General features: G+C 39.4%; 2 protein-coding genes across 2 annotated transcripts; one reads left to right on the forward strand and one right to left on the reverse strand.

Moving 5' to 3' along the window:
* Positions 1-2,495: 2,495 nt before the first annotated feature.
* Positions 2,496-88,644, reverse strand: prdm6 (PR domain containing 6). The gene is made up of 8 exons (XM_069169331.1): positions 87,951-88,644; positions 75,868-76,016; positions 74,117-74,275; positions 41,972-42,099; positions 34,653-34,777; positions 26,064-26,448; positions 10,989-11,165; positions 2,496-2,660 (listed from the first exon to the last, which is right to left on the reverse strand). Exons 1-8 carry the CDS (start codon positions 88,642-88,644, stop codon positions 2,546-2,548), a joined length of 1,932 nt encoding a protein of 643 aa, XP_069025432.1. The 3' UTR covers positions 2,496-2,545.
* Positions 88,645-105,386: 16,742 nt separating this feature from the next.
* ppic (peptidylprolyl isomerase C) lies at positions 105,387-117,515 on the forward strand. The gene is made up of 6 exons (XM_069169309.1): positions 105,387-105,787; positions 108,879-108,992; positions 109,592-109,685; positions 109,962-110,029; positions 110,239-110,355; positions 113,123-117,515. The coding sequence occupies exons 1-6, from the start codon at positions 105,683-105,685 to the stop codon at positions 113,249-113,251; spliced, it is 627 nt and encodes a 208-aa protein (XP_069025410.1). The 5' UTR covers positions 105,387-105,682; the 3' UTR covers positions 113,252-117,515.
* The last annotated feature ends 26,664 nt before the right edge of the window (positions 117,516-144,179 follow it).

Consider the following 144,179-nt stretch of genomic DNA (forward strand, 5'->3'; position numbering starts at 1 on the left):
CTTACAGACAGATCATCAGTCTGAATTTTTTGGTATTTCATTGTTTTTTTTCTCCAACAAAGAGTTTTCTTTGGAGGGAAACCTGTTGGGATTCTCAAAAGTCTCCAATAAATATCCATGTCCCAAAAAAAACAAAGTTCGTTTGTCCAACTCCTCCATCTGAGAGTTCTGCTTCCAATGCTAGAAAGAAAGGGATCTTTGGTTTGGTTGAATCAGGATTCTCTCCAGCAGGATGAATGTGGCTTTGTGGTCGCTCCTCTCCAGAAGTCAGTTGAGTAAGAACAGTCAGATTACATTCACACTAAGCCGCCTAAAAATCTGAAAACATCCAGTTTCAGGTTCTAAAGATCTCCACCCACACAAAACAGGAAAACGGTAAAATCTCGTATTATCTTCTATCGTGTGTTTTAATACAGATCATTGCATGTACACGTACTTTTTTGTTTCTCGAGATCAATATCAGAGCTGATCGTATTCAGCTAAATTGTGGCCAATAAAAGCTAAATCCTTTTTTCTACTGTGTTGTTCACCTCTCGCACTGCTGCATTTCATCACCTTCAATAATGACGTTAAAGTTGAGTGTGATATTGCGATTATACATCAAGTTACTAACTACATAAAATATGTCATCAAAATGTATTTATATTGTGGAGCAATTCGCTCTCAAACTATAAAAAGTTTTTGTTAGTGTGATCTCGGTTCCCATGGCAACACATGGGGTATGACTAAGAATTGGAAAACAATCAGTCCCGTCAGTAGACTCTCATGTAATGTATGTAATGTTTACTACTCCAGGAAGTAGTCCGGCCCTTAGCAACGACCCTAGCAACAGAGAGGATTTCTAGTAAATGGTAAGTACTTGTATAGTGCTTTATCACCTTTTGGTCTCAAAGCGCTTTAACATGGTTTTTCCATTCACACACTAATGAGACAGATCACCATGCAAGGTGTTGTCATCAGGAGAACATTCACACACTGATGGTACACCATTGGGAGAAACTTAGGGTTCAGTGTCTTGCTCAAGGACACTTAGGCATGTTGACAGGAGGAGCTGGGGATCGAACCACCAACCTTCTGATTAGTGTTTAAATGTAATTAGTGTGCAACCCACTCTACCGTCTGAGCCACAGCCTTCCACAGTCTGTTTTATTGCTTTCTAGGAAACTTTTCTGAATAAATACAGCACATAGAAACACTAAACTGCTAAACTCTTGTTGTAAGTAAGACATCTGCTGAAAAAAGACATTGATGGACTCATGTACTTTTACGATTTTACCACCATGTCATGTGTCAAACTAGCCAACGTGAGGATTTTAAGTGCGCGACTATCTGTAGTATTACGGTACTGGTGGTCGGCTTATTTTGTGATTACACACAAGCACCGTTTTTTGTCTTCCACGCTGAAGGACAACATAAAGCACTTTTTGAAGCATTCTCATGTTTGTAATTCCCCCCCTCTCACAGATGTGATACACTGAAACTTGCAAGTACTTTTTCTTTCCCTGGCAAGTTTTAGTGAAGCTTATTTCCACAGGCAACCGTTCCAATCTACAAACCATCTGCCTGTCTATATGTTGTGAACTTATTAACTATAGCGATTGATTGAGGCCCCCTGTTTCACTGTGAGCTTTCTGGTTTCACTATCGGCATATCATAGAGCGAAAGGAAACCAAATCAATGAATTAAAACATAGAAACCATCCAGTTTTCTTTCTGTATACTTGTCATGGAGCCCACTGGAGCCTGGAGATAGTGTATCCTCCTGCTGCCTTCTCCAACCGAGTATCACGGCAAAGCCTGAGATGGAAACACCGGCCCACTACAGCCAAATGTGAGATAGCCACGCTTTGGCCTCTCAGTTTCATGTTTTGTCAGCGTGAAACTTACACGCAAGTAAAAGTAACATAACAACAGATCATGTGAACAAGTACAAGGACATTTGTCTCCTCCTTCTGTCCTGTCATCTGTTGGCATGAATCAAAGACTGCCATGTGGGAGGTTCAAATCCAGGAGTGACAGCATGAGTTGAGTTGTTTCCTAACCTCAACCATGTTTTCTTTTGTTGTTGAAACCCTAAACATGTTCTTTTTCCTAACCCCAACAATGTTTTTGGTCACAAACCCCAACCACAACCACGCGGTGATTTCCTAACCTCAACAGTTTAATTTTCCTGTAAATCACATGGCTGCATGCATACAGTAGGTTTCATTTTTCATCTACTGCAGGATAACGTGAAACTTTCACACCCAGAGAGAGAGAAAGAGGGCAAAGTGTGTCTCTTTCACGCTTTGCTGTAGCGGACCAGCGTGTCTATTTCACATTTTGCCATGATACCAGGTTGCCTTCTCAACTTTTGCTTCTGGGAACAGTGTAGGAAAAATGGAGATTCAGTAGCAATGTTAATGCAACAATCTTCATTTTCAGGTCAGAGAAATGTTGGTTTTGTGTGGATGGTGGGCCAAAACAGAGAAAAAGACCTTTTCAAATACAGATGCCTTAATGTGGATGTAGTCTCAGTCAGTCATCAGTCGGTAAACAGTCGTGGGTTAATCCACCTCGATGGACTCGCTGCTCTCGTTTATGGGTTTACACTCATTGGGAAGTCGTTGATGGCGGCTCAGCTGAGTGGCCTGTGTGAAGCTGCGGTCGCAACGCTCGCACCTGAGACGCAATCACACACGCACACACACACACACACACACACACACACACACACACACACACACACACACACACACACACACACACACACACACACACACACACACACACACACACACACACACACACAAAAGAGAGATAAGAGACATTGATTAGTTTAAGAGTTTGAGAATCTCAGAAAAAAATAACACTGTTGAAGAGACAGAGAATGACACTTACACAGCTTCAACACACAGACACAAACCTTTAGATCTGCTAACACACACACAAACACACGAACACCTCCCCTGTTAACTCTAATATCCCGTGACAGTATAAAGTGTGTGTGAGGCCCAGCTGAGCAGCAAGCTGTAATTGTTGCCCTGATCTTGACAACCTGACCGACAAATTACACACACACTCCACCTGTCAATAATCTATCCAGCAGGCTGAGAGGGGGGGGGGCATTCCCATCTCACACACTTTAACACACACAGACAAGCCCACACACACTCCGATATATCCAGGCCTGATAAGGCAGTGTCACTGTCACTTTCAATAGAAAAAGAGAAGCGAGGGAGTGGTAGGGGGATGAGGGGGGGCAGTTAAATGTATATAAATGTATGTGTGTGTGTGGGGGGAAGGCTCTCCAAAGAGAAAGCTGTGTTGAAGTATTGGACGTAGCAGTCCTGAAACAAGACTAACATGCTGTTAGATAGAAAGGAGGAGGGCGAGGGAGACGACGGTAAATACAGGAGGAGAGATATGTTTTGTATTGAAGCTCTTCAACAATAGGCTTTTCATTCATCTTTATGAACACAAGTGTGTTTACAGTTTAGTGGACATGGTTACTGTTGACTTTCTGTAACAACAGATGTACTGAATTTTATGTCGAGGGTAAAAAAAAAAATTAAAAAAAAAATCCTTTTGACTGTGTGTTAGATTTTAGCTGGAGCCATGGAGGATTTATTTTCCATACATACAATTCATACAGAAAAAAATGACCTCCTGTTTTAGAATATTTGAGTTGCACTTCTGTGGTAGCTCTAATTTTTCTGACAGGGATAGGGCATCATTTTTAAGTAGAGAAATTCAGCAAGTACCAAAATGCCAGTACTTGTACTTGGTCTGAAAAAAGTGGTATTGGTGCATCTCTGTAAAAAAAACAGAACATACAATAAATAGTAATATGCAATAGGCACATCAAATTACACTCTAAAACAAGAAACTCCAAAATAGAAAAAAAAAAAAAAAGAAATGGTCCTTCTCTACAGTCACTTATGAATGTAAACATTTACAAAGTAGAAATGAATTCCAACAGTCAGTCACCCAGGTAACCATATTTTGGTAATGTCAAATCCTTTAAGCAACCAATTTATAACCAAAACAATTGTCATCAACACAAACTATAGTTGGGCTTGACTAGAATTAGGATGACAGAAATACTTGATTGTATACAACTAAACGGCAAGCGCACAAAGCGAGCACAATGTGCCAGGGCTGTTTACAGATTTGTAGAAAACAGGAATTATTTGTGGAATTTATTTTGCGGCAGCAGTTCGGACATACACTAAATTCAATTCAATTCAATTCAATTCAATTCAATTCAATTCAATTCAATTCAATTCATATAGCGCCAAATCACAACACAGGTTATTTCATGGCACTTAACACATTAAAGTCCTTACAGTGGAACTTTACAACATTATACAGAGAAACCCAACAATACAGCAATACACTCCAATCCAGATGGTGGCAGTAATGCACCTAAAAGCTGTTGTCATTTAGGGCGACCAGTCACAGTAGAAGACTGCTTTGGACTTTTAGTTGAATACACCAGCCAGCCATCCTTTGCCTCTCACTAGATATTGGTTGTTAAGTTTGTGTGTGAGGACTTATATTGCAGGAGAAGCAGTTAACCCTTTCATGTATAGAGGTCACTACAGTGGACAGCTATTCAAATGTTGTTTTCTTGTATATGCATGGGTTTTGATGGCATAGTTGCACATCAGCCACTACAGTGAACGCTATTGCATCATCCTGTACGAGGCTGAATCAACATTTGAATAGCTGTCCACCGTAGTGACCTCTATGCATGAAAGGGTTCTGCATGTGTGAAACATAGACTGTATATAAAAGTGTTCGTAGCTTCTGGCTCTGAAAAATTAGGCAGATGCAAAAGTGTCTTAAGCTGCGATACCATCGAGTGCCACTGGAGGTCGGCTCCAAAAAGCCTCCGGCTCCATAGACTCCCATTCAACTAGTCTCCTAAAATTCTCAGTCAACAAAATTTCTCCACGAGTTATTTCAGTGTTGTTAGCTTAAGTCGCTCCTTCTTATTAGTTTTCTGGCGGTCCATTTGAAAATAATCCCTCATTCATTAGAAAAGAAGATTCAAAAAGCCGTGTTTTGGGGGGGCGTGTCTGTTTGATTGACAGGCCTGTAGTGCAGTCAGGTTACGGCTATTGGTGGGCAGGACGTTTCCAATCAGATTATGTCAGAGCCACTTCTCGCTACCCGCCAGCTCTCCCAAATATGGTCACTACCGACTCCGGACTAGCGAGATGGCGCCGGCTAAATTCCGAACTCGAGTCTTCATAACGGCCGTTCACAAACCAACGGGTGACGTCACCGGTCGTTGCTGCTAGGTGTGAAATAACATCATTTTCTTGTGAGCATTTTTTTCTTGACGCCAAATCTTCCCATCATACAACTGATTTCAGTGAATGTTATAATCATGCACAAATGCATCCAAGTATTATACAGTAATTATATAAAATCAAAGTTTTTTTCGTGAGTATATATAAGTGTATGCATGAGGTATCTCACAGACTGACAAGATGGAGCTCCCATCTGAACTATTCTCACTTTGTAAATGTCCTTACAGCACAAGAAAAAGAAAACAGGCCCATGTCCGAATCCCTGACTGCTCTGACATTCCTGCCGTATTTGTCTGTAGATTTACAAAACCACAACGGTTACCGACATCAAAGCCCCTCTGAAGCGTCTCTGTCACAGCCACTTATCCGGCAGGACAGACGCGACGACGGTTCTCCTGCAGAACAAAGAGAGGAGCCGAAACGCGGCGGCTGCAGTCCGCTGACTATCGACCAGCGCGCATCTGTTCCTTTCTCATCAGGGAAAAATAATGTTGAGTGGTTTGTCCTGACAAAATGACAGAGGCCGCTTTAATCACATTCCCTCAAGGATCAGTGAAGTTTCAGCTCACCTCTTATCTTCATCTCCTCTGCACACACCGGCGTGGAACGAGAAGTTAACAAGTACAGATTGTGTTCAGTTACAGACGGATAGAAACTGAAGGCCTGATGGGAGCAGAGAGAGGCAGAGACGCATGTACGAGATGTCTCCATTAACAGCAATGTTAAAATTCACTTGTAGGGAGGGGGGGGGGGGTGTTACATCGGAATACATTCTTTACAAATTTTCAAATTTTGAGCTCTGTTTGGGTTCTCTTGTTTGAAATTTGCAGTGCCACTCATCTGCCAATCGAATCATTGTGCACTGCAACCACACCAACGTGGATGGGACACGATGTCAAATAAGGCCAGAACTTATACTTGCTGTCGAGCCATGCGTCATGAACATTATCGCTCACATACTTGATTCTGCACTCTGCGTGTTACTAGAGGACTCCAGCGGAGGGCGCACCAGAGAAAAATTTATAGCATTAGAACATCCTGATTTGCTTGACGTAAACAAAAGAAAACAATGGCGACAATCGAGGGGATTTCTATTTCAACATTTCCTGCTGTCCATGGACGTAACGGTATCCGACCTGTTTCCATTTAGTTTTGTTGGTCCGTGATCCTGCCACGTCTCCATACTGCCTCTTACTGGTCAGGTGTACATTGCAGCTTGTGTACGCGTTGCGTTAATTTCTGAGGATGTGCACAACCTACGCTCCAAATAGATGCAGGATACGTGAGGCAGCCATCACGCGCAGTTTAAAGCAAAGACAACTCTGGCCTCAGACTACCAGATATTTAAAACGAGTCATTCAGGAAGCAGTGGGGAAAAAATGTGAACAGTACCGAGCCCTGTTGATAGTTCTATCATCACTCGCACTTTCCCTTCACTGAACTCAGTTGTGATCTGGGGGCATGGAGAAGACTTAGCAAAACTATTATTAAAATATGGACATATATACTGATATTTACAGTTCCCTTTATTATTAAAATATTTTTTTTTAAATAATTTGTTATTGTGGTTGCAGAGATATACTCTTTTTATTATCGGTATGCAATTTTCGAGCAGAGGCCTAAAAAATAGGTGTGTTTTTAAAAGGTTAAATCAGAACTTTTCAGTCATAATTGAAGGTATTTAAATAACTTTTAATTCAGGTTAAACTGTTGAGTTCTGTTAGGATTTTGACATTTCCAAAATAACCTTCCAACTGTGGTCAGTAAGACACTGGACTTGTTTACTGATTAAAGTTTTTAATTAAAATAAATCAGTTGATTTCTAGATGGGAAAGTGTCAACGCTGCACCGAACCGAATGAAATCTGATGAATGAATTCATCAACCAACGCTGTAGCCACATTGAGCTTCGAGGCTCTTCCAACCTGTAGATTTGTTTTTTCATCTAAACTTCATTTAGAAGTTTAGTTTCATTAAAACTACATGGCTGAGCTCCTCTGACTGGTATCAAGCTCCCATACATAAAACCTTCACATTCACACCCTGTATGCTACCTCATCAGCAGCAAACAATAGACAGATGAGGTGGAGTTGATGCTGAAGACTTTCCATCACTAAAGTCTCTCGAGAAAAACACCATCAACTACTGTCAAATGCATTTCTCAGTTTGAAACAGCTATAATTAAATGAATAATCCAGATGCACGATTTTTTGAGTCCACAGTGTCTGTTCTCAATTTAGCAAAACTGCATTTTTAGATTTTAAGCAAGATAATCAACAAATGTTTGAAATAAACAAGTTTCCCTCCTTCACGTACTCTATGCTGCCATCTTGGCGGGCCTGTCTTGTAAAATAAATAATGTATCTCTGAATATTGAACTTTGCATGCATCAGGCAGACACAAACAACTTCAATGGAATCATAATGTTGTTCTGCTGAATGTGGAAACAGGCATTTCTTAGCCTTTCTTTTTTTTTTTTTATCCTTAACAGCTCAATTATATGTCAGAGCGGGGTGTCTGTCAGTTTATTTTTCAGTCTCTCTGCCTTCTCTCTCCAGTTTCATCACAACGGTCATTTGTATTGTGTTTTGCATTTTGTATTGTATTGTAATTTGGGTCAAATCGTTATCAAATATGTCCAGTTATATATGTATATATAGTTAACTGTAGTGTCAAACTTTGATCTCTCACTTTACACGTAGAGATGTTAAAGATACAAAAGTTTTTTAAAATGGTAGAAGATACTGCTTGATGCCTGCAAACTGTTACAAAACTAGACTTACAGACTTTAAATATAGCTTCTTAACCTGTAAAACCCAGAAGGCATTTTCTTACATGTTATAAATCTTATTAGAACACATACAAAAATCTCCTGCTCCTGCGTCCTTCAGTCCTCTGGAGGTTACTTAGAGGTGCGATGTCGTTGAAGGCTTCCTGGTGAAAAACTGAACAGACTGCAGGAGAACAATAGAACACCGGAGAAAAACAGCGGCATCTATTTGACAGTGCTCCACAGTCCAGCGAGCTACCAGTGCTGAAAAGCTGCCGACCACACAGAACCCCCACCTGGCTGCTTTCTCTTCGGCGGGGAAAATAAAGTTGAGCGTTTTCCTCTTGACAAAGTGACAGTGGCAGCTTTAATCTATCTGCTGCGCCGTCCAAAAGAAGATAACTCCCCCAAGGCCATCGATCCACTAAAGATTTCTGACGCCCATCCATGATTGTCTTTGTCCCGCTCTACCTCCACCGAGACTGTGAAGTGCTGATGAAAAGGTTCGGGGTTTCCTCTGATTGCTTATTAAGAATGCTGATTTGCTTTAACCGGATTTCTCGCCGGCCGCTTGTCGTTTCACTTTTTACACTGTGATCTCTTATTCCTCTTTGCTCTTTCACCCTGTTATTCTCTCGCTCATTCTTCTCACTTCTTCACTCTTTCACGTCGATGACAAGTTCGGATTTCTCCGATTGCCTATCACGGAGGTTAATTTGTTCCCCCCCCCCCCCCCCTCCCAACTTTCCTCCTGATACGAGTCTTTTACATTTCTCGCAACTCAAATCCCTTATTTTGCTTTCTTCACTTTCTTTTATATCTTTTAATCTTTCGCCCTCTCCCCTCGTTTGCCCTCCTGCCCTCTCCCTGAACGCTGACCTCTCCATCCACCAGGGAATCCTTGTTGTCCTCCACCGCTGATGGGATGACAGCATGACAACAGCAGCATCCACAAAGCCTTAATTGCAGTGCGGCTCGGCCTCTAATTATATCAGCCCTTCGCCGAGTAAAAAAATGGAAATGAGCAGTCTGAGTGTGCGAAGATTCATTACCAGGCTGCTAACAGCTGCGATCGAGCCGCTCCTGTATTTACACTGGCCGTTTTTTTGCTGATACTCTCTGATTTATAACGAGTAAAACGCGAGAATGAGCCGAGATTTTTCCTCAGTGGTCAACAACGCAGGCAGACGGTAGTAAAGTGCATAAAGGTCAGAGGTCACACCAGCCTTGACAGAAGAACAAAAAAATTCACAGACGAGTCATGAATAATGGAAAAAGTGCTCGAGAAACAAGTAAAGGGCCAAGATGCTGCCGTGTGTTTTTGCCACCAGCTGGATTAAGGCTTTCTGAGGCCTTTGGCAAAAGTCTGACCAACGTGGCGCTAAAACAAAACAAAGGAAAAAGGGAACTGCAATAATATGTAAAAAAGATTTCAAATTTTTACGAATTAGTTAAATTTCTTAAAGATTTCAACACTGCCATTTATGCCTTTATTCTTTTTTCTTTTTTTAATATCATTCATTTTAATTCAACATTTGGAGAAGGTGGAAGTCTTTTGAAACTTTTTATTGTTTTCGGGTTCGCCCAGAAAAACAATAAGTGAATAACAATGACATGAAATCATTGTATTGATTTGTATTTGGCTCACATGGGAACTCCTCATTTAAGAAATTGTTTCAAAACCGTCTTTTCAGCAAATTTAACCAGTCACATGTTAATATGTCCAAATATCTTCATAGTTTATTTTCCAAGTTGTAATTACAGCAAAAGCTTTATTTGTTCCAACATAACTTGTCTGTTTACTCTGACTTGTTTCTAGTCTAACTGCATCGGTCTCATTGAATCAACAATGATCACTGATCCTGATAATTATCAGTATTTCTCAGTCATTTGAGGTCAATAGGGTGAGCAAATGCCATTCGCATAAAAAAAAACAATCCATCCTGCATTTGATAAATGAGTTGATAAATGGATCACTGAGCTTTTTGTTGTTCTGGGTGATGTGGGAGTCATACTTCACCAGTAGAGCTGAACTCCCACGACTTCACCTCGAATACTCAGGGAGGACGTTTTGTTCACAAATAACTAGAACTACCATGTCACAGTTGTATTTCTCTGCCAACTAGTGATGTTGCAATGTATTGGCTTCCTGGTTTGTAACATATGAAACTCCAGCTGTTTAAATTCAAGTTTTTCAGACATTCCAGACATTCCAGTTCCAAAACATGTGCTGTGCACTAGTGCATAAGTGTGTTCACACTGTCAAGTACAGAAATATGCAGTGCACTACAAGTACCAGGATGATGCACTCAAAACAGTCCAGAAAATAAGTGTGAAGTGCTGGACACATTTTTAACCTAAAAATCACCCTAAACGCCATCTGACTTGAAGAATTTTCAAATTAAAGGCATCTGAGGAAGCTGCAGCTGTTCCTGAACGCCACACAAAAGTGTTTATTTTTCACTGCTGCTGCTGGACAAAAGAATCAGTGGGTTTATTGAGTGTGTTTAACAGAGGGCACAAAAATACGTTGATTTCTGGGTCAAATATTTAAAGCTTCACCCTATTTTGAAGGGTGATGTGTTCACATGCTGGTCATTTCCGGTCAGTGCAGAATGGCAGTGTGCGATTTGAAAGAACACTATCCTGTCAAAATACACAAGTCAGAGTCCTAACTTGGAAGAGTTAACAAGGTCATGATTTAAGAATATTAAGAATATCATGGTGGGGGCCGGTCGGAGGCAGGTGAGGGGGCGGGGCTTAAGGGAATGTGGGTGGAGAAAACAAGAAGGTAAACAAGTAGTGATGACGAAGAACATGCCAGTGGTTATTACATGGAAGTTGTGTGCAGCGGGTGGAAGGAGGAAGGAGATGGGGTTGGTGGGGTGGATTGGGTGGGGGGGTACTCACTGTTACTTACTTGAACGGCTTCTCTCCGGTGTGCGTGCGGATGTGGTTGTTGAGCGTGGTGGCGCCGGCGAACGCCCGGCCACAGTATCCGCATTTGAAGGGTCGGTCGCTGGAATGCGTCACCACGTGGTTCCTCAGCTCGGACGGCTGCGAGAAGGACTGGGAGCAGTGGCCACACTGGTACGGTCTGAGGCGGACGAAGGGTCGGGGGGGAGGGAGGGAAGAAAAAGGAGGGAGATGGGTGTGAGTGTGTACTTTATCTTCTCTTGAATGTATGCCATTTTTCCTGAATGTAGGTATATTTTCAAATTATGTTAATATAGTTTTTTTTTAATACATCTTTACATCTTTTTTAGTCATTTAACTTTCCCATGGCAGGGATTCCCTTTTAAATGATAATGTACAGTAGGTAGCTTAACATTCATCATTTATTTTTGTCTGAGTTTTGAAGGAAAATTCAGGAACTAATAAATTATTAAACTAACTTTTATCAGAAATAAATTAACTTTTATCAGAGCATTTTACAGCAGCAGACAACACAAAGGAATTGTTTTCAAATGTTTCAACGCAAAGAAGACGATGTCAAATGAAGGCCTACAAGGAACGCACCAACGAGATTCATACTTAACAACTGAATAAAAAAAACAGACAAAACAGAAATAAACATTTAGAGATAATTCCATCAACGGAGCTCCAGAGGTCGCATAGCTCGTCTTGTTTAACACCGCCATAATGGCAAGACCCACACGAGTGGAAATGAACAGCATTAATAGGGATTTTAAGCCAATAGGAGTCCACTGTACATTTTATTTTCATAAGCCATTGAATCCTAAATGACAAAACGTCACAGATAAAATCCACATAGTGCCCGCAGGGTGCTTTTCAAAACTATTATAGCTAGAACAGACAATGTTCCAGCTCTGCAGTATCAAAGTGATTTCATTAACTTTCTCTCTACATATTCTGAAGACTCTTTGAAAGCCTATCAAATTGTGGAGGGGTAACAAATGGACGAATTCTGGATTCATGACGAATATTCAGCTTTGGGGTCCATCAGCTAAAAATAGCTTTGAAGTGTCACTTCAGTGTCATGTAGTCAACGTGCTAACTTTTATGTAGTTAGTCTACACTTTTATAACATTATGTCTTAAATTCCGATTCACCCACCCTTTCTTCATGTAAGTGTTATGAAGTTTTTTTTAATACACCAGAATCCTTCCTGAAGACTGAATGACCCTGCGTTGAAGCCATGATGGAGTTGTGTTGTAGGAGCCCAGTGCAGTTGGACGTGGTGAAAGCTGCTCCCGTGTGTCAGCCGTGTGATTATACATGTTCACTTTTCTTATGATTGCAGCAGGTGTAAAGACTCCATGGTAGCATTTGTTAATAGCACTGGTAGCAATACTAACATGGTTTTTCATTTGACTGATAAATGGTGTGACATTATCGACCGGAGCTCTATATGCCATGTTTTATTTGTATTCCTTTATTCCCCCATCTTTTTTTTTTCTTTTATCAAGGGTTTATGAAAAATTGTTTGGAATATTATACACATTCTCAAACATTATGAGACACTTTTGGGGGCTGTAAGATGAACACATAATTGAGATAAACAGATATATTATATAGACACAGAAAAGCTTCAGACAAACAACCACAATGTGTAAGGTCTAAAAAAAACACAGATAGCCTCCACCCAGGATAGGGGAGGGTCGGACACTGCTGCGGTTACCATGGCAGCATTACCATCATCAACAATGCAGGCCTAGATCATGACAGATCGTGACATCATGGTGTGTGTGTGTGTGTGTGTGTGTGTGTGTGTGTGTGTGTGTGTGTGTGTGTGTGTGTGTGTGTGTGTGTGTGCATGAAGAATAGCAGTTGGCGAGGGTGAGATAGAGACAATACCAGAACAAGAAAAGAAGAGATATAAAGAGATAGTGTGTGTGTGTGTGTGTGTGTGTGTGTGTGTGTGTGTATGTGTGTGTGTGTGTGTGTGTGTGTGTGTGTGTGTTGGCCCCAAATGGGAGTTCACAGTGGGAGTGAATCAGACTGAAACAAACAACCAAACAATAGCTGTGTGTCTCCTAATAGAGTGTCCTGCTTCCATACCGCTGCAGATCTAACCTTACATTCTTTCCATTTGTTGAGCCGAACACCGTCCCCCGCTAACATTATTGATTTATTTTGTTTGAACTTATACGGGACACTTCCAGCGTGATCACAGGCTCCGCTCGTGTCTTGCGTCTTTCTCTCTGTTTCCTTTTATCATTTTCAAAGCTCTTATCTTGTTTGCCGATATTTGAAATACTCCTTTAATTTTAATAGAAAATATCCTTCCAGAAAAGCAGTGCTTTAAAAATATCTTCCTTAGAAGTTATAAGAAGCTGAACGTGCTGCTGTGACGCAAAAGAAGAGCAAACCCTTGAGACGAATGAAGGTTATCAATGAAAACTTATTGTAGTAAAATATTAAGAATTAGATGATCTCATTGGTCAATAACTGTGTTCAAATCAGGTGACAAAGGTAGACAGACTTAGAGAAGGTGATATGAGATGGAATAGTTTAACCTCACAGATACTGAAACTCAAAAATGTCCATGTTTGCCCTGAAGTTGTCCTAAAACGGCCGAGGAATTATCAACATGAGTCTTAAACTGAACTTCATGATACCCGAGTTCAAAGTACAAGTAGTGTATCATGATAAATCACTATCAAATAGTTACGATAAATCCTTTCATACAAATCTGATTTATCTGTAGTACTTTTAATAAAAAAATTACAAAACAGTAAACATCTGCTTTCTGTTGCTTTTGTGTTGGATTTTTATTGGTTCCCTTTATCTGACAGTGTTCACATCGTGACAAATAATAACATTCGGATGTGCAGAAATGCACATCCGAATCAGTGTTCAGGAAATTCAGATAAATTAATTTTCTTTCCAGTTGATTCAGTCTAGAAACGTGGACCTCAGAGGACTTGGCCCCTGAACGTTTTTCCTTATTGCTGGTTCAAATTCATGCCGACAGGTTAACACGGTGAGACCTCAGAGATAAAAACAACATGTAGCTTCTGTGTTGAAAAATCTAAAAACCTGGGATGCACCCTGCGGCAGTGGCACAGCGAAGTGTTACAGTAGAGAGGAAACAGTTTGCGTCAGCTGCGTGTGCTGATAAGCGGACGACAGAAACACTCAGAGCTCTGAGGTGATTAGCCACTGTCAGTCACATTAAGGACCTGATGAAAAGGCTGAGATCCCGTTATTAAACCTGCTGCTAATGACGGTGAGCAGAGACACTAGTGGCACTGGGACGATCGGCATCGGCACTGTCAGTGTTCAGGATTGTTGTCTTCATTATCATCACAGTAATTGTAAGCACCTATAAAAAAAATAAAATAAAATAAAAACAAGTAGCTTTGCTGTTAAACTAAGAGCTCATATCATCACTGCAATATCTATTTTAGGCATCTTTTTAGGGGTAATTGATTGTTACCGAGCATCATCGGTGACATCAATATCCTTCCTGATTGTTTTTAATATTATTGTATTCAGCGTCATTTTTATCACCAATATGTATTTGATATATTCAGTCAGAAGTAAGATGCAGTGTTGCAGCAAAAAATAAATAAAGTCACATTCATTTTGCAAAATTGATGGAATTCAAATTATAGTAAAAGTAACTCATAAATTATTATATTAATTGAAAAAAGAATGCATTAGTTCTGGCATTAAATGTTTATGGACTGCCATCATCATAATCATTATCATCATCTTAATTATAATATTATTTGTAAATCTGCTGTTTTCTGTACCCACATCTATTAAATGTTCATTCATCCAGAGGTTTTCTTCCATTTTTCATCCCGATTTTAATATTTTATTTGGGGGGTAGTTTTTCCTTATCTGAATAAAGAGTCTAATGACAGAGCGGGCTGCATTCTGTGCAGATTGTGAAGCCTCTTGTGATTTGTGATATCAACCTTACATTCCTGATGAGTTTAAACATTACGTTAATCTGCGCAGCTCCGGTTAACATAATCCACGTGGTGTTGGTAGGAGCATCTTTCTCCACATAAATCCAAATATAATAACATGATGCACAGTTCCCTGTTTATCGCCGCGCACCACTGGGTTCTCTGTTACTGCGTTACTTGTCTCCGCCGTGGTGCAACTGGAACAAATTCCCACATGCCGCCCTGAAAATAAAGTGATTCTTATTCTGAAACCAATAAGACAAAACTCTGACATCAGTACCTTACAAATAGGTTAACACCTCCAGAACTAGAATAAAACAAATAGACCAACATCTTCACCACTCTAATAAATCACAAACACCTCCAGTACCCTGAGAGGATGTGGAGGGAACACACACACACAGGAAAGTAATAAGAGTAAAATAGTGTAATATAAAATCGAAAAATTCTCACTTGCAGTTTTCCACATAAAAGGCGTCTAGCCATGGGGGTCGGTTCATTTATCAGCCGGCTGGTCTATAAGTTCACGCCTCAGTGGGCCGCACTACTATTTATGAGGTGGGTTTTCTATGAAGAGCTGCATTGATTTTGAATAGTTTAAGTTGATGAATGTGTGGATATAATTTATTAAGGCAGCAGGCTGGGAGATTAATGCTCGGTTATTGTTTATTACAGTGGAGAGAGGAGTAGAAGAGGTGGAGCATAAACACCTCCATCACACACACACACACACACACACACACACACACACACACACACACACACACACACACACACACACACACACACACACACACGCACAGACACAAACAAGTATGTGAATATGCAACTCAAATATTTGCACACACAAGCATTTGCAAATATGATCTTATATACATTAATTACCTATTGTTATTCTATCATGAACGTGAACTTCAGACAACCTGCAGCTCACAGTTTGAATGTTTAAAACCAGCTCTGAAGTAAATCTGAGACTAATTCTCACTGCAGCCAAAGTAGAAAAGCAGAACAGGAAAAACAGTCGCACAACACAAAAACTGTAATATGTATGGCACAAAAATATGCACACACACTTGGATCACATTTATATCAGTATTAGCAGTGTGAACAAAAAACGCAGTCCCCTCATTCGTGTCAATGAGACCTCTGCACCCGTACAGGGAGGATCGCGACGCAGAAGTCCTCCCAGACCGAATGTCTATTTAGACTGAAAGTGTGCAGTGACGTCCCGGCACATATAGCTCAAAGAACAAAGTCCAAAAAGCTCTGCAGGAGAACCTTATCTTTCCTGACATGGCCAAAGAGGTTCTGGGTCAATCTACATGCTGTTAATCATGGATCCCCCTGATCTCTCAGTTAAGTTCAAACTTAATGAGCATCACCATTATTAAGTCACATTTCCCCGTGAGTCTCCCTTTTTTATTCAGTTCAAGATAATACGTCGTTGGCTTTTCAGCCTGTAGTCGCACTCTGTCGCACTTTTGTTTATTTCCTGTTCTTCACAGTGCATAAAGGGCCTTGTGTATTATCATATTAGTTTTGGTGAAATTAATTTGAGTGGCTCAAAAATTTAAAAAAAATGTGGGTTTGTGACATGATGACTCGGAAAAATGTGAGTCCGAAACTGAGCGAGACTGGCGCTGAAGGGCGTTCAGTTTTCTGGACTGTAAAGACAATGTGAATTATCAGTTGGAAGTATTTAAATAGAATTAAACTCAACGGAACTAAACTGTGTTGAATTGAACTGCTCGAACATAAACAATTGTTAATGTTTTATTTAATTTAAGCAGCGTAATTCAACAGTTTACCTTGTTGCCATCGAAGTACCAAAAGAATGTTGGCATATTTTTCTGGTAAAATTACATCTCAAAGTAGTAAAAAAGAAAAAGTCAAACTCATGAATTATGAATCTCAAACAAAAAGTTACCCAAAACCATCACATGTAAACCAACTCAGTCATCCTCAAATACAGTTCTCTTTTTGGTCTGAATGCCCAGTTGGACTTGTGGTTTTGCACAGATTTGTCCTAAAGCACCCAAAATGCAGCAAAAAATAAGTTAGAAGTTTAAGATGTGAGCAATATTTGGTGAATATTTTCAGTGCCTTTTAATTAATGAGCATTGTCTAATTGCACAGAGCAATAAGTGCCATCTTCAAATGTCCATTTAAAAAAAAAAAAAAAAAAAAAAAAAATGTCAATGATATCAACAGAAGAACGGAACACTAAAGTTGCTGCAAAAGAAAATATTTTGCATTTTTGCTTGAAAATGACTTATTTCATAGTCGGTCAAATATACAAATTGAATAATCTGCTGAGTAATATAGATTTATCATCTGATTATTTCACCCTTTCACTTATGCTCTGTGCAGCCCCCTGAGCAACATCTATCTCTCTCGGTGGCTGTTATTCGGTCGGACTGTTACAGCGTGTTGACAGCACAGACGGTCAGATATGTTCAGAGTCAACACTAAGACAAGCTACAAAAACACAGAAGAGACTCGTCGTTTGGGTTCACAGTCAAGCTAATAATTTTGTGTTTGGACGGGCGATGAGAGTAGAACTGGCTGCCATGTTGTTCACACTGAGCTTCGCCTGTGTGTGTGTGTGTGTGTGTGTGTGTGTGTGTGTGTGTGTGTGTGTGTGTGTGTGTGTGTGTGTGTGTGTTAGTGTGTGTCAGATCTATAAAATTAGTCATTTTCAACATGTCTGTGAAATGCTGTTCAGGACAATAAACCTCGCGTCGCCTTTCAACACAACACCCGGTTAAAACAACAGAGTCAGCGTCAACATGTCGGGGTGTCCGCACCTTTAATGTACAAGCTGACGAAAGAGGACGAATATGTGCGAGACCCAAACTGCCGCTGCACGACACAGACTTACATGGGAATGAAATATCTTGGCCCATGTACATGTTTTTATGTCATCGCAGAGAGGTCAGAGGTCAACAAGGTAGCCAGGAGTAGGGGGAAAGCAAGGAGGGGTTGGGGGGTGGAGTTGTTGCAGGGTTTTAACATGCTGCCCGCAGACTGTTGGAAAAACCATTAACATCCCAGAAAAAATAAAAAGTGAAAATGTTAATGCGTCATTTAGTCGACCATGTGTGGCAAAGTGGAAACTCCAAATGACGACGAAAACAACTTACTGACTTCTGAACTCCAAAGCAAACAGAGAGCTAAATGGACTTAGTGTGCCCACCATCTCCTGCACACACTATTATAAAACAAAGGACTGTGTGCAGCAACTTTTCCTTCTTACTTCAAAGGAAAGGCCTCCATAAGTGAAGCTCAGTGCAACATTATAACTGAAGTTTGGAGCATCATCACATCCTTTAAACTATATCATGAGCTTAGATTACAAACTAAATCAAGTTTTGTTAATAGTATTGTGTAGTAATCTAAACTACAAATAAAACCTTGTAGCATTTGCTGACACTATTAAAAATATATATTTTAACAATTATTTTGTAATTTGATTTTGTCTTTTTTTTATTATACAAAAGTGACTGTATTCCTTTAATCAAAACAAAGGCTGACACAGAGACTGTTTTAAAATTCAATTCATTATTTACATTTAACAAAAAAAACTAGCTACAAAAAAAATTTGCTTGACAGATGAACTTTTTTAGAATCAGATTACCTTTTTAATACTGTGATCTAACTCACTTTGCCTTGTTTCAAGACATTGACCTGCATTTCTAGAAAAGGATAAAACTGTTTTTCTAATCAACAAAGCTAACATACCAAAGTCATTATTTATTGCTGAGAAGTACGATATGGGCCTCATATAATTTATAAGTTATCCAAAAACTTGCAAAACCACAACATTGCATGTTAAGTGAAATGAAAACCCTAAATGTCAATATAATGTGTAAAAGTAAGAAATAAATATCATTTCTTGATGTGTACAAATGTTTTCTATTAAGACTCCAAACTGCTGTTGTTACAAGCTGTTTGGCTCTGTAACGACTGGAAAATGGAGATTCTGGAAAATGTAGGTTATCATTAAGTGAAGAAGAACCAACACATTTTCACATTTCTAGATTTGTGTGTGTGTGTGTGTGTGTGTGTGTGTGTGTGTGTGTGTGTGTGTGTGTGTGAGTGCGTGCGTGCGTGCATGCGTGCGTGCGAGCGTGCGTGCGTGTGTGCGTGTGCGTGTGCGTGCGCAGAGTGAAGTGTGTCGATTGACCCGTATGGATGCGGTCTAATCCATATGAAGTTATATCTGCGCTGTGAGGATGTCTCCTCCGTTTGCCTCATATGAAGACATCATTCCTCCGAGACCAGCAGCTATAAATCACTGCTCCCGCTTCGTCAATACACAATCAATGGCTCTCTCTCTCTCTCACACACACACACACACACACACACACACACACACACACACACACACACACACACACACACACACACACACACACACACATACACAGTCACACAAATAAACTGTATGTATGTGAGCGGACATGCACACATCCAAGCAAAAAAAAATTTAAACGAGTTTTTCCTTCATCTACTGTTTTCCACCAACATCCGTCTCTCTTTGTGTTTCTTTCTACGTCTGTCTTTCTTTCTTTTGTATGGTATTGACTGACCTATTAAAGCAGAAAGCCCATAATAATGTCCGCTCATCAACGAGCTTTGCTCATCAAATGAGCCTGGAAAAAACAAAACAAAGCAAAAAGCCAATATCATGTCATTACAGGTTGAGCCTTGTTTTATTTTTTTTCGTGGGGCTGTGTATTATGGGTAATGTAGTTAAAAAGGAAAAACACAAGACAAATGATTTCATCTTTTGATATTTTCCAGTGCATGAAAGATACTTCTACCAATTATAATGATTTGTTCTTGTTTAATCCAGCATTCACACTGTGCTCTCAGTTTATACAATAAAACTGCTTCTTGCTTCAGTCCTGCTTTTGTTTTTCAGAAGATGTAGAAATGATGACGCGCCAAGATTGCTAAAAAAAAATCTTTCAGGGTGCAAAGTGTATTTGACCAAACTGCAGTAGAAAAATAATAATAAATACCGGCGATTATGGACATGCAAATGATGACATCTGATAGCCAGTAGTTGTTGCACATGCACTTTTGAAAATTTGCATTTTTAAAACTGGGAAAAACATTTAAACTCAATTCATTAAAATATTCATCCAAAATTATACTCCACTTTACATCCGCACATCATCACTGGCATTAAATATGTTAAAATCCACTCACGCACAGATGCCACACAAAGTAGGTTTTTTATTATAATGGCAACATGACAGATAAAAATAGGCTAGGAAGAAATTTCTACAAGCCCGTCCATCACGGCGATGGATCATTATCCTACGGCTACACACTGAAAAAAGAAAAAAAAAAAAAAGCCATGTTTTAACACATCTGTGTGTCCAGCAGGGACAGCACACATCTGTGTTACTATTAAATGCAAAAATGTCTTCACTGCTGGGTGATAAATCTCCTAAATGTCCACTGTTTAGCAACACAGACAAACAGTCTTGTTTTAGTCTGACACGTAAACATTTTGAATTCATTGTGCTTTTTGAATTTCTCTCAGCTCACACAGCAGGAAGTGAGTCTTCACCAAAAACACAAGAGAAGGCCGCATGTTGCATTTTAACCCCCATAAATCATAAATACTTTGATTTCTATAAAACATTTATGAGCATCATATTCTGCAGCAAGAGCAACGACTCATTTTTTAATGTCTGCTGTCAGATACAGTTACAGTTACTGTCCTGGAGAAGGTTTTCTATTTGATTCAACTCTAACAGGGCACACTACAGTCAAAAGGTATTGATGCTGTTGATTACCCATAATGCTCCTCTCACCTCAAAACTCCCACTGAGCTAAACATTTAGCCCGGCTCAGAAAACTGAACTAAAATCATTTAATTTGTCCTTGAGAAAGAGTAGTACATGAGATCCTTAAGTAATTCAGGCTCCATCACTCCGTTTTCAAAAATTTTGAGTTGATCCAATCTGTTAGTGTTTAAACTGAGGCCAAAAAGTGAGTTAATGCCCTTCTCTGAAAAAACACTTTTTAATTGATATACCACAAGTCTTTTGTGATAGCAATGTGACTACAAACCAAACAGTGTATGAATGAATAGCATTTATGAATAGAGTTTGACAATTTTTTTGACTAACTGGACTCAGCAGTCGTCATTACGAGCTCATTTTGGTGAAAAACTGATAATTGTTGACGAAGATCCAACGATAAATGTCAGACTGAGGTAAATCTGCTTCAGTTAACAATATTTTACCACACAAATGTAGCTAGTGATGCATTATGGTTCAGTGTTTAAAAGTAATTAGGGACTGCATCTGTGTGTGTGATTTAGATTGTCAGAAAAGTCTAGCTGAAAAATACAAAGAGAAAGACGAAGGCCTTGTCCACGCTCATGTAGGTATTTTACAAAACCAACATTTTCCCACTACATTATGCCCCCAAACACAAACACAAAGCACATCTCAGGTTACCAAAACTAAGATTCTTTCTTCAAAAGTTCAGATTTTTCGAAACTCTGGTTATGAGCATTTAGCTCAAACAACAACAACAACACTGGCAGATATATGCCAGTTTCTTCAAGTTTAGTTAGCTCAGCAATTGCAAATTTACAACTTAATGAAGAAATAATTCACTACTACTGTTATTGTTTCTACCACTATAGGAGGATGAAATCATTATGCATGCTCGATGTATGCATGTAGAGTTGTAGACTTTATCACCACCTCCTGACTCGGCATGCTTATTTAAGCGGTTGTAGTTGTTTTACCTGTTCTCATATGTTCAATTGTGACTTTTTTTATTTATTTAATACACTTACAAAAACATCCTTATCAGCAAAGAGAATGTCTAAATGTATTCATTACTGCTGATGTTGTGTAGGAACCCATACCCTCATGTTTTCATTTCTATGAGATTAAGGAGGTAAAGGATGCATTTGTGTTTTGTTTTTTATGATATATATAACGTTTAATCACCTCGTTTTACCCCAACAAGTTCAGTCATATTTGTGTCTTGCTTCTTTGTGCCCCCCCCCCCCGATGCTACATGTAAAATAGGTGCCTTTTTGAAGAATATTTACTTCTATTTAAGTAGTAATAATTAGTAGTAATTAATAACAGACACCATTATTATTTTGTAACTGTTGCATTGCACGCGTTCTTTGGATGCAATTCTACATTATCGTGGTATTCATTAAATCGACATAATGTGAACCAGAATTCATGCCCAAGTGCTGCTTTTTACTATTCAAACCTTAAACCATGAAGTGAGAGTATATAGTCTCTATGAAAGAAACGTATCAAAGTATAGGAAAACATGCATTGTTAGTAAGCTCAGGATTTTTCAGTTTTTCCATTGAGAGTAAAACATGTGAACATGCCCCATTACCCACGAGCATATTATTACAGTGCTAACATGACTAATAAAGAATGTTAAATACTTAACTGTATCGCTGGCAAAACTGAACAACCATCTGCTAGATGCCAAACAACAAATGACAGAAATGAGCATTTAATTCCTCAGTCGGGCTCTGTGATGATACACACTTTCAATCAGCTCTAAACGTTCTGTTCTCCGATATACAAGCGTGATTATATCCATATACAGATACATGCCTTATTCCTAAACAACATCAGCCATCAGAAATAAGACCTGAATTGTGAACACTGGAGATCAAAGTGCGAAGCAAAAATACCCCATTTACTCTAAAAGCACTAATGACTCTTTTAAACACTAGCGCAATAAACACATCAATCATAAAAGCAGTGGTTATTAATTCAATTCATTGCTGTGGTTTATACTGCATTGCTTTTGTAATATGTCAAACCTCTTAAGTGGAAACACAGGCCATTTATGTTCAGATTTTTTTCCTGATTCATCACTCATCGCTATCACGAAACTTAAACAGTATGCTGCATCCCGACACCAGTTTAAAACTGAATCAAAAGCGCTTCCAAGGCCTCATTGACATAAACAAACTGCCCCTCTGATGATGGATTCTGTTGAAATGACAGAGGGAAAAATGACACACCAGAAGAAAAAGTTCAGAAAAAGAAACAGTCAGCAGAAAAAACCTAAAAGAGATGGAGGTGAGAGGAGGTGTGTGGTGGGTTGTTTTTTTTAGGCTGATATAAAGCGCCATCAGTCTTCAGTTCCAAATGTTCCCATCAAGTAAACATCAATAAATATGTATGAAGGGAAAGAGGAGGAGCAAAGAGAGAAGGGGAGAGAGTTGTTAGGAAAATCCAGAAGAGAGAAGTGAATGGTGGACAAACCAGCTGCTTTTATTCACAGAGACATCTGAAAAGATGATAACCAGAAGGGTGACTGAAGTAAAACATAAAATACAAGTCAGGTTGTGTTCAATCACAAGAATCCAAAATAGTTTTAGTTTCGTTGCCATAGTCTGTGAAGTCTACTGAGGGATAAAAAAAACAACAACATTATTCTCCGACATTTTGGGAAACAGTGTTGTGACAGTTGTGTCTAACATACTGCTCCAAAATCTCTTGACCATCAACCATCTAAAAGAAGCCTAAAACCTTCTTAAGAACTGCGAGAACCCTTTAAAAAATAAAAACTCACTTTAAAGACCTAACTGAGCTATATGTTGCTGGAACCTGCTCAATGGCAGCTAGAACCATCTTCAGAACCTCCTCGATGACCACAAGAACCAACTAGAAGATTCGCAGACCCGCTTCTGTGACTGCTAGAACAACCTCAAACACTATTTACCAACCGTTCCACCGTGAACATTATCGATGACCACATGAGCAACTAACGGACCTCTGGAACGTCCTCAAGTACCGCAAAGAGCCCCTAGAGAACTTCTTAGACCTACTTAATTACCACTAAAACCACCCAGGACTTCAAGGACCCTCTCAGTGACCACAACAGCCAACTAAAGGTGACCCCAGAACCGCTCGAGATGAACCACTGAAACGGGAACTTCCTGTGCAATTATTGACTCATAGCACCTGATCAAAACATTTTCATTCCGATCAAACTTTTCCAAAAGTCATTTTTCCCTGTGTGCAACCCATATCGTTTGTAACATGTCTACTCTCACTCATTCATGTCTTGTTTTAATTTTTCACACATCTGTGCGTAACAACCCTTACAAAGTGTCCAAAAAAACATTTCTGGATTACTGAAGCCATATGAAAGTTAGAAACTCGTTAGAATGTCGTGTAGCTTGTATTTGTGGCTTCTTAACCCGAACAGCCTGAGACTAAGGAAGTCTTCCATTGTTGGACAACATGTCTGTGGATTCACTCGTGCTCACAATGTTGCTAAACTGCAACTGCATTTTAGAAGCACCACAGGCCTGTTAATCAAACAGACAGCCCCGCCAAAAACAAGGACATTTGAAGCTTATTTTCGAATTCATGATGGGTTATTTTCAGATGGACTGCCAGGGAATTATTAAGAAGGAGCAACTTTAGCTTATAACACTGAGATAACTGATAATTTTTTGAGAGAGGTTGAATGGGAGTCTATGGAGCTGGAGGCTTTCTGGAGCCGACTTCTAGTGGCACCCGGTGGTATCGCAGCTTAAGGCACTTTTGCATCGGCCTAATTTTTCAGATCTGGAACCTACGTCCACTTTTATTGATTATAAATGTTTATTTATCTGACCAGCCAATTCAGACAGTAATATTTGTGGTGCTCAGCTCTGCCCTCCTCCTACAGTTTTCCAACTTTTTGCCTATTCTGTTATAATTCATTTTTAATTTGCAGCATTTTGAAACAACACTCTGGTTGTAATACTGTACATTATATACTTTCTTTCTGTTGCCCTGAGGGGTTCTTCTTACTGCAGCAGAAAAAATAAGTCTGGTGCTCTGACAACATGACGATCACATTGGCGGCTCAACAACAAGCCATATGAATCATCTGTGGTTGGGGGCATAGGGAGTGACAAACAAAAGAAAGGAAGTTAAAACATGGGTGAGAACATTGACTTTTTCTAAAGGTGGCAATGGACATCCTGGTCTAACTGTAGTCCACAGGACTGTGAGGTACAGTGTGGCCTTGGAGCTCCTGGACTCTGTTCTGTTTGGCTTGTTCAGCTGAATTTTATCTGCTTCTCTGTCCCATAAAACCTTCCTATTGACAGGCAGCTCCACATCGACCCTCAATCCCTCCTCCATATCCACTCCACATTTTTCTTCCCTATGAGTATTAGTTTATTGAATAAGTGGCATCTGTTTTCCTGGCCCCGTCACCGTAAGGCGAGGTATTTCTCACTGACGCACAGCGCTGATTTATACGCTGGTCTGACAATCCCCACAAAAAATAAAGCTAAGCAAAAAATTTCCAATACATCCTCCGTCCCCTCAACACACACACAAACATGCACACCTCCTCTTCCTCCATCCATGCAGTATATAATTAACTTGGCAGATGTTGTACACACTCAAACACTTTTACACTCTCTTCACTCTCCACAAACTCCCACTTTCTGTCACATGCAGATGGTGAGATGATGGGACATTCATTCATTCATTAATTACTACCAAAGTGTCCCATTTGCCGGCTTCGTCTGGAAAAACAGCAACAACGGTTTGAGAAAAATCGATTCATGTCATGTTCTTAATGTTTCACCCGTACAAAGTATTCCAAGCAATATTGCAAAAGACAGTGATGCTGTAGAAATTGTATTGACGCTTCCCACCCATAAGGAAAAGGGAAGGGAAAACGGTTTTTTTTTTTATTCTCTTTTGAGCCGTCAGAAGTTACAGGAAACAACCTAGATACGTTTAATTTTTTTTTTCTTTATGCTTTCTTGTCAGTGAAAATCTTCATATCAAAAGTTCAATTTGTCCATCGAAGCTCTCAAACAGCTTGTGTAAATCTGAGTCTGAACGTTTTGTATTATTCAGTCATATTAAGCTATTATGGCTACAACACAATTGCTTGGTATACAACTTTTATGAGCTATAAAGAAAAGTGTCAATACTATTTTGAGATTGTAAGATTCTTCAATCAATGCCAACCTCACGCTTAAGAGAACACATGTTTGCAATAGTCTAGGTAGTAGGTTTATTCTGCATTAAAGAGGACTCGAGACCAATCATTAAACATAGATGCTGTCCTACCTGTCGGGATTCTGCGGACAGACGTGCATCTGCAGCAGGATTCTCTGGGTGAAGGTTTTGAAGCACTGCCCACACTTCCACAGGTGCCAGTCGCTGAAATCGCTGCTCAGCTGACTGGTCGAGGTCGGACTGGCGAGGACTCGTTGGTTCTTTGACCCTAACTGGCCATAACTGGTGTCCGACTGAACCCCAACGCCAACCTTATCCAGCAGGGAGAAACTCCGAGGGCAGGGAGTGTGGGGGAAAACCATGGAACGTATGTGGGTGGTGGAGGGGGTGGAGGAGGAAGATGATGAAGAGGAGGAGGAGGGTTTGCCGTTTTTGCTGAAGGATTGGAGGGACTCCTGTCTGGTCATGGCCTCCACCACTGTAGCTGGAACGTTTACTGGAGACAAAAACATACAGAAATCATTTGATTATGCAGGTTTTTGGGTGTTTTAGAATAATTTCATCAGACAGGGAAAAAATATTACTGCTTTCATACTTCACATAGATTGTGATAAACCCATGATGAAGGCTAGCCACTCGCATGCTAACCAAGACAGACTAGTTCAACCTTAAGCCAGTAAGTCAAACAATCAATCACATCATCTTACAGCTAGGAAATACCTGTTCTTAATTCCTGGTGAATCTTCATTTACACCTTTCTTGTAACTCAACTCATTTTATCATTGTGGTAATGGAGAATGGTTAACAACAAAAAGCAGGAGAGTGCTATTTGTCTATAGTGGTTAGTCGTAGCGCCAGGTACACTGGGTGAAATGAGAGTGGCAGTTGCAGTCTCTTGGTTTTTATCTATATAGGCTAGAGCAGCCTCTCTGCTGCCCAGCATCATAGTTTTGCTTATTTTTTCATGAGTGAAGCACCAGAAATAGACCACAAAAAGATGTGTTGATAGTAACACTGACATTTTGTGTCACCACATTAATACCTGTGCTATTTCTATTTGTACTGCAACTCAAACATCATGGAATAATATCATTAGTACAATGACAGTTACCATTGCTACCATGATTACTATTAGCCTACTGTTAGGATTACTAGTACTAGAAGTATTACAGCTACATTAATACCACAACTGATTACCACTGCTTGTGTAGCACTTGCCAAGACTGATGCGACCAGTGTTTGTAACATGGTGAAGCTGCACTTTATTGTTCTTAAGGTAAATCAATCAATCAGTACATTATTGTTACCGGATGTGTACGGAGCGAGTGGTGGATCTGACTGATCCGATTTGAAACCCGGCGATACCACGTCCCACCCACCGACAGGTGTAACCTGACTGCACGCCAGGCCTGTCACCCCCCATGAAAACACAGCTTTTTGAAGCTTATTTTGTTGTTAATGACAGATTATTTTCAGATGGACTGCCAGAAAACTAATAAGAAGAAGCGGCTTTAAGCTAAAAACACTGACATAACTGCTGGAGACATTCTATTGACTGAGAATTTAATGAGACTAATTGAATGGGAGTCTATGGAGCCGGAGGCTTTTTGGAGCTGACCTCTAGGTAGGTAGGTAGGTAGCTACTTTATTAATCCCCAAGGGGAAATTTTTTTTCGTGACAGCAGCATACAGGAAGCAATAAAATAATAATAGAATAAGTGGCACTCGGTGGTATTGCAGCTTAAGGCACTTCAGCATATCCCTCATTTTTCACACCCAGAAGCTACGAACATTTTATATACAGTCTGTGTAAATCATTTTGAATTCATCCATTGTGTATTGTATTTGTGAATTTTCTGTGCAGTGCTTAATTGTAATTTACAATTGTATTCATTTAATTTAGATTTGTAGCAAACAATCTGGACACAGAAGCTACCAGATAAATAGACCAGATACATAAGATGAACAGATTTAGGATAAAGTATTGCTGGCAAATAAAACAGTCAAGCACAATGACATTAACAGGAAAAAAAAATACATTATATAAAAGTGTGTAAATTCGATTTTGGATAAACCAGCTGCTGCCAGCTGTCCTCACTTGACCCAGAAGTCAGCTGTGTTCTGTTGCGTGGTATGTGTGGTATCCATAACCCTTCATTATATTTGAAATTACATTAAGAGGGCTTGTCTTACTTTAACTCGCTGTGGATGGTTCCTCTTTAATTCTGTAAAACGAATTTGCTTGGAAAAACTGGGCCTGTGGACGGGCAGGAAATCAATCTTCATGCACTTCGACATCGGAGAGAGAATTTGTTTTGTATCCTAGCAGGAAATGCTGGCTAAAACAAGGATTGTGAGCTTTCCCAACTTGAAACAAACCTTTTTGAATTTCCTGAAGTTAGCCATATGTTAACCACGGTAGCAAATTAGAAGATCCTCATAGAGGGTCATTTTAAAAATCGCAAAGTTTGACATTTAGTAAAGATGATGTGTGGAGAGTTACTGAACTGCACCACCTCTTTGGGACCATACTCCTTTTCTTGTATCATTAAGAATACATCATGCACTAATCTCACCATTTGTCTTCTGTATTTCTTTATGTCCTATTCTCTTCATTATTCTACTTTAAGTAAATAAACAGCCTCTGTCTAACTTTGTTGTGCTGCAGCCCTGCAGTCCGCTCTTCATAACCGTTATCCCTCCCTCATCTGCTCACCTCTGCCATCAGACCACCAGGCTCCATTGATCCTCTAATAACCTTATGAGGAGATAATTATACCATTTGTAAGTCGCCTGACTGCGCTATTGATGCCCGTATTATGCGCTGCTCGCCCATACTTAATTCATTTTGCTACAAACATCGCATATACAAAAAATGCAAGTCAATATGGTTTGGGATACGTATGAAATGCATCATCAAAATGGGAAAATTATGCAGATGCAATTTACAGCATTGCAGAGTCTGTTCTTTTCTTTCTCACTAAGCGGTGTTCTCTCAGTTTCCAGCCACATTTTAACACTCCTCCTCCTCTTCCTCTTCTTTGTTATGAGAACCATAAAACAACTGTATGATTCTCTTTTTCTTTTTTGCTAGTTTGACATTACATACATTACATTCATCAACATTCGAAAATATAACCTAACAGCTCCGCAGAACACACAGAATTGATCCACAAATTATTTGAGGAATGTGTAATGGACCTGAACAATGGAAAACATTAACTACAGTGTTCCCAAAACCATAAGATTCATTTGAAAATTGAAAGTTCCATGATGTTATGGGGCTCTATTTTCAGCAATGCAGGCCGGCACAAATGCGTGTCTAAGTTCTGTGCACTGGGAGCACATGTAGGTGTAGTCAACTTTTTTGGTACTTTGGTGAACACAAACAAAAGTTTATCCCTGGCACATAAAGTAGCAGGAAATACTAATTAGAAGGTGTGGCACAGCCAACTTTAACCACGACCAATCAAATCAGCTTCTCTCATTCCCTTTAAAACCGCTGTGGCGCATTTGGTCCTTTTTGCTGAAGAAGGAGCAGACTGGCACTATCGGCCAAAACTTCATGCAGGACATGACATACTTGTCCAGGAGGTTCAGGCTCATAATCACCGAATTTATGGTACTTCGAGTCGGCCTCCATGGGCTGATGATATTAATTTGGCTTGCAAAGAGATAACTAATATTGTAAATGCCTTTTCCCCTGGCATCATTAGAGCCCCTAGGAAGAGATTCAATGACATAAGAAGTGCCAAACAAAAACTTAAAACAAATGAAGAAACAAAAAGACTGGGTAAAAAGTCCTTTAAATTTTAATTGCAATTCCTCTGTAGTCAACCCAAGTTGCCTTTTATATTTTATGGCTGAGATTGGCTACTGTGTCATGATGTGTGCCAATTGCCTCATTTATACCCAATTCAATAGACAAAAGTTAGCTCTATTTTATATATTTTAAATGACAAACGGAATCAGGGTTAAAAAAAAAAATCTTTCTTTAATTATTCATGTAAGTGGGATGAAATACGTCCATCCACCAAACAAGAGATTTTGTTTAGGCCTGTTCATGTACGTTCCCTTGAACTATATTCTCCTGTTCTCTGCTCTCCTTCAACTGTCCCTCAGACTTCGTTGTGAGTCGACTCGTCTCCTTCCCTTTCCTCCTCTATTCTCCCTTTTCTCCTTTCTCCTCTCCTCATGCACTTTTTCCTAAGCTAAGATGCTGGTTCCATAAAATGTCTGTCCTTTATAGTCACCCATTCAAAAAGCATCGTCTTTTTTTCCCCCTAAAAGTAATTTTGACGTCACTCACTAAGTTCAAACCTGAACAGTGTGCCGGTGGTTATTTTAAAAATAGTTTAATAATCAAGTCGATTTGAAGCTTCAAAGAGAGGTATGTTGGGGCATGACTGGCGTGATTAGGAACCAGGTGATTGACAGTAAAACAACCAGTCACAGCAGTGCTGAGTACGTCCCTCCGGCTGATCCAATCTCGCACCAACTATTTGGAAGGTCGTAGCTCCAACTGACATAATATAAAAACCATAAAACAGTTCTTCACGAATCAATTCACCTCCAATGCAAACAAATGTGTGACATCATTACTTTTTCCCTTTTATCTTTTTGTGCAGTCTATAACTTTCTTCCATCTTTTCCTCGCCTTCATCTCTCCTGTGTTCTTTCCTACTTTCTTCTCCTCCCTTCTTCCTCTTTTAGCATATGTTCTTTAAAAAAACACAAGTAATCTGCACATTACTGCTGCTTCTTACTTAAGTATTAAAAGGAGAAGGGGTTGAAGAAAGAAAAAGAAATGCGAAGGATGAGGAGAAGAAGAAGAAGAAGGGACGGCGGATGAAGGGAAGAGAAGAGAAGAGGAGAGGAGAGAAGAGAAGAGAAGAGAAGAGAAGAGAAGAGAAGAGAAGAGAAGAGAAGAGAAGAGAAGAGAAGAGAAGAGAAGAGAAGAGAAGAGAAGAGAAGAGAAGAGAAGAGAAGAGAAAGGAACGTCTTTTGGAGATCTTTCCTTGTCTGTCGGTGCACATGTTGTTGTTGTTAGGCGGCGGCCGGGCTGCTGAGCGTCAAGCCGACAGGCCGTGATTGAATGGAACGTGCATGAGTAAACAACCACGGGCTGTATGTGCTTTGATAGTGTGCGTTTGGAGGGTGTGTGTTGTTTTTCTTTATTGTGTGTTGGGGCGGGCACTTCGACTTTCTGTTCATCTGCGGCCGAGTGTATAAGTGATGGTATGCGTGTACAAAAGGCACATGTATAGGGGGAAATGTGTGTTTGATGTAATGTGTGTGGTTGTTGTGCGTCTTTGTATATTTTCGGTTTACTTACATTAATGAACCCCTCTACTGTATCCTCACAGAAACCGCCCGGGTCACGTTTTTCTGTCGTCTGTGTCATGCACATGTCGACTGAACAGATATGCTCTCATTTCATCTGCCCATCTGTTATTACAACATCACGTTTTACTTATATTATACGCCTGAAATCATGAGACAAACCATATTGGTACACTTCCAGTCTGTTTTCCTGTGATCGCTTCCAAAACACAGGTGACTTTCTGCTCAATGCTGTGTCTGAATTTCCAATTCTTTAACCGTCCCTGTACTCCACTTTTGTTGACCTAAAATCTTGTTGAACAGGAGAAAAAGATTGTGGGCCAGTCAAAATCCATGTCATTGAATGGAAGGCAAAGTTTTAATGTAAGTGTTTATTTTATGTCATAACTTCTGATGATTCTGTGGACACTAAGCCGATATGGACGGTCTACCAGACGAGTTGCCAGTGTTATCTGGTGAGCTGATAACTAAGGCCAGCTCTGGACAGCGTGGAGGCATTGAGAGGAAAGCTGAGGGGCTTTCATAAAAAAACATCTCTCACCTTCATGCTGAGCCGAGGCAGCTCAGGACAACATTCAGCCCACACAGTCTCTTGTACCATAAGCTATCAGACTCCCAGTACTTCTTACCTTTACTAACCAAGACTCACAACCACCGACCAACTACAGTTAAACCATGACTTATTTTTAGTACAATAATTACTCAATTGTCATTTTTTATACAGCCGGTGTGGGATTTGCCAGCTTCACTGACAGATGCACTGTGGCATTTAAGAAGTTTCCATTTTTTTCTGCTAACACATTACACACAGAGTACCTAAATAATTCTGATAAATGCACACATCTACATGGCACGGCGGCTGTACAATTCTGAATGTGCTCAGTCAGCGTTGGAAGTCGCAGTCCTGCTGTCTCCAGTGCAGAGTTTTCATGTCACATTCGTTCTCTGTGGGCAATCAGCAGATAGGGATGCCACGGAAAACCTAAACACACTTGGTAGCAAAAATGTCTTTAATTTGGAGCAGAGCTGCCATCTTTCAGTTTGTACAAAAGAAGCGTAATCTAATTTAACTTCATTTGTATGTGAACAAACTTTTTTCACTGAAGGGTGGAACAAAAGCAAATCCACCAGTATTTGTTTGCTCACTGCCAGTGTGTGTGTGTGTGTGTGTGTGTGTGTGTGTGTGTGTGTGTGTGTGTGTGTGTGCATGTCCGTGTGTTTGTGTGTAGGAATGGATTTTGTACATCTGTACTCTTGAGGACCAAACACATTCATTTGAATCATCTAAAACTGAGGATATTTTGGTAATTTTTATTGTTTTGAGTTTTGGTGAGTTGAAGCATGGGACTTTGTTTGGTTTTGTTTGTTGACATGTTTCATTCTTTAAGTGCTCTCATGTCAAACTGTGAGATCACCACATTTCCTTAGCCTACATATTACCACACGATAGAGAGATTTGTCAGTTGTCAACTACATTTATATCAATGAGGGTAATCTAAATAACAGAAACATCCCTCTTTAAATTTACAATAATGCAACTTGCATCTAACAACTAACTAAGTAATACAAATGTGTGCAGGACGTGACTGTGTGTGCAGAGACTGCCACAGTGCTCTGCCATGTAAAAGAAGTCGTTCCATCTCTAATACAAACCAGTTTGTGGCCAAATGCCTCTAATTTGCAACCAGCACGATCTCATTTTCACCGCGACTGTGAAAGACAAGCTCCAAATTCAATTCATTTCAATTTAGATTCCACAGATTAAAACTCCTTCTTCATGTTTTGTTCCCCCTAACCCCCCTCCCAAAAAAATACGCTCCATAATTGTATAAAAATGTCAAAGTTTGTTTTTCCCTGCAGGAAGTTACTGTCCAAGAAAAAAAAAAAAACAGAAAAAAGGTTTGAATGGAAAACATATAAAGAGGCTGACTGAGCAGAAAACTAAAGTAGATGTAAGCAAAAACAAATTAGTGACAGAGAAAAAGAGGATGGACAGAGGAGGGAAAGGAAAAGGAGAAGAGTGACGTGGATGAAGAAAGAGGACCGGACAGAGAAAGAACAGAAACATAACGTGAACTGATTAACAGAGCGAGCCGTAAATACACAGCAAACTAGTTTTTAAATGGGAGTATTGTGTTGCGGAAAAGACTGCCACATCGCGGTTTGTCAGAAATCTTTCAACAAGTTGAAGTCACAAACTTTTGAAAGACAGCTTTGTGGGAGGGGCTTTATAACCACAGAGCTAACAAACCTTTTAAAACTGTTTTTTTAAACAGACAAAGAAATATAAGTCTGATTGGTGAGCAACTGAGTCACGATGATAAGGAATCATGAAGATTTATTTAAGTTATAAAACTTGACTGTTTTGTCAATCAACTACTATTTTTGACCAAAACGTATTAAAATTTGAATAATATTCTAAATTAATACTGAGAATACATTTACAAAAAAAACTAAAAACATGCTATGAAATCTTTTACAAGTCGAGGTAAAACTCAGATGACACCTTTCAGTCATTGTTTAAACCATTTTGACCGGAGACTTCTGTAACTGTAAAATAAATACGTTTGTTTAAAATCATCAAATTAGGTCGTGAGGTTTTCATAACTTAGCAGAAATATTTCAGTATGGGATGGATAATTCTGGAAGAAAGAGAGAGATTTAGCATCCTTAGTTTTATTCTGCTGAAGGACAGAAGGGTAGACACCCGGAGAGTGTGGCGGTGAGTCGACACTCGGCCACAACGTGCCCACATTTGAGCAAATAAAAGACTTCTCCCGGCCTTGTTTTGACTGGCTGGGGTTGGTCAGACAAATAAATCACACACAAAGTAAAAAAAAAATGTTTTAAAGTTCATTCACATCATTGTTTTTGTGGTGGGCCAAAGGATTTTTTTTTTCTAGACTAACAGCTTTAACGCTGTCTGTAATAACATTTGAGCAACGTCCAAAGAAAACGTCTGTTTGTAACTGCAGACAGACCGATTGGAGGGCAGAGAGGTTCAGCCGAGATATCAGAGTCACATTTACATCTGTGTCACTGTTCGCTGTCTTTAATTTACAAAACACGGCTGACAGAAGTGAACTCATCACCTTCTATGTACAGGATGACTTTTCGGTCACTTTAAACAGGTTTTCTGTTTAGCTTCTATGAATGTTTAATTTTCTCATCAAGGACACTTCAGCAGTCATCTGTTCTGGGAGTGAAAGCAGTGACCCAACACAGTTTTAGAAGAGAAAATCTTGTATAGCTTGTTGATTGGCACCCCCTAAAATCAAAGCTGATTATGAAAAAGGATGTTCATCCAACACAGGAGGCCAACAAGGCAGAAATAGAAGATCAGGATTGTTTTCTTACAGTTTTCGTCCTGAGCGATGCACTGCAGCGGGATGCCGAAGAAGGAGGTGTAGGAGTCGTTGTACCAAACCAGAAGCTCAGTTCCTCTGGGGATATCCATACATGCTCTGTAGAAGATACAGGACCTGCAAAAAAAAAAAACATAGACCCATTCAATTCGAAAAAAGTGCCAAACAAAATAGTTATTATTGTATGAAATCACATCAATGTGGAGCATTCTGAGAATATCTGAGGGGAACAAACTGAATATCCTGAAGATATTTCAGCAGTAATTTGGATCAATGTGGTCTTCAAGTCATGCTGAGAAAATCAATAAATAAAATTATGATTTCTTTGCTAGCAGCCATACGATTTTACTATCATATATATATTTAATCATATGGAGATGGTGACAGCAGCACCAAACACAGCATCTTGGATATTACGTTTTCTTTTCTATAAAATAATATTTTGACCTGTTAGTGGACGGAAGATCAGTGGTCAGTAAAATAATCAAGGATATCTGACAAGAGGGTGTTTGGATAACAATTTTGAACAAAGCAGCTGACCATCTGAAATCTCTACCTCAAAAAACAAAAAGCTGACTAACAGTCCTGAATGTGACAACCTGAGGTGGTTGGTGACTCTTTCTACAGGTCTGATTTTGGAAATGCCTTCCATCTGATAACAGCTTGATTTCACATCTAACCAAACCCAAATGATTAATGGGAAATATCTGGTGTCTCTCAAGTCTTTAGACCAACTAATGAGCATGCTGTTGTTCACACAGGGAGCCAGTGAACTGACGGTTCCAGGGTCACACCGCCACTAAAACAACACCTCATCCACCCAAAAACATCACTCTGACAACATGAGCGAAAACTTCACATTCAAAACCACATTTTTTCAAATCCAGCCAAGACTATTAGAAAACACTTTCCCACATGTTTTTCCCCACCGGGGCAGGAGGGTGTCAGACAGACCACATTTAAACTGAGAAGTCACAGGTTCAACACGACTCCCATGTTTATCTGCCAACATGCCTTTGAGCCAGAAAACTACTTTGTTTTTTACAGCTTGAGACAACCACTTAAAATGAAAAGTAATTATATTTAATCCAAACCGCTTTTTAATGCCCAGATAATTCAAAGCACACATTGGCTTTTCTTAGTTTGAGCAATGTTCTACAAATGAAGTTTGAGCTGACGTTGCTTAAACACCCCTTTATTCCACCAAAAGCCCGGTTTAGCCATATGACTGTTAAAGAAAATGCTTGAAACCTTTCAGATACTGAGTCCAACATTAAATACAAACCTCCTCAATCAAGAAAGAAACATAAATTAAGAAAAAACAATTCATTGATATTAAGTAATTAATTTGAGTTAATTAAGTTAAATTGGTTCTGCGGGTAGGTGTTTCATCAGTCACAATCTAGACAACTTGTATTTCATCTGCCACAGTGACTCACAAGGCAAGAGGGGAAAACCAACCGTGAAAACGAGAATTTGAGGAGGATAAATAGTAAATTAGAAAAAGACAAATAGACAGAATAATTAACGACAACAAGAAGTAAAGCCAAAGAAGAGGAAGAAAGAGGTGGAATGTCAACTGTGCAACATGATCTTTATTTAATTAAATCAAGAACCACCAAACTAAAATACTGAGAGGGAGAATTTGAAGGCAAGAAAGACTGAAAGAGAGAAAAAGTACATTTAAAGAGGTAGGCTGAAATCAAACTCAGCGTAAATTCAATTGGGAAGACTGTCTTTATGTCTCAACACACCACATTCTCAATTCACTCTTACTCTGTCTCTCTTCCCGCTTCTTCGAATTGGAGTTTTTGGTAAATTTCACCATGATTTCAATCATTCCGTCAAATTTTAGAGCCTCTGAGCCTGGTTTTTGCTGTTAAAAAGCTTCTTTTTTTTTCTTACAGCTGTCGCTTAAGTAGGAATTGTTAAATTGTTGGGTTCCTTGCTATAATGTGTAAGGTTCTATGGTTCTAGTGGTGACAGTATCAACACTTTATAATATTGTAATTCATTGCCACAAAACTTAAAATTACCCGAGCACAGGAAGACACCCAGACCTGTCTTTTTCTCTTTTTTGTTTGCATACTAGTACTGCAGTAGTGTACCACGGCCACTTACTATTATGCTTGCTAAGTCAACATGTACAGTTGGATTTGGCCTTTTAAAAAAAAGACTCAGACCGTTCATGCCCCAAGAAAACAAATACTTTTTACTGATATCTCACTCAACTGTCCTTTGACAACAAACATGCTCACATTTATGGTGTTTTATGTGTGTACTGTATTAATTCTTTTACGGCGTCTACCAAAGTTAAAGTACCTAAAATCCAAGGCAAAAACATTGTGAAATAATTTTATATTCCAGTGCAAAGAGGACTATTTCAGAAAAGTGTGAAAATGATAACACCATTTATTCAGTGATAGTATTAGCCACAATAATCCTGGTAAGAAAACGTGATACTGGCACAAAATCATACAATGGAAATTGTGCGTTTTACTGTTAATAAGAGTAAGTAAGAGTACAGAGAGCCGTTAGTTCCGCCAGACGAGCCGAACTGAGACTGCTGAGGAGTTTTAGAAGTGTTTTACAATACATGTGTATTATTAATTCTTTCCACACCGTGAGACGGATCAGGACTGGGCTATAAATCAAACGCACCCACTGACTTAGATAAAAAGGATAAAAAGAGAGAGGGTCGTGCAAACATGCAGTGGTTTGTATGTATTTAAAAAAATAAATGTATGTGTTTAATACACACATGCTGCTCTGTTCAGGCGGGGCTGTGTTATAAATCAAACAAATCCAACAGGCTCTCAGGTAAGAAAAATAAAGGCCCCCGCTGCCTTACAGCAGCAGCTGGGCGAAGTTCAAAACTGTTCGTCTGGCCGAGCAGCGGGACACTATCGTCAGTTGTTTGATCTCTCTTCTCCTGTCTGTTTTCATATAAAGCAAAAATAACTTTTTAACCAGCTTTTGAATAGAAACGTAGATGCTGCCTCATATGAACAGTGTGAGGTTGTACTGTAAATCAGACAACCCAAATATCTCACGAGGTGTAATAACAGGCCTACATTCATATAAACATGTTTATCTAAATCCGTCATGCTGACAAGAGTCATAAAGTCCATAGTCTTTAACAGGTGATTAGATCATCCTTAAGTAAATCAGAGCTGTAAAATCTAGCAAGTGACCTAAATTTTTATTTGAGCCAGTGAGGATTTGTGGCTGGAGAAGAGACCCAAAGACCTGTTTCTAACTGAACGGAGTGTCCTGACTTCTGCCACGAGGTCATGTTATTTTTTTTTTTGCATAGCCAATATTCAATTTCCTGTTTTATTTTGATGCTCACCTTTCTTTTCATTTTACAAGTCTTTACTTCCTGCCCTCGGGCGCCTTCTCGGCAGTGTGACTGCATACCCCATTCAGATTGATGTGTATGTAGTCTGTAGGCTCCAGTCCTTCTGTACCAGTTCTTTGTTGTACTTTTGTGTCATCGTTCTAGCTGTGGATTCCCTAGCGTTTCCGCACTGCTCTGTGTAACCCTTCCTGTTTTTTTGATCGTTGCCTGTTTCTTGGTTTTTGATCTTGCCTTGCCACTTTTCCACTTGCCACTTCTGCGTCCTTGCCTGCATTTTTGTTCTAGAACATTTTCAGTAAAGGACTTTTTGTTTTTACTTTTGTCATCTGTGAATCGTCGATTGGAGTTATGTCATTCTTGTGCCCGTGTTAATCAGCTGACTCAGACCCAGTCCAGGCTACTATGAAGAAGCGAGGAAGGAGGCTTTTTCGATGAAGTGATCAGGGAGCTTTTTGTGCAACACGACAGCTTTTAAGCATTCATCAACAATCAGGTCCGTCGTCTTCCTAAACAAATTCGGTTGCTTAACTCTCATGTACTTCCTCTTGCCTTTTCGGCACCTCAGCCTCCACCTGTTGCTCCACCTGTGCCTCCTTCCCCCTGCACAGTCACCAGCCATGCCTCACCTCACCAGACCTGAACGATACTCTGGTGACTGCAAAGCCTTCCTGGTCTAGTAAGACCTTCCAATCCGAGCTGCAGGCGGCCCCATACCCAACAGAACGATCCAAGATCGCCTACTTCATCTCCCACCGCTCTGTCGGAGTTACAGCCTGGGCTATAGCAAAGTGGGTAAGAAACTCGCCCATATGTGCATCATTCTGTCACTGATTCTCTCCAAACGATATTTGATGATGAGGAGGAAAGTGGTGTCTATGATAAAGAAGTAGATGATGAAGTGTACCCTGAAGATAATGCATCACAAATGGCAGTTGGTAACATCAAACCAGTAAAAAAAAAAAAAAAAAAAAAAAAGGTTTCAGATTCTGTAATTTCTTAAACTGAAAGAAGCACATGAAATAATCTGCCCACTAACATGCCTGTATCTGGAAGTAAAGTTCCAACCCGGTCACAGCAATAGACAAAGCCACAAATAGTGAGGCCAAGACACAAAGACAATACTGACAGGCAACAGTGGGACAGAAGCAATATCACATTCTTCAAGTACTGTAAAATGAAATGCTGGTTAATCAACCAGCTGAGCTAGCTACCAGTTAAAGATGTTGCAGAATTCAAAGGTGTCCCACTTGCCTTTAGATCACAGCTTTTGAACAAGCTATTGAAAAAAAGTGGAGCAAAAGGAAGTATCTTATTAACCAAATAGCAGGCAGTCTTTATCTGGAGAAAGAAGCCAATAATGATAATAATAACAATACATCTTTGTTGATAAATGATGACAGCACTCTAATTGAAGCCAGTATCGCAGGTGCTGGTAGAAACAGACTGTATGCTGTTAATTGTGCCAGTGAAAGTGAGATCTCATGGATGGAAGGTTTATAGAGATGTAAGCTTTAATGGACCCCCAAAGTACAGCCATGTTCTTATAATAATAATAATAATAATAATAATAATAATAATAATAATAATAATAATAATAATAGCAACTTTATTTATATAGCACCTTTAAAAGAGTTTACAAAGTGCTCTACGGAGAAGCAAAGCATAGTCATACATAACGTCAATACCGGTAAACATTTAAGAAAACAGGAGGCAAAAAAGACCATACCATTAAGGTAATGAATACAACAAAACCAAACAAATAACCAAAACGAGCAAGTGGAATAGAAAACAAACAAATAAATAATTGAATAAAATAAACAAACAAAAACAGGGGAACAAAAGAACTGCATAAAAGGACATAAAAGGACGACATCTTTTAAAAGCAATTCTATAAAAATGTGTTTTAAGAAGTGATTTAAAAGAAGTCAATGATTCTGCAAGCCTTATCTCCTCAGGTAGGTCGTTCCAAAGTCGAGGGGCCCTAGTGGTAAAAGCACAGTCACCCTTTGATTTAAGCCTCGACTTTGGAACAGCCAGAAGGGCCCCACTAGAGGATCTAAGGTTGCGAGTTGGCTCATATGGGGCTAACATTTCAATAATGTAGCCAGACCCAGGCGGGCCTTAAAAGTGATCAACAAAATCTTAAAATCAATTCTAAAACCAACTGGGAGCCAGTGGAGAGAGGCCAGAACTGGAGTAATGTGATGTCGTCTGTTACAACAGAATCTGAACATGAAAGGAAAACCGATCTTTTTGAGCACACAGAGATTAAACAGGTAGACAGAAGATGACTACCAGTTATGTGCTCTCAGACCTCAAAGCCTCCTTTCAGGATGTTACTGAGCCAAAACGCTCATCATTGAGGTTTCGTGAGAAACAAACAGCGATGATGTCAGACACCGATTCAACGTTCTACCAGGTCAGAGTTCCGGAATCAGATGTCGACCTGTTGGGATTTTGTGGTGGTTGGACGGCAACCTAAGTGCACCTATAAAAAGTGTCAAATGGCAATGCACCTTTTTGGATGAAGAAGCAGTTACTTTGGTGAATAATCTTCAAGACTTGTGAGCTGAAGGAGGTTTTGACCTAATAAAATGGGAAGCAAGTCATAAAGTCATCAAGTCATCCATCCCAGTTGAGCATCGAGCAACAAGCTAAAGGACCTTGATCTCGTTAATGATGCCTTACCCACTAAACTAGCCCTCAGTGTAAAGTGATGCACAGACATTGTAAACTCTATCTTGGTTTCTTGGCTTCCCTTGAACTTCCTACAAAGTTTCTTTTGAGAGATTTGTACAAAGAAAAACATGGGTGGGACAAAGACATGGATGGGACAAAGAAATCAGTGGTTGGCAAGCTGATCAATGGTTTAAGTGGCCAGAAGACTTCCACATAAACAGATGTGTTAAGCCCATCAGATTTGGAACCACAGTTGAAGCACGGTTGCATATTTATTTATTATCTACTGCAAGCAAGAATGCTTATAGTACAGCATCTTAAGTTGTGCTGGTAATAAAGCAAGTCAAATGCTGTTGTTTCTTCGTGATGGGGAAGAAAGACAAAAGGGTATTTTTGCAGCAGCACATGGAAAATGTTAAATCTTCTATGGAAAAAAAAAATCACTGACTTTGGAACAGTTGATGTCTGAAGAAACAGAAATCATTCAATGCAGTCAAAACCAATAATTTCCTGAAGAATGAAGGCCCTCCACAGTAGTCTGTCAAAAGAAACAGACAGCTTGACCCAACTTTGCAAGTTACCAATCTTGAGAAGTGGAGGACATTACCAACGATATATTTGATCTTTCTTCATTATCAGTGACAAAGGAAATGATGAAATGCATGACTGTGCACACCTGGACCAACTGCGACGCTACTGATAGCGATGGCCTCTGATTTCATCACAGAGAAATGACAAGCTTTAAAGGCAATTCTGAGCTTGTTTGATCAAGACACTTTGACCTCATTGACCATTGATCAACAATGGGTATTGGAGATCATAACACAAAGATAAAATGCTGTGACCAAAAATTCCTTCGTGGATAAAGTAATCCAAAACTCCAATCAAAGGCAGCAGGTGATTATCCTCCAAATAACAAACTTCACAGAGACTTTATAGAAAATGCAGTCTGGGAGTCATAAATGTATGTATTACATAAATGCTAATTAATATGTTGTTCTATTTGTTTTAATTGTTGTTGTTTTTTTTATATGCTTTGGTTTACTGGTTAATACAAATGACTATTTTGTCTGTTTGCATGACCACATATATCATTCATAAACAGCCTTAAAAGCGTGTTTGGTGGAAAAAAGTATTCTTATAAAATAACTCAAAGTAGATACCTGGCACACTAATACATTTTAATCAAGGATCAGGAAGCACACTGTGCTCTAAAACAGTTTGGTATTGGGTTTCACCCTCATTGTCATACCTTCAACAGTTGTTCTTACCTGTACTGTACAACCATCATGTTCTGTTCTCCACAGTGTCTGGCACAGCGGATATACCTCATCCAGCTGGACTTGCTGGGATCATTACCGTCGATAAAGTGCTGTAACGTCCCCTCTGCATCATAGATCTGGAAAACACAAATATGTAGTGTCAGAGTTGAAAGCGTCACAAGTACAAAGACATTTACTCCGCTCATTATGGTAAATGAAAGACCCTTCCAGTGACAATCACGTTTTTCACATTGTTTACATGGCAATGTTTTGTTTTTCTATATGCTACAAGAAATATCATGTGCGAAATAAGCAGTCAATGCCATGGCTGAGCGTTTCCATTTTGGAACTGCAGTGACCATCTGTCAGTCCCATAAACGCTGATTCAAAGACATCCCACAAAATATCCTGCAGCAGCAGAGGAACTGCCGTCTGGTGTGCCAGAAACTCATTGCTGAAAATATCAGTTCACCATGGCATAGTAAGAATTACATTCAGATTTCAGCACCAACATAGACTACAAAACTTTACAGTGAGTGCAAAAGACACAGTTTACATACGCCTAAATTGACTGAAACCTGTCTGTAACAGGTTATTAATGGGACTCACCGATATTAAAAGTAGCCTAATCCAGGTCTTGACAAAACATTAACATGAATTAAAGTGGTGTTTGTTGCTTTTAGCTGTTTTTTGGGGTGTTTATTCTGAGTTTATTAAATATATCTGCAGCTTCATACTGTAGCAGGATTCATATGAGCGTCTTCAAAGAGAAAGCAGTGGGTGCATTTATGCACACGGCACAACTGTGGTAACTAATTCATTATTTATAACTATTAATTGACAGAGATCCCATCTTCACTGCCTCTCTGCCTCTCTGAAATGCTCTTTTTATACCCAACAATGTTACTGATCCGTTGCAAATTAACCAAATAGGTGTTTCTTTACACAACTTTTCCATTCTTTTTTTTTACCCTGTCCCAACTTTTTTTTAAATGTGTTGCTGCCATCCAATTTAAAATAAGCATATATTTTTGATTGCACAATAAAAGGCCTCAATTTAAAAATTCCAATATGTTGTCTTTGTTAGATTTTTTGTTTATCAAATATGTGCATGTATCATGTAATATACATTATTTGCTAATCTTTACATTTTACATAATGTCCCATCTTTTTTGGAAATTGGGTTCTAGGTTAATCTTGAGTGGCAACGTGATACACACTCTACTTACAGTGTTTTAACAGACTGCCGGGAATATAAATTACATTTTACAAGTTTTGAGGGATTGGTGAAGCAAAGACAGAAAACGGGTTCCAGTTCCAATTTGTTCCATTCCTATCGGGTTATTATCCTTGCCAACTGTAGACCTCAACATACAGCAGGAATTGAAGGACAAGTCAGAACAACTTCTACTCTGGCGCATAGTCCAGAATTATTTTCATAAGCATTTTTTTCGAACTCAGTGTTTTGTTTTCATAGATCCCAAAACAGGGTGTGCAGGTGCAGAAGTGAACATCACAGTTAGCAAGTCATACATCAAGGAAAGGGTATCAGACTATCTGTCAGTATATACCACAGAGCTACTGGCAGTACTATTGCCCCAGCAGCGGCTAGAGGAGAAGTAAATAAATAACATCATCATTGCATCTGATAGCTTTTTAGCACTTGCAAACATAAGATGTGGCAGATCATCAATCAGGACAGATATTATCAATGAAATATTCCTTATAATTTACAGGATGGAAGTTAAGGGCTACACACGCACTTTCTGTTTCTGCTCATGGTGGTGTAGAGGGAAAGGAGCAGGTGGATGTTCTGGCCAAACAACCACTCAAAAATAAGCAACGAGACATAAATAATAATCATTATTTATATAGCGCTTATTTAAATTCCATGCTTCACACAAAAACAAGCCATGAAATGAAAACATCAAACAAGCTATAAACTTAGTAACAAAATGATTGTATAAATTAAAGCAATGAACATGTAAGCTATAAAGCCATAAAACAAATTAAAGTACAAAAATAACAAAATAATAAGTAGCACTAAAACAAGAAATAAAATGATATTACTAAAATCAGGAAAAACTATCCAATGAAAGTACTTTATAAAAGAAGAGATTTTAAAGATGTCACGGACTCTGCTGACCTAATTACCTCCAGCAGCCCGTTCCATAACTTGTCTGGCAGTAAATACTCTGTCACCTCTAGTTTTCAGCAATACCTAAGGAACAGATAAAAGTCCTTTGTCTGATGATCTCAGGTTACAGAAGTCTTGTATGTAACAATGGGGTCAGATATATAGCAAGGAAAGAGGACATGAAAAGCCTTGAGAGTCAACAGTACAATCTTAAAATCGATTCTAAAACATACTGGGAGCAGAGCCAAGAATGCTAAAACAGGTGTAATGTGGTCACTTCTGTACAATCTGGAATTGACTGATGGATTTTTTTTTTTTAGGTAGGTGACAAGGCAGTTGCATTGAGGATATAAAGGTGTGCAAAATGGCCTGTGTTTTAAAATGAAATGTCCATATATTTCTAAGATGATAAAAACACTACAGCATGAGCTTTGTGATGGGGTGTTGAAGCTTCTATCAGAAGAAGCAGATGGCAGGATTTGTTTTTAAGTGCTGAGAACCAATTACAACAATTTCTGTTTTGTCAAGCTGGAGAAAGTCTTGTGATATCCAGCTTTTGACATCAAACAGGCAGTCCTGGAGAGAACTCAGCATGCCAGGATCAGAGGCTCTAACATGCAGATAAATAGGTGTATCATCAGCATAGCAGTGGAAAGAAACACCATCATAGTGAATGATACAGTGCATCCGGAAAGTATTCACAGCACTTCACTTTTTCTACATTTTGTTATGTTACAGCCTTATTCCAAAATTGATTCAATTAATTTTTTCCTCAAAATTCCACAATACCCCATAATAACAAGTTTAACATTTTTGCAAATCTATTAAAACTAAAGAATGAAAATATAACACGTACACAAGTATTCACAGCCTTTGCTAAATACTTTGTTGAAGCACCTTTGGCAGCAATTACAGCCTCAAGTCTTTTTGAGTATGATGCTACAAGCTTGGCACACCTATTTTTGGGCAGTTTCTCCCATTCTTCTTTGCAGGACCTCTCAAGCTCCATCAGATTAGATAGGGAGCGTTGGTGCACAGCCATTTTCAGATCTCTCCAGAGATGTTCAATCGGGTTCAAGTCTGGGCTGTGGCTGGGCCACTCAAGGACATTCACAGAGTTGTCCCGAAGCCATTCCTTTGTTATCTTGGCTGTGTGCTTTGGGTCGTTGTCCTGTTGGAAGATGAACCTTCGCCCCAGTCTGAGGTCGAGAGCGCTCTGGAGCAGGTTTTCATCAAGGATGTCTCTGTACATTGCTGCATTCATCTTTCCCTCCATTCTGACTAGTCTCCCAGTTCCTGCCGCTGAAAAACATCCCCACAGCATGATGCTGCCACCACCGTGCTTCACTGTAGGGATGGTATTGGCCAGGTGATGAGCGGTGCCTAGTTTCCTCCAGACATGACGATTGGCATTCAGGCCAAAGAATTCAATCTTTGTTTCATCAGACCAGATAATTTAGTTTCTCATGGTCTGACAGTCCTTCAGGTGCCTTTTGGCAAACTCCAGGCGGGCTGTCATGTGCCTTTTACTGAGGAGTGGCTTCCGTCTGGTCACTCTGCCATACAGGCCTGCTTGGTGGAGTGCTACAGAGATGGTTGTCCTTCTGGAAGGTTCTCCTCTCTTCACAGAGCAACGCTGGAGCTCTGTCAGAGTGACCGTCGGGTTCTTGGTCACCTCCCTGACTAAGGCCCTTCTCCCCCGTTTGGCCGGGCGGCCGACTCTAGGAAGAATCCTGGTGGTTCCAAACTTCTTCCATTTACGGATGATGGAGGCCACTGTGCTCATTGGGACCTTCAATGCTTCAGAAATATTTATATACCCTTCCCCAGATCTGTGCCTCGATACAATCCTGTCTCGGAGGTCTACAGACAATTCCTTGGAATTCATGGCTTGGTTTGTGCTCTGACATGCACTGTCAACTGTGGGACCTTATATAGACGGTGTGTGTCTTTCCAGATCATGTATAATCAACTGAATTTACCACAGGTGGACTCCAATCAAGTTGTAGAAATATCTCGAGGATGATCAGTGGAAACAGGATGCCCCTGAGCTTTTGAGTGTCATGGCAAAGGCTGTGAATACTTATGTACATGTGATTTTTTATTTTTAAAAGATTTGCAAAAAATTCCAAAAAAATGTTTTTCACGTTATCATTATGGGGTATTGTGTGTTGAATTTTGAGGAACAAAATGAATTCAATCCATTTTGGAATAAGGCTGTAACAACAACATGTGGAAAAAGTGAAGCGCTGTGAATACTTTCCGGATGCACTGTATGTCCAAAGAGAAGCATGTAAAGGGAAAATAAAGTTGGTCACCAAACTAAGATACACTATAATTTACAAGGAGAAGGGGGACATGGAATTTTTAACGGCAACACAGACGCTCTTATAGGCCAAATATGAAGTGCAGCATTTTAGTGCTGTGGTTTAAATTACACATAAAGTGCCTTATTAATGCAGAATAACACCGCAGGGATTTACTGACTCAATATTACTACCAGTCTTCCCCTACCAAACGTCTCATTAGTTCACAGTATGCCATGGCTGCTATGTTCATACACCAAAGTAAGATACTACCTAGTACAATGCCTGAGTGACGAGGTGAGTGTGTGCAGTATATCACTGAGGTTATCAAGTGGGCACCTCCCTTCAAACAGTTTTTTGACCTCGCCCACCTTTTCTCTTCCTCTTATGAGGGTTTCTCACTTGAATTTTGTTATAGCAATGTGATAACCTGGGAAATGGACAATTGTTTTGTATCATTTATTTTGTGTTTGAAGTAAACAGTTAGTGCTTCTGTGGACTTTGTGGCACATGGATCAGGACGAGGGGAGGAACATACACGAGTGTTTTGTCAAAGTTTGGCCCACACCACATCAGGAAGGCTCAACAGCAGTTCTGTTATCCCAGAACTATTCCCCTAAATACTCACACCCACCACCCCTGCTCTACCTGTTTTACATCCAAACTAGTGTGACTGGTGTCTACATACTTTGGCAACATTATCTTTGCTCAAAGCCACAAAAACGACCACCATTACCATTATTTCTCTGCCAAACCAGAGACAACCCTTTGAGCAACTTTACTCAAAGCCACAAGTTCATACCTGCTACAACAGACCAATAATACCATTCCCTCTCTGCCAAATCCAGAATCTACCTTGCCAGTATGACTAGTGCCTATACACCCTGGCAACGTTATCTTTGCTCAAAGCCACAAGTTCATACCTGCTACACATGAGCACCAAAACCAGTCCTTCTCCACTAAATCCAGAGACTACCCTGTTCATCTGCCTCTGCCATCTCCCTCACTGCCTGCTGCAGGCTCCGTCTCCAGATTCAAAGCTCCTGCAACAGCGAAGCAATGTTGACCACGCAATGAACCCTCGACAACATACCTTCATTGGACGCAACCTTATCCTCAACCTCGCCCCTTGACTTCAGCCACTAGTTTGCAATATTTATTTTTCTCTCTCTCATATTGCCATGTGGTGGTGTTTACAAGGACCCAAATGCAAGCTCACAGACTTAGGTATCAGTTCCAAAATACAGTCTTTATTGTAATAAACAAAAACAAACAAACCAAAAGGTGGCACCTATCGTGTCCACTTGCTTCCAGTCGGGAGGTCAACTCGACCGACAGGTGACTTTGACAGGGAGCTCTGCAGGAGGAACAGGAGCCGGAGGAACGGGAACAGGAACAGGAACAGGATGGGCGGAGAACAGACGGAGGACGGACGGGTGGCTAACAAAAATGAACCGACAACCAGAGGAGTGCAGGGGCAGGGTACATATAGTCTGGGGAGGTGATCAGGGAGATGCAGCACACCTGCAGGTGGTGATCAGGGGTGAGTGGCTGCATCTGCTGGGACCGATGAGGGGCGTGGCCACGGGAGGTGAGGGGCGTGGCCACAGACAAGCAGACAGGGGACACAGAAGGAGAGGTGATCGGGGGCAAAACAGAGGAAAAAACCGGACTCCTGACACATATGCCTCATCAATATTATCTTCCCAGGGCACTGTCAGCTCAATGAAATAAACTTTTCGCCGGCTACTTATCCATTAAACAATGTCTGGCTGGTACAATCTACTTCTTGTGAAATCCCAAGCGTTCACCCAGATATACCCGCATTTCCCAGCTCCTATTTTTATTTAACACACTAACAACTTGCCTATCTGAGCTCTTTCCTCTCCCACTCTAACAAAACCAGCAGATGCCTTATTGTTTCCACTCTTCCCTGCTCTTACTTCCACTCTCCTCTTCTCAATGGCAGCAGCCAAGCACCTCAGAACCTGGTTATGCTGCCATGCATACCTACCCTACCCCAAACTAATCTTAAAGCCTGACAGCATGTGGTTTACCGTTCCTACCACTGAACGTAATGGACAGGTTGGATCCTCACCAAACCACTGCTTGAGGTTCTGTGGCGACGGAAGCACGTCATACGTTGCTCCTAGCAGAAAGCCTACACGACTCGCCTTCGTGCACCAGAGGTCCTTCCAACTAAGTCATCTCTTCTCTACACTCCAGTTCACTCACTGTCCCTGCTCACCCTGAGCAATTGCCCAAACATATCTCTCTGCCTCCTCCTCACGACGCACCTGATCAATCATCAGCTTCCTGTTTTCTGCGGGGCCAGCCTTACTCCTTACTGACCGCCTTTGCTCAGACCTAAGCACCCCCCCCCCACTAATCGTGTGTCCGTTTAGAAACTGTGGTGATTGTATAGATCTGTGCTGTCAGGATTGAAGATGTCTGTGAAGCACCATATTTTATAATTTATAGATTATTTGTTCCAACATCTATATTTGAAAAATTGTCTACTATCAATTGGCTTTATTAACATATGAACACATTAAAGATTTCTTCAAAGTCTTACAGTTTGGACAGGTATGGCTGAAGCTTATTTGAAAGGGTTTAAAAGTAGCTACAGCAAATAATCACGAGCCTCTTATCTTCAGTCAGAGCTGTGTTAAAAGCCAGCTGGGTGGTAAATGTTATAAAAACCTGATTTACACCCACTTAAAAGTTACATCTGTCAGCTATAAAAACAAGTTCTAAGGACTAAAAGTACTTTTTCAGGGCAATAGTGAAAGGTGGCACATCAAACAGAATGCATGAACATTTACCAAACAGGTCTCCAAGTCTCTTGGTGCTGGGCTTAAAGATGGGACGCGTCATTATTTTGGTGTTTCTCTTAGGGTGACCATAAGTTTCTTTTGCTCTCATAAAATATACAAATTAAATGGACTGTATTGCTGTGAAATTAGCTGATCACAAAAGGATATTTAAATAATTTCATTTTACTGTGACTTCTACTCAAGTGCTACCTTCAGGACAAACTCTATACAACACCACATTATCGAACCCAAATTCACAGCAGACATGAATCAGCAGAACCTGACAGGTGAATGATATGCTTATCTCCTAATTCAACACTGTCACATTTCTTGCATGTTAATTTGTATTAAAGGGACAATGTACAAGCATGTCCTGCTTTTCTTGGCTGGGAGGAGAGCCCAAATAAAACATTAGTATTACAGTGTACTTTTTTGTTTGCACTTATGGGCATGTGTGTCATCTTAACCATTAACTATATATAAAAGGGGGCGTAGCTAGCGGATCTGAAAAGTGAGGCCAATGCAAAAGTGTCTTCAACTGCAATACAAGCGATGGCCGCGAGAAGTTGGCTCTGGCTTCACAGACTCCCATTCAACTTCAAATTTCTTTCCAAAGGTTCGCGAAAGTAACTCCTTCTTGTTCATTTTCTGGTGGTCCATCTGAAAATAATCCCATCATTAATTAGATAGTAGGCCTCAAAAAGCGATATGTTTCCTGGCATTTCTGTTTGATTGACATGCTTTTGGTGCTGTCAGGTTACGGCTATCAGTGGGTGCGTGTAGTTTCCTTGGGTTTCCAATTCGATCGCCTTAAAATTTACCGCCTGCTCCCCCCAGCTCGTCCAAATATGGCACCTTTTGCTCCAAAATAGCAACACGGCGATGGTTAAAATCCAAAGTCAAGGCTTTAGAACGGCAATTCACAAACCGATGTGACGTCACGGTTCGCTGCCACTTGATCCTAACAGGTCAGATTCTCAAACTGAATTTGACGGCCAGATGTTTTCTTGTAGTTACTGTAAAACCAAAACACAGCTCATGTTTTAATTTTTTTAATCTTGTTCGTTGAACAAAATAAGCAAGACAGTAAAAATGGATTCTTAACACTGGGCATCTTTATTGGCATTGTGAATCATTGACAATCTTCCAAAATCCACGGCTACAATAACCAATATGCTGCGTCAGGATCGATCTTGCAGGGTCTCCTAAGTCTGTCCTTTATTCAGTTTATGAATCTGATTATGCGATTCGTTTTCTCAAAATTGGCATTTTAATTTAACAGAGCGGAACTTAACGTAGAGGGACAGAGAAGAGGGAGAAATATGCTGCTGCACATCACAAAGGCATACAGGCCCAAACATCTTAGTTCGCATGGCTCCACAAATCAGCTTTCATTTATTGAGCTTCTTTTACTTCTATAGTATTTCACATTTATGACATAACAGATTAAAAAGTCTGTCAGAATATAGCTATGAATTTGAATCAGGCGTGTCAGAAAATCCTATTCTATGTAGCGGAAGTTAACACCTGTGTAAATTGTTCAAAGCCTTTCTCAATTTGGAGATTGTATGGATCCTGCTGCTGTGTGATGAAACAGCTGTTTTTTAAATACATAAAAGAAAATAATCTGACATTTTTAGTTTTTTGTTAGTGCGTGATTGTGCCTAAAAGTATATTTTAAAAGTTAAATTAGTATACTAACTGGTTCCGCAAGGTGAAATTTAGATGTCAGGAGGTGGAGCCCAATTTAATCCAAGGTTATGTAACACCCGTAGAGTGTACCTGTACTAAACCCATGTTTCTCCACAGTATTTCAGAAGATAAATATACTGTTTAAACCAATAACACACATACCTTAAACCAACTCTAAAAACCTGCCTCATCAGGTAAGAAAAAAGCTCTCTTGAAGCTCTTCTCAGTCCAGAGCTGTAAATCAGTTTAACTCATCCAGTTATTCTGGATGGCATTTCCGAGGCATCCGGTATAATAATATCTCAAAGACTTTTTAATACCAGGTTATGCCAATGGAATGGATAATTTGCTCTCAGACTACAGGCTTAATTGTGGTTCCTAGAGTACAACCCCGTTTCCAAAAAAGTTGGGATGCTGTATAAAATGTAAATATGGACGGAATGCAATGATTAGCAAATCATGTAAACCCATATTTAGTTGCGAATAGACCAAAGAAACATATCAAACATTGAAATTGAAAAATGCTGTTTTATGAAAAATATATGCTTATTATGAATTTTATTTCAACTGCTAAACAGTTCGGGGTCTCCTTTGTCGTATTTTGCATCTCATGATGCGCCAATTTTTTTTAAAGTGCAGACAGGTCTGGACTGCAGACAGGCCAGTTGAGCACCTGGATGCAGTTTTGCATTGTTTTCCTGAATTAAGCAAGGCCTTCTCCGAAAGAGACGTTGTCTGGATGGCAGCATATGTTGCTCCAAAAACTGTATATATCGTTTAGCATTAATGGTTCCTTCTCAGATGTCCAAGCGAACCATGCCACGTGTATTAATGCATCCGCTGATAACAGGCTGGGTGGTCCCTCTCCTCTTAATAATTTCCAAAAAGAATCTCAAATTTTGATTTGTCAGATTACTTTGCCTCAATCCATCTTAAATGAGCTCAGGCCCAGAGAAAGCTTTTGAATCATGTTTATTTCTGGTTTCTTCTTTGCATGGTGGAGTTTTAACCTGCATTTGTGGATGCAGCGATGAACTGTGTTCACAGACAATGTGATTTAGAAGTTTTCCTTAGCCCATACAATGATTTCCACTACAGACTTGTGTCTGTTTTTAATGCAGTACCGCCTGAGGACCCGAAGATCACAGCCATCCAATAATGGTTTTCAGCCTTGTAATGAACCTCTCCCCATCTTCACTGCTGAGACTCTGCCTCTCTGAAATGCTGTTTTTATACTCAATCATGTTACTGATCTGTTGCCAATTAACCTAATTAGTTATGAGATGTTCCATCAGGTATTTTTTTTTTAATCTTTACATAACTTTTCCAGTCTTTTGTTTTCCTTGATTTTCATCAAATTCAAAATAAGCATATATTTTTCATGAAACCATAAAATGTCTTAGTTTTAACATTTGATATGTTGTCTTTGGTCTATTTTTAATTAGATAGTGGTTTCTGGGATTTGCAAATCATTGCATTCAGTTTTTACTTAAAATTTACACAGCGTCCCATCTTTTTTGGAAACGGGAGTTGTAGAATTGGAATTAGGCCTTTCATTTTTTTTTCAGAACCCTCTACTATGAAACTCCCAGTCTGGGTTTGGAAGGCGGACACACGGCCTACTTTTGATATTATGCTGAAAGCTTTCCTTTCTTATTAACCTCATAGTTAGGGCTGGCTCAGGTGACCCATTAACCATGCCTTGGTTATGCTGCTGTAGGCCCAAGCTGCTGGTTGAACTTCCATTATGCACTGGGCACGCTATCTTCCTCCACTATCTCTTTCACTGTCCATGCATTTATATGCCTCTATTACATATTATTACCTTTGTACCATATCTATCCTGTGATATGTTCTTTTTCCTCTCTGTCCTCTCTCTTCCTGTACCTTTCTGTAGGTATCTCTGGCTTTGGAGCTGCATGTTTCTGATCTGCGGTTACTGACCCCAACCCGCCCAGTGTTTTTTGTTTGTTGTTTCTCTATGATGTTATTTTCTCCCTCTGCTCTCCGCTCACCGCAACTGGTCGGTCACCTCTGAGGTTCCCTCATAAGGGGATTGCTGAATTGTTGGGTTTCTCTCTGTAATGTTGTAAGGTCCTGAAACCTACTATGTTAAGTGCCTTAAGATGACTTAAAACGGATAAAACCGAATTGAATTGAAAGTCCATTTGCCCCTATAACACATATTTTCTCTAAGGAATGATGTCAGACGAATCAAACTAAAAATCAAACATGATTTTGTGCCAGCTGTTTGGGACAACAATTGTCAACGTTGACTTATTTCACAATAAAATACATAAGTTATCTTATTAAGTTACATTACCAACTACTAATATTTGTAATACTTATTTTGACCGAAGACATGATCTTTTACTAAGACTAACTAACTAATTTGTCTGTGACAGTGTCACAACTTTTACAAGCTTTATTATTGTACCACAACAACACACAACTAGTACTGTCCAACTGTCACGTATCATTTATAATTGCCTACTGAACCTACTTGTGGGTTTAGTAGGCATATATCTGACAAATGTGTGATGATAACCACCTATTCAATATTCTGACAACAATCAAATCAGGTCTATTGTTGTGTATTCTGCTACCCAGAGGTAGAAGTTATTGTCACAATTACTCCATTCCAGCCAAACGGAAAACATTTAGCTGCATAGTGGGTTTTGGTGTTAAAGTTTGATTTGTCAACTGTATTTTAAGTAAAAAATAATCGGTAGTTGGCATGTAGATATCCGCTGCAAACCAACATTATGATAAAATAACAAAAAATGAGTAAATTAAGAAAGACTTTATAGTTAATAGTGATCATACACAGATAAAATGAATCGATCTCCCTCAGCCTCTGTCCCTCTGTGTGTGTTCATTATTAATCCATCCCTCCATCTATCTGTGGTGATCCACCGTGACTGTATTGAGGAGGTGTTGAGTGTGTTTATAAGGTGATGACCTGAGCCAATAGTTGGCCTCTCTGCTGTCCATACAGCCAACAAACAATCAATGCTGTAAAAGACTGTGCGAATCAAAGGAAACAGCCTCATTTATTATTCTCTGTATGTAAGCACTTCAATGTCTGTCGCTGTCGAGCTGTCTGCAGACTCTCCTGCTTTTATCCCAGGAGCGGTCCTGACCTCTTTGGGGCCTTAAGCAAAATTCTGCTCAGGGGCCCTCCAACCTGACCATTGGGCCTTGCAAACCTTCTCTGACCCTATAGCTATGTACTGTAAACCATTTGTGAGATGGCAAATACAAGCTGCCTTCTCCAGATATCATTTTAAACATTTTCAAATATTAGACTTGCACATGCATTCATGTTACCTATAATGCATGACAAATCATAATTTTAAATTCAACATTTAATCAATAGTAAATGTCAATCCATTCCTTTCCATCTTGCATTTTTCCAGAGTTGTAGCTGGAAAGGGTGATTTTAATTTTGCACGCGCACATTTGTGCATGTTCATGCATGACACAGTTTTCTTTTCGAAGCTGCGGTTTATGCTTGCCATCAAACATACAAATAGTTGTATTTTACTCTGACTTTTGTTGAGCTTGCCAGGCACTTCCAGGGCTGTGCTATCATAGCCCTGGAAATGGCCGGCAAGCAAGTAACACAAACAGACCAAAAGATGCACTGCAAGTTAGCACATCAACTTAACACTGATGTTATTTGCTAACATCAAACTTGGAGAGGAGAGAATGCATGTTTGCCTGATTGCCATTGATATTGCTAATGTATAAGCAAACAGTCTAACTAATGTTGAAAAACTTTTTTTTTTTTTTTTTTTTTTTTTAAGTTTCTTTCCACAACATTTGTGTAACTGGAGAATGGTTGGATTATGGATATTTTATTTGTTTTGTGTGTAAAAAAAAAAAAGGGAAGGGTTACTGTAAACTAGTTATAGTAACTGGATTGTAACAAAATTTAACTCCAGTCTCTTGCATGAAGCTAATCTGCTTCAAAATATAAAATAACTGTGTCCCCAACGTGTTTTAGGGAGAAAGAGAAACTTTGCGTCATACAAGTCTTAAAAAGGTGACAACGCTGGATGGAGGACAGACAAATTACTTAAGGCTATATATAAACACAGACAAACACAGACACACATTTATACAGACACAAAGTGGGAAGGTCTTTATGAAATTTGATGATTTTTGATAATTAACTGCTCCTTAAAGAGAATTATGAATTTGTGAGCAGGGACATCTATGCAAATTCACCTAATCTCCGAAATTGACATGATTTCACAGAAATAAAGTTACTCAGCACAAATCTTTTTAAGGTGTTACAGCACAAAGTAATCTTTGCTGAACAAAACTTGCTTTATAAAATAACTCCACATTTACAGTCGGCAAGGCTTTGCAGGCTCTTCTTTCATCATCAAAACAAGCCACGTACTGTTGGTCCTGAAGAAAAGGGCTAAACCAGGAATGATTGGGTTTAAGGGTAAATGTGGTCTTAATCATACAGTATGTGTTAAATTACATGAGTTTAATACATCCTTCCAATTATAAGTAATTGCACTTAGTTTTTGCACAAGCAGCAAGTCTTACATTTATCTAATTTTAAAAGCATTTAAAGCACTAATTTTAACAAGATGTAGCCTATGTATTCTATATTGCAGTCATAGACTGTCAATTTTTGCGTCACTTGTATGACTTTAATAATTTGAATATTAAAAAATGGTCACCCACTTCTCAGTCTGTTTCTGTCTGAGATTTATTCATATTAAAAGTGCTTGTTTTCCTTTCCACTGTCACCAAATGCATGCTCATGGGGGAATAGTTAAATAGCTGAGTGTCTATGCTGTCAGGACTGAACCTTTTTAATGTTAAATGCCCTGTGATAACTTAAGTTTCAATGTATAAATATATAATCACAGGAGGTGACTATAAATGATATATTTTTCGCAACTTGCTTTTTTCGCAACTTCCTATTTTCGAATTCTTGCAATCACATATAACTCCAGAAATTGTATCGCTGCAGCAAAATGATAAAAATCAGTTTTTTTTATTCAACATATGTATTAAAGATGATTAAATTATATTTATTTTTTAATTCCTCTTGTCATCTATTGCTTTGCCTAATGCAAGTCTTTTAAATTCCCTACAGTGCTATACATACAGAATGAATGTCACTTGCTGTGCTTGAAATATATATTTTTAAAAACAAAACATAATAATTGCCAAAAACTGTGAAACAATGATTTGTAAATTTCAAAATGTTGCCATGACAACACCTTTTTTATATTACATTACATTACATTTCATTTAGCTGATGCTTTTATCCAAAGTGACGTACAATAAGTGCATTTCAACCATGAGGGTACAAATTCAGAACAACAACAATCAAGAAAGTACAATTTTCTTCAAGAAAGCCAAACTGCAAAGTGCTATAAGTAAGTGCCATTTTAATCGCTACTAAAGTGCTATCTATTGAAGGTATAGTCGAAAGAGGTGTGTTTTTAGTTTGCGACGGAAGATGTTTTGACTTTCTGCTGTCCTGATGTCGGTGGGGAGCTCATTCCACCATTTAGGATCCAGGACAACAAACAGTCGTGATTTTGTTGAGTGTTTAGCTCAGTGAGGGAGCGACAAGCTGATTGGTAGAAGCAGAGCGGAGTGAACGGACTGGGGTGTAAGGTTTGACCATGTCCTGGATGTAGACTGGACCCGATCGGTTCGCAGCACAGTACGCAAGTATCAATGTTTAGAAACGGATGCGGGCAGCTACTGTTAACCAGTGAAGGAGGAGCGGAGTAGTGGGAGTGAATTTAGATCGGTTAAAGACCAGTCGAGCTGCTGCATTCTGGATGAGCTGCAGAGGTCGGATGCCATTATCAGTTAGCAGGTATATTCCAATATGTTTTGTGGTTTTTATTTAGTCATTACAGTTTAAAACTTTATTTTTATAACCTGCTATAACATTTTGAATGTAGTAACTTTGACAGTATGTTATACTGCTTCTTCATTGACAGATCCACCTGTAAGTAACTTTCCACTGACTGTATACTGAAACATCTGTAGCTGCAATGAACTCAGGCTTCTCAGACAAGCAGCTGGTTTTCTAACTTGATGCCGTTCTGTCAAAGACATTTTGGCCGCCTGTGTTTATCAAATACATCACTACAGAATTCCATCTGCAAGACAAATGGCCAAATGTAACATGTTGTTTAGTTGAACACCTAAAAAATGTTGCAAATACTGGCAGGCTGCAGGCTTTGGTTCACAGCTCTGGCTGTCATTTTTCCATCTCAGCACAATATTTGTGACAAAACTGGACTTGTGTTTAGCTGCAGCTTCAGTTTCTCAAAGCCTGATAAATAATACTATGGACCTTCAGTTTGGCCAGGACAGATGACCTTTTACATACAGAGCACTTCTGTATGTCCCACTGCTGCAGGAAGACCACAGGGTTAAGAGCTTTGTTCAAAGGAACTTTAGCCTTGCATTTTAAGGTTGATCTCAACAACTAACACTCTTTTTAATATTGGATTCATAACAATTTTTATTCGGTTTAGAATGTGCTTGAAACAAGTGGAAGATCACACATTATGCCTTGTTTGTGTCACTCAATGGTCCAAAATCCAGTTTACAGCAACCCTTTTCCCAAAAAGTTGGGAAACTGTAAAATGTAAATAAAAAGGGAAATCATTTGCAAATCACGTAAACCTATTATTTGAAAAAAAGAACAAAGACAGAGGATCACGTTGAAAATTAGAAATTGTTTGTTTTTTTGGAAAATATATGCTCATTTTGAATTTGATGCCAGCAAAATATATTTAAAAAAAAATTGGGACCAGCGCATGTTTACCACTGCATTGCATCACCTCTTCTTTTAATAATACTCAGTAAATGTTTGGGAACTGAGCACACCAGTTGCTGGAGTTTTGAAAGTGAGATGTTGTCCCATTCACAGCTGCTCAACATCTCTGGGTCGTATTTTTATGTTTCATGGTGGGCCAAATGTTTTCAGTGGGAGACAGGTCTGAACTGCAGGCAGACCAGTTAAACACCCAAACTCTTCTACTACAGAGCCATGCTGTTGTAATATGTGCAAAAAGCAGTTTTGATAACATAAGCAAGGCCTTCCCTGAAAAAGACGTTGTCTAGGTGGCAGCATACAGTATGTTGCTCCAAAACCTGTATATATTCTTCAGCATTAACAGTGCCTTCCCAGATGTGCAAATACCAATACCGTGTGCACTAAATCACGCCCATAACATCATGAATGCTGGCTTTTGAAATGTGCGCTGAGAACAAGCTGGATGGTCCCTCTCCTCTTTTGCTTGGAGGACATGGTATCTCTGATTTCCAAAAATATTTTAAAATTTTGAATTGTCAGAGACCACAGAACAGTTTTCCACTTAACATTAGTCCATCTTAAATGAGCTCAGGCCCAGAGAAGGCGGCGGCATTTCTGGATCATGTTTATATCTGGTTTCCTCTTTGCATCGTAGAGTTTTAACCTGCATTTGTGGATGTAGGAATGATTACAGACAAAAGCTTTTGGAAGCATTCCTGAGCTTTTGCAATGATTTCCACCACAGAATTGTGGTTGTGTTTAATGCAGTGTAGCGTGAGAGCCCGAAGATCACAGCCATCTTTGGTCTTTGGCCTTCTCCCTTGTGTACAGAGATTTCTCCAGATTATCTGAATCTTTCAATGATTTTATGTACTGTAGATAATGAAATCCCCAAATTATTTGCAATTTTATGTCGAGGAACAGTGCCATCAGGATTCTAATTTTAGGTGGGCGGACTTTGGACATCGAGTCAGATCCACTGCTCGCTTCTCCCCAGCTCGTCCAAATATGGTCACTTCTGGCTTCAAACTAGTAGAATGGCAACGGGAAAAATATCAAACTTTGGTTTTCAGAAGGGCAGTTCACAAACTGCCATTAACCAATGATTGATGTAACTGTTGGTTGCTGCTTGACAGTGATTTAAACTGATGTTTTGGTAGTTTTGCATTGTTGTGCTGAATACACACTAACACAGTGACAGCTGTCAGGGAGCGATCTGCAAAACCTCAACAACAGCTGAATGTGTGTGTGTGTGTGTGTGTGTGTGTGTGTGTGTGTGTGTGTGTGTGCGTGCGCGCGCATGTGCATGAGAGACAAAGTGTGTCTCTGAAATGTACTGACAGTGTTTTGACCTCTTTATTTAATCACAGAGAGTAAATCTTCTCGTCTGGACCAGACGCAACGGAGATATACTGTGATGTGTGTGCGTGTGTGTGTGTGTGCGTGTGTGCATACGTGCGTGTTTTTTGCAGACAGGAATGTGGTTCACTTATCAGTTAAAAACACTTAACTGCATCTCTGAACCAACACTGGCATGTAAATGGATGGATGGATGTCAGACGAATATGTGTGTTAAGATGGGTGTGTGTGTTAAATGTGTTTATCATGTTTGTGTGTGTGTTAGAAAGAGACGGAGAAAATGTCGTAACACCTTCAGACATGATAACTCACAGCTGCATTAGTGACCTACTTACACACACACACACACACACACACACACACACACACACACACACACACACACACACACACACACACACACACACATACATACATACACAGGAGTACTTTGGATGCTTTTTAACAACAAATTTTCCAAGAGAGTTCAGCAGTTTTGGACATTCAGTTTTCAACTGAAGCTGCTGTGATCTGATATCTGCTTAAGATTTTCAATAAAATAAGGTAAACAAGTAAATTAACAAAAATCCTGGAGATGGAGGTGCAGGTGTGTTGGAGTTCCTTGATTTCTTAAAAACACGTAACTCAAGTCTCCAGGTAACAAGAAAACACAACAGCTGTTTGACGTGACAAGTCAGATGTAGTAAACTTCATTTATACAGCACAAAACCACAGATCACAAATTTGCAGCACACAGCTCCTTGTTGTATTTCGACCCTTAAAATACTTTGCAAGTCTCTGTAACTGAGTTTTAGTATTAAAACATACAAACCCTATTAACTAAAGTGTTAAAAGGAGGTGGATCCCCTACTTCAGAGGTGACATTGCTCAAGACTGATGCATTGTAAAGCTAATAAAATTCTGAGAATGAGGCTATATGGCTTCAATTGGTTGGTTTATGGAAGGAACAAAGAAATAATAGTTCCTAGACGTACCTCCAATTCATTGAGTCCGTGCGTAGCCCTCTAACAGGCTCGCTATTGGTTACTCTCCTCGAGGTACCATCTCTACATCCTGAGACAGAGCTTTGCACTCATCGACCGATCAGTAGGTAGCTTATGCACATCTACTATAAAACCCCAAAAACCCAATTGCTCATTTCCCCTTTGGAATTCAGCAAACATGACCAGTACCGGGCCCAGCTCGGCCTTAAGTTAGAGGGCTATTCACATATTCAATAAGTGGACCATCGTTCAGCATTCATTGTTCCTTCCAAGATGTCCCATGTGCACCGTCCCCTGCACCGTCACCGATGCCAGTTTTTAACTGAGCGCTAATAACAAACTGGATGGTCCCTCTCCTCTTTAGCCTAGAGGATCCATCAGACCACAGGACAGTTTTCCACTTTGCCTCAGTTCATCTTAAATGATCTCAGGCCCAAAGAAAGCATCTGTGTTTCTGGATCATGTTTACATATGGTTTCTTCTTTGCATGGTAGAGTTTTAACCTGCATTCGTGGATGCAGAGATGAATTGTGTTCACAGACAATAGTTTTTGGAAGTTCTTCTGAGCCCAGACAATGTTTTCCACTACAGAACTGTTTCTGTTTTTAATGTAGTGCTGCCGCAGGGCCCGAAGATCATGACAATCTGATATTGGTTTTTGGACTTGTTCCTCGCCTATCGAGATTTCTTCTAAATTCTCTGAATCTTTTAATGATATTATGAGCCGTAGATGATGAAATCCACTAATTCTTTACAATTTTGCATTTAGGAGCATTATTCTTTGATTGTTGCACTTTTTCCTCTCTGCCTCTCTGAAATTATCTTTTTATACCCAATAATGTTACTGACCTGTTGTCAATTATCCTAATTAGTTGTGAGATGTTCCAGCAGGTGTTTCTTTTCATGTTACACAACTTTTCCAGTCTTTTGTTGATCCTGTCCAAACATTTTTGAGATGTGTTGCTGGTGTCAAATTAAAAATTAGCATACATTTTACATAAAACAATGAAATATCTCAGTTTCAACACCTGATATGTTGTCTTTGATCTAATTGCAATAAAATATGGGTTCATGAGATTTGCAAATCATTGCATTTTGTTTTTATTTACATTTTACACAGCGTCCCAACTTTTTTGGAAATGGGTTTGTACATAAATAAAATTGAATTGAAATGACCTAAATATTCTCACATGCACATACATAAGAGGCAGGAGCTAGACAATATGTGCAGACAGGATATCAGGATGTAGTCCCTGATTGGTTGTCTCGGTGAACCACAAACATTATTATTTCATACAGAACTAGAACTGATGAGTCAGCTGTTTTTCATCACATCAGAAGATATTTAGACTCCCAGTAACTGTCTGATTAAATGTCTGTTAGTGACGTCTGACGGAACATCAGCGTCAGAGTAAGTCAGGACTGTCAGTTTAATTCCTCTCTTTCACCACTGAACACACCGTTTTCTTGTTCCATTTGTTCTTCTTTCTCAGTCCAAATCCTTTAAAACTGTCCCTGAGAGCCGATCAATGCTCGCAGTGCTTCTGTTCTAAAGCTAATCAATGAAACTCCGCTAATTCTACTGTTATCTGCTCTCTTCATCTGCCTCTTCCTCCTTATCTTACCATGTCTCCTCCCTCCCCTTCCACACCTCTCTCCTCCTCCCCCTCCTCCTCCTCCTCCTCCTGCTCCTCTTATCCTTCTTCTTCACCTCTTCCTCCTTTTCCTAATCTTGCTGTGTCTCATCCCCCTCCAACAGGAGATGATAATAATACAGATAACACGGAATTAAAAGGGACTTTTATTCCAAACTGAATAAATCTTGATCAGAAACTATGTTCAACTACTAAAGACCTCTGCCATCACAACTTGCATGCACATTCTGATTATAGGAGAGGAGACCCCTGAGCACAAAAAATACACAATGCCTCTATTGTTGAATTTGTTTAGTGTCTCTTTGTGGTACTGTCTCTATTTAGTAACTTTTATAGCTCTACAATGGCTATAGCATTATGTTTCCTATTCTTATTAACGTGTTATTTTATTACTTAAGAACTTAATAGAATTCCTTTAAACCAGCATAATTTTTCAGACGATAGAAAAAAATCATGTTGTGATAAAGACAATATTCTGACCTGTTATAGTCATGATGTCATATCGTTACGCAGCACCGTATGAGCCCAAAACTAATTTATGAATGGACAAATGTCGACGCTAAACTTCAGAAAATCAGGCCTAAATATTGTTGAATCAGCCTACAGTGGCAAGGAAGCAATTAGAAGCTCTACAGCTGATCATGATGGTTCTAACAGAGCAGCAGCTGTCCTGCACTGCTGCACCCCAAATCCCCCCTCAGGGCTGTATACAGAATTGAAATCTCACTTTGAGTTATTGTTGATTACAATTAAAGGACTACGAGATCATTGATCTTCAGTTTTTCTGAATATCTGAAGGCATAATGTAAAATGTTTTGCTGACATATAGACTTATACTTATTTCGTTGAAAATGTCTCACCAAAATCAGTGATCAAATATTTTTCAGTATTTTGTTATATTGTCAAGAATATCTCTATTGCAAAAATACCCAGCTATATCGTGATCTTTTTCAGGGCCATATCGCCCAACCCTAATGACAGAATGATTTTTGTACATGTAAACATTCAACAGGAGCAGTCTCTGAACTTTCTGATCTGCCCTCACAGCATGCTTTTAGCCTTTATTGGATCCTGGTTTGGGTTTTGCAGCACATTTCCTGTCTGTTTCAGCCTCAGTGTTTTGTGGTAATTTGCAGCTAATCACCAGCCATTTGGAAATTACAAATAAAGTTTGCTTAGGAATAGTTGTAAAATACAGACTAGTAAAATATCATTAACATAAATCTGCAAAAGTACTAGATCATCTCTTGCTTAACTACTTCATGCCAATCATTAAAACAATCCTGGGCTAAAATTTAAATCTAAAGCATTGTCTCCTCTCTATTACCTTTTTTCGTTCTCTTTTTTTTCTCTTCTACTTTAACCCTTCCTCAACCCTGTCCCTTATACTGAATGTGGAAACACACCATTCATACATACTTCCCATAGCCATCTGATTCTCCTCATTATTGTCACTCTGAATGATAAAGCTTCCCTATAGCCACAGGATTTATTCGGCTTGCCAGGTGAAATTAAATGAAAGTTAAATGAAACCAAAAATAAAGCGGCACTCCTGCTCATTCATCCTGTCTGAAACGCCAGTATTCAGTCCACCATATCTTTCAGTTTTCTTAAACACATGTCGTCGAGGTCCATTTTTCAGCAGTAAGCCTTATAAGCTGTGCTGCCATTGCTGCCATCACCGCTGCTGCCGTCATGCCCAAGAGCAACAGTTGGGGGCCTCCACATAAAGTCGGAACCTTTCACCATCTGAAACTGTGTTTTCAGCAAGCAGAAAGCCAACCCATAAATCAGAGGGGTAATAATCGGTCAGAGAAACGGATAATATTTGGATAACCAACCCTGATTCACCTCAATGTCAACAGCAGAAAGTTCCCGTCTGGAGGCAGAGCTGCTGCTTTCTGACAGAACAATCAGGACCAGAAAGGAGCAGCAGAACGTGACACACGAACACACCGCCCACAGGGCCAAGGTACCACCACTCACCAGGACAATCTCCTGTGTACCACACTGTCTTACTGACTGTGCAACCACTTCATAATGCAACAGAAGTTCTTCAAACAGTCCACTTGACCCAATCAAGCTCTTATCTGTCCACCATCATCTTTTCATCTTGCCACCACTGGGGGTCAGTCACCTTAAGGATTGACTCAAGTTTTACTTAAGACATACAATACATTGAAAACTTTGGTCTCAGATGTTCAGAGCAGGGTGAGCTAAGAAACACTTCCAAAAAAACATTGTCTGTGAACACAGTTCCAGAAACATGGACACCTCTGAGAGAGCTCATTTAAGACAGACTGAGGTGAGGTGGAAAATTGTCCTGTGGTCTGTGGACTTGTGGCCATCCTACATGACTGAAACAATAATTTAGGGTTCGAACTCCATCCCATGCCACCCTGTTCACGCAATCCACCAGAGGGATAAGTTTGTAAGCTAACCCTGTTTGTTAATGAGAGGTACCAGGTAGTTACAATTTTGGCTACTGTGTTCATCTGAGCGAAAACTTTTTTGTAATCTGGATGGTTTACCAAAAAATTGTTATGTGCATCAACTGAGAAATGATAGCGCCATTTTTGGCCTGTGCATTCTCACATCGGGGAACTCTATGGTATGAAATTTATGTCTAGTGGGAGGATTCAGAGATCTCCCTGCCGATTTCATCACTCTTCATGATCCTCAGGCCACCAGGAAATGTCCCGGTGCTTTGATCCTCTATAATTGTCCCCGGAGTAATCTGCCTTTCCATTTAGCTGGTGAGCTTCCATAGTCAGCTTTACACATGTAAACAAGCATGCAAAGATGACAATGCAGGATAAAGTGGTCTACTGCAAGTATCCTCAGATGGAGATCCCTGTTGCAGATATCAAAATGCTTTCAGTCTGACAGAACTTTTTTTAAATAAATTCATGTAAAAGTCAGTTTTTTGGGAAAACTGCAGAACAAGCTGCAGCTTGAGTGAAAAATGCTTATTGTCTGAGAAACCATTAAAGACCCAAAGATTTTGAGTTTGCTATCATAGAAAACTACGAAAACTAAATGTTGCGTTAACTGTCGTGTAGCAGTTATTACTTAATGCATAAATTCCATTGATTAAAATATATTTGCCTCACTGAAATCCAAACAAGAAAACCCCCACTTTTAACTTGACATAAACCATTTACAATTTATGTAATCAAAATGATGACCTCAAATGTGATGAGGCGCTTTAATAAAACCCAGAATACACAAACATTAAATAATGACATCAGTCAAGAAAACATCACTGGACACTGTGACCACAAACCACTAAAATCACAAAGTCAATAGGAATTCAATAGGGAATGCAGCAGGAAAACACTGATGGACAGACGGACAAACATCAACAGGCAGACAAACCACTAGAAACAGACAAAGAAACTAGTTTATGATGCGAGATCAAGATATTTTCTAAAATTTTCTGTATCCACATGTCCAACCAACATTCCACACCAACAAAATATTTTGCCTCAATTTGAGCAGCGCAACCTCTTCTCTCTTTCCTGCTTTGAAGTCGTGGTTGGTGCTGTTTTACTGACTATGCGCTGACAGTTTGTCCAGTCTCTGATCTGTCCAAATGAAAACTCCCGTAAAACCCCAGAGGATGAGGTCAGAGACGTGGCATTGGGACGGCTCGGCTGTTTTTACTGCACATTCTTTTCAATCAAGAAGGCCTCGAGGTTCAGCCCAGGAGGTCACCGTTTGAGTCGAGAGATTTCCCTCAACAAGTAACTGTTTCACAAAAAGGAAATATTTATTGTCATAGGAATTAATTACTATAGAAATCTGAGGGGCTGGTACTTCACTGGAGTACAATACTTTTTGTTGGTACCCCACAAAAAATGAGAAATAACTGAGATATAGTGAAATTTCAAATGAACTGCTTTCTTTAATTAGTATCACATACTGTATGTCTATATATGAGTAAAGTGGTACCCTTGCTGTCTGGTATCACTGTGCACCGCACTGAACATGAACTAGAGAAAGCAAATCTGATAGCATGTCTGAAAAGATCAAAAATAATATTACAGACACATATGTTAAAGATTAAAGCTATAAGACCATCTCCAAGTAACTTGATGTTCCAGTGAGTACTGCAAATATTATTAACAAGTTTAAGGTGAATGGGACTGTAGTCAAACTGCCTGTGTGCAGCTGCAAGAGGAAAATCGACCCCAGATTAAACAGAAGGATGCTGTGAATGGTAAACATTGACAAGCCATAAAGCTTCTGGGGAAACTTTCTTTGAACAGATGAGATAAAACTGGAGCTTTTTGGTAAGTGTCATCATCAATTATTTATTTAAGGGTCCAATTAATTTCACAATTTTTATTTTTATTCTTTAAAGTTTGATTATTTAAAAAAAATCTGTTTACTCAAAAATCAAAAGCAGAAGTCAGATTTCTTGTATATATATATGTGTGTGTATATATATATAGTATATATGTGTGTATATATACTATATATATATATATATGAACAATGATGGAGGTCGGTTACTTTTGTCAGTTTCAAATTATTTCAGATAAAATTGTAGGTTTTTCTTTTTTCATGCCAACAAATTCCTCCAGTTTTTGTTTCACTTAATGGATTTTTACACAACACAGACATAGATAAGAACAACAAGGCCTCACAAAGTCAAATCAATTTTATTTAAATATCCCGAAAAATATTTTGAGTACCTTTTATTACATTTCTTTAAAGTCGTTACTATTATGGCACAACAGGACTAAATCCCCATGACTGAAGCAGACACCAAACGTGTCACGTTTGGTGTCTGAGTGGTTGTTTTGCATTGTGTGCGGTGCTAAGCCACCTCTGAGAAGTTGCTGTTCAGATGTTTAGATATTTTCAGGAACCGATCTGTCATTCAAATGACTGATTATTACTATTTTTAAGGAAAGACGTGCATTGTAACTGCAACGTAAACGTCCCAGTGAAAAGAGAAAGATGCAAATATCTCAAAAAGTTGAAAAGTTGAATGTGATCAAGAGGAACTAGTCTACAGAAGTGTTTCAATCCTAATTGATAGTCATTGACTATTATAGTGAGTACAGTAGATGCAGACACTTCAACATTATGGTCAAAATCTTTGTGTTCTTGCCAATATGATATTGGAATATGCAGGTGAAGTCCCTGGCCCCACAGTCCCCTGGGCATGTGTCCAGAAGGGTCATTTGGTAATTCATCCATTATCATCCATTTTCTTTGTTTCTTTGGGATCTGAAAGTGTATGAAATGTTACTTAATTTGGATATTTTACCACTAGTTCTTGTTTTTGATTTAGCACTTACTTTAACTCATTAATCTGTTAAATATTTTTGCTTTAAAAATAAGTTTATTAAGAAGCAAAAAAAAATTGCACAATAAATATTTTCCAAACTCTGAGATAAGACACTACAGACACTGGAACCAAGAAAAGAAAGAACTTAATGTAATTGCAATTAATCAGCTGATTGATATAGCCTTAAACTTTATCTGTATACCATTTTGTCAAAACTGCAGTTTAAAGGACCCTTATTCTACTCCCACATTCAACTGCATGTTAAAAGTTTGTGTTAAGATGTAGTCTCCTGACTGCCTCAGTACAGAAACCAGTGAGTGATAGAGTTGCAGGTCAGATAGTTAAAGAATTATCCCACCATAAACTCGAACTCCAACACTGAGCTCTGCCTCAGAGGAGATTAATTTGTCGAGCCGTAAAATACTGCAGCACCAGAAAAATCCTCCACCGTTCAACCCGGATGTAATGCGAAGTGTCTTGATTAAAACTGGCCCTTCCTGGACACCATAGACAACATGACACAAGCTCCATTATTGGCTATAGGACACACATCTCATCCTGTTTTGGGGGGCATCAATAAGCGAGTTTAACAACCAGTGAGTTTTAATGGGATCTGTGTGTAAAGCTTCTTCATCAATGGGCCTAATGACTGGTTTTAGCTCGGCAGCCGATAATCTGCCAATGGTTAGAGCTGGGTTATCGGATCACCATTTCTCAAGGGCCAGGGAGCTTCAAAGAGTGGTCTGAGACCCATAGAGGATCACAGGTTGACTGCATCGGTCCAAATTAAAAACAACTGCAGCAAAAACAAACGTCTCCCGTCCAGTGTGTTCTCTATGGGGGTTTTTTCTTCCTCAATTTTTTCAAGTTTAAAAAGGGATTTAGGACCAAAGGCATTTATTTCAATTAAATGATTGACATTATATCAAATTATGTTGACAAAAATGTCACGGACTTTGACTTTATAGATCACTCCAGCAGCAAAAGGAAAGACATAAAAACAGAAAATTCTAAATTCCAGTTTGTAATGAATGAATCTTCGGACACTGAATTATAATGCTGCAGGAAAGGATTACTAGTCTGCTTTACATACTGAAAGTCTTTGTCGTGTTGTTTGATGTGGCTGCCGTACTTATGCAGATATAAATACTCATAAATTGTATACACATTTTAAAAATCTAATAAACTGTTGTTAAAAAAGGACTTTCTCCTGAATCAGCTCTTGTGATTGAGACAGTATTAGGTACAAACCTAAAAAGAAAAAAAAAATAGCATAAGAATTCATCTTTGGAATCATGCACAGAAATGGACTTCAATGAGAATAATGTAAGTTTTAGGGGGACACAATTATTATTAAAATGATCATAATAGAGTTTGGGTGGAGGTTGTTTTTTTTTTTAAAGTTGCCTTGTCAATCTATGGTGGTATCAGCAATAAAAAAGCAAAATAAAATCATTTTATAAATTATAATCCTTGTATTGCATTAATTGTCCTTCTGTCTCCCTCTGTCAAAAATATATCTTTGACTTCAAGACCTCAATTTTCTTTTCTTCTGTCTTTTACTTACTATGCGTTCCAGTACCCATACTACTATATTATTTAGTATACCAGATAAAGATTAAGTATGTCTCACAACGTAGCTAGTGAAATGCCGTATGCCAAAAATACCAGGATGTCCTAATATACATGGAGTTGTATTCTGGAGTAGTTGAAGCTGAAGATTAAAGTTTTCTTCACAAAAGTAAGAAAAAGAAGCAGAAGAAGAGGCATTGAAAGGAAGCATAACGATACTCGTACCAAATTGTGTCCTTTTACTTCAAATGTCGTGCTACAGATCGCAACATATGACCAAGGGGTCAAAGTTCAAGGTCCATTTTTATGATAAAATAGGAGATTTCCCAGTTGTATGCATACTACATAAAATGACAAAATGGTTTTCAAATGTTTGCAGTTGTTAAATATCGGACTGAAATCTCATTTACAAAAGTGCTCAGACCTTTGCTATTGCTTGTGTTCAGACGCATCCCATTTGCTTTAGTGATCCTTGAGCTGGGAGAACTTGATTAGAGTACACCTGCGGCAAAATGAATTGATTGGCTGAAGAAAGAGATTAAGTGGCTCCATAACAGTAAAACAAGTAAAAGTGAGTAACATTTAGTGTTCTATGACTTAAAAAATGTGATGGTTATTTTTAAAGCTCCATTTTGTGTTTGGTATTGAAACCTATGGATATGGACAACACATCTTCAGTGCCACTGATAGAAATCAAGATGTTTTTTGGCAGAAATTGTGAGTTTTTGAAATTGACATTTGATAACTGTTTGCATAAAGAAAGTTGGGTTTGTAAATGTTTTATTATATGTGACTAAATTTAACCAGTAATGTGACAATAGCAGCTCTCTACCACTTATTCTTTGTCAAATTAGCTCACGGTGGACTTAAGGTTGGAGCCCGCTGCTCTAACTGCTGCTTCAGTGTCACTTAAGCAGCCCAAAGGTGATTAACAGGTAAGAGTGTAAACTGTTTAGTCACTTTCTGATCAGATAAACGGATTAAAAACATATCAGCTCCTTCATGAGCTATGTTTGAACCCCAAATCCCGATGTGACATGACAGTCCCTGCTCCTGCTGGACTTGGCCTGTGATTACTTGAGTCCCCCCACCCCCCCACCCCCAAACACACACCCGACCTCTAACCCTGTGCAGCCCCATCAGCACCAACCCATCTCCACCCACACCTCCTCCTCCTCCTCGTGTCCCGCTGCGGTCAACAGCAGAGAGACTGATGTCCGGTCAACCGACGTCTGACTGACCTTTACCACCTCGGCCACAAGGGACTCATCTATCTCTCTGTCTCCCAGCATCCCTCATTCCCTTCTCTCTCCGTCTCCCACCCTCCCGCTCTCTAATGCTAATGCAGCTGTTTATAACTGCCACATTGACTTTCTCCTGCCACTGTATGTAAATACAATCCGCTCTGATCAATGGACTGAGCGGTGACATGATGCTGACTAGAAGCACACGTACACAAACACGCTAAAATACTAACAAAAATCCCGGACACACAACTGACGGACTAAACATGATACAGAACAGTTCTGCAGAGTTTAATTTCAGACTTTTAACACGACATAAGACGCAATAGAAATACCTGTAATGGGCTATTTATTTATTTTTATTTTTTGCAACTCCAAGCAGGGTATAGCAATAATTGTTAAGCAATTAATTCAATTAATACAACCATGACCTGAACAAGGAGCCTAAAATGGTTTATGGATTAACCAATTAAAAGATGAATTAATTCAACATTTTAAAGACACCCTCCAATTAAAATTGAGTCTTAATCTCTTTACAATGTCCATGTAGTTTTGTCTTTATCTGCTAAGATGTATAATGAGTAAAATAAGCAGACACGGCCACGGTTGAGCATTTTTACTTTGGAACTGTCCATTGGCTGTTTCAGGCACACGGATTCAGACGGACGGTTTTTCATGTGTCACATACCTAATTAACCTAAAGAGTTACATCTAAGACGCTTTAAGGCACCTGGGGATTTTTTTTCTTGGAAAATACTTCTAAATATGTTAAAAAAAAATATATATATATAGATTGAACAGAGAAAATTTACAAACAACCAGTAAGGACTATGTTCTGTTTTTTGTCAAATAAGCTGGTCCCACTCCAGTGGTTGTCAAGTACCATGACTGAAAGCTGTGACCGAAGATATTTCATGTTTTTAGGTTGTCCGTATGTATGTATGTACTATGTATATACGTCTGACGGGGATCAAAGACTTCAGAGACTACTCTTGTTGCACGCAAATGGAGTGCAGTACGAAGTGGCAGTGAGCCAAATCCAGTCAGTAAGAGTGGTGGGGAGTGACCTCTGTGTTGTTATGGGCAAGAAACTTGTGCGTTTTCAATACCCCGTGAGCGGGCGCATTGTGCTGTCAGAGGACCCAAGTCAATACCCTCATGATTGCGCCTTGGTTTAGGTCTTTTGCTCTGAATGTTTTCCCTCAGAAGCCTCAGAACATCCCAATAGAAGTGTGTGTTGACAGTCTGACCCTGGGGGACAAATTCATGAAGGCCAAAGTCATAGTAAAACCAACCTGATTGCGCGCCTGATTGGGATGTGTCCTTGTTGGTTTTTGACAGTGGTGCCTGTTGGAAATGTGAATGTCACTCAAAACGCCACTCCAAACTCATAGTTTAATTGCCATAGGTTTTCCAAATGCATTTCAAGGGTCTCTGTTGCAGCTTTCCGGAGTTTGACAAAAAAAAAATGTCTGTGCGCCCTCTGGTCATTTCCAAGAAGAAATCACAGACACACCCAGACTATTGCTCACAAAGCCAAAATCATTGTTATCATTTAATTCCTTCAAAGTCTTCACCACATGTATGACTCTGGACAGACATGGCAGACAAACTAGATGGGTGGGTGGAGGCAGTACTAGTTAGTTCTATTTTTTTCTTGTTCTATTTTATTTTTTTTTGCCTCAGAAGACCTAAAAGACCCACAGTCATTGTGTCCTGTAGTTACACAGGCTACACAAAACCAGAGAAATGTTGGGGACTGTTAAGCAAACTAAGGGTGCATAATTGTAATGCTCCATGTTAAAGGCTTCAGTAGCCACATCATTTTTGTGTTCCCTCATCAGCTCAATATGATGACAATAACAAATCCTATTTCATGTGCAGCCACAATATATAACGAAAGCCAATGATTAAATGAATTACAGTACAAATTCTGTCCAATAAAAGCAGAGATAAAGAGACAAAGGGCTGTATACCAAAGCAATGATACCTCAAATGTGGTTATCAGACCCTTTTGACAATTTGTCCACACTGACATTAAACAGTTAAACACCATTTAACTGTTTCACAGGGAATAATTATAAATCTTCACAATATAAGTCTTCATCTCTGTATACACATGTATGTTTGTCCCTTGCTTATCTTGACAACCATTATTCCCATCGGCTTCAAATTTGGTGAGTGTATTGCTGGTGGAACGTGGTTGTGCACTGCCAAAATTGGTGCAATTTGGACATGTGACACATTTAATATGAATAAACTTTAATAAAAAGGTGACCGGTTCTATGTGCAGCAGAGGGGGCGGAGTCACTGCGGTGCAGCCACAGTTCCACATAGCATGTCGGGCATGTTAGCAGGGTTTTTCCTCCACCATTATCAGAGTGCCCAAGAGCTTTTTCACAGCTGCATGAACACAACAAAAGGATTCTTGGTGAAAGGGAAAGGCGAGTGCAAGGTAGAGCGAGAGAGTGACATTCTGCAAGCAAGCACGACACTGTGAGGGAGAGTCTGAGACAGCCCTACGATGACCGGATACCAGAGGAGAGTTTGAAGTTAGCACCTAAACAGAGAACAGAGGAAAGTCTGTCTGCTGAGTTTAGAGTAGTTTGTAATCTAAATTAGCTTGGTTTCAACTTTGCTGGTGGCTGAGCAGCCCTTCCTCCAAACTGGCCCCTCCTACCTCTACCTGCCGCAAAGGAAGGAGAATAGAGGAGTTTCCACAGACTGTATTGTGTCTGCTAATGATGACGGATGTCTGTTCTTATTTCTATCGAAACTTCAATCACTATTTTGATGTCAAAAATATTAGTATGATATTTGTGAACTTATTGTGACTTTTCTGTTGTAAAAATGTTATGTTCCTGCTGTAAAAACAATATTTTTCCATATTTTAAAAATACTAATTCTAAGAGAAACCAATAACAGTGATTTGTTTTGGTGGTTGTGTGTTTAAATTAAAATATTTGAGTGATTTTGAAGAACATTTAATAAACATCTGAAACTGTGTTGATTACTGTTGTGAGATTGACAGCACCCACTCATCTATTTTTTTTTTAATTTTTTTTTTTTACTTTTTGGCTTTATTTACCAGTTTAAAACATTAGTTAGAAAATTCATCAAAAAGTGTAATAACTCAGATTACTTTGATGAAGTAATTTAAAAAGCTTCATTACTTATTACATTTTTAAGAGAGTAACTCATAATCTGTAACATATGACATTTCAAAAGTAACCTTCCCTACACTGATCATAAATTATCCCTGACACAGATTACATCCATCAAGACCTCATCGCAAATGATACCACATATTTTTCTTCACTTCCAACAGGTAAGCTGTCAGAGAGAGTCATAGTTCAATCGTTTGATGAATAGCTCCAGTCCTCAGGACTGAGCACCATCACAGCTGTGGAGATCATTTTATTTCACTGTAAAAATCTGATGCGTTTATTAAAGTTTAACAATTGTTTGTTGGCTCACTGCAGGCTATTTGCAGCAGTGACATTACTGTGGCTATGGATTTTTTTCCCCCATAACTATATAGTATCGTATTATATACTATATATAGCAACGGGTAGCCTCGACACAATGTAAACCGATTTTTATTGTACAGTAAATTTCTATAATTAAATTACCAATAGACAAGACCGGCTTTTGGTGTGGTGGCTGAAAGGTGGCAACCCTAAAGGTCAAAACACACAGGCGCTGCACAGCACACATCAAAACAGACACTCCTATTAGTTTCTGTGTACAACCCCCACACGTGCACGTGCTTTACACTCTAGGCTACTGTTCTATTTCCAGCATCACCGCGCCTGAAAAAAAAGTTTTTTTTCCTCCCACAGAACAGATGAATTAAGAACCTTAACTTCAGTACCACCACTTTGAAGCACACGCGACACTTTGTGCTCAGATTATCAATGTGTGTTGTTTATCCATGCACTGTAGTCAGTGCATTTAGAACATCAAAATAAATCTAAAGTTTGGCGCCTGGAAATCTGATAAAAAGATGTTAAACAACCCTCATCACTCTCACTTTGTCAAATTACACCCTACACATTTCAAACATGTCTATAATGGCTAACTATATTTAGAAAAGGATAAACATAGTTCACCTATGCACTCTGACACCGGTCACCTCTTTTACATAGGTTTGATTTCTGTGTAGCGAAGCGTCAATACTGCTTGGTTTTGAGGTTTGCCTGACCATTGGTCAGACAAATGCCGTGAGGCAGTTTGGTTATTCATGCACATCACCCCTTTTTCCTCCTTACCTCCCACAGGTGTCTGGAGTTCCTCAGTGCTCCAGACTGCAGTTTGTCCAGCAGCAAGGGGACTCCTTGAAACGGACCGATCCAGGTTCCCTGAGGGATCCTTTGAGCCGCACAGATACCGTAACCCAGACCAGGAATTGTACTAGTACACAAACACACCTGCAGACACACAACACAGTGAAGTCAAAAATATAAACAAAAAAAAGAGAGAAATGTTGCAAGTGCTGATATTACTATTCATTACATGAATTTTTGTGCATTGAAAAGCTATTGAGAATATCATAACAAATTGACACCAGGGAAGAGTGTGAAAGTTCTTGCAGCAGCTCCGTTCAGTAAGAGTACTGATTTACAAACAGTCGTTGTCATATGAAATTGTGTTACTTTTCTGTAAAGTACTTAATGGACTTGCACCAGCCTATTTGTTTATAAACTAGGACCAGTTGTGTCAGGTCCACTTTGAGTCTTTTAGTTGTTCCAAAGGCCAAAAAATATTTAGTGAGGCAGCTTTTAGTTTTATACTCCGAGCTGATCGAACAGAACTGCCTGGGGATCCAAGAAGAGCTTTAAACACAAGCTGAAAATCTACCTTTTCAGCTTAGTTTCAGATTCCAATGTTTTCTGAACATTAACATTTTATTAAATAATGTATTTGATTTTATTTGTGCTTTTAAATGTTTTTCATGTTGTAGTTTAGCTTTCTATTTAGTTTTTATTTGTTTTACTTTCGAATTATTATTCAACAAAATAAAAAGCTTCTTATAAGTACTTTCTCACCATTTGTGTATTACTCTGAAGTTGTTTCACTGTTTACATTTGATCTGTCAGTCACCTGTGAAACACTTTGAATAGCACCGACCTGTACAAAAGGTGCTATACAAGTGAAGTTGGACTAATTGAGTGATGCTGAACTCGCTGTTCTTCATCTTAGCAGCTCACCGGTGTGTGACTAACTGTGTCTAAAATGACTTTCATTGTATATTGAACGACTTTTACCACCCAATATTTCAGGTGGGTGTCCAGATTTGTGGCGGGTACATTTATGAACCACAAAAAGAGTAATAGAGATGATAAAATGAAGATTGTGAGACTCAACAACTGATGATAAAGATGATGTAAAATCTTAATCATGTATGATGCATGACTGAAACAAGAAGATGTATAGTGTTGAAAAAGGGTCAACAACGTGTTGGAGCTGGATGTAATGGATTTTTTTTTTTTTTTTACTTAAGGCATTCTAATTTGAGCAATGAAGCAAAAGTAGAGACTGATTTAGGGTTTTGTCTCATACTATTTACTGTATATGCAAATAGCATATGAATATACAGTAGACATTTAGACAGCTATCCCAAAAATTATTAATATATCCAAAACTATGTGAAATTTCACAGTGTTTTGTTCTCAACTGAAGTGTCTAAAGTAGAACAAACATATGTTTTCAATATTAAGGGCATGCATTCAATTAACATCTTTTTATATAAACTATAAAATACCAAATTAATAGTCAGAGGGGGAAAGACAGTATTCTACTTGGTTGATACAAAAACAAAAAAAACAACTTTGAGTTATGTCAAAGGAAAAAGGAAAATTAAATGCTGTATTTGACAGAAATAAAAATTTTGTCAAGCATGATAAACATATCAGTCCATAATAAATGTTGATAAACCTTGCACGACATCCAACATTGAAATATTATTAAATACTACAAACAGGTAGTCAGTTCATTAAGATACATAAAGTGGGAGAGTCACCTCTCTGGGCAGGTCTCTCAGCCAATCAGGGACGTCCGGCAGAGTGACAGGTGCAGCTGTGCTGCTGGTGCCAACAAGCCGACGTAAAGAGTGAAGAGGGCCGTGCATCGGACACTCGCCGTTCCTGTTGTCTGCACACATGTCGCAACCTGATGAGAAAGGAAAGACTTTTTACAACAAGAAAACAATCAGACAAATAACACACACAGATTTAAATGATGCAGCATATGTATAGACTTTTTTTTTTTTTTATTTCGCAAACTATGCTAGTTGAAAAAGTGCTGTGTTTGATCCTTTGATTTGTCTTTATTGTAACATGAGCACATATCTGTATTGTTGTGTCCATATCATAACTCGTGTCTAATGTCAGCTAACCAATATGAATAAATCTTTGCCTTTGTGTGTTGGTTATTTCAGAAGTCCTTTTAATCCAAACAATTTTGTCTTTGCATAGACAAAAAAGTAACCTTAACCTTGAATTTTAAAACATTTTTTAAGACCTTCAGATATTCAGAATACACCTTGTAAATGAAAATATATTTTTAAAAAACACAGATTTAGCCAATTTTATGAAATAGTAGTGTCTGTGGAGTGGTTGACGAACAATTATTGTATGTATTGTTAACTTTGCTGATTATTTTCTTAAATTAATTATTAATTGGTCTTTAAAACATGTTCTCACGTTTGGGAACTTGAATCCAGCAGATATTTGGTACTTGTGCTTGAAAAATACAGAATTTTATTTTAGTCAATTTACAGAACTAATGAGGAGCTTTAATGGTAAAGAATGAGGTGCAGCTGTGTTTGAGAAAAATGAGGTTTGAGTGATTATCTTAATCTTTACACGAATATTCAGTCCTTCTGACTGGATGAAAAACTGAAACTGATGCAAAAGGAAAGTAGAATAAAGAGCAACGTCCTGGTGATAAAGGGAGGAAACACGTCCACTCCTGCAGTGTTTTTCTAGGTTAAATGTGGCGAGCAGTGTATTGCTGGGAATTAGCAAGTGTCAACATTGACTCAGAGATGCAGTCTGACAGTAATGGATGTTAATTGACTGTAGTAACATAATGAGAGATTATTATCTGGACAGAAAACTCCCACAGAGCCGAGAGGCTGAGAGGAACAGGATGTTAATGTTTTTTCTATGTCTTTCCCAAAATTAAAATATTGGCCATTTGATAGACTGACAGCTACTTTTACACTATGATTGATTAAAGTTAATTAAATGAAATTTTGGCCATTAATCATAAAAGTTAATGCAGGGCCACGGTTGAGTAAATGGGAAAAATTTCTACAAGCTACACTTTAAGCTTGACTTTATGAAACTGAGATAAACAAAAACGTCATTTCTATTTCAGCTCAGGGACACTCCGGGATACATGCTCAGAGTGAAATCTCAACCAATGAGAGACACTAAAGTACGGTCACTTTACTATATCTCCACTGATGACTGTTCATCTCATGTGTAAACAAACAAACAAAGGAAATAAGCAAGTTATTAACAAAATACACACGTGTTAAGTCCCAGCACAAAAGTCAACAAAAGCTTGACAAGCAGGACAATTAAAGCAGAAAGTAGAAAGATTAAATCTTGAGCATATATGGTAAACAGGTAATACTTCTAAACTGTACTTAAGTAGAGTACTTGAGTTAATGTATTTATTTAGATTCCACCACTTACAGCCAGTCATTTGCCTCCTGAAATGCTTCGCAATTCAAATTCAGTTCAATTCAATGAGCTGTACTTATTGCAATTCCTGATGCAGGTATAGTAAAAGGACATAAGAACATAACATAAGAAACAATACATGATATGAAAAACAAACAAGTGTTAGAGGCAGAACAGTACACAGCAGCGATACATGACATCATACCGGAAAGTGATATGTGTGTACTGTAAGCAGAGTCAAAAGGTCAAATGTCAAGCCATAATATTTAACAGTAGTAGTAATAATATTATAGTAGTATTATTACTCAAAACATTATTGCAGGGGAGCAGGTCAGTCTGGTCGACCTGTGCTATATCAACTATATAATAGTGTGTATATATAAATATATACACTATAATGACATCTAGAACTCAGAGGAAAACATCATCTCTTCACCAGATTGTTTTTCAGGCTCTGAACTGCCACCTGCTCCAGTGAGGTCCTCTGTGAGGAGCACATCAGACCGCGGTTGTACTCGGAAACTTCAGCTATAACTATGAAAAGGAGTATTTATACACACCTTCTACATTACCTACTGTCTTTGAGTCTGTCAGTGTTAAGAACGGCTACAGATCCAAAGAAACACGTTCACTGCTTACATCCACAGAACTCAAAACTTAATTGGAAAGTTCACAGTGCGGAGAGACTCAGGTCGAGCCGATCTTGCTGCTGAGTTTAACTTAGAGTTCTAGGAGGTTTGATTCATGTGTTTGTACTTCAGACCAAAACAGGATCACAACCTGCAATGTTGATACAGTTAATATTCTCAGCCCAAACTGGCCTAGATCCATATACCCAGCCAAATTTAGCAACCATGACTGGGCCAGAGTTGGCTCACTGCCAGAATACCACCATGTGTGTTGAACCTCAGCCTCACACGGCCCTGCAGTGGTGTTTGGCACCTTCTGAAAAATATCACTTGTTTGGAGTTTGTAATCGCGTATTGGGTAGTATACAACCCTGACTCCAAAAAAGTTGGGATGCTGTGTAAAATTTTAATAAAAATAGAATGTGATTATTTGTAAATCATGTGAACCTGTATGTAATTTAAAATAGATCAAAGGCAACATATCAATGACACTAATCAATTTTATTGTTTTATGAAAAATATACGCTTATTTTGAATTTGACGCTAGCAACACGTTAAAAAAAAAGTTAAAGGTCATGATTGAGTATAAAATGAGCAACCTATGGAGACAGAGTTTCTCAGCAGTGCTGATTGGGAAAGGTTCACCACTGCATGGGCAAATGGTGCCACAATCTAAGAATAATGTTCCTCAACGTAAAATTGCAAAGAATTTGGGGATTTCATCATCTGCGGTGCATAATGTCACAAAAAGATTACGAGAATTCTGAGAAATTTCTGTACACAAGGGAAAAGGCTGGAAACCAACATTGGATGGCCATGATCTCCGGGTCCTCAGGCAGCACTGTATTAAAAACAGACACAATTCATGGAGTGGAAATCACTGCATTGGCTCAGAAACACTTCTGAAAACCGTCATATGTGAACACAGTATTCCCATACAGTTTAACACAGTTAAAATTCCACCATTTAAGAAGAAACCATGTACAAACATGATCCAGAAACGCCGCCACCTTCTCTGGGGCCCAAGCTCATTTAAGATGGACTGAAGCGAAGTGGAATACTGTCCTGTTGCTCTGGGCTAAAGAGGAGAGGGACCATCCAGCTTCATATCAGCGGACAATTCAAAAGTCAACATCCGTGATGGTAAGGGGAACCATTAATGCTGAACAACATATACAGCTTCTGGAGCAACATTTGCTGCCATCCAGACAACGTCTGTTTCAGTTGCTGCCTTGCTTATTTCAGCAAAACAATGTTGAACCGCAATCTGCAGGTATTACAACAGCATGGCTATGTGGTGGAAGAGTCTGGAAGGTAAACTGACCTCCTGCAGTCCAGACCTGTCACCCATTGAAAACATCTGACACATCATGAAACAGATAATATGACAAAGGAGACCCCGAACTGTTGAGCAGCAGAAATCCTACATCAGGCAAGAATGGGACAACATTTCACTTTCAAAACTTCAGCAACTGGTTGCCTCAGTTCTCAAACACAGTGTTGTTAAAAGAGATGATGCAACACATTGGTAAACATGTCCCTGTCCCGACTTTTCTGAAACATGTTGCTGGCATCAAAATATATGCTCATCAAAATTAGCATATATTTTTCATAAGACACAAATATTTCTCTGTTTCAACATTTAATATGTTGTCTTTGGTCTATATTGGTTTATGTGATTTGCAAATCAACTAATTCTGTTATTATTTACATTTCAAACAGCATTCCAACTTTTTCGTAAATGGGTTGTACGTGAGAGGACGCTTAAAAGGTTTCTTGACGAGAAGGCTGTGCAGATTTACACTTGTTTTTTACTGTATGTGGTTTCTAGAGCAGGATATATGATATAACAGAAATCCTAACCTCTAAGCTTTTACAATATGTCAAACTCTCGCAGAAATAAACAATAAGACTGCAAATACACTCATGGTAAGTTACAACTTAGATGTTACAAGTTGCAGAGCACGTGGACCGAGCTAAACACACATCCAAACTCTGAACAGTCAGTCATCCTTATATCTACAATGATATAACAAATATAAAGCATACTTACAAATTGATTGATGCTCATAACCTCCAACACCGTTTTATCTCAAACATATCCATCAAACTCTCCGGAGCGAGGAAGCCTACAAACTAAACAAGCCAATCAACCAATTAACCACTCAAAAGATTTAGATCAAAAGGCTGATTGGCTCTTGACATGCTGGTCAATGCTTTCCAATGAAATTGAGGGGGATGCAGTTTTTTTAGTCACGCTAACAGGCCTGATACAGCTGAATGAATAAATAATCATATTTGTACTACTCATAAAGTAATCTGACCACTTCTGATCTGAGTGCCTCTCTCACTATTCTGATGCAGTGAAATATATATTACCTGTAATCTATCTGTGTATAGATAGCAACAATATAGCAACGGACATGAGTTATCACCACTATTACTATAACAATATAATAATTATGATAATAACTTTACCATATACTGCTCAATTTGTAGGCAGTTGTTCGTAATATATTCTTTAAAAAATAATAACAAAATGTTTGCATATGCACAAAAACCTATGATATCATATCATTTTTCATATCAAAAAATTTCCCCTCGGGGATTAATAAAGTAACTACCTAACCTAACCTAATATATTATATATAAAACTTGGAATATCATTTTACATAAGATTTATGCTTGTACTTATTTAAGCTTTCTACTTCTCATTTTGTTATGAAGCAATGGTAGGGGACTTTGGTTATTACTGATTTTGATATTTTTGTACTAAAAATAAAATACAATAGTTTAGTTTGAGAGTCTATCCAGTGCCACAGCTCCAGGTTTTTGCACGTGGGAAATTGTTGTTTTTCACTTGTGATGTCTTACATGACACAAGTCGTATGAGGTACATCCTCTAAATGTCACGTACTGCTACTACGTCGACTTCTGATACTGCTAATAATCCTGCTAATAATCTCTGAGTCGAGTTGAAGCTGTAAATGCCTCGTCTTCCCATCGGCGAACCTGTCTCTTCCTCCTCTCTGTTCTTCTCTTCCTCTCCTTCAGACTGATGAACTTGGCTGTGAACTTGTATGTGGTGCGCTCTCCTCACTGCCCATCATTCAAACTCAGTATTCTCTTACATCCGTCGCCAGTGTTTAAACAGCTCCGCTCCACCTCTGATGGGTTATTTCCAGCCAAAACTTCAGCAGGCTTCTCTTATTCTGCTGCTTTTTGCGAAGCATTATGTTCCCAGAAAATTAGGATTTTTTTTTTTTTTAGGACGGGTACTCAATGTGACAAATTTTTTATCTCTTTAAACTAGTCTACTTTAAATTCCCAGGTATTAATCTCCTCCATTTATCTGACTGATCCAGAAAGTGTAAGTGCGTGGAGTAAAAAAAAAATAGATTGTGTCATTTCCTGACTTGCCACTATTTCGAGCACTAAACAGCGAGAAGGTCGAGGTTCAGTTACAAACTTCTGGACCTCTCAGCAAAACCACCACACTTCATAATGACTATGGATGTTAATAGCAGTATTTGTTTCTCGCACATCTGGGAGTCCAGATGAGAAGGGACCACACAGCGAGACTGCACTTCTACGCTGTAGAAAATCCACAGTGAAAAATAAAAGTCTACAAATTTACATTTCAGCCTCTTTTGCCACTTGTTTTTCTTTTTACAGCACACTCACTGTCAGCTTCAGTCTCAGCTCACCGTTAGAGATTAGTGTGGAAGAATGTGCTGAAGTGACAGATAATTTTCTCTGGAGCTGGTGGAGATCAAACCAGAGCTATAACAGGGTGAGTATTCGGTTGATATAAGCACAAATGCAATGGGATGATAATGTTGCTCAAGTCAGTTGCTGTATGAGGCAACTATTTGCCAACATGTTAGGTATGATAACTAATGTGTGTGTGAGTTTGAGAGGCATTCCATCTCTCGAAGCTATTAATGTAATAAACCTTGTATTCCTGTAGCTTCTGCACAATAAGATGCTTTAAGCCAGTTTAAGTTTAACACAGGTGTCACTACCATTAAAAACATGAACAGTTTGGAAGGTCAAATGACATAAAATGTTTACATTTGCTTTCCAAACACAACAAACACATTGGACTCAATTGTTGTTGGCAAAACTGTAAATTTACTAAAACAAAATTATTTACTATTCTCAACTTCAACTAAAAAAGATGGCAGGATATTAAAGGCTTTGCATGTTGGGATAAAGAGCCTAAAGAAAATATAAATTAAACAGCTTAATGATGGATACATTACATTTTTCCATGCGTGCCATTTTAAAATAAGCTGAGGCAAGTCTGGTGGGGATCGTTCACCTTTCTCTACTTCTAGAATTAAACGTTATCAGGAAAAACAGCTCTGTTGGTTCTCATACACAGAGAATAATCACATCTGGAGCTCGGTAATATAACTCTTTATGTGGAAAATATATAAAACACACTAAAGATTGTAGTCACGATTCAATACTGAACAAGTCACCAAAAGAGGATCTATTTACACTTTCAATATTTATCTTAAACTACAATCTTTTTCTTTTTCTGATTTCTACTCCCTGCAACTTCTCTGCAGTGTGAACGTTACCAGATAAAAGATAATACAGTCAAAGCACTCACTGTATTTTTTATATGCCAACAATAATTAGAAGTATATGAATGTCATCTTTAAGGAAAAAGGGCTGGTTTCGCTCAGTGAACACATGAAGCGCCACAAGTACTTGCTACTGAGAATATGTAGTTTTAGTTTCACTTCAAGCCTGCAATAACAATAAAAAAAAAAGAGGTTCAACAATTTGACCCATCACCTCATGTAGACATGAGAAAAGGATAATCTTCATGATGTAGCAGTAAAATTTACATAGAAATATTTGAAGCAGAGATTAAAGAGTCAACAAGTCTAACACAGTTATTAATCAAACATAGAGGTTTAGTGAGTGAAGTTTGTTTTAGTGACTCCAAAGTCGGAGGCTGAAAAGCATTGAGCAGGCGATCGAGGGTCTGCCCGTGTTTAGCTGTCATTATTAAATTACAGTAAAACTGCCAGCTGACATTAACTCCAGATGTAACTTTAGGAATTGAGCTGTGTTTCCTATCAAACCAGAATACATCACAGCCGTTTAATAACTTCCAGTCATGAGTTGTGTTATTGTATTGGAGCAAAGACAAAAAGCTAAAAACACATTTGAATTTATTTCAAATAAAAACCCAGACTCTTTATGTTTTTTTTCTCCTTTCCGGTTTAGAAATTAGATCTACTGATCAGAAAATACATTTAAAACATCTGATGTCTTATTAGAAATGAAACAGACAGGAAATGCGATATATAAGTTTTCAATCTAAAAAACTGATAATCATTTTGCCAATTAATTATGCAAAGGTGTAAGACACTAAACAGTATGATCACATTTTTTCTCTAAAACATTAGGTAACTTTGCATACGTTTGATTATTTCTTGTGTCTGTTACATATCTGTATTTTGAGGTTGTAATAGTATCAACATATCAGTGTAATTTTGAGAGAAGTGATCTTTTTTTAGATTCATCTGTGATCTGGATGAAGTCAAGATTCTAAAAATATTGCAATGATGGGGTTTAAATGCATCCTTCATATCACCCACTTAAGAAATGTTTGACTAACCGTCATCCAAACAGTCTTTGAGCATTTAAACTTGAACTTTGGCAGTAGTTTGATTTGTTCTTTAAAAAAAAGATAATGACAATATTGTTTTCTTAAGTGTGAGAAGCTAACGCTGAGGTCATCAGGGTTATCTTGGTGTGGTCTTTGAAAGCTACAAATTTCTAACAAAAAGCCTGTATAAACTAAAAATGTGGAGTTTCATAGAAAAATTAAATCTCAGAGAAGAGAGAGTCCTATGAAAAGATGCCATCCCATTGCATTATGGGAACTGTGGTGTTTGGGGAGTTTGATCTGTGCTAGGGACTACATGGATATGTAGGGTTGACACTAATCATAACTTTCATTTTTTATAATCTGTGGATTTTTCACTCAATAAGAAAATGGTGAAAACTACCCATCAACGCACCCTGGAATCCAAAGTAACGTCCTCAAATGTCTCCAAAAGTCCAACCAAGTACCCTCCAAATATTAGATCTACATGAACATATGACCAAAAAACTAATAATAATTCTCACGTGACAGGGAATGTTTAGCATTTCTTCTTGAAAAGCAACTATTCAATTATTAAAATAGTGGTTGGTTAATTTTCTGTCACTTGACTAATTGTTGCAACTTTTTTAGAGACTAGTGTCTGTTTGTTTAATGTGTTTTTCAGAAGTCCCTCAAATGTATGGTGGCACAAATAAAAAAAATAAAAAAAAATCTAGAACATATTATAAGTCTATTTAATATATTTTGTTCAGTTAAACTGAATACCCCGACATGAGGGCTTAAAGCTTTTTTTTTCCCGAAGGTTTCTTTACCCAACAATCTTCTGATAAAAGGTTCCTTATTTAATTCATTCATTTATTTATTTTTTCTTTAAATAAAGTTTAAGATCTAAAGATCTAAAAATATCAGAAGCAGCGTCTAAAAGTTTATTATGTACAAATTGTCCTGTGAAAACCCAGATATGACCTCTAGTTATAACAGAAAAACTGATCATTCAAATGCATTTATTTCACATTTAGATTAAATTGTTGAATTTTTGGTATTGATATTGAATAGCCTATGTCTATGTATAACCAGACAAGACATTAAGGAGATATGAATAATAATAATAATAATAATAATAATAATAATAACAACAACAATAATAATAATAATTGAGGTCAGATGGTGACATGGGGGAGTGTTTGTGACTGCTTTATCTACACCCCCACTTCACCCACCCACCCACGTACACACACACACACACACACACACACACACACACACACACACACACACACACACACCCCAGAGACCTCAATACGGCCCAGTTGGGATGATAAATAGCGGGCCGGTAGGCCGGTGGATCGATCCCTCCTCCCTCCACTCCCCCCCTCTCTCTCCCTCCTCCACAAACACAAAACTATATACGGCAATTAATTCCTGCTTGTCCCTCCATCCCTCATCGGCCCTGCCGGCGTGTATCGACTCAGATTACTGCTGATGGTCCGTTTTATCACCGCGGAATATACAGCGAGGGGCGCACGCACACGCGCGCGCGCACACACATCCACATGTTCTCAGTGGTGTTCAGGATCGCTGCCGTAACGCCCGAAACTAGAAACAACGATGATGAACCATGAAGTTACGATACAGATGCCACAGCGGCACGGACTTCATATTAGGAGTCGTAGCCTGAGTGGTGACACCATGGAAGCAGGAAAAAAGGATACCGTTAAAAAAAAAAATTAAAAAAATTAAAAAAAAAAAAAACAGCACAGAGATATAAAGATATCATCTATAATATGTTTTCCCATAAATAGTTTGTGTTGATTTAAAACAGCTCTGTAGCCTACTAAGTTTCTTCCAAAGCTAATAAATCGGTATGCAGCCCAACGTCCACGTTTAAATTAAGTAAAATCACACTTTAAAAGTCCGATACACGTTAATTTATAGGGAAACAATACTAATAAGATGATAATATTAAAATCTCCACACACTATTCAGAGAGGTATAGCTCAACGCAGCGCAGCCACTTAAACATAAATCGTAGTTAAAGTAATTTGTAGGACACAGACTGAGATACAAAATGACCACAGAAATATTATAACAATATTAAAAGAGAATTGCGTGTTGACAAAATAAAAAAATAAAAATTATCAGGCAAATATAACATACATTATTTAAAAAGGACATTATCCTCATGTCGTTTGTTCCCATATTATGTCTACTGACCACTGCACGCGAAGTATTATAAAATTATTCAAATTAGAGGCTATGTTAAAATAACCCCCCTGGGACCTTATTGTATCATCATAAATAAGTTATTTTATACGGATGGGAAATAAATCAATATTAGACTGGAAAAATAAACCATTATAGAAGGCGTGACAGCTATCGGGCACAAACAGTCATAGAGATGTTGTCAATATTCATATTTTCCACCTTAAACACTCCAAACTTAACAGAGAATTCACTTGATATCGCGCGCGGCGGGTGCTCGAGCAGGCTGGCCCGGTGTTTTTAATACTGTTATACCGGATACACGGACCGGTGAGCTGCTACTGAGTGTGTGAAAACTCCGTGTATGTTTAAGGTCCCTAAAAAAACGTACCTCTGATTCAGGTTGAGGAGAATTTAAACGGCGTGTCCGTGCTATTTTTTTGTTTTTTTTTGTTACGCATGACGGTGTTCTGTCAATATCTGTCAACTAAGGCTGCACGCGGATTCACAGCAACATCAAAGTAATAAATGAGTGTCGGCAATTTCAGAGCTAAATGTTTTTTTCATTGCGGATGAAGTTTCTTGAGGTAAACCATTAAAAGTAGGCGTGATGCACTATAAAGCTGCTTTTAATAATTAATTTTAAAATATATTTTATTTAGAAGAAAAAAAAAATCCGCTAAAACGTTTTTGGTTTGCTGTTTGGCTTTTTTTGCCTCCTCAATTGAAGAAATTGATTCTGAAATAAAAGTAAGGTGCAATTATTCAATAGCTTTGATTGGAGTGAGGTTAGTCATTAGCGCGCACACACCTAAAACACACTGAAATGTCTCGTGGAGCCAGACGGGTGCAGATTGAACAGACCATTTATATTTTACTTGAAAAATCCGAAAGGAATTCGGTTAATATTTACTGTCAGCGGCAGGCCTGCTGCTGCTGTCTGAGGGCTTGAACCCCGCCCGGTTTATGACCTGTGACCTCTGACCCTCCACACCCCAACAACCTTCCTCCTCCTCCGTGTCGACTGTCCAACACAGCAGCTGTCAAACCAACTTTATGATCTCACACACCAGCTGCACGATGTCTTTTTAGAGCTGTAAATAGTTTTTACACGTTTAACACGCTTTAATGACTATTTACCTCTTGTATAATTTGAAATTCAAAGAGTGCTTCACATTTTTAAGTGATAGAAATGATATGACAAAATAGTTTAAAGTGGTAATTATCTACCTACATAATCATGAATGTAGTTCTCACCTATTTAACAGATTTTAAGAGAATGTTTTGCAGCAAATGAAAATCCTTAAAACATGATAGAACTTCTTACAAATGGGTCCTAAGGTCATAACAATGTACAAATATTATAGGTATAATTTTCAGATTTAAAAAATGACATAAATTGAACAGATTTATATTTAATAAAGCACAATAAAGTCCCTGTTCAGCACTGCACACAATTGAATACATATAATAAAGACATAATTTAGAGATTTAAAAAATATGCATAATTACATTAATATAAAATGACTAGTCTATATAGGTTAAATTTACGAGGCTCGCCTTTGATAATATGATCATTTTATACAAATGCACTGCTTTATGATGAGTGTCACGTAAATTCACTTCATAACATTTGTTTCATATATTTTTTCCATAGATAAATTAATTGTGCAGAAAACAATATAGAGCCCAGAGAGAAATATCACAGTGATAGCATGTGGTCATCACAGGTAAAACAGACTTACAGACACGACAAGGTCAAAGGTCACCACTGAGCACCACAGACCCAATGGGAATGTCACTGAAGTATTGTAAGATGTTAGGAGTGTATGTAAACCTCTAAATAAAGGTGGCATTGAAAGGTCTGTGTGTGTGTGTGTGTGTGTGTGTGTGTGTGTGTGTGTGTGTGTGTGTGTGTGTGTGTGTGTGTGTGTGTGTGTTTACGTACGGTTGTTCTGCTCTCCTGTGTGGTTGCTCAGTGGGATGATCTCCATCCTCTGCTGTCCGTACAGGTAGTAGTCCAGCTCCTCCGACGTCAGCCTGAACCTCGTTGTTGCTCCTTTGCCGCCCTCCTCAACGCCTCCTCCGCTGCTGCTCTTCACACTCGACGACACCACCCCCACCCCCCCACAGCTCTGCTCTTTGGCCTGGTGAAGGAACCCCGCTGTTGGGTTGTGACCCTGCTGGTTCTCCGGGGGCACCACCACCACCAGGTCTCCCGCTCCCCCTCCGGGTCCCACGGGCCCGCCGCACACCGGGGCCAACGCCTGCCCGAAGAGCGCGATCTGCTGGGTGACGGGAAGCTGGGAGAGCCCCGTGGAGGTGGAGATGGCGATGGAGGAGGACTGGCTGAGAGTCGTCGCTGCCACGGCAGCTGGTCCAGCTGACGAAGAAGCTGCCAAAGAGGAAGGTGTGGAAGAAGAAGAGGAGGAGGAGGTGCAGTGTGTGGAGGCCAGGAGGTGGCTGTGCAGGCGGGATGGGCGCAGGGTGTCCACGGGGATGGAGTGGCGATCCGGTGGGGGCAGCGGCGGGGCCAGAGGAACCTTCAGCTGCGCCTGGGGGAAGAGCTGCTGCCAGTGCTGCAGGTACGACGGGTCCACCTTCAGGAAGGCCGAGCCGCTCGGGTCGCCTGGCTTCAGCATGGCTGTCCGCTGACTGCTTCCAGGAAACATCATAGGCAGAGGTGTCAATCATCGGCATCAAAATACATACAAGGAAGCATTCAAGAGGTCAGGTCACAAGGTGGACATGTGCTGAACACTAAAAGGGTTCAATCTATTTCATAAATTCAAACATAAGGTGCAGGACATGTGCGTAAAATTCACCTGAGATACATGAGCAAAAATAAATTTGACATTTAAATGCTACGTGTCAGACATTTATCACATTTTGAAACAAACCATTAATCACTGTCACATTCAAATCTTGCCTTAGGCATTTAACTGTAGCCAGAATCCCTAAAACTAAACTTATCTCAAAGAATATTTGAATTAAATTTACTCAAAAGGTGAAGAAGCAATATCAAACCTCATCACACACTAAATTCAATTTTTTTTTCTGTTCAAAGCTGAGCTAGGTCACTCCTGATGTCCCGTTTTTTTTACCTGTAATTTACACTTTGAGTCCTGTTGCCATGAATCATCCTCAGCACGAGACCCAGAAATGTAACCTCATCCTGCTGTCAAATCACGTTTCTAACTTTAATTTTTATTTAATATTTTTGAATATACTTTTGATTGATTATAAAAAAATATAAATACTATGATATGTATTTAGAATTACGTATAAAACTGAGATTATAGGAGACACTGTGTTCAACATTAAGTCTATATCAACGTCTTTCCATAGATGAAACACGTTCAATGTTTCAGTCTTCTTCTTCGAGATGACACTCGGGTTTTAAATTGATGCTACAAAACATCATTTTCTCAAACACTGATTACACAATGCTCTCCTGTCAATCACTTACAATTTATATTTTAGGCTTGAAACAGAGCTTATCGTGATCAAATTAGACACATATGTCTTAGCTTAAATTTCAATTTGTCAGAAGCTCTGGTTTAAAGTGTTTTAGGTGATCCTGGACAGTTTGTTTAGTCTGATACTCTCCACTCTGTCAGTCTTGCAGGCTTCCGCTGCTGTTTTAGGAGAAAATTCAGAGTTGAACATCAATTCTCATGTGGTTTTGTTAAAGAAAAACAGTCAAGTTCAGTGGAGATTTTAGTTCTGCAGATCAAGCTTCTATTGGGAAAACGGAAGAAAAATCCATAATCGTATAATTGAATTATTTTTAAGGAAGTATTAAAGTATGAAGAATATTGATTATGAAAGAAAAGAAAAGAAATACAGCCACTGATAATGGCATAATTATAAGATGTAATCAGGAAAGAGTCTCTTAATGTCTTTGCAATCTCGTGATCTTATAATACAGACTTTTATGTATATTTTCTGTTTTCAACTGCAAAACTATTCTTTATTTTGCTTTTTATCCTCAATCCTTTAAAAAGGAATTTAGAAGTCTCTTTCTAAAAAAAAAAAAAAGTTTAAACGCTATCGCTGACATGAACTCTCAAGTAATTAAAACACTTTGCGTTAACTGACTTCTGCCTGTTTGACCCTCCTTCAGCCCCGCTCTGCTTCGCTGTCTCGGTTTTTCTGAGCGCGGATTTTACGCACAAGCGCAAAAAACGCTCCAAATAAAAGCAACAAAAACGCGCGTGCACTCACTCTATGCACACTTTGAACGAGTTTACAATATAAATCAGGCAGTTAGTAAAATTGTCTTCTGATCAAACAAAACAAGATGGTCCGGATAAATCCAAGTAAGATCGACGGTCCAGCGGTTTGTGTCCAAGCAGAGGCGGTGATCCACGGGAAGAGAGAACACGGGAAGTCTCTGCGAGGGTTTCCTAACCTGGATGTGTGTTTGTTTTTCTAAGTGAAAGTTGTTGACGCACAGAAAAGAGCTTACAGCTGTCAGAGAGTATGCGGCTCCTGGGCGCTGATTTCCGGGCAGCGGTGGAAGGTTTGTCCCTCCTTCGGGCTGCGGTGAACCATCGAGGGTAGCCGGGACAGTTCGCTGCGTCCTGCGCGTCACTGGGGCCAAAACTATCGTTGCGGGAGCTACGCGAGTTTCTCTGTGTGTGTGTGTGTCTGCCTCTCGCTCGCTCTCTCTCTCTCTCTCTCTCTCTCTCTTTCGCTCTCTCTCTCTCTCTCTCTCTCTCTCTCTCTCTCTCTCTCTTGCTTGTCCCTTATCTCCTGTAGTCTCCCCCTCTAATACACAGTATCATTTCTCACACGATCTCCTTCTCGCCTCACAATTTTCCTTTTCTTCCTTGTTTTCTTTCTTTTTTTTCTTCATCTTCAAACTCCGTTTTCGCTCAATTCAGAGGGTTTTATTTGAGTAAGTTTTAAGAATATTTGGGAAGTAAACAATAGGATTTATGTGGATATTAATACATTTATACACACACACACACACACACACACACACACACACACACACACACACACACACACACACACACACACACACGTGTATATGTGTGTGTCTGTAAAGGTAATTGATCAAATTAATATATCTATTTTACCTTTTTTTTCAGACAGTGCTTTACAGTTTTCACCTCCAATTCACACACCAATGGCTTTACAGCTGCCATGCAAGTAAGCTACTTGCCTGCCATCAGGAGGAAATTGGGGTTTAGGGTTTAGGGTAATGCCAAAATGACACTTTGGCATGTGGACAGGAGGAACCGGGGATGGAAATGCCAACCAGTGGGCAGGAGGGCAGGACACTCTTCCATCTGAGCCGCAGCCACCCTATATAGCGACAAAATCACATTTAGACAAAAGCCAACTCAACTTTTGGTAGCTAGAGTTTTGCTTTGCTGTTGTGTGCATCGTTAGTTCAAACACAAATGATTTAAAACATTTTCAAATCAGTTAATCACTTTTGCGCATCTCCACTGACAGAATTTTGTACCCAACAGTCCTCCAACTTAAATTATAAACCGTAAGAAGTTTGTCCTCTAAAATGTCCCTTATGACTGTTTTCAGATGAATATGCTTAGCAAACACCTAACAGGCCCTGCAAACATCCAACATTGGAGAGAGTGTACAATATATTGTGTCTATATCACAGCAGTTCGTCCAGACCCCCTACTATGCTTTGTGAGATGTACGATATGTTCAATAGTGTGACATCTACGTGAGGTCATGGCCTATTTTGTCAAGTCTTTTAATGGGACAACTCAATGGGTGCCTTTTGAATGTGCCAGTGTTTAGTAAATTGTTCAGTGAGGTTTAGGTCTCTAAAACTATGTGGTTAGGTTAGAAAAATCCTGGTTATGGTCAGTGCTGATACTCACTACTGGTTATATTAACCTTTCAATAATGCACAACATGTATTAAATACGGGGAATGACATATTATGAATGACACTGTTTTTTTGTCCTCTCAGAAATGTTGAAAGCTTGCTGATTTCATGTTACCATCAAAAAAATGTATGACAACATGGCTACTCTTTATTATTAACTCTGGAGTTAATATGAGAAAACAACTGAAATTACTGTTAGTTGGCTGAATGCTGTGTGCATTTGTTCCAAATTAAAATCTGTTCTTTCAAATTAAAAGTCCTCCAGTGTTTAATATATGGTCCAGTCATAGAGGTTTTGATGTGGGCTGGGTGGTATATGGACTTTTTAAAGTATTTTGATACATTTTCATTCTACATATAGGATTAGACAATACATATATATTGATATAGTTTGATGCCGTGTTACATAAACTGTTCGCTCCGTAAAACCACTGTTTATCTTCTCTCATGCTCTCTGTGGAAAGTGTTTGCTGGTGAATTGTGGGCTTCCTTCGAACAGTCGCCCAGCCAACCTGGCCATGCATCAAAGTTCACGAACCCTCCCCTCCATCATGAAAAACAAACTACATATATTATACATATCCCACCATCATCACTAAATGAGGCAGAAGAATAACTAAACAGAAGACTCGTAGGAGTCTATAACTGCTAAGCTAACATAAATAGCAAATCTAAAAAAGGAGAGAGCCATGATTGAAATAGGACAACAAAGTTGTCAGTAAGACACACCAGCAACCGGAAAATAGACGACAGGCTACACTTAATGCAGCACATCAGTCTATTATTGCTGTTGAAAATAACTCAAGGAACATTATCACAGATAGGCCTATTTTATTTTAATATCGGAAATTTATTTACATCATTTTTCATTAACATCTTTTGCAGTTCCATATTTTCAAAAAGAAAAGGAAACCGTGTCTTTGCATTTATTTTTTACCACAATCTGTCATGTCATGTCATGTTCAATGTCATGTGGTTCTGACTTATAAATGAAAAAGTTAGTTTAGCTGGAAAGAAAACCACTAACAAGCTTAAAAGTTGTGGACATGCCAACAATAGTCAGTCACAATAGCCATTTGTTCCCCCGGACATTAATTTCTCAGGATTATGTCTTTATAGAAGTTCTTTAGAAGTAAGGTTCTATTTTCATCTGTGCAAGTGCAGGTTTACCAGGAACACAAGTAAGTGTAGCAAAATTGTTTGGATTTTGGTGAAGACACACAAAAGCCAAAAATAAAGCTCCCCTCATATCCTTTATAATGGTTGTGGTGTGGTGTATTGTTAAATTCCTAATAGCTGAAGAAGAAGCAGACGGACACCGCCATCTAAACATTATGCAGGAGGAAATTGACATACTTGTCCAGTAGTTTCAGCCTCCAAAGGCAGATGTTAAATTTGCTCGTCAAGCAGTAACTAATAAATGCCTCTTTCCATGGAAGGGTGAACCACTGGCCAATGTAGGAAGCATTTCAATGATGCACAAAACAAGAAACAAAGAACACAGCCAATATTCTGAAATCAGGTGCTGGGGCGATGTTTACGAGTAAGCATAAATAAACTATGCACAGTTAAAGCTCCCAATGCAGTTAATTTATTTAGCAACACTGATGAAGAGCAATGAGCTCCAACCGTCGCTGATGTTGTGGTGTTAATAGATGAATTGCATCGGGAGCTTTGAGTGTGCCTAATTTACTTTCCAATCATGAGTTAAATGGCCTAAGCTGGTATGCGTAACTTGCCCTAAATGACGCAGTGTCAGGCTCCATGGCCTTCCACAGCTGGCTAGATGACCAAACCTGATGAGTCGGTTAAATGGCTTTAAATTGTTACTTCCTTTACGCGCAATTTAATTACAATTCACTTGATATTAACCCATTTGCCTTCAATATTTTACAGCTGAGATGGGCTACAGCATTGTGATGCACACCAACTGCATGATTAACATCCAATTCAATAGATAAGAGTCAGCTTCATGTTTTTATGTGATTTACAAAACCGGAAAGGTTGCATTCATAAATCTTGTTTTAAATATTAAATTAGATTAAATACTTAGAACATCCACTTAACCTGTCTGTGTGATTTTAAATAGGTCAGTTTGTGTGTGTTTTTTTGCCTAATGATGCCATGGAAATAGCAAGCGCAACTTCAAGTCATAATTGACACCAATATTATACAGAAGCATTTTTACTGACACACCCCCCTGTTGTGCGTTGTTCAACCATCCCGGCAGACAAACCAGCATCCCGGTTAACAAAAATTAGATTAAGTGTGGAAATAGTTTGAAATTGTGTTAGTAACCACATTTACCAGAGAGTGAACAGAAGGTAGAGTTTGTAAAGATTCATATGCATGATGGTGTAAGAAGCCTTTTTTTTTTATTATTTTTTTTTTACAGTCATTGAAGTATTATTCTGAGGCTTCGGCAGACACATTTAATTCAATGCAATAATGATCAGATGAAGTGACCCCTCTAACTGATGACATTTACTACGAGCTATTAAAGTATGGCCTTGGTTGTGGGTTGGTTCGTGGACAAGTTGTGTAAAACGTATTAAAGATTCTTAAAATCAGTGGCCTTTTTGTCATTTTTATTGTCTATGTATAAGTTAAAATCCACAACAATACAACATTGTATTACAATTTGTGTTGAGAATAGATAAAAGCTTTGAGCAATCTGTTAAAAACATGATCTTTGAAAAAGTTAAAATCAAGTGTCAGGGGCCATGTTTTTATATGATGCTGAAAATCTGAGCATATATGCGTGTATACATATACATATGTATATATCTATACACATATTACCTTCCATTGCTCTTTTAAGGCATTAAGATGTACAACTGACACTTTGAGCAAGTAACTCCTACAAGTGGAGAGTGATGATACTTTAAGTTAAGATCAGTGGTTTAGGGATAGTTATGCATTCAATCGGTCCACTCTTGTCTGACTCACCTTTTGATGATCTTTAATCACAGCAGCACACCAGTGTTTCTTTTTGACATATTTTGTCATCTACCTCTGCATATGCTTCCATTAAGATCTGTTGCTCAGTGGGATAAAAGTATGCGGCACGTCTCTTCTCCAGTTCACCATCAGTTCCATTTATAATTACATTGAAGCAGATGCTGCTGGTTATGTCATCACTACTAATTAATATAGTGGGGGTGAAAAAGGGGAAGAAGGGCTGGAGACTGTGTTTGGGCTACCTCGACAGGACAGTGTACGTGCAGTTATCTCCATTTGTGCTGAGGCCAGCAGAATAGGCTCAAAACTGGAAACAGGTGGCCACAGCCAGTGTGGGATCCAGGCTGAGTCGAGTCAGTTGAGCATTATTGGGATAGACCGGAGCCTCATCCTGCAGGATTGTGTGGCAGTCAGAGAGCGTTGTGGAGTAACCTCCAGAAGAGTCTTGCGGCCATGGCGCCCCACCTCTGTCCACTGATTGTCTTGATTTGATTTGGAGCTATGAACAGGGACCCTGAGGGTGGCTCCATTCCATATATATGCAGCTGCTTCTAGGACTGCGCTCTTCTGGACTTCAGATGTTTTAGCTGGACTCTGCTCGAGCTTTTTTTTACAGTTTGTGAGTCGCAGCCCCGAATGGTCCTTACCCCTGGCACCAACTGTAGCTTCATTTTCCACATCTATTCCAATTGTTCTTTCAGCCCCTGGTAGTTCTCGATCTTCTCGTGCTCCCCCCACCCCCCCCCAAAAGTTACTGTCAGATATGATTGTCACATTTATGACAATTGCTCCTATTGAACCATTGTGTCTGGTTGGTTAGCCAGTGGCTGCTCATCAATCTGGAACTTGGAAGTCTCACAGCTCTATGTTTCTAAACCACTTTTGGTAGCATGTCCCATTGGGACTCTGGGACTTTTGTAGCCCATTGTCGGCAAAGACGTTCCTGTACCCTATCTCAGCCAACTTGGTTAAATCTCTAATTGTACGCTGTCCAAGCAGGCAACTTACACCCTGCTTCTATGTGCTGGATTGTCTCAGAGACATCTTTTTACAGTGTATACCTTGGGTCCTGTCTGCTGTGGTAGATCCTTAACCTGTGTGGATCTGCTGCTTGGGGCCTGTTCTTGTGCTCCCATGATCAGATCCTATTTGCTCTCCTTCAGAATGGCCTTTTCTTGTCACTTAGTCAAGTGTTCATGATGTAAGTCATTTCTTGTATCTGCCAATGGCATATCCCATGGAGGGGCTGGGTTTTCCATGTCATTGTCTCTTCCTCCTCATCACTCTTCGAAAGGTACTCTCTCAGCAGTTTATTGCGGGGGGAGGGGAGGGGGCATCTATCTGGACAGATACTTCTTGTGTCATCCTGGATAGTGGCTCAGAAAAACACTAATCCTCACCCTCCGTCTTTTACAATGTAGGAGCGTCAGGGTATTGGAGTTTTGCATTGGACAATTGCACAATTGGAGTCCATGCATTGTGAGTTGTCTTAACATCAGTAGCAATTATGTCCTCCTGCGGCCAGGTTACTGTTCCAGCTGGGTATCTGATGACTGATAGGAAGGACATATTGATGGTTTGAATCCTATTCCTACCATTGAGTTGCTTTTCAGTGCTGTCTTAACCTCTGGAGGTATTTGCTTTGCTTAACTTCTTTGCATCCTCATTATGGCTTGCATTGGCCTGAGGTACACCCTGGTTTTAAAATTCTCTTGATGACTTACAAAGCTCTACATGACCAGGCTCCATCATATCTTAGAGAGCTTATCGAACCATATAATCCTAGCAGAGCACTTTGCTCTCAGTATGCTGGTCTACTTGTGGTTCCTAGAGTTTCCAGAAGTAGAATGGGAGGCGGAGCTTCAGTTTTCAGGCTCCTCCCCTGTGGAACCAGCTCCCAGTTTGTGTTCGAGGGGCAGAAACCCTCTCTAGCTTTAAGATTAGACTCAAAACGTTCCTTCTTGATAAAGCCTATAGTTAGGGCTGGCTCAGGTAGACCTGAACCAACCCTTAGTTATGCTGTTATAGGCCGAGGCTGCTGGGGGACCTCGTTACACGTTGAGCTTCTTTTCTTTCCTCCTACTCTTTAACTGACTCATACCTCACCATCTTTTTCTCTCCCATAGTTTTTGCTTATTATCTGTTGTCTCCATTCAGTTCCCTCGCTCGTGTAGTTTCTGTTCTTTCTTTTCCAGATGTCCCGTCATGGAGCTGCATGTCTCTGTCCTGCGCTTGTCGTCTCCACCAACAGTTCTTCTCTTGTATCTCTATGCTGTCCTTTTCTCTCTGTGCTCTCCTCTCACCCCAACCAGTCGAGGCAGATGGCTGCCCAACCCTGAGCCTGGTTCTGTCGGAGGTTTCTTCCTGTTAAGAGGGAGTTTTTCGTCCCTCTGTTGGAGGTTTTTCTCCCTTAAAGAGGAGTTTCTTTTCCCTCCTAGCTTATGTGGGAATTGTTTAATTGTTGGTTTCTCTGTATGATATTGTAAAGTCTTGCTGTAAGGACTTTAATGTATTAAGTGCCATGAAATAACCTATGTTGTGATTTGGCGCTATATAAATAAATACAAAATTTGTATTGAATTATCTCAATGTCCTGGCTATAGATGGATCAGAAAGTAGATGTCTAGTTCAACCCTGACATACTGCTTGATGTCATTTATATATAGGAGGCGACCGATTGCCAGTCCAACTCTTACCATTGATTATATATTGATATCCACTCTTTGTGATCATCTGGCTGAAAGGGTTCAGGCTTATGCAAAATAGTGGCAGTGATAATGTATCACCTTGGTAAACTGCATTCTGTAATTAAAGGGGAATTGTGTGGTGGCCTCGGAGTCAGCCTCTGGATCTTTTTGTCCACAGCCATGTTGAATTGTTGATATTGAGTTATTTACTGTCCTGTTAGTCTTAGTACAGTGCCAGGCACTCGAGTATCCATGTGTAGGGCTTTGAGTTGTAGGCTTTCTTGAAGTCAATCTGGGTGATGCTCGGATTGGTCTGCCATGTGTTAGAGTCTTGGGTGATTGTTCTATCGACAGGTAGCTGGTGCACCGACTCTACAGTTTTGTGTCTGATAGCTCTCCGAGCTTTACTCATGTGCCGACTAGTGTACACTCTACTTAGCTGGTATGAGGCACGAGAGGAATTTCTCTGTTGTGGAAAGGCAGAATATTGGCCAGTAGTTTGAGGGGACTTCCTGGACAGATTTCTCAGTAAAAATGCCCAAACAATAACATCCTTGTACAGATTTTCAGTGCCACTGGAGTCATAGAGATTAATACTATGACCTTGATTTCAGTCAGACGACTTACATTTGAAATGTTTATTGCAGTAGCAGAACATAGTTAAGCTTTATGTCTGGGCTCTCCGCAGATGTGATAACAGAGATATTGGGAAATGATGAGCAAATAACTTAAACTCCCCCAGAGTCTGCAGGTGGATGCTGGGGTGGTGGCAGGGTAGAGAGTACAGACAGCAGTGACCCCGATTCACTGTATGAATTATTGGTCTGGGCACTCTCCTGAGAGACTTGTTTCCAGTCTCGGCATACACCTTGGGTTCATTTTGAAACCATAAGAGCAGCCGTTAACCAATCGTCACTGACCACTGTATGTGCTAAACTGTACTACCGCTGCAAGTCCATTTAAAAAGAAATCCCCCCCCCCCACTGGTCGCAGATTGGTCCATGCCTCTGACTGGCTGAGCAGGAGTTAATGTGAACAAGGTTTCCATACCATAATCAAACAAAGAAAACTAAGCTGTGAGCAAGAGTCTGGTAACACCAGGCTTGTGGAGTGGTTGTTATGTCCCCTTAACATCTGGGAACATGTTTGTCAATTTTACAGTAAAGATTATTGTTATAGCTTTCATTATTATTTCTGCTGCAGTAGATGGTCATCCTGCTGTCAGCTCACCTCGCTCAACTTTTAATGTGTGTACGTGCGTGTGTGTTTCTGTGTGTGTGTGTGTGTGTGTGTGTGTGTGTGTGTGTGTGTGTGTGTGTGTGTGTGTGTGTGTGTGTGTGTGTGTGTGTGTAGATAAGATAGATTACAGCTGAGCTCATTGTGTTTTGGGTCTGACTTGTTATCCACGACCCCAAGCTTTCCCACCCGTCTGCTGCACACACACACACACACACACACACCCACACCCACATCCACACACACACAAACGGTGAGGCAGGCATGTGAAGCAAACAGTGCGTGTGTGTGCATCAGTCATTGTAAGCTGCTGTGGATAAGAACATCAGCTAAATGCCCGTGTGTGTGTGTGTGTGTGTGTGTGTGTGTGTGTGTGTGTGTGTGTGTGTGTGTGTGTGTGTGTGTGTGTGTGTGTGTGTGTGTGTGTGCATGTGTTGTTATGACTGGCGTTGCCCTGACAGGCCCCATTTGTCATACTGGGGACCTCTGGTGGATTGATAACGAACAAAAACACAAACATAAGCGTCTGAAAATGAACTCTTGTTGGCTTAAAGCAACTTTTTCAACACAGAGGAATGTGGAGCAACAACTGGCCATCTGATTGGCTGAAGCACAAGTTCAGGGTCGACGGTAGCCAGCAGTGAATCAGGGTTAAAATCCCAGATCCTCTGGTGTGTAATTTAAGCTGTATTTATTTCACCTGAAAGACTGTAAATTGTTACTGTATAGATTTATTTTTTTTAACTTACCCTCAGGAATTTTTTGTTTATTTTATAATTTTTCTTTTTTCAGTAATGTTATGGTCTTTTTTCTGAGGAATTAGCTTTTAATCATTTCTGAAAAATTGGCATCACAGTAACTTTCATTTGACACTATATATAAAGGGATGTTTTGCATGATTGCATTCATGCAGTGTGGAACAATAAAACTGACAAATAAAGTTATGTCACCTTTTAAATTAATTAATAATAAAAGCATGATTTAACATGATTGGAGTTTGGTAAATAGTCAGTCTGTTCAAAAATACATACATGTACAGTTAAAAGCAGTTTTCAGGCTTTTAGGCTCACCGCTCCTGGCAAAATGTTTAGAGATATTAATATATATTTCCATCTTCTTAGACTATTTTAACAGCTCCTAAATGGGTCACATAAAGATATGAACAATATTTTAGTGAAAGACAATTTTATCATTTTGTGTCTCACTGTGGCCAGAAAATCATAGAAAAGTCTATTTCAAGAAAAGTATTTTTATTATTCAATGGTTGTATCTCTGTTAGTCCCATTTGAAGCTGTAATCAGTTTTTTTCTGTTACATTTTAGCAAAAAAGTGCAAAAAAATACAACAACTGATGAATAGAAATTATGAATGCGTGGACCTATTTGTTCTAAATGTATATAAACTATTATTTTTCTACTTTGTCATCATCAGTTTTAGTACATAATTATGATTCACCTCCATATTGTCACAGGGGATCCTCTGTTTCAGACACCAAGTGTGAAGAAAGAAAAGGGAAAAAAAAAGGAAAGCAGACCACGAGTAGAATTAGGTGTTTTCATCCATTGATTAATGGCTTTCTAAAGCAAAGCACATCGAAAGGAGCCGCCCGATCAATAAATTAACTGCCCAAATTCATCATTTTCTACAACAAAAGCTAATTATTTAGACGGCTGCAGGAAAAGAAAAAAACACAATATTAACAAGAGTTCATTTAGCAAAGCTGTGTATTACTACATGTGAGAACACTGCAGAGTTGCTGTTTACACCCACATGGAGCTTCATGCTTAACAACAACAACAGATTTAGATTACAGTTCTTAAAAAATAAAAATAAAAAAGGTATGGCTTTTAACCAACCAACTAACTGAATTAATGTTAAAAAAAAAAAAAATAAGACAAAGGTAAATATCAGTGCTATGGAAGAGTACTAAATAGATTGCTAAAAAAAAAAAAAAATCCCAAATCGATCCATTATTAATAGATGCACTTACAATTGGACAAAAACAGTTAAAATAAAAAATAATTGTATTTTTTAACTGTTCCTATTGCCAACAATAGTGAACCCATAAAACTGTTTTTTCAAAGTGACATGCCTCCACAATTACTGGATGGTTTTAGCCATTATGGTTAAGACATTCACGATCTTTGTAACTTTTCATTTAGCGCCATCATCAGGTCAAATATATAACTTTGTGAAAACTTTAGTTGACTCCACAACAATGCAAAAAGTTGGTGGTTGGGGTACTACACTAAAATCACCTACAGATGGCTCGGTACACACTCACAGAGCAGCTAGCATGGCGGTAGACTCACTGTGTGTTCTATGTGTATCGAAATGTATAAAATTATTTTTGGGTAATTTACAAAAAAAGCAGGAAGATAGTCTCAAACTGCTTGCTTATCATTTTATGTCTTTTCATTTATTATTTTTCTATTGTATTGCATTGCATTATTTTATCTACAAATGAAACCTTGTAACCTCATATGTGCGTTAGGCAATCCGTGCACATTTAACAATCTAAAAGTAAATGAAAAATAACTTTGCAAATATTAATCTGCAGTAATTCATGTAGCCAATCCCTGGCAGAGGCTTGCAATTTTGCACAATTTCTACAATATTTCAGTGAATATTGAAAAGTCAAACTTGCTAAAACATCAAAAATAGCTTCTCATATACCAGTTAGGGAGGTTCTTTAGTCGCTCCTTCTGTCACCAAAACTAACCACATGCCAATCGACCACACAGAACGGCAAAACAGGAAGCGACAGGGTTTATGGAAACAATGGTCTCATCATGGAAATCAGACTTTGTCACACTTCCCTATATCAGTCAAATAATACAATATGTGTAAAAAAAAAGTTGTATCCACCAAGAGACTAAACTTCACGCAAACAGCATGTTTTGAAATAATATTATTTACAAAAACATTTAAAGTCTTTATTTTTACAGATGTATGTATTCTATATTGCTGTCACAGCAATGTGACATTGTCTGTTCTGTAAAGTAACATCACTTTTATGATTCAATTTTGAGCCCATGGTTCTCTAAGTTCAGTAAATAAAAATACAATCACAAGTAAAACATTAAAAGCTATGTCTGTAGTGTGCAGGTTATTATAATGGGAAGTTATAACCTATGACTTTGTTTATCTTTTCATTTCCAATTTTTATAATTCCTGATTTTTTTAAAAAAAGTCGTTGCACAACTAAGAATTTTTTTTAACACAACAATCGCAATGTAGACATAAAGGCATATTTATAAGTATGTAAAACACTGCTATCTATTCAGGGTGTAAAATTGGTTACATTTGTTAAACTGAAGAACCATTGCAGGATTTACGATACAATTAGGACAGCAACATAAAATGTGAGTAAGGTAACAATAAAAAAATAAAAAGTGCTTTTGGCTGCATAGCCTTTTTTGTTTAACAGTTTGTATACAAAGTGAAGCCCTGGCAACACAATTTAAAATAAATGCTGGAAGCAGCCATCAGCGTTACACCCTCTTTGGAAACATTGTTTAACGGAGGGACTCCATACCTTAATCTGGATGCACTATCGTTTCCAGTCCGTTCCAGCTGGACACCCAAAACAACACAGGTGTCAGGTCATTTTACGGGATGGCCAATAGCAGCATTACAGGTATTAGATTTTTTTCCTTTGCTAAATTAATAAAAAACAACCACATATATGAACTCATTTATACAATTGAACCATCCAATAAACTTCAAATGTCTAAAAGAGCCATATCAGGTAATTATTGTTGTCTCATTAATGTAGCCTGCAGAAGGTTTGACCAAAATACTCAGACTGAATCTAAATGTCCACACTTCACTGCTCGTTCACATTGCTAAGGGCTGCACTCACAATTCATTCAGTTCATAAAAAGGGGCCTCAGGCAGATTTTCTGCACACTTCCAGAGAGTCCGGAAATGATATTTAACCACATCAAGATACAGAAATATGCTGCAGACTTGTAATCAACATTTTTTTTTTTTTATTATTGTAGTTTCAGGCCTATCAGTCTTGTAGTCTTGTGCCCTTGCAGACTTGAACACGTAGAGACTGACGTCTGAGCGTGCTCAGTCCGCATGTCCAGGAGGGTGGACATTTGGATTCAGTCTAATACTTGTGCTCTGTGGTTCCTGTGCCTCCTGCACCCCATTTAAATGTCCCTGTCGCTATGTAACACACGGCACGTCAGTGTGGTCGCATGGGAAGCTGCGGGATTGGGTCGTTTAAATCAAATCATATCATTCATGACCAGAAGTAAATGGTAAATGGTAAATGGTCTGTACTTGTATAGCGCTTTATCACCTTTCGGTGAGTCCTATTTTATAGGTTTGAATCTATATTATGGCTGTATGTATACATTTTTTTGCAATTCATGTGGTCATAAATCACTGATTGGGGCAGTTAAGAGAACGTTTAAAAGGTTTATTTCCATTCTGGGTTAATTGAAGGCCTTACTAGTTTAAATCCATGAGGGTTAGTTAGTACACAAGTGACGGTAATTCAATTAAAACATTTGCAGTTTGCAGTCACTCTGCAGCAAACACAGACACACACACACACACACACACACATACATAAATGCATGAACGGGCCCCTGTAACCTTAGTATATATAAATATACAGTTTTAAAGCGGTGTCACTTTCATTTACATAGGAGCATGCTGTTCAGGTCCTGCTTTGACATTCAATTAAAACGTTTACATTTCTGCTTAATTAATTCTGCGGATGGCGGTGAGAAAAGACGAATGGACAGGCTGCTTTGACAGGAGGCCAATAATCGTGTGTGTATGTGTTTGTGTGTGTCCCGGTTGTCGTGTTAAGGTCACGGCAGGCTGACTATTATAAGTCATCTCTATAGACATGTATTCAGGAGGGACTTATATTCTCTTTTTCAGCTTTATTTCCTGCAGCTGGAGCCGAGCCGAGGTGTTTTTAAAGCGGCGTGTTTAAAAGCTGTAATACTCGGCTGTATAGACTTCATTATCCTTCTGTTTAGTGTTAAAAACAAGCTGCTGAAGCTGATTATTGATCTCTGCAAGCTGGAAAATGCATTTGTACGTCAATCAGGAATAAAAAAAAATGTAATCCTCTGAGCTGCAGGATTACTTTTGTTCCGTTTTGTGTTCTGATGAAGAGACGTTTGTGTATTTACAATTTGTAACCTATATATTACATTTGACAGTATATGTTAAAGTCTATACTCTTTAATAAACATTAAGATTAAAAAATACATTGTGGAGTTATATTGTTTTCCATTGATGGGGTTTTCTTGCATATTCTAGTGATGCCGATTGACATATTTCCTATTTTTCCTGTCTTCAGACCCCTGTAACTTTTCATAAAGTAACACCAATAAAACCCAAATCAGTCAGCGCAGTAATTACAAATCACAGTCACATTATTGTGGTTAATGCGCAAAGCAATGTTTTTGTAGGAGTTTTCACGTTGAGATGGTTCTGATTCTTTTGAGGCATCTATCAGCTTTTGGAAGTTGCTGCACGTTTTCCCTTTTCTGCAGACCAAAACTAAAAGATAAAGTTTGAGGAAAGTTTTTGAGATCTTCTGGCTTCACAAAGTGGAAATTTGTCCTGGAAAAATACTTGTGTGTTTATTGCAACAGGTTCAACCCTCCTCTTGTAACGCTAACTGCATTACGCTTTGTCATTTTCATGCTGTGGTTCTGATTTTAAAGGATTTGGAAATTAAATCAAGCCCATTCTTGTCCAGAAGAAACCATTCAATGTCAAGTATATGGGGACATGCAGCCCTCAGAGGTGATAACTGAATGGCAGCCAAACTCAGCCATGATATATAAAAGAAGTGCCTTCTATAGCTTATTGCTGAGATTGGCTTAACTGCAAATGAGTTGCAATTCAATTATACAAAGGGGTGGAAATTCAAAAGCGTATTTATGCACTTGCACTTTAGTAATCAGTGCAAGGAGTGAGACAATGTGTCATTTTTGCACTCAAAGCGTCCAATGCTGTTCAAGAAGAGGCATTTATGATATTAATCAGCATGTTACTGTATGTGATGCAAAGTTCTTTAGTGTGCCTTCAAACTTGCAAAGTGAAACTAAAACTAAAAGGATCAAATGTACACACTGTAACAAAAACATTGACCTTGGTTCAGATGTTAAAAGTATGAAAATGCCTCAACTTATAAAAATTCAGATTTTAATTTATTTTTGTGATTATTAAGCAGGTCCTATATAAGTACAGTGAAAGTGTCAAAATGCTGAGTCCACAGAGAAATGCACATGCTGATTTCCAGGAACTGTGCTCTTTGGACTCTCTATTTGTACTTCTGTAAATTTGTGATGTCACAAACTCCTGCTCCCGTCATACTGTATATGTCTAACCCTTCGCACAGCCCACTGTCCAAAATTGTATATAGAAGTAAACACGAGCAGTCACTCCATCCATTCAGCAAGCTCGGAGATTAAATAAAACCTGTGGTTGGCCAGGGCTTGCTTCACTCAGGAAGGAGTCGGCCAATCAAAAGAAAGGGGTCATTGATATAGATGCCCTATTAAGACACAAAACAGCCTCTTCTTGATGGAACTTCACAGTGAAAGGGACTATGTTGAAATTAATTTTGGTGCTTAAAACCATACCAAAAAACAAGTACCTGTGGATATAAAGACTGCAAATAATACTCAGGAAAAAAGTGTAGTGTGGGACCTTTAATCCCTCTTTCTTGTTTCCTCTCCTCTCCTCAGTAGGCGGGTCTTTGATCGAGACTTTAGGCCACGGGTGGGAGTGGTCTTGTGATGCAGCTGGGTTTGGAGAGCCGTTTCCCTGCCAGCTCTCCCAGCTGTGACTCGCTATTATTTCCTTCTCTTCCGCTCCCTTCTCCGCCGCTACTCCCTGCAGGGTGCCTGCCTCCTGCTCTCTCCGGAGAAAAAGATGGAGCTGCGGATCATTCTACCCGCTTTCCTCTTCCTCTCTGCCGCCTCCCTGAAGTCGGTGTCCGGTGCGGTTTCACGCACGGGACCGAAAGTCACGGAGAAGGTGAGTGATATTTTGCCGCATTTATTTGCATAGATCCAAAAAGCAGCGTTGTGCTCTCTTTTCCCGTGTTCCGTCGGCACCCTTTGCGGTGGTGCGGCCGTGCGCGCCGCCGGAACGCGGATGATAACGGAGGAATAATTCACACGCACACACTTTCTCGGGGGAACGCCAGGACGTGTATCAGCTGGGGGAGGCCTTGACACAAACACACTTCTCTCTCTCTCTCTCTCTCTCTGTCTCTCTCACTGCTTTACAGATTCTTCCTGGATATATGGGGACACCCCACACAAACACAGCTGCGCACTCGTCCGTTCAGATGACAGCTTGCTGCGCAATTGTCTGCAGGCTCAAATGGCTCTGACGTCCACGTGAAATGAATACAAACAATGCAGCTTCTGTGTAAAGCAGTGTCAGTTTGGGGAACTTGGATCAACAAGCACCTGGCTTTACTTTGAAATTATGTTTAACAGAGATCATGTGCATGTGCTGTCTATAGAAATAAGTGGTTACCTCTGGCCCTAAAGTGTCTGAAGTCTCAGGCACATTGCAGTTATTTGGTAATCAGTTGCACTAAAACACAACGTTAAGGGCAGGTCCCGTCTTGTAGTGGCTTTGCTGTGTCAAATTATAGTTAAAATAGTGCATTTTACATTGTGCATTAAGTTGTGCATATTCCTAAACTAACCACACACTAACTGACAAACACCAAACCCGAAGCAGTATTTTTAGTGGAGCAGAGCTAATTGTCTTTTTTGGGCATTTCAGGCTAACTCACCATGCTGCCACCTGATACCTAAATACAGAGACTTTTATGAAATCGGCTGATTTGCCACAAATTCATGACACCTAGCTACTGTTTGCAGAAGAGCAGAAGCAGTCAAACTTTTAAAGGGCCCATATTAAATGATATTAGATTTCTATTTCCTTTTTAGACAATAAAGCAGGTCTAGTTGCTGGAGTTGGTCGATGGCTGCTGTGGACCAACATCATGGGGTGGGTGGGGGGGTGTGAGGAATGTCTCATTTTCTTAATGCCTGTTGCTTTCCTTCCATTTCTGCACGTATTTTTCCATGTTTATGCACTTATTTATTAATGTGATGTACATGTTCATTTGCATTTAAATCGAAAAAGTGAGATCCGATCAGAAGTGGTTACTTGAGATGCTCGTGTCTGCTTTAGCAACGCTGGTCTCTGTCGGGGTGACTTCAGGTAGATTTATGACACTAAAAACATTGAACTTGGTGATTCCCATTGTGATGACAGTCAGCCATCTGCGACAGATGATGGCTGAAATACTATGAAAATGTCAATGCTTAACTCCACGGGGAAATGCACACGTCCGTATTCTATAACTGCCACTTGGGCGAGTTGTTTGAAGTGTGTTGTCCCAAACCTGCATTCATGTCACATATCCATCCTCAGCACAGAACGTTTTTGCAGAAGAAAACACTGAGGGTCCAACTTTTACACCCGGCGCAGCACAGACGTAGCACAAATCCAGACACATTGCCATTTTCATATAGCAGGGCTTTTTTCCGGACTTCTGCCAAGTTGCAATTTTCATTAAACAATGTGCAGAATAGCGCAAAAGGGGTGTGATGTCGCTAAAGTGCCAATGCAGTGCAATTTTGATGTCAATTTTGCAGTGAACTTGCGGCTGCGCCTCCGCCAGCTCAAACAAGTCCTATGTTCCAAATGGTGTACTCGTGTACTAACACTCTCTATTTTGAGTGCATGAGTGTGTTCACACAGTCAAGTACAGAAACATGCAGTGCACAACAAGTAGCAGGAGGATGCCCTCAAAACGCCCCTAAAAAGAAATGTGAAACTCTGGACACTTTCCACCCTCAATGGTTTCCATCTTGGCTACATAGTAGAAGGGGGCGGGACCACCGGCGTGAAGAATTTTCAGATTAAGGTGTCTCAGCTGTTCCTGAACACCACACAAAAGTGTTGTTGTTTTTTCCCCACTGCTGCTGGACAGAAGAATCAGTGTGTTTATTGAGTGTGTTAAACAGAGGGCACAAAAATATGTTAATTTCAGAGGGAAGTAATTAAAGCTGCAGATATTTTGGAGGGTGATGTGTTCACTTGCTCAGGTCATTTCCAGTCAGTGCAGAACAGCAGTGTGCAATTTAAAACAGCACTACCCTGTCAAAATTCCTGCACTACACAAGTAAGACACCTAAGATGGAAGAGCACTATTTGTTACTCTACTACGGGAACTTTGTCATTGGGAACACAGCACAGGTCTCAGTGCAGCACAGCTGGCGGAGGGATATTTTTGTGACTCCAGTGGTAAAAGTGCACACATGAACCGACCCATCCAAAATCCCACAGACAGGTTTATTGGCTGTCCTACGCATTTTATGCCAGTTACATAAATAATGCAATTTACTATCAGCAGCTTTGGCCATTTAATTAATGATTAGAAAGTAAATTATTTATACTCAAAGCTTCCAATGCTGTTCATTTATTAACACCATAACATCAGTGACATTTGGAGGACATTGCTTTTCATCAGTGTTATTAATAAATGAATTGCATTGGGCGCTTTAAGTGTGCATAATTTACTTCTGCTTACGCCTCAACATTCCAGCACCTGATTTCACTTGGACGTTTATTTAATGCCAGTGTTTGGCAACTTTAAGACACGTTTTTTGCCACTTTTCCACACAGCGCCAGAGTTGTGAGCACCTGTGCTTGTGTTCACTAACATCATAAAGAAGTTGGCCACACCCACTTGTGCTCCTGGCACACCTGCTGGCAGACAGAGATAAGGCCCTGAGTGGTCATTCTCTGTTATAGAATATTTAGGCTTTTTAAAAAAATGTTAAATCCAAAAAGAAATACAGGAAAGATCAACATTTACTTCCTTCATTTGACCTAAACACACAGGTGGTTACACAGAGTGAACTCCACCTCCAGAATTAAAAGGTGGACATGGAATTGGAGGAGGGAGAAAAAATACCAAAAACCATAAGATATGGTGGAAATCCCAAGAAAAATAATCTCGAATGGTGTTTATTAGTGAATCGAGTAGACATTAGTATGTTATATATTTTTTAATTAACTTTTTTTTTGTGCCCAGGTGTTTTTTGACATCACGATTGCGGGTCACGAGGTGGGACGGATTGTCATTGGTCTGTTTGGAGAGGTTGTCCCTCTCACTGTGAATAACTTTGTCGCCCTGGCAACCGGAGAGGTAGGATGATGTATAGAAACTTGCATACACAAACACACTGAAGTGATTTACGTGCTTAATCTTCACAAATTAATGTATTGGAAACTATATGTAAATCGTGTTATGCACAAACACACACATTCAACAAGACGCACAAGCAATACATCTGTAGGGATGTCTGTAAATATACTTCGATGCAGCTAACCAAATGGGAACTAGTGGAAGTGCAGCTGTGCTCATCAGCCTTATAAAATGTAGCATTGAAAGCTGTTTTATATGTCCATTTAACATATTTGGCTTTACTTATATTCGCATTGCATTTCCATTTCTTTTGATTTTTTCCCCCACTTATTTTATGCAGCATGTACAGTATATTTCATTCTAGACTCAATGAAGTAGTCTATATACATTCCAACTTGAAATTCACCAGGACATAATAAAAAGTATTTTAAAGGGAACTTTGAATACAAAACATTCAAAACACCGAAATGTTTGTTTGTTTTAGGAAGCTAAATTTATTTTATCTTAATCGCCTCTAAATAAGTTGCTAACTCTCTTAAAACTTCTACTTTTTTCTTACTGTTGTGTTTAAGGAGACACTTTTTTCCGTGTCTCCGCAGAAAGGTTATGGCTACAAAAATACAAAGTTCCATCGAGTCATCAAGGATTTTATGATTCAGGGAGGAGACTTCACAGCTGGAGATGGAACTGGAGGTGGGATTGAAACTCAAAGTAATATTTGTAGACTAAATTCAGAATGTGATGAGGCTTCATGAAAATATCATTCACAGAAATTTCTCAAACCTGTATTATATTCCACTTTGTTGATGTCCATTTGCATCCTCAAAGTGCTCCAATTTTGTTTTTCGAGATACAATGCACAAAGAAAGTTGCAAAATGTAGAAAAGCCAAGATAGTATACATTTTAAGATTTTACATTTTGTAAAATATTTCAACACCTAAAAGTGACCTCATTCTTTTTCTGTCCAGGTCACAGCATCTATGGAACAACTTTTGCAGATGAAAACTTCAAACTGAAGCATTTAGGAGCAGGCTGGGTAAGGGCTCACATACTTGTACTTCTGTTTTTGTCATTTATGCATTGCATGAAACCAATAAGAAGCCAAAATCTTTTAAACATACGTTTCATTAATTTTGCTTTTTCACAAAGTGAGTCTTGGCAGCAGGATCGAATATTGCGACTATAGCTTAAACATACCTTGTGAAAGTGATATGATGTGGAGAATTGTGTGTGTTTGTGTACCAGGTGAGTATGGCAAACGCCGGTCCAGACACCAACGGGTCTCAGTTCTTCGTCCTGGCTGCTAAAGCACCATGGCTTGATGGAAAACACGTGGTTTTCGGCAAAGTTTTAGACGGAATGGTGGGTGGAACCTTAAACACTTTCCATAACGCTCCTTCATCTGTCTGTTTGGGGCAAAAAAAAATAATAATAAAAAAATATATATATATATATATAAAAATATATATATAAATAAATATATATATATATATATATATTATTTTATTTATTTTTTAAAATGAACTTTTTTGATTTTAGCAAATGGCTGCAATGAAACAGAGTGAAAAATTTAAAGGGGTCTGAATACTTTCCGTACCCACTGTATATACACATACATACATACATACATATATGTCATTTTATTTCTCATTAATGTACACTCAGCACCCCATCTTGACAGAAAAAAACAGAAATGTAGAAATTTGTGCAAATTTATTAAAAAAGAAAAACTGAAATATCACATGGTCATAAGTATTCAGACCCTTTGCTCAGTATTGAGTAGAAGCACCCTTTTGAGCTAGTACAGCCATGAGTCTTCTTGGGAATGATGCAACAAGCTTTTCACACCTGGATTTGGGGATCCTCTGCCATTCTTCCTTGCAGATCCTCTCCAGTTCCGTCAGGTTGGATGGTGAACGTTGGTGGACAGCCATTTTCAGGTCTCCCCAGAGATGCTCAATTGGGTTTAGGTCAGGGCTCTGGCTGGGCCAGTCAAGAATGGTCACAGAGTTGTTCTGAAGCCACTCCTTTGTTATTTTAGCTGTGTGCTTAGGGTCATTGTCTTGTTGGAAGGTGAACCTTCGGCCCAGTCTGAGGTCCAGAGCACTCTGGAAGAGGTTTTCTTCCAGGATATCTCTGTACTTGGCCGCATTCATCTTTCCTTCAATTGCAACCGGTCGTCCTGTCCCTGCAGCTGAAAAACACCCCCATAGCATGATGCTGCCACCACCATGTTTCACTGTTGGGATTGTATTGGGCAGGTGATGAGCAGTGCCTGGTTTTCTCCACACATACCGCTTAGAATTAATGCCAAAAAGTTCAATCTTGGTCTCATCAGACCAGAGAATCTTATTTCTCATAGTCTGGGAGTCCTTCATGTGTTTTTTGGCAAACTCTATGCGGGCTTTCATATGTCTTGCACTGAGGAGAGGCTTCCGTCGGGCCACTCTGCCATAAAGCCCCGACTGGTGGAGGGCTGCAGTGATAGTTGACTTTGTGGAACTTTCTCCCATCTCCCTACTGCATCTCTGGAGCTCAGCCAGTGATCTTTGGGTTCTTCTTTACCTCTCTCACCAAGTCTCTTCTCCCACGATTGCTCAGTTTGGCTGGACGGCCAGGTCTAGGAAGAGTTCTGGTCGTCCCAAACTTCTTCCATTTAAAGATTATGGAGGCCACTGTGCTCTTAGGAACCTTGAGTGCTGCAGAAATTATTTTGTAACCTTGGCCAGATCTGTGCCTTGCCACAATTCTGTCTCTGAGCTCCTTGGACAGTTCCTTCGACCTCATGATTCTCATTTGCTCTGACATGCACTGTGAGCTGTAAGGTCTTATATAGACAGGTGTGTGCCTTTCCTAATCAAGTCCAATCAGTTTAATTAAACACAGCTGGACTCCAATGAAGGAGTAGAACCATCTCAAGGAGGATCAGAAGAAATGGACAGCATGTGAGTTAAATATGAGTGTCACAGCAAAGGGTCTGAATACTTATGACCATGTGATATTTCAGTTTTTCTTTTTTAATAAATTTGCACAAATTTCTACATTTCTGTTTTTTTCTGTCAAAATGGGATGCTGAGTGTACATTAATGAGAAATAAAATTAACTTTTTTGATTTTAGCAAATGGCTGCAATGAAACAAAGAGTGAACAATTTAAAGGGGTCTGAATACTTTCCGTACCCACTGTATATATATATATTTATATAAATATATATATCCATCTTAAATAAGCTCGGGCCCAGAGAAGATGGCAGCGTTTATGGATCATGTCTATACATGGTTTCTTCTTTGCATGGTAGAGTTTTATCCTGCATTTGTGGATGCATTAACAAATTGTGTTTACAGACAATTGTGTTCAGAAGTGTTCCCAAACACATGCAATGATTTCCACTCCAGAACGATTTTAGGTTATAATTTCATGAAATCTCCAAATTCTTTGCAATTTCACATTGACGAACATTATTCTTGGATTGTTGCACTATTTGTCCACACCGTCTTTCACAGATTGGTGAATCCCTCCCAAGAGATTCTGGGTATAAAAAGAACATCCCAGAGAGGCAATCAAATTATTGACATCTTACCAAGCAATTTGATTATTAGTGAGTTGTTCCACGAGGTGTTTTTTTTTTAGCATCACACAACCTGTCCAGCCTTTAGTTGCCCCTGTCCCAAATGTTTTTTTAAACAAAACAGAAGACAAAGAAAATAAGGAATACACTTTAGATTCTGCTAAATCCACTTTTTGATCCATCCCTCTTAGATTCAGGAGCTTCACCCACATAGGAAATATAAAAAGTGAAAGGTGTTCTTGAGATTTTTGGTTCATGTTCAGACACATCAGTGTCTGCTGTTCTAAAACCTACATATACAATCCTCATCAATTAAACAAAGATTTAGAGTTTATTAACCAACTACACCCATTAGTAGTTTTTTTAAAGGGGTTGTTAAAGCCTCATGGGAAATGACAACAAGGCAATAGACATTCCTTAGGAATTAGCCACTGTACCAACAATATAATGCAGAAATTCCTGTTAATCTTTTGCAAAACCAAATAAATGCCCAAATAAATGTTTGGCACTCTTTATCTAAACTGAGTGCATCTAATGTGATTTTATGTGTCTCTTTTGACAGTCCGTGGTTCATACCATCGAGCTTCAGGACACCAACGACAGGAACCTGCCATACACCGAGTGTGTGGTCATCAACAGCGGCAGGATCCCCATTAAAGAGCCCTTCATAGTGGAGGTGGAAGGCTGGTAAACGCAACTGGTGGAAAGTTTTCTGTAGGACAAATACAGTACTATACCCTGGTGATTGATCAGAAGTCCCATTTGAATCGTGCCAAATTTACATTTTCATTTCATACTTTAGCATTTTAACTAGCAAATTGTAGCATTCTAGCATGCAGAAATGGTTGTTTTAATTTGTCAGGGCCAATACAGTATCTGAATTTAAGATTTGATAAAGTAATTGAATTTCTTTGACTTTTTTACTTGACGAATACAAATGTTTTTCTAACAAATCGAAAGTCTTGAAAATGATCAGTTCAATTTCATCGTAGCAGCTGAAGAACCTTGCCCAAATAAAGTAATGGAGTTTAAAATGTTTAGAAATCACCACAAGAAATATCTAAGCAAAGAGTAAACAACCGAGACAAAGAGTCCTACCAGCTTGTACTTAGTCCAAAAGAAGTTGTTAATACTCAGCTCCACAAAGCTAATGTTAACTCGGAGCATGGTAACTCACTAGCTAATGTTGGTATGCTAACATATCCCAAAGGCTAATGTATCAGGCTAATATGGCATTTTAACACCCAGTGGTATAAGCTGAACATGGCTTCTGATAAATGTCTACTGTACAGAGACATAGCATAAGAAGTCACAGATGTTTTTAGTAAGGGATTAACAGAAATGATCAACCATACAGCAGCTGACTAACAGGTACTGTAGCTATTAAACTTCATGAAAATAAACAGGAAATACAAGGTCAAGTATGGTGCAAAACACACCAAAAACTACAAAACATATACACAATAACAAGATGCAAAAACTCCTTCAAAAAAAACTGTGGTCCTGAGGTGCCGATGCAAATGTACAAAAACATAAACTTGCAGTCCTGAAGGGTAAAATGCAAATACCATAAAAAAAATAAAAATAAAAATCAACAATATTAACTAGCAGCCCTGAAGTGCAAATTGCAGCCCAAAAGTTACCATAATACGTCATCAGCTAGTCGTCAGCTTTGGCTACATTTCTGGAGGATTTGAGGCAGCCGCACCAAGACAGGAAAGCCACTCATGTCATCATGAAAAAGTATCCCGAGTCTATGGCAATCATATATATGCTGGTAGAAAATGACTTATGCCTGCTGGATGACGGGTATGATGGCATTTGACATATGCCATCACACCACAGTATAAATGCCTCTGGATATGATTGGTTTAAAATGGCATTTGCAGCTGGTGTATTTGAAGATTAATCAATAAGTCCCGAGAGGAGGAAGATATAACCCTCATGAATAAGTGTTACAAACTTCATCGTTCGATCATCATCGTCAGTTCCTGAGTTACACGTGTATCTTTGAGTGCCGGTCTATGCGCGTGCCGATTTCTCCACAGACCTCACCGGAGGGCGCACATCAAACTTTGTGTCAAACTGTAAATCGGCAACGGAGACGCGTAAAAAGCTTCAGGAAGCCGACGTGAATGAAGCAATGAAATTGGGCAGGTGTTTGACTGACATTCACGTTTTCAAAGGGCAGAACGTCACCCTCCAAAAATCTAAAAAGGCGCAATAGGTTAAGGTGCAAACCGGGTGGGTTTTCTTTGACATTCATGGGTCTGTCCTCTACTGGGATGTTCTGAGACGTCTTAAGGATAAACATTGAGCGCAAATGACCTGAAGTGTGACGTGATGGCACTTCAACATGACAATGTGTCCCACTCACAACGCATTGAAAACACACTAGTCTTCCCCCCCCCCCCCCCCCCCCCCACACACACACACAGTAACACAACCCCCTCCACCCTTACTCACCGGATTTGGCTCCCCGCGACTCCCTTTACCGAAGTCACAAACGTCAATGTATATTGTATGTTGTAGGTGAAGAGAGAAAGCTTAAACTGGGCTCTTGACGGAACCTTTGTGATTAAGTACTCCTTGTTTCTTGATCAAAATCAGCTCCTGCTTCTGTGAGTAGTGGCCTGGGTGCTTCTGCGACATTTTACGCAACCTGAAACTTGCGCAGAGAACGCACATAAAAGCTTGTGAAAAAGTTTTTGAGGAACCGGAAGAAGTTGCAGGGGGACAAATCCAGTGAGCCGGAGTGGTGGGGGTTGACACTTGTGATTTTGTGGGAGAGAAACTTGTGCATTTTCAATGCGCTTTGAGGGGACCTGTTCGCTTGTTGGAGAACCCAAGTCCAATTGCGCCACAGTTCAGGTCATTTGCACTGAACGTTTTTCTCTTAGACACCTCAGAAATATCACAATAGAGCACAGTCTAACCCTGGGGGGGCAAATTCATAGTGCACAGTCCTGCGAATGTCAAAGAAAAACCCACCTGGTTGTGCGCCTGACCTGATGCACCTTTTTTTTTTTTTTTGGACGGGGACGTTATGCCACTCGGAAGCAGGAGTGTCAGTCAAAACACCTCTAATTCCATTTCTGTAGGCTTCCTTTTTTTTAAAAAAAAAAAAAGGTTTTTAAGCATTTTAAGGGTTTCCTTTGCCAATTTACACCATTTGACGCAATATTTGATGTGTTCCCCTCTGGTAGTGTCAACGGAGAAATGGCTGTGCGCACCGACCAGTGGCCACATACATCTGTAACTCCAGATTGATGATGGTCAAGAGACAACATTTTTAACACTTGTTTAGGATTATACCTTCCTTCTGCTCCGTGAACGTCGTAAGGTTGCACATCGTTTGGGCGCAAAAGGAATTTATTGATCCGCCCTCATATAATCAGGCTGCAAATGCCATTTTAGACCAACCATATCCACATGCATTTATATAGTAGTATGCTATGCCATCATACCACTCAGCTAGCAGCCGGTGTGTTTTCTACCAGCATATATATGATTGGCATAGACTCAAGGTACTTTTTCACTATGATATAAAGCGCTTTCCCATCTCGGTGCTGCTGCCTCAAATCCTTTGGAAACGGTGCTAACAGCTGACGGACCAGCTGATGATGTATTTCCGTAATTTTTTTTGGGCTGCAATTTGCACTTCAAGATTACTTGCTTATGTTGTAATTTTTTTTTTCTTTTTTGTATTTGCAGTTCAGGACTGCAAGTTTTTGTTGTTGTGCATTTTCTTTTTGTGTTTTGCCCTTCATGACAGTTTTCTTTTGTTTTTTTTTGTATTTTGCATCTGCACCTCAGGACCACAGTTTTTTGGGGGGAGTTTTTTAATTTTCCTTTGTGTGTATGCTTTTGCTCTTCAGGACTGTTGGTTTTTGCTGTTGTGTTTTGTATTTCAGTGACACCGTCGTTAAGACATGAATCTCTGGAGGTCAGATAGAGATTTAAAGACAGTTAATTGGTCATTTTATGCTGAGATGGAAACTTAATTTTTTTTTTTCAAAATGGCCACTTCTTTCAGAAGTGTGGCCAATAATGCAGTGTTTTTTATTCCATTACGTTTGTGCATTGACACATGCAGCATTTAAACATACAGCATGAAACAATGCACATCCAAGGTCAAATTGGCAGAATCCTGCTTAAATACATATTAACCTAGAGATACAAAGTTTTCAAAGGCTAGTGGCAGTTTGTGTTTGTTTTTAGTGGTAGGTGCCACCTAGCATTATCCATCACATTTTATATCAAAATGAATAATGAACAAACTGTTTAACTTTCCATCATGTCATAAAGTAGACTGAAGACCATGTTGGCTGAAATCAAACATGATGGAAATGTCATGGAAATTTGCACTTCCAGAATAACTACATTTCTCTTATTGCCAAATAATTTTTTATTTGCCAAATTCCTTATACTTCTTATGCATCTGAACAATAAATACCAGAATTTCAAAGCCTTTTAAAATACATATGCAAAAACTGTGTAGCAAGTGTCAAATTCTAGCATTATTTTTGTCATTGAAAATGAAGAGTTTGTGTTGCGTGTTTCGATACATTATACACAGTATCATCTCGTGCAAAAACAACAGCACAAATTGAACAGGATGAAAAAGAGTATTATTAATGTACTGATGTTGTTTTCTCTTCCTAATAATGAGTTTAAATGTTGTATTCTGTGTGAGGTGTTTAGTTGCTGACTGTCACCTATTCAATTAACAATTCTTAGAGATAATGTGTTATGTTCTTTGTAATGTTCTCATTGTGATAACCCAAAACAGTTATTGTAGCATTATGATGTAGAATATTCCTGGTGCCACTGAAATTAATGCAGCATTCAAAAGTTCCTTTACCATACATATCAGAATGTTTTTTTTTCCATGCACAACTAAAGAAAGTGCCAACTGGTGTATTTTCTACAGTAAATACACTATTGCAAAACCGTCTGAGGCCAATGTTCAGTTATTTGGGAATCTTTCCTCATCTTTCTCTCTCGTTGTTCATCTATCAGCTGTTTGTGCAAGAATTGAGGTCCCTATAAACTCATTAAGACAGCTGTTCAGGTAGTTGTAATGGCAAACTGTGTGTATCACATCAAGTGAAACAATAAAAAGGCACTATCAGATGCACCACTTATTGTCTTCCAGCAATATAGGTGGTTTATCCCAATTTACTGATAATAATAATAATAATAATAACAACTTTATTTCTACAGTGCTTTTCAAAAACAAGTTACAAAACACAGTATGCAACAGTATAACATATAATGATAAAATACAACAAAAATTAAATAGACAATAAAACAGACAGTCAATAATAATGCAGCCAACAAAAGGCAAATCTAAAATAGTGAGTTTTTAAGAGTAACTTAAAAGAATACAGTGTGTTAGTGTCCCTTATCACCTCTGGCAGGTTTGAGGGGGCCGAACAGAAAACGCCCGGTCACCTTTAGTTTTGTGTTTAGTTGGAGGTGTGGTCAGGAACGACCTACCAGAAGATCTCAGGTTGCTTGTAGGCTCGTAGGGGGACAGGAGGTCAGCTATATATTCAGGCGCCAGCCCCCGGCAACCCTTATAAGTGATCATACACATTTTAAAATCTATTATAAAATGGACAGGGAGCAAATGAAGTGATTTTAAAAAAAAAAAGTATATTGTGCTCTCTCCTGTTGGTACCTGGTTATGAGTCTGGCTGCTGCATTTTGAATACGTTGAAGTTTCTTCATTGTTAATTGTGTGAGGCAGGAGTACAGTGCATTGCAGTAATCTAAACGGGATGAGATGAAAGCATGAATTACTATTTCTAGGTTATTGGGGGATAGAAATGATATGACCCTGTAGTAGCAGACCAAATGCTACAGATAAACTGTTTAAATCTGTTGGACAAATAAATAACTACCCTTTTATCATGTAATCATTGCTTTAGTCAAGGTTTGTTCAGGCACAGAAACAACCTGGTTAGAAAAAAAAAACATGCTCTGGGTTAAATTAAGTATTTTAAGGTAAGAGACATGAACAGTCATGTTTCACAGAGACATGACACATGCACCAAATATAACATGTACCGCAAATAAGTGTGGCCAATTTGTTTGGTATTTTGATGAATACAGATGCAGGAGCAACTCAGTAAAGTAGGAGGAATAGATAATTAGAAGGGTGTGTCACAGCCAATTAAATTGAGTAACACAAAACAGAACAGAGGCAAAGAAAAGCTGCTGGTGGGCCTACAAAAAAAAGAAAAGAAAAAAGACAAATCAGTTCAGCGAGGCCCACCATGCTGCCAACTAAAACACATCATGTTGTGTCCCTTCCTCTGACATGGAGCTGACGTGTTGTCAAGATGGCCGAACAACTACGGGGTTGCCGACATGAATTTCAAGCTACCGTGTCAGACAAAGCTTTCACAAGATTTAGACTTTGACATGAGGAGCGATCATTGCATTTACATTATTACATTTACATAGTCTGCAACTACAACACTACCAAGCGCAGCAGGGACAGCAGAGGGAGAACGAAGGACAGCAGGTGCCTGTGGCTCTAAATTGGCAAACTGGGGGAGGAGTCTAAGGCCTTAAGGTGCATTCAACAACACTACACCTGGCCTGGTTCACCTGAATTAGAATTACACGCTCTCCGCATCACAGAGATCAGATGCAGCCTTGCTTTGAGACACAGGCTCAATTTTCAATGTCCATACTCACCAACTTTTAGGTGCGTCCCCAGTGAGTCCGCGAGGATTTAAGGCTGTCCTACTGTCAAATCGTCAAGTCCATGAGGGCTCTCTGGTGGACATTTTGAGCCCTTTAGGCACATTTTACTGTAAGTCTGCATTTCTGCAGACTTGGCCAAAGGGAATTACACACACTTCCTGCCGCCAACAAAATGTAAACAAACCGAACATGGATGATGTTATCATCATCATATATATATATATATATGAAGCCAGATGCTGTTACTTGCAGATAACATCATATACCACACCCTGCTAAGCAGCCCTACGTCGGCCCGCAGGTCAATCTCATCCATCCTTTTCCACTTGATTCCATATTTTCAGAAACTTTCCAAATTGGTCATTCGGGTTTATTTTTTTCGATGGTGTGAAGAAGATGTGGAATGTTGACACAATGTCGTGGGGCTGGGCAACTCCACATGTTGTGGCCGCTGAGGTCTTCCTCATGACATTTTGCGATGACATCTGGCCCAAACAAGAGCCACGTATTTTACTGGGGTTTTTTTTGAAGAAAATGTCTCTCCCTCTCTCAGCTTTGGGGATTTTCTTCATCTGAAGGTGATGCATCAATATTTGGGTTGCATCTTTCCCATGTTCTTCTTCCAAATCCTCCTTTTACCACACTCTACAAAAATATTAATGCAACACTTTTGTTTTCGTGTCCATTTTTCATGAGTTGAAGTAAAAACTCTAAAATGTGTAGTTTTATCTCACATGCCACAAATGTCAAAAGATTTTGAGAGAATGTGCCATTTGTCATGCTGACTGCAGGAACCTCCATCAGAACTATTGCCCTTAAACTGAATGTTCATTTCACTCTAATGTCCTTTCAGAGAGCCTACCAAGTACAGGACCAAAGGTAAGTTTGTTGCTACTATACTACAGTTACTAAATTGTCCATATGTTATATTGGCTTGCTGAGCTGTAGTTATGCATCTTGTTTACGTGTGAAATTGAATTATGAATTTATATTGCCTTTGCTGTGGTTTTAGGCACTTTAGAATGGTTTATGCACCTGTGAGGGACACACCAAGGAGATATTTAAATCACCGCTGGGCAACAAGGTTTTTGTATTCTGATAAATGATAAAGGACGTGTAGACACAAAGCATCTATTTCTACATCGAAATGACGTGTAAGCATGAAACCTGCTTATGCAGGTACAAGTCCTAACTTCATCAAAAACAAAAGGGACAGATGCTCTGGTTGTGAAATTTGAATCAGAACAGAATCGTGACTGAGCCGTTGTGCGACTAAAACGTGAAACCTGTTGTCATTCTGGAACACTTTTTTTTGTTTGTTTCAGGCCTCCATTCGAGGCAGTCGGGAGTCTGCAGCCCCGCCGTTTGAGAAGCGTTCGCCGTTAAGCTGTGTAATTATCGTCAGTAAAAGGTGAAGCTGCAGAGGAAGGCTGGCGAGCCGACAGCTGATCTCTCAGCGTTGACACAAAACTGCTGCTAATGAGAACTACAGCGGGTGATTTGTTTTCCCCTGTTCTACAACACGCGCGCGCGCACACACACACACACATATACACACAGATACCAACAGATAAACAGGTACACACACACACACATACACACACACGGGGGAGGAAAACATATCCAAACACAAAGGTCAGAGTGGAGTAGAAATCTCTGGAGGAAGACAGGAAGTCGACAGAAAACAATGAAATATATCACAGCCCCTCCGCTCGATGCACGGCGCTCTCTGAAAAGTCAGATCTTCACAAATTACCGAAATAAGACAATAATTTTCACCCCTGACATGTTTACTTCAAAACGGTGAAGGGTGGCTGGGCAATTGGACGAGGGTTCAGATATCATCAAAGGTTGTTTTGTTTGTCTTCTTTAATTTTCGACATTTATTGTCAGGAAAAGAATCTGGTTTCAACTGCTCATCTAATTTCAACTCATGTTGCTGATATTTTCAGCCAATTTTAAATGTCCTCCAATTTAAACGCTTTTTTTCACTAAAACAATTCCAATAACATCTGATAATGTGTTTTCAGGGTGTTGAATCCTTGGATTACCTTTAAGACTACTACCGACAACCTGTTAAAAGCACCATGGACATGTTTTATTCATGTTTTTTTATCACTGTAATATTTTCCTTTCTAATTTTTTTTTTTTTTTTTTTTTTTTGTATGCATGCATTTGCTTGTTTGTGTGTTTGTTTACCCATGTTTTTTTTATTTATTTTATTATTCAATGACGTTAAAGCATCACCTTTGAGTGTAATATTGCGATTATACAACAAGTTTACCAACTAAATGAAATATGTAATCAAAATGTATTCATATTGTGGGTCAGTTCACTCTTAAAATATTAAACTTTTGGTTAGTGCAATTTCTGTTTCCATGGCAACACATGGGTTAAGACAAAGAGCTGGAAAACAATCAGTCGCATCTGTAGACTCTTATGTAATGTATGTAATGTTTACCACTCCAGGAAGTAGGCCGACCCTTAGCAACAACCCCAGCAACAGAGACGAGATCGAGTCAGTTTTATTGCTTTCTAGAGATCTTTTCTCAAACTAAATAAATACAGCACATAGAAACACTAAACTGCTCAGCTAGCTTGATCTCGTGGTAAGTAAGATATCCACTGAAAGAAGATATCGATGGACTCGCTAGGATTTTAAGTGCGCGACTATCTGCGGTGTTACGGTACGGGGTCCAAAAAAGGACCAAAAGAGACCTGATTTCACCATGGGTCACATTTGATAGACCTATAACAAGTAAAAACAACATTATATTGCATATTATATGAAATTCTATAACAATTATGTATTGCCATTGAGAGGGCAGAGGGATATTTTCTAGTGATGAGGACAACACAGACACCCTTCTGTTTTTAGGATTTGGAGAACATAACAGTTAAAGAAAAGAAAAGAGAGGAGGTGGAAAAAAGAAAGAAAAGCCACCCAACTCACCTCCCCACGTAAACACCCAAAGCAAAACCAAAGGAACATCATGAGGTAGCAAAATGTGGAAATAACATCAGAATCCATTCGTCATCTCCAAATATTGAATGTAAAGTTGCCAGATAGTGACTTATAAGTTCACCTTATAATATATGTATTCTTCTCCACCTCAAGAGTATTGACAAGATCATCAAGCCACATATTAACATTTGGAAGATCTTTACCCTTCCACAACATCCACAAGCATTTCTTTGCTGTAAGAAGGCAACGATTGATCAGCTGTCTATCAACCAAATGTGATGTTGTTTAACATCTCTGACACATTCAAAAATACAGTAATTGTATATGGTTCAGGCTTGATTCTTGAATAGTTAGTTACTGAAACTATATGAAAATGTGGAATCAGCACAACCGGATCTTAGGACACATTATACAGCAGTGAACTAGACGGCTTCATTAGATTCACTTGGACAGGAGGAAGGAACACAGAGGAACCATTTATTTATCTTAGATGTGGGGAAGTGCAACTTATGTCCTCTTTTTAATTGCAGTGCCAGTTCATCGTGGTACTTGTGCTCTTTGTTTCTGCGTGAGTTTCCTGGTGTTGTGACTTTTTGCCTGATTTCTTAGACCGAGTTTTTGCCCGACCCTCTTGTACTATTGCCTGTATCCGCTTACTTGGTTTTGACCCCGGACTACGTGATTGGACTGAGCCTCTGGAGCTCCCTCTGGTGTTTTTGCCTGTTTTTGTGCACCTAATACAAAGTAAAACTGTCGACTCCACATGCGTCTCTCGGGTCGTGCTTTCTCAGTCCACAAGTTGGATCGTTACAATAAGACTATGTCTGATGTGAATTACTTTGTTTTGCACTATGATTATATCGTTTCTCTGCAATCTGTGTATTCAGATCTTTTTCACATTTCTCTCTTATACCTGCGGCGTCCACTCTTTCATCCCACAGAGCTGGTATAGATTTTAACAATAAATGAAAGTGTGGAGTTAGTTAAAGTCTCACGACCTCAAACTTCTGAACATAATTTCTCATTTGCAGGTATAAGGCAAGTTGGATCAAGGCCATTTTAATTTCTCAGTCAATGTCTCTGGGATTTTAATATATAATCTGCATGTGGAAAAAAACACATTTTGTGCCGTGTCTGTTTTATAACTGAAAATAAGAGATTTAGTAGGCATTTTCTCAGAAAGAGGTTCTATCACTTCAGGCAAAAGCAGACAGCCTCTTCATGTCCCACAATGCAATGCAAATTCATGGGATATTGTTATATTTGGGTATATATGTACCACATATCTTGTTTTCTCTTTTTAATGTCTACTACAAGGTGAGTTTACGAAAGTTAAATAAAGTGAAGAGTTTTACAGTTTCTTTATAACCAAAGTCCATTTTGTACATGTGATCAGTTAAAGGCTTGACCTCAGTCAAACACGGGATGAGAAAATCTAAAAATGTCATTTTTCAGACTGAAAAGTTTGTGTATTTGGACATGTTTCTGTGAGAATCACCTAGATTTTGTGATACAAATGTTAAGAATCATTTAGGCAAATTTAAAACCGTGCTTCAAGAATCAGTCTTCAATCGTTTAAACCCTTTTTGAATTCAATACATACAGACCAAAGTTAGTTGTGGTATAAGAGTATATGTAGCAGTAGCAGTAGCAGTGACCAATTAGTATTCAACATACAGACAGTTAACAAGCATGTCAGAATTGTATTAGGATACACAGAAACCATCCAAAGCCATCCTATGACTTGGTTGAAATGTGCCCCATGTTCATTCAGCAGTATTTAAAAGTAAAAACTGTTTTCAAACATTAAGCAGGTCTGAACAACAAGCAAAAACGCAGTCATTGAAAAGCTGTTAAAACAACACATGCATTTAGTTTGGACCCCTAACAAATGTTTTGACGTTCAAATCATTAAAGTTTAAGAAGACTCACACATCATAAAATTGGATTAAGCTTGGCTTTTTAAAGAATAAATGTGATTCAATAGAGAAGTTTTACTCTTTGAAGCATCTCAACTGACTCTATTTTCTGTGTTTTGTTATTTTTCTATGGGACCACCAGGTAAAAGCGATGGACAAACTACCACCTCCAGTATCCACCAACTCCACTCAGGCCGCCGCAGAGAAATCCCTCTGTTTTTCAGCCGATATAACAAGACTGTCTGAACCCGGCAGACCAGCAGAGAGCTGGAGATGGAGGCAGAGAGAGGGTTTAGGGAGGCGAAAAGAGAGAAACAGAAAGCGATAGAAAGACACAGGGAGAAAGAGACAAAGAGGAGGAGAGGTTTTTAAATGGTCCGGAGGGATGCGTGTTGAGAAGGAGGAGGAGGAGGAGAGGAACGTGGGGAGGCTCCCACAGTGATATCTAGTTGTTATATTGGGGGATCTTTTATAGCAGATCAATGGAAAGAAAGAAAGAAAGAAAGAAAGAAAGAAAGAAAGAAAGAAAGAAAGAAAGAAAGAAAGAAAGAAAGAAAGAAAGAAAGAAAGAAAGAAAGAAAGAAAGAAAGAAAGAAAGAAAGAGGGAGGGACGGCGGCGGTGTGGAAGGATGACAGGCCTCATTACCACCAAACATCAGACAGTGATGCCTCTTTGTGCGTGTGCGCGCATGTGTGTGTGCATGTTTATATGTGCGTGTGTTTAGAATGTTTGTGTTTTCATATTGCATGTACTCTATACTGTGTGTATTTCCATGCCAGCAGAAGATTATTTGCAATCATAAGTGTAAGAAGTGTTTGCAAGATTGTCTATTCTTTCTCTCAATACGTGTGTGTGTGTGTGTGTGTGTGTGTGTGTGTGTGTGTGTGTGTGTGTGTGTGTGTGTGTGTGTTCACTCCCTGTGGGCCTCCATGAGAGAAGCAAAGGATTATGGGACAGAATTGTTTAAAGGTCAGGAGCAAACACATCCTCAGACAGAGAGAGGTTGCCCTGAGAACTAACACCTAACCTGGACACGACCAACACACAAGCCGCTTTTAAACGAACCACAACACGGCGAATGCACAACTGTAAGGATGCGTTCAGGATAATTCTGCTGTATTACAACCTGGGGGGCATATTGTTATACATTTAAATTTGACCAGCAATAGTAGCATTGTACTACACTGACCAGAACCCTATAGTACCACGATGTACAAGAATAATACAAGAATTGATGAAACAAAACTAAAGACCCATTTGGACAGGAAGAATATGGTTATTCCAGACGGGACATTTTAATGGGACACAAGGCTTTTAATGGGCCACAAGGCTTTGAACTTTAATTGATGACATATTTGTTCAATACAATAACTTTTTGGACCCTTTTTCCATTTATAGTCCGTATTAAATGGAGTGTTAAGGTTAGAATGTGTTTAACTTTCAACTCCCTGACTCACTAAAATACTGTCAAAAATGTGTTGTTAATCCTGTACCACCCCCCCCCCTCTCTTCTTCTCTCTCCCCCCCCCCCCCCCCCCCCCCCCCCCCACACACACACACACATACATGTACAGGCACAATTTATACACCAATCTGTAGGGATTTTTGTTTGCTTTCAAAATTATTTTTTTTCATCTGAAAAAATAAGCTCTAGAATTTATGGTCAAAAACTGAAAAATAAACAACAACAACAACTGTTTCTACAACCTGTGACAACACCTGTATAATATATAGTAGCTACAGAAAAATGATTATTCATGACAACATTCTCTCACTGACAGTGAAAGGACTTTTTCCTCATCAATCTCTATTTATCCTTTGTGTGTCACCTGTCTGTGTCTGCGTCAAGCAGCAACCAACAGTGACATCACCCTTCGGGTTATGAATTGCCTTTCTCAAGCCTTCGAGTTCAGATTTTGGACGTCGCCATTTTGCTATTTTGGAGACAGAAGTGACCATATTTGAACAGGCTATGGACAAGCGAGCGGGGATCTGACTCAATGTCATTGGGAACCTGAGGACACCATGCCCCGCCCACCAATTGCAAAAACCTGACTGTACCACAGGCCTGTAAATCAAACAGACCCCCCCCCCCCCACAATTGCTGCTTTTTAAGGCCTAATATCTAATTAATGACAGGATTATTTTCAGATGGACCACCAGAACACTGATGGGAATTTAGTGAATGACACCATAATGATGGAAAAAATGTATTGACTTTGTATTCCATGGGAGAATTTGATTAAGAGTCTATGGAGCCAGAGCCTTTTTGGAACCGACCCCCAGCTGCTCTCAGTGGTATCGCAGTTTAAGGCACTTTCGCATTGGCCTAATTTTTCAGATCCGAAAGCTACGTCCACTTTTCCGTCACTCCGGGAAATTGAGATCACAAGATAATTAACGCAAATTCAAGCAATCTCTGCAATATTTGCAGGAGCTGGCAATTTAGCTAAATTCATGAAGATATCTGTCTTATTGCAGCGTTGATATTACAACATTACAGTCAATACAAATTCAGAATCACTGGACCGCCAGTTCCGATGAAAGCCCAGGACTTCAATTCTCTATACAGATATGTTGACATGAACATAGCTGAGGTATGCCCGTTTATAGATCACACAGATGCTGAAAAAATTATTCATGCCTTAATTTCTAGCCAACTGGACTACTGTAATGCAATTATTATAGGCCTTGAAAAGAAAACTAAAGTGAGACTTCAGCTCATCCAAAACTCTGCAGCTCGGCTGTTAACCAGAACCAAGAGGAGAGAGCACATTAGTCCAGTTTTAGCTGTTCTGCACTGGCTACCTGCAACACTAAGGATTGACTTTAAGGTCCTCCTCTTTACATGCAAAGCTCTTGATGGGTTCGGACAGAGCTAACTCTCTGGTTTATTACGTAACTTCAAGAACATTGCGATCATTTTCAGCTGGCTTATCGGAGGTTCCCCGCAAGAGCTGAAAGAAAATTGCCTTTTTAGTGAATACAAATTTCCGTTATTGATTAGTCAGACTGGCTAAATTGGCTAGGCTAACATTAGTTCCATTCATAAGGGCAAGCTCCAGCGTAATATTTGCTTCGGGCACATCGTATGTACCGGTGGAATAGGAGCTGAATATCATCAGGGATCAGTGCATATATAGGATCTCAGCGCCTCATGGGAAATGGGAAAATAAATAAAGGAAAATAAAGACAAATGTAAATTTGACTTATTATTTCATTATGGTTTGTTTCTATAATACATTCTGTATTTAGAGTAGAAACATGGAAAACAAACATTTTGTTTGCCAGAATAAATGCAATAACTGAAACCCCCTCCCCCCCAACCCAAATGGTTGTCAATCTTCTAAAGTGCAAAAATTGTAATCATATAAATCACGTTTTACTCAGAAAGAGAAAGATCTTTGCCATTAAAATCAACACAAATATGCTCATGATTTTTAACTCAGTGACTTGAGCGTTGCAAAACAGAGCTGTTGCTTTTACAAATTTTCTGATGGACTATTTTTTTCCAAATGATAAACTTCTATTTAAAAAAAAAAAAAAGTCAGGAAATTCCCTCCCCATTATTTGAGATTAACAGTTCAGAGCATATTTTCCAGTGTTTTTTTTTTTTTTTATGTGTGCATTCATGCTTTACAGAATTGTGTGTTTTTACTGCAATGTATATTCAATTTTGGTTAATTACAGTGAAACAAATTTTGTCTTTCTTAAATATGTGCATTCATTCTCTGGTGGTCTTTGTCCCATTTATATTCGGTCATAAAAGCTTATTTTCTGCTATTTCTTTTTACATAAATTCTTGCATTAAACCCAAATTTCTCTCTCTGTATGCATTTAACCATTAGCACCTAATTGTCCTGTAATTTCCCTCCCTTCTGTTTCAGTCGTGCTTTAAAAGCCTGATTTTGCCTCCACTTCTCCTCTCACCCAAAACATATTAAAAGCCATTTCCCTCCTTTGTTTCTGTCTTAACTACATGCTTTCCACCAATAAAAGCTAATTTTCTGACAGCCCTGCTCCCATCTATATGCATTGCTGCACTGAAGCCTAATTTTTCTACTTTCTCTGAGTCTCCACTCCTCCCGGGCTCCATCGGTCGGGAGGAGCCAGCCGGGGAAATCGTTAGAGCTCTTTCTCTTTAAATTGGGGAGGTGGACGGCAGGTGAACATCGCATTGATCGCCCTCTCAAGTCCTCTTTCTCCCCCCTCCATTCTACTCTAGCGCATCCCTCACCACCAATTGTGTGGCCTTTACTACCCCCTTCTCACATCACCCCCAATTGCCCCCCCCCCCTCGATCTCCTCCTTCTTGTTTTTGTTTGGATGCTAGCGGAGGTCACACATTTACAAGAGGGAGTGGAGGGCAGGGCGGGTGTTGCTGTCTTTCTGTCTAACAACCACCATCATGGGGCGGAAAACAGAGATATGGGGAGGGGGGGTTGGAGGTGCCGGTGTTATGGGACAGAAATAGTGGGTGGCGTGGGAGGGGGGTTGAAGTAAACATAGTGATGATTTCCCCTGAGTTTCGATCATCCGGGCCGATGAGGAGGGAGAGAGACAGAGAGAGAAAAAAAGGGGTGAAAGAGAGAGAGAGAGAGCAGCTGCTGTCCTGTCACCACTGGCAACTGCAGCCACAGTGACACCTCCTCCTCCTCCATCGCCTCCTCTTCCTCTTTACAACAAGCGAGAAAAGAGAGGGATGGTGCAAGAAAATCGAAATGCTGACACGCACACGGATATGCGGCTGACACACACACACACACACACACACACACACACACACACACACACACACACACACACACACACACACACACAACACCCTCAATGGGCCCCTCTCATCATCCAATTAGAGTCCTAACTGAGAGGAGAGGTGAGGAGAGTTTCCTCTGTCAAACATTATTTAAAGTACTCTTGTTTTTCCAGATTTTTTACTTCAGTTGTTGGAGTTAATGGTTGTGGCTGTGAAAACCATTTATATGGTCATGGCTCTGCAGTTCTCAGTGTGAACAAAACAAAACAAAAGATTTTGGACTGGAAACAAAAAATCTTCTATTGGCGGTTTGCTTGCAACCCGGTATCACGACAAAGCTTGAAATAGACCCGCTGGTCCACTACAGCAAAACTGTGAAATAGCCACGCTTTGGGCTGTCTAGGCATGAAAGTTAAGTTTTGAAAGCATAAAACTTACAAGCACGAAAATTTTAGGTGACGCAGGAACATGTGACAAACGTCCCAAAACTGAGGCAACAAAAGACATTTTTTGGCAATATTAGGAGGCTTAGTGGCATTTTGTTGAGTTGTTTTGAGTTTTGTAACCCCAACCATGATTTAATTTTTCCTTAACCCCAACTCTATTCTTTCTCCTAAACCCAACTATGTTTTCTTTCCCTAACTCCAACCATTTTGTTTTTCAAAACCGCAGCCATATTATTTTTCCTAACCTCAACCATGTGCTTGAAATGCCAAACATGTGTTTTAGCTTAAAGTTAAATTTTTCACGACAGGAAAACGTGGAACTGTCACGCCTAGACAGCACAGAGTGTCTATTTCACGTTTTGCCGTGATACCGGGTGGTTGCTTCAGGTCACTGTGGTGCTGAAAGGTGAACCATCATCCCAGTCTCAGGTTGCTGCAGGTTTTCTGCATTCATTTCGAAGTTATGACCAGTCGCTGTCCGTGTTGCTGAGAAGCGCCCCCATCTCATGATGCTACCACCACCATGATCCGCTGTAAAACTGGTAATAGCCACAATATGAGCAGTGCTTGAAATCTGACAGACAAAGTCCTTAAAGGTCTGCCCAAAGAGTTGAACTGTTGTTTCATCAAATAAGAGAATATTTTCTGTGTGATTTCAGAGTCCTTTAAAGGCAATTTGAAAAACTCCAAGCAGGCTGTCCTGTCTTTTACTCATGGTGGCTTCCTTCTCGTTACTGTACCATAGAGGCCTGATTGATGATGTGCTGCTGAGAATGTCGTCTACCCAGCAAGTCCTCCCATATCTGTAGAGGACTTCTGAAGGCATTTTGTTTTTTTAGCTTTGCTGAATTATATAGATAGATTCTGACTGGAATGTCCACTGGTCAGGAAAGACAGTTAAAAAAAACAAAAAAACAAGTTTGTTCAGAGAGGAGCATCAAGGGTGTGTGTGTGTGTGTGTGTGTGTGTGTGTGTGTGTGAAATGTAAACAGTCAGTCACATATACAAGCCTGTCAGGGTGGATCCCATATCTATGGAAAAGACACAGATTATCCTAGAACAGGTGACCCTACCTTACCCTCTGTAGCCTGCCCGATCTTTAATTTTTCATCAATTCTTTGTAAGTAAAGTAAGTAAACCTTTTGCTTCACAACCTGCTTTCAGTGTCATGCAAGTAGAGGCTAGTGTATGTGCAACATGCTGTTAATGTTGGTTTGACATTAAATTACATCTAACAATTATATACGGCACTGGTGCCGTTTATTTGATGTTAAAGCTATTGTGGGGGACTTTTACATATAAATAAACGTACATTACATTCAAGACTGTGCTAAAGGGGTTCACACAATGCTAATTAAACCAACCACCGGCAGATAAACCTCTCTCTTTTTCAGTCTTTTCACAGGTTACTGAAACTGACTGAATATGGAACAACCCAACTAACTTTTTTCACCACCCACCATTGGTAAATAACAACATATTTCCCTTTTCTTTCTTTCTATTTGACAAAAATGCTTTGTTTAATTTATTACGATACAACATTGCTGCAGCAATTCTCCCTGGCAAAGTGCAAAGTTATTTACATAAGGAATCATACATATTTAAGAAATTGTTCTTGCTTTTACCATGGAAATCACTTAAAAGCTGTCTGCCACATGATGTCATCAGGATTATTGAAAGCCACAGAGAGCGTAATACAACTGTTTTAAAGCTGTGTATAGTACTTCTTGCAACTAGTAAACTGATCTTCATTTGTAAAATAAGGGCCATTCTCTTTTAAAAGTAGTATTGGTCATAATGGTCAGAGCAGCTCCAGTTGTACTGTTAGGTTCAGAACCAGTCGCAGTAATCCTCCATTTCTTCTTGTCCTACTCTCTTCGTTCTCCCTCTCCTCCTCATCTATCCTTTTTCTCCTCTCTCTATCTTCCTCTTCCTCCCTCTCTCTCCTCTCCCTCTGAAACTAATTAGCAGTGAAGGCTGGAGCAGAGGGACGAGCAAAGGAGGGAGACATGAAGAATGAGAAGAGGGCTGAGAGGAAGAGGAGGAAAAAAGATGGTAAAAGTAGAAAAAAGATCCATATTATGATGTTAATTAGGGAATATGTTTACTCTATTTATCACCTTATAGTTTAGCTCATAAACATGCTAATATTTGGTAATTAGCATTAAATACAAAGGAGGTCATTGGAGTTTTTTTGTATTAGACTAAATTAAGTTTTTATGTGAAAAATAAAGGGATCAGTTACGCAACAATCTTGAGGCTCCCAAGATGTTTCAAATTTCATGGCAATCCACCCATTTCTGTGAGACATTTACATTTTAACCATAAATGTAAACCTAGAGCGGCGCTAGGACTAAAGTCAGACTGACCAGTCAATATTGACATCCCCATGTTCCTAGCATTGACTACAAACATAGGCCATTTTCTACCCTGTTCTGTAGTCTACTTGAAAATTATTTTTGTATGTTAAACACATAGATGTTGTATTTTTAGTTGTCATCCTGGAAAAGAAACCAGCTACTGACAACTGACAGATCCGGTTGTAATGGAGGTCTGACCAGGTGGTTTGACAGATGGAGGCTTCTGATGCATTAACTTGTGGTGTATTTTTTAGGTAAAACAGCTTTGGTCAAAGTAGCAAATACCTGCTTTAAAAAAAAATATGTATAGCTACAGATCACAGCAAATACCCTTACAATCAGTTGATGAAGTAGAGAGAAAAACGGGCTTTATATTAGAAGCCATTGCCTGAATTTTGGGGACATTTTCTGCCAAATTTGACTAAAGATTTAATGGATTTAAATGAGTCAATTTTGAGGTGGTATTTTCCTCCATCCATCCGTTTCGTCTGCTTATATAGTCGGGTCGAGGTGGCAGCAGGTTGAGTGAGTTTGCCCAGGCTTCCCTCTCCCAAGCAACATTTTCCAGCTCATCCTGGGGGATCCTGAGGCATCCCTGTGTCTATCCCAGGGTCTCCTCCTATTTGAGCATGCCCAGAAAATCTCCAGAGGGAGGTGGCAAGGAGGCATCCAGATGAGATAGCCGAGCTTTGCCCTTCAACTTACCCCCCCTTCACCGAAAATGTCCAGTGCAGCTGTTTTTCACCCCAATCTGCCTATCAATCTCCCGTGAACAAGATCTTGAGATACTACAACTCCTTCACTTGGGCCAGGCACCCCATTCCCATCCTAAGGGAGCAATCCACCATTTTCCAGCAGAGCACCATGGCCTCAGACTGGAGATGCTGAGTCTCATCGCCGCAACTTTACACTCGGCCTCAAATCGCTCCAGTACATGCTGATGGGCACGGTCTGATGAAGCCAGCAGGACCACATCATCTGAAAACAGCAGAGAAGGGATCCTGCGACCTACAAACCTGACGTTCTCCTCCCCCCAGCTGCACCTAGAAATCTTGTCCATGAAGGTCACAAACAGGATCGGAGACAAAGGACAATGCTGGCAGGGGCCAACACCTACTGGAAACATGACTACGCAACAAACACAACTCCTACTACAGTTGTACTGGATGGGCAAACTTCCATTACCCCATGAGTAACTTTGCAATGGTTACTATCCACGGCCAGGACAGAATCCACATTGCTCCTCCTGAATCCGAGGTTCAACAATCGGTCTGAGACACTTTCCAGCACCCTGGTATGAGCTTTCCCCACGAGGATGAGTGGTGTGTAGCACAGTCTCTGGTTCCACTGTTTGAAAATGGGATCCACCCAACCAGTCTACCAATACATGGGCACTGATCCCAACTTAATGTTATATTGAAGAGGCATGCCAACCAAGACAGCCCAACAATGTCCAGAGCCTTCAGCATCTCAGGACGGATCTCATCTACCCCTGTAACCCTGCCACCAACAAGCTTTTTGACTACCTCAGAGACCTCCGCAAGAGATATGAGTGAGATCCCCCCAAGTCCTCAGACTCTGCCACCTTCCCAGGGGACATGTTGGCCGGTTTCAGGTGTTTGGCAAAGTGTTCTTTCCACCGCCCATTGATATCCCCAGTCTGAATCCTCCCCGACTGAGAACAGCCTGGGGTAAGCCCTGCTTTCCCTTCCTGATGTTTTGGATGGTTTGCCAGAACTTCCTTGACGCCAAACTAAAAGCCTTCTCCCTGAACTCCTCCCACACCTGTGTCCACCACTGGGTTCATGGGTTGCTGCCACAATAGGCACCAATAACCTTTCCAACCACAACTCCTAGCACCTGTCCACAATGGAGGCTTTAAACATGGTCCACTTGGATTCCATGTCCCCAACCTCCCCTGGGATGTTTTAGAAGCTTTTCCGGAGGTAGGAATTGGAGACCTCCTGGAAAGGGGCCTGCGCCAGATGTTCTCAGTTCACCCTCACTACACGTTTGGTTTGGCAGGTCTTACCTTGCCATGTGATCCAACTCACCACCAGGTGGTGATCAATTGACAGCTCTGCTCCTCTCTTCACCCAAGTGACCAAGACATACGGCTGCAAAGTCGATCCTTGATCTCAGGCCTAAGGTGTTCTGGTACCAGGTACACTTATGAACCACCTTACACTCGGACATGGTGTTCATTATGAGCAACCCGATACTGGCACAGAAGTCCAATAAAACACCATTTGGATTTAGATTGGGGAGGCCGTTACTTCCAATCAGCCCTGCCAGGTTTCTCCGTCGTTCCCCACATGAGCATTGAAGTCCCCAGAAAAACTATAGAATTCTCAGGTGGTGCCCTTTCATGGACTCCTCCCACCGACTCCAAAAAGGCCTGGCACTCAGAGTTGCCATGTAGTGCATACACACAAACAACAATCAGAGCCTTCCTCTTAGGAACTCGCACGCGCATAGAGGTGACCCTCGGAAAAAACTCCAACACAGCTGCACTCAGCTGCACTCAGCTGGGGACGTGGGCTGCTTCTCATCCGGTGTGTTTTGAACCATTCTTAGTCTGGTCTCTCCCTTTGCCTTTGGAGATCCAGGGGCTGATGCCCTCGACAACACAGCTCCTAGGATCACTGAGCCACTTAAACCCCTCCGCCAGGTGGCTATTCTCATGGGGGGGTATGGTATTTTCCTCAGGCCCCATAAAGTATGTCTTTTACCTGCACCTGCTCACATTATAGTGACTTGTAACACACTGTGACATGAGGAAAGGTGCTGTGTCTGTCAGTAAAGTGGTCAAATGAAAGTTTGAGAATTTCCAATACCCCACTTCAACAGAGAAAATAACAAAACGGAGTGAAAACTAAAATAGCAGGGAGGATACCGTTGCCTCTTCATGTCTCCTCTGCCTCCGAAAAGCTTATTTTTCTGTCAGTAAACAGCTGATCGGCCACGCTGTATGATGCTGCGGCTTGATCGATAACATAATGCAAAACAAGAAGAATTAAGAGGATTGGAGAGGAGGAAGAAGAGGAGGAGGAGAAGGAGAGCAGTGAGAGGAAATCAATGCATGAACCACTTTAACTCTGATGTCTGGTCATACGTGTGTAGTTAATTTTGTTTATGCAGTTTGGGTGTCAACAAACATGCAAATAAACATCAAAACGGCCTCTTTTTTTCTTTCTGTCATGTTTGGCTATTTTATTTCCATATTTCTTTTTAACACAGAGTATCTAGAGGTAGTTGGAGATGCTTGTGTAGCTTTTTCTGCAGAAGTACAGAGCGAGAGAGTTCTCATTCTAGTCTGTAACATTATAACTAGCTGGCTTCATTTGTTGTAGAGCTTAGAGCATTACATTTTCCCAACAGAAAACAAAAACAAATTTTCTGAGGTTTTCGCTAAACAATACTTGGTGGATCACAGCTTGTTCACCGTTCGCTTCCCACGGATGCCTGCAGTGGTGTTACCTGACATTTCTCGCTAAAGTCAATGATATCTAACAAAAAACCCAAAAAGAACAACTGGAGGTCTCATTAGTGTACCATTTTGTCTGCAACAAGACAATTAAATATAAATCACGACTGTTGTGTCTATAGCTTTTAAAGGTCTTTGAAAAATGTTTTTAAGGAATGTATTTAAGAATTTAATAGTTTTTCAGTAAAATTAAGGCCTTAATTAAGTTTTTTAAGGATCTGTGGACACCTTATCCTCTCAACAGGAGCTCAGTCATTCATTAAGTTGCTTAGGTCCTCACTATAAATCATTCAGAATTAAGAGGATGTGTGTACTTTGCAAATCTGTTCAACTTTCATCTGACACCCATGATGGCTCAACCCACTGAGGTGTTTTGTCAGCTTTAGGGAATTTTTATTTAAACTACCCAAACATAACCCAAAGCGTTTTTCTCCCTTGATTTCTTTTTCTTCTGATTTATCTAAACTCTATTTATTGTTCATGTGTGCTGAACTGCAGTTACCCCTAAGACAACATAGGAGGGATCCAGAAAAATCCAACAAATACAAGGATACAAAGTCCTACAGGTTTAAAAAGTGAGCAGCTAATACTGTACATGTTGAGAATTTATGTGATATTTCTAAAGTTCTGAGGATGCATTGTAACATCCTACCAAATTAAGTCTTTAAAAAGGCATTTAGATGAAAGCAAAGCAATTTCGTCATTCCACATGCTGTGTTAACCTTGCTTTATAAATATCTTTGAAGCACTTTTAACATAAATAATATTTTCTACACTTGACCCCAGGAACATTGAAGACAAAAACATTAATGGAAACAGGGAAGTTGTGAGTAACAGTTTTAATGAGCAGATACATTTGTGTTATACCTGCTCATCATTGTAGTTTGGCTATTGAGCCATCACCTGCCCTAGTGGCCGGGAGCCCTTTTAATGTAATACATTTTTGTTTTGTAACATTTTTCATTTGCATTCGTTCCTATTTTGTCTGCAATTGTTTTGTTTTTTTGTTGCATTTCCACCTCAGTAAACACATCTGGTCGGGAAACTGGGGAGTGAAGCCACCACCAACATGAGACACAGGCACAACACACAAACACATTGCAGCAATGTTGTTGTGTTACCCAGTCTCAGATGTTAATTTTGGGGATTGCAGCAATGTTGTTAATGAGAAAAATGATTAACAGAATCATCACAATGACACTCATGTTTTAATAAATCCTTATTCTGGGACATCTATTTGAACCATAGCCTCTGGATAGATGGACTTTTTAAGATTTTGTTGTTTTTAATGAGGTTTTCATGACATCTCAGCTGTTTGTATCAGACGATATGTGCTTGTTAAAACTGAAACCACCAACAGAGAGAGAGAAGGGTTTTTGTGGAAGATGATGGAGCTCTCTCTTCCTCTCTCAGTGGGATGGATGGATTTTTCGTCTTCCTCTATCTTTCTTATTGTTCTGAAACACCAGTAGGACGAGATGCTCCACTGAATGGCTTCAACACCCTGCAGACACAAGTGTGTGTGTGTGTGTGTGTGTGTATGTGTGTGTGTGTGTGTGTGTGTGTGTGTGTGTGTGTGTGTGTGTGTGTGTGTGTGTGTGTGTGTGTGTGTGTGTGTGTGTGTGTGTGTGTGTGTTTGGGTGTGTGCTTGTAAAACTCAAATAATAGTGCCTAAATCTATATATACACACATTGTGGGGGATTCGACTTCCTTTTGGGGATAAAAAGCCCCAATAATGTAAATCAGTAAGTGAATTTTATTTTAGTATAAAGACTTGGTTTAAGGTTTAAGCTTATGTCTCTTGGAAATGGAATATATGGAAATGAAATAGCCTGTGAAGTGATGGAAACACCACTGTGTTTGTCTGTGTGATCTTTACTCACAGCAGGAGGTCTGACGATAAAACACACATTTTAATACACTTTCTTGGCATTTATTGTTAAACAGAAACAAGATATTGTGAACACACACTCCCCGAGTGATAAATGCAGCACTGGCAGCAGATCAATGATAAACTTTGGTTGAGCAAACAGCAATCCATAAAGAGGACTAATGCTTGTTTTTCTTTCACTCTGCCTCTCCCTTTTTTTTGTCTATCTCAGCAGTCATTTGTTGTCTTTCAATCACTCCATCTCTCTTTTTTCTGCTCTTCTTTCAAAGCCTCTTCTCTCATTCATCTGTCCTTTATTTCTTGTAATACTTCAAATTCCTTTACATTTGCTGCTTCTTCTTTTTTTATATATATATTTTAGTTATTTTATGTTTCCCCTTGCCTTTCTTTCTCCCAATCTCCCCCCTTCTCTCTCTCTCATTTTAAAGTGAATTACATTGTGTCTGCAGAGCCTTAAAAATTCTTAAATTCCTTTATACAAAATTAATATCTATAAAATTATATTTAAAATGACTCAATGACTAAAAGTCCTTTAACCTCTGTTTGAACTGGTCTAAATCTGAAAATTTGTCATGCCTAAACGCTAAAATGTCCAAGATTTAATCTGATTTTTGGAAATGCTTTCTTCTCCATTTTTCTCTCCTTCTCTTACGTTTTGTCATCCTTTCCTCCTTTTCAATATGGCTGCGTCTCTTATTTCCTGTGTTTGTGTCCTTCTCTTCCAATCTGTCACTTTCTCTCTTTTAAAGCTTTCATTTCTTGTTTAATGGGTTTCAAATCTACTTCCTCTAATTTTCTTCTGTCTTCTGTCCACCCTAGGAGTTGCAACCACTGGGAAGGACCTTCAAAAGATATTTGTTCCTCTTCTTCTCCTCACCCCTTCCTCCTCCATTAGTCCTTCTCATTATCAGCCATTTATTTGTGGGTGTATTTTTCTTCCCTTTCACTTCATCTTACCCCTCCTCATTCTTCTTTTTCAAAAAATGTTTCCTTTCCCTCGTGTCCCCTGCTCCCCTTATCTTCATTTCCACCTCTCATCCTTTTCTCCCACTCTTTTCCTCTTTCTTGCAGTTTTCTCTCTCTTCTCCCTTTATTCAATATAGCTCTTATTTTGCTCACATGCTTTTTCTCTTTCTGAATTTCTTCCTCTTATTCGGCCTACCATCTTTTTTCTTTCTACCTTTTCACTTCCTTTAATTCTCTTTCTCCATTTTCTCTTCCACCTTCTCCTTTTTTGGTCTTTCCTTCTTATGTTATCTCTTCTCTTACTGTGCTCTCAATCTTTTTTTCCTGTACACTCACATTCTCCTTCTTCATCTTTGTTCCGGTTTCAATGTTATTCCTCTTCTGCTCCCTTACTCTCCTTATGGCCCTTATCTTCTTTGCACTTTCTTAATTTCTCTTCTTAATACTCTCCCTCTCTTATCTTTCTCCTCTCTTATTCCTCCAAATTTCATCCACTTCTGTTGGCCTCCTCTGCTCCTCCCTACTCCTCTTGCTCATGTCCCCCCCTCTTGGGTTTCCTCTTTCATCTTCCCTCCTCCTCCTCCTCCCTCTGTCCGTCAGATATTGTTTAAAAGCGGCGCTGCAGTTTGATGGTTAAAACGCTGGCAAATCGATACGTTCACACATGACAGAACGCTGGCAGACGACAAGACGGAGGGCGAGTGAGGCAGGGAAGAACAGAGAGAGAGAAAACGAGGGAGGAGGAGGGAAAAATAACAAGCTGACAACGAGGAGGCCCTTATTTCCACAAGCTAAGATGGATGGATAGCAGGGGGATGAGTGTGTGTGTATTTCTATCTTTTTAGTCTCGTTTCAGTCTATTACTTTGTATCCTTTTTTTCTGTTTATTTCCTTTGAGTCACCTTCTTCCTCTCTTTTTCTTTCTTTCTTCTCCCTTTCTTTCTGCCTTCATCCCTCCATGTCTCTCTTACATCTTTTTCCTCCTCTTCATCACTGCTTTTTGCTTTAATTGTCATTTGTTTCTCATGGACATGTCAAAATTCACAGCCTTTTCTTCCCACTTGTGACTGTCTTACTTCTCCTGCTTGTTCTTTCTGTACATTTTTCCATCTTCTGCTCGTCATTGTTAATTCAAAATCCCATTTCAATGTTGTTGTTTTTTCCACTGATAATATGTTATCGTTGGCAGAGTAAAATTTCAAAGAGAGACCGAAGAAAATGGGAAACAGAAATTAAAAGAGAAAATAAGATATCGATGTAGCAGACTGGGTAGTGAGGTTGTGACATGTGTATTTATCTGGGTTTTATTGACTGTGTGGGAATTGTAATTTTAGTTGAAAAATAATTTTAAAAATTCAAAGTTAGGTAATGATTTAACCACTAACTCGATAGACATTAGTTCCTGATGAAGATTTTATTCTGGTAAAATTTACCTGAATGTAAAAAGAGACTTTTTTATGTTCCTGGGTTTAATTATAAGTTATTTCAGTCTGTGTGGATAATTATTCAAAGGTTCGCGTTGACAAAGGTTTGCACATCCAAATCATTCTAAATTTAAACTCAGAATTTGAAGGTTTTTTTTTTCCTTTCATGATTAATATTTATCTATAGAGAGAACTGAATTATCTTTGCCTCATACCATTCATTTGCAAAACCAAAGTCTGTTCGCTTTGTAGCATCTCGGAAGATAAAAAAAAAAAAAAAAAATCAACCAGTTCCTGGAATTCGTAAAAACTTAAGCTACATTTAGGAAATATTTAGCCAAACCTGAGACTTATTGCTGAGTCAGACTGCTTGAATTTTGTATTGTGTAGCCTCATCTATCTCGGTATCTTTTGATTCTGCTTTTTTATTAGCATTTCATGTACAACGTACATAACATGTGACATGAAAGTCCTGTTTTCTGCTCTTGTTGTTCTTTTTATTTATACATTGTGCCAATGTGTTTGTTTTTTTAATTGATACATGTGATTTTGATTTATTTTAATTTCTCTTTTTTGTTTGAAATCTCCATATAATGTCTTATGGGGATTTTAAATCTCACCAGCACCTTTTAATCCTGTCAAGTATGAGGTTTTGTCTTTTTATTGCTTCAGCAATAAATAAACTACAATGAGTACAATCATTTTAAGATGCAACAAAATCACCTGCTGGATTACGATCAGATTCTTTTTACGGCAAAGGAGACTACTGAGAGTCCGAAGTAGCCTATGTCTATTTAGCAGCAAGCCATTGATTTAGCTACTGGGAGACTAGTGGTGAAGAGAGCCATGGATCCCTTCCTCTCCACTCTGCAAAATCAGCACCCACTCACAGAGCTCAGCTATTCATTTGGCAAGCCAAGTAATTCCCATGCCAACCTCTGAAACCCATTATGTAACTCAGTCTGGCTACTTGCATTATAGGTCTAAAACATTGTGCGCCACACATGGGCAAAATGTCACCCAAGGGCCAGAACCAGCTCACGTACCATTTCAATCTGGCCCTTGACGTCCCCAAAAGAAAACAAATGGACCACTAACATTTAAAAAAAAAAAAAAGCAGCATTATATAACTGAAACTGGAGAATAATGACATACAGAGCCAGTGCTGCTATCTAACATCCAACAGAGGGTGCATTGGTGCAGGCAGTGGCAGTTTACAAAGCACAACAGGACAGTGTCACATCTCCATAGCAAAAACACTCTGTATTTGTGTTTTACTTGCCAGCTTTTCAGGCTTTTACATAGCTGGATATAATTTGTAGCAATCGTAAAAAGGTCAATGAGGATAATAAATGAAAGTTACTTGTGACACTTGTATTATCTAGACAAATAAGTTGATGAAGTGATCCACTTTTTCTTTCAAACAAATCTCCCTTCAATTTGCTGACAGTTTGTAATTGATCTACTGTAACCAGCAAAGTGAGTCTGAGGTGACACTGTCAGCTGGCGTGAGGTGAGCTAAGGCAGGCCAGTTCACGCTGCTGCAAGTTTTCAATGTCTTAAACCAGTTTCTTCTTTGGTTTGAATTGGACATTATGGTAAATAGGACATTTTTACAATTGCAAAACCATAGACTGAATAAAAAAAGTGGGATGTAACTACCGCATCTGAAAAGTGAGGCCAATGCGGAAGTGCTTTGAACTGCAATACCATCAAGGGCCTCCAGGGGTTGGCTCCAGAAAGACTTTGGCTCCATAGACTCCCTCTCAACTTCCCTCATGAAATACAAAGTCAATATTTTTTTTCCACAAATCATCATGGTGTCATTTGCTAAAGTCATTTCTTGTTATTACTTTTCCAGCGGTCCATAGAAAAATAATCCGATTGTTAATTTGCTGTTAGGCCTCAAATAGTGGTATGTTTGGGGGGGGTCTGTTTGATTGACAGTCGTGTGGTGCAGTCACGTTTCTGCTATAAATTGGTGGACATATCGTCGTCCTCAGGTTCCCAAACCGATCGAGTCAGACCTTTCCTTCCCAGCTCGTCCAAATGTGGCCATCAAGGAGACAACCGAAATGCTAAATTCGGGGCTTCAGAACGGCAATTCATAAACGAACGGGTGTCATCACGGCTGGTTGCCGCTTGTGTAACAGTCTGCCTTAAGTCAATATTTCTAACGAAATGCAATGTGTTTCATTATTGTCCTATGCATTGATGCATATCAGACAATTGACAAGCTGTCGGCTACAATAAAGGTTGATACTGCACTTAAGTGGATTGTTTTATATCAGCAATCTTTTCATTGTAACTTCTCAGTGTACCAGATTGACACATACATCTGTAAAAAAGCCAAGTTCTTGTTTTTTTAAACAAGGACCCAGGCCTTCTGGACTGGCAAATAGCCTACTATAAAGCAATTTGTTAGGTCAACCAAATGTGTGTAGTTTAACACAATTCTCCACTATGGTTTCATGTTTCACTTCTTTGCCCAAGGTGTGACCTTTCGCTTACTTTATAGAAGTCAGTATGGCCCTCTGAGAAAAGACGTTGCCCAACCCTGTTGTAAACTGTTGATAATGTGCAAGTGATGTGCACATACTCGCTTTCACGATAAAAAAAAACTAAAGTAAAAGGATAAAACAATACATGGATCAGCTTCAACATTAAAACCACCAGCCCAATATTGTGAAGGTTCTCCTCGTGGTGCCCAAATAGCTCCTGACCCATCAAATCATGGACTTCATAAGACCTCTGAAGGGGCCCCGCCGTAATCAGGCACCAAGACATTAGCAGCACATCCTTTAAGTCCTGTAAGTTGTGAGGTGGGATCTGACCTGTTTTTCCAGGACGTCCCACAGATTGGATTAAGATTTAGCGAATTTGAAGGGTACTGTCGCAATGGAATGGTTTGCATGGTCTGCAACAAGGTAGGTAGGCGGTGTGTCTCAAAGTGATACATGAATGCCAGGAGCTTTCAGTACAGAGCATCACACTGCTTCCGCTGGCTTGCCATCTTGCTATAGTGCATCCTGCTGCCATGTGTTTTCACATGCTCCCGACTATCCTCATGATGTACAAGACAAAGGGATTCATCAGACAAGGTGACGTACACCTTTCCATTGTAGCCAGCGTGATTTTTTTTTTTAGCAGTTTGTGCTACATTGACTCTTCTGCAGGATCGGACCACACGAGCCAGCCCTCGTGCCCCGCACACATTACTGAACCTTGGGTGTCTGTGACTCTTGACCCTATCATTGATTCATTGGTTGTCCTTCCTTGAACCACTTTTGCTAGGTGTTAAACCACTGCCTCCTCCGTGTCATATGTTTTTGCTTTAATTCTTTTGAGTGACTGAGGCCTCTGAATCGACGCTTATACACTTGCATGCTGCGCATATGTAAAGCAATATGATCAAATTAAAACATACCCTTCAAATCTACATTCCTATTAGCTGAATATGAAGGACACACCTGATTTGCTACCGTTTTGGAAAATTGTATTTGTGGATCATGTCATGTCAGGAGAGTTTAAAAAATCCTCACACAAATGCAGTGAAGTGAACACCGCAGTTTAAAAATGCAAGTTTTTGATGAAAATAGCAAATACCTGAAAATGTATGTATTTCAGAGATTTCAGTCAGATATACTAAAAACAAAAGATATTTGTGTGTGCATCATAACAAAATTACTGAACCTTACATATATAAATTAGGATTTTTTTTTTTTTTTTTTTTTTTAACTTTTTTATACAACCAAAAATAAGAAGAATAAGAAAAAAAATTGTTGGAGTTTTCAAAGTGAAATGCTGTCCCTTTCTTGTGTGATGTAGGAAATCAGTTGCTTAAGAGTTTGGGGACTCCTTTGTTGTATTTTTTGTTTCATGGATCACCAAATATATTGTATAAAAAAAAAACTTGTATATATCGTTAAGCATTAATTGTTCCTTCCCAGATGTGCACTAATGAACCCCCATATCGTGCAACTTTGCAACTGTGGAAAGGAAAATCTCCCTTTTAACAGGAAGAAACCTCAGACAGAACCAAACTGAGAGGTGGGTTCGGGTTAGGGAGGTGTGGGTGCCTGGTGGAGCCAAAGATACCTGCAGAAAAAGTACAAACTACGGGAGATAAAAGACACAAAGTTAAGGAGATGTAGTGGTGGCATATTAATGCATGACAGTGAAAGAGAGCACAGTAGATTTCGCATGGCCGTGGCATCATGGGAGGTCCCTCAATAGCTTTGGCCTATAGCAGTATAATGAAGGGAAGGGTTTAAAGTCACCTGAGCCAGCTCTAAATATAGGATTTATAGTTAAGGCTGGCTGATAGAGAGACTGTCTGCCTCGTGAACCAAACTGCATGCAGCTTCGTAATAAGAAATTACAGCAGTCCAGTCTTGAGATAACAAATTACTTCAACTGTTTTTCAGCATCTCTCTGAGATATGATTTTACTTATTTCAACAAAATTGCACAGGTGAAAAAGGTCATAGAGACTTGAGGTGTTTAAGGCCAAATAACACAACTTAGAAGTACAAAAATGACAGGTCATCCAGGCCTTTGTAACTTCCAGACATGTTTGGAGTTTAACTAACTGATTTGTTTTGTCTGGCTTCATAGAATAAGTATAGCTGTTCATTATCTGCATAGCAATGTATATTTATGCAGTGTTTCATAAACATTTGAG

Source organism: Embiotoca jacksoni, unplaced genomic scaffold (assembly GCF_022577435.1).
Source record: "Embiotoca jacksoni isolate LCO1_2020_lvr unplaced genomic scaffold, fEmbJac1.0.p SCAF_44, whole genome shotgun sequence".
Taxonomy (NCBI): Eukaryota; Metazoa; Chordata; class Actinopteri; family Embiotocidae; genus Embiotoca; species Embiotoca jacksoni.

Excerpts from the sequence above, each read along its gene's own strand:
- prdm6 (XM_069169331.1), bottom strand. The coding sequence starts at position 88,644 with ATGCTGAAGCCAGGCGACCCGAGCGGCTCGGCCTTCCTGAAGGTGGAC. Across the intron at positions 76,017-87,950 it reads CACAGGAGAGCAGAACAACC|GTTGCGACATGTGTGCAGAC; the intron begins GTACGTAAACAC and ends CTTTCTCATCAG. Across the intron at positions 42,100-74,116 it reads ACTCCAGACACCTGTGGGAG|ATCTATGATGCAGAGGGGAC; the intron begins GTAAGGAGGAAA and ends TGTGTTTTCCAG.
- ppic (XM_069169309.1), top strand. The coding sequence starts at position 105,683 with ATGGAGCTGCGGATCATTCTACCCGCTTTCCTCTTCCTCTCTGCCGCC. Across the intron at positions 108,993-109,591 it reads TCGCCCTGGCAACCGGAGAG|AAAGGTTATGGCTACAAAAA; the intron begins GTAGGATGATGT and ends GTGTCTCCGCAG. Across the intron at positions 110,356-113,122 it reads GCAAAGTTTTAGACGGAATG|TCCGTGGTTCATACCATCGA; the intron begins GTGGGTGGAACC and ends CTCTTTTGACAG.